The 121,896-nt window shown below is 45.8% G+C and overlaps 1 protein-coding gene across 1 annotated transcript; it reads left to right on the top strand.

Moving 5' to 3' along the window:
• The first annotated feature begins 11,245 nt into the window (after positions 1 to 11,245).
• LOC144688740 (cyclic AMP-responsive element-binding protein 3-like protein 3) lies at positions 11,246 to 72,900 on the top strand. Its single transcript, XM_078555636.1, has 10 exons — positions 11,246 to 11,399; positions 34,133 to 34,279; positions 34,698 to 34,977; positions 54,328 to 54,446; positions 55,470 to 55,583; positions 57,963 to 58,069; positions 65,997 to 66,065; positions 68,765 to 68,849; positions 70,309 to 70,405; positions 71,352 to 72,900. Exons 1-10 carry the CDS (start codon positions 11,343 to 11,345, stop codon positions 71,696 to 71,698), a joined length of 1,422 nt encoding a protein of 473 aa, XP_078411762.1. The 5' UTR covers positions 11,246 to 11,342; the 3' UTR covers positions 71,699 to 72,900.
• The last annotated feature ends 48,996 nt before the right edge of the window (positions 72,901 to 121,896 follow it).

Raw genomic sequence — 121,896 nt, 5'->3', positions numbered from 1 at the left:
CCCTCGCCCCTCCCTATGCCTGTAATCTCCTCCAGCCCCACAACCTTCCAGGATATCTGTGCTCATCTAATTCAAGCCTCTTGAGCATCCCTGATTTTAATTATTCCACAATTGCTGTCTGTCTCTCAGCTGCCTAGGCACTGAGCTCTGGAATTCCCTCCTTAAATCTCTCCACTCTTTACTTCCCTCCTTAAAGATGCTCCTTAAAACCTAACTCTTTGACCAAACTTTTGGCCATTTGGCCTAATATTGTACTATGTCGCATGGTATCAAATTTTACTTTATAATGCTGCTGTGAAGCGTCTTAGGATGTTTTATTATGTTAAAGAGGCAATATAATGAAGAAGTAAAAATGAACTCAAGTACTTTTATTCTGGTTTAATGGTTTTAGTGATTTGTATATCTAATCTGTACCCCGAGATCCCTCTGTTCCTCTACCCAATTTAGACACTTAGTTTCCAAAGAGTATGTGGCCCTAATGCTTCCAACCAAAAGGTACTACCTCATTCTTGGCTGCACAACTTGGCATTGCAAAAGGGGAAAAACTGGCAGATGAAGACATGGTGGTCCACCAGGCATGGAGATGATGAGTCCAGTGACGTCTCAGAAGAGGAACATGAAGGTCCAGAGCAGCATACTGAACTCCATGAGGGCCTGCAGATAGTGGATGCCGGGGAGATGTGGGAGGACCTGATAATGAGGCATTTCAGTTAACGGTTTGGAGGCCTCCTGTATCAACACACTTCTCTTTGATGGGCCTCTGATTTTCATCTTGAAAAGTCAAGGCATTTCCACCCTTATCACTATCTGGTGGCCTTGAGATCTTTGATAAAGATGACACAGTCATAAATGGTGACAATCATTTGATGAACTACGAGAGAACAACACTTAGCCTTATACATCATGACCCTTCTGTGTCTACAGTGATTGCTTCATTCGTTTATGGGTGCTGTGCTGTGGCACTCTCCCATTGCTGTCAGCTGTGCTGGAGGGCTACTGATCTTGATGCCCTGTTGCCCTGATGATAATGTGAGCTCTGATTGGCTCTCCCTGCTTACCTGAGATGAGCGAGGACCTAGTAAAGACTCCAGGTGCCTTGTCCATCTTGCATTGGCACTGCCTACTTGAGGTCATTGACAATACAATGGCTTGCAGGCCCAAACATATAGCCAGAATTCCCTGATTGTGCTCCTGGATCTGGGTCTCCATGAGAGTCATCAATCTCTTGATGGAGGATGCCATGCTTTCAGAAGGGAGGGAGATAGCAGCACTCTTGGCCTGGATGACTCCCCCACTGTCCTTGCCAGGGCACGCATACCGTCTGGAACCTCCACCAGATCTTCACATGCCTCTTTTTGGTCATTCAACATCTGTTGCCTCATAGTTGATAAGGTGATTCTGTAATGCTCAAACCTGTGGGTGGTACTGGTCTGGCTGACATATGCATACCCACCGGGGTACCAGCATCTGAGCTGATGCTAGGCGTGGAGCAAGGATGGGATGGTGCATTTTGAGTTCCCCTCCTCTTCCTCAGAGGCTGACGTTGGTCCTGCGGGGATGGTGTCTGCTGGGCCTGTTATGACCCTAACTGATGTGAATACTAGACAAGTCAGATCCGGAGTGAAACCTGGCTTGATAGGTCTCCACAAGAGTCGTCAATCTCTTAATGGAGGAAGCCATGCTTTCAGAAGGGAGGGAGATAGCAGCGCTCTTGGCCTGGATTGACTCCTCCACTGTCCTTGCCAGCGCGTGCTCTGGAATCTCCGCCAGATCTTCACACACCTCCATTTGTGGTCTCTTTTACATTGGGGAGACCAAACGCAGTCTGGATGACCGCTTTGCAGAACACCTCCGGTCTGACCGCAAGCATGACCCAGAACTTCCAGTCGTTTGCCATTTCAACACACCACCCTGCTCTCATGCCCACATGACCATCCTTAGCCTGCTGCAATGTTCCAGTGAAGCCCAATGCAAACTGGAAGAACAGCACCTCATCTTCTGATTAGGCACTTTACAGCCTTCCAGACTTAACATTGAGTTCAACAACTTCAGACCATGAACTGTCTCCTCCATCTTCACCCCCTTTTTTATTCCCCTTTTTTCTTCATTCATTTTAATTTTTTAATCCACTTAATTTTATTCATTTATCTGTGTTTTTATCCTTTTTTTTATCCCATTTTCTATCCTTTTTTCCCCTCCCGCCACCCCATCCACCACAGGGCCACCTGTTACTTGTTCTATGTTGTTCTTTCACATAATGCTACCCTTGTTCTGTTATAATCACATTCTGCTTTCTTACCTTTATGCCACTATTAGCACCTTTTTTAGCACTTACCACTACCATCAACGTCCCTTTGTCCTTCATTTCATGACATCTTTGTCAATCTCTCCTTTGTCCCCACCTATCGCTGGCCTTCTATCCAGCTCCACCTGCCCCATCCCCCTTAAACAGTATAAATTTCATCACATTTCCACTTCTCTGTACCTCTGAAGAAGGGTCATACGGACTTGAAACATTAACTGTGTTTCTCCCTCCACAGATGCTGCTAGACCTTCTGAGTTTTTCCAGCATTTTCTGTTTTTGTTGTTGATAGATCCTAACTTTGTTTTTTTTTTTAGAAACTGTGGAGGAAAGTTAGTGAACAAATTCACAGGAGTCTGCTGATGAACGTTTAACACAAAGAATAAAACATTTATTAAACAAGAAAAATGAACTATATTACACCAGACAAAAAAGGTTGGAAAGATTTCAATACCAATACAAGAACATGATTCAAATTACACTATTCCTTTACCCCAGCAACATCTTTACTGACAAATAAATTCAGACAGATAAACAATTTATAATAACTATCTTATACTCTAATATTCAGGGTAAGTAGGAGGTACAAAAGAAATAACAGGTGAACTGTGGTCAGACAGACCAAACTCCAAAGTAAATGACAGATGTGACCTAAGCGGATTCCATGGATTTCTCTGCAACCTAGCCAGACGTTTGTCACATTGTGAGCCAACCAGTCTCACGGAAACTTTGTCTTTCTCAGGAGGGTTTCCAATCTCCACATTTGAAGAGCTTGCATTGGAATTCTCTTCAAACGCTGCTCCCACTCATACGGCTTCAACAAGGACCCACCTCCAGGGCTTCAGTCTCACCTTCCAAGATTCCTTTCTCCTGGATCTCAAACTTCACCCTCCAAACTTAATTTCAGATCCTTGACCGTGCCAAGCAGAACACCACTTTCCCCAAAAAGCCCGCAGTAAGGAGTCACTAACCTTTGGCTGCCTCCTCAGATCTTCAGGGTTTCTCTCAACCCCACTTCGCTTCACACCTGCTCCTTGCAGCTCTCTTTTTAACTTGGAGCCTATTGGCTCTGTTCCTTTATTTTAACTTGACTTCTGGGACCTCTTTCTGATCCTTGTCTTTGTCCCTGCCTGGGACTTTCTTCTGGGACCCCTCCTTGTTCCCTTCCCCGTGTCCTGCTCCTTGGTAATGGCGCTGTGGTTCAGATCATCTGATCTGCAGTTTGGTGCCGTTTCACTTATTTGCTCCTGCTCAGATGCGCAGGACCAGTTCCTGGCCTAAAGATGGTAAAAGACACCAACTGCGCATGTCCAGCTGCTTCCCAGCTGGTGCATGCACAGTAGGCCTGTGGCCTGCCTGGACCTGGAATTTCTGACCTCCGAGGTAAGTATTTGAGTTTCGTAACAGACCGAAGACTGATCTGATGAAGAAATAACACAGATGAGTGCTAATGAACAATGAGGAGGAAGACTGAGTTAAAAACAACTGCATCACGGACAGAGACCTGCATCATGACATGCTTGTCACAGAGGTGGTCACCTCCACCCTTAGCAATACACACACATCCCATCCCCCAACCACATTCTCTCGACTCCATTGCTGAGATAGGGTCCCTCGGATACTCATCACCCCCAGCACTAACTCCAGCCCCTCCTCTCCCAACCAATCTGACCCCTGTTGACTGGTCATATCCAGGATGTCCTCCTCCATCTTCATCAGCACTGCCAAGTTTGGTACTCCCCCACCTAACTTTGACCTTTCATGAGCATTGAGGATCCTCTTCTGCAAAAGCAATGGGAGATTGATGAGTTCCATATCTGAATGTATCAACCCCGCGAGTCGGTACCCACTGTCTCTGGTCCTTCTGTATTGTAAATCATGGCATTGCTTTCCTTGTACATAACCTTTCCAGCCTTCACGCCCCAGCCCCAGCCCCAGAGAGCGATGCAGGATGACTAGACTCCTTCAGGTGGCATTGTGGGTGGGTGAGAGAATCAGTTATCCACACCCCTGACAGGCACCTCCCACGTACACCACATGCATACCCTCCTATAGGTGTGTGGGCACATTGAGAGTTAGGATCCTCACTCACCCTTGCAGAACATGTAAAGCCTTTCACCCTTTTTCTGCACTGTAGCCAAGACCTAAGGACAACCCCACGGCTACTGACCTCCTCTGTCACCGCCATCTAGACTTTCTTTTATTGATGGGAATGCTACCTCATGCCATCCCATGGAGGAAAACCTCCTGCCATTCGGTGACAGCCTGGAGGAGGGCATGCAAGGAGTCATCATTAAACCATCCGTGCCTGTGCCTCTGCTATTGCTGATAATTGGATGGTTTGATAGCCTTTCTTCAAACCCATGCGGTGTGTGAAGATTGATCCCCAGTGACCAGTAGTTTTGAATGCTTCAGGAATTGGGGTTGGCAGGATAGCAATAGCCCTTCTGGCTGCAACTAACCTTCAATGAGTGCTGTTGGAATGCACTCTGCCCTTCTCCTCCAGGCCCTCCCTTATGCTCATGCTCACTACTGGCATTCCTTTAACCACCCACTAGCAGCTACCTCTGTCTGTGTGCCTGGCCCTTCCATCCAGCCCACCCTGTGCCTTTCACTTAGTGGGAGTCCCCCGGTCGGCTGTTAATTGGCCGGCTGGTGTGTGATTGCTGCGGGACCATGGGACAGGGTGAGAGCAGGTGAGCTGTCCGCTTTTGCCTCCACCCACCTCACCTGCTTGTGCAACTTAAAATCCAGCCACACTTGTTTCACTTTTTTCCTAACTACTTTAATTTCAGAATTGCCCTTTATGACAAAATGATGTCATACTCAGTGGGTTAATCATAAACAATTAATTTTTATGTTTACAGCCTTTGTGCTGACTTTATTGAACTCGTTTTTGAACATTGGACTTTGGGCTTCCAAAACTTCCAACTGTCACTCCTACTCCACCCAGCCTATCTAAGATAAACATAGGCTTAACTGTTGGGATCCTCTTGTGCCTTACCGCCATAATATTGCATCCTTCACAGGTACTACTCACGCCTCAGACACAGCTCACTACTCTTTAACCTCATGAGGCATCACACAGAGACAAACACATCTGTCAATACATACATCCATAATCAACACTCTCACTTCAAGAACACAATAACAGGCGGTAGTAGGAACTGGCTGCAGGAGGGTGATGTCATAAGATCACCCCCTGAGGAGAGAGTGCAGAGATAAACAGGAGGAGAATGGCAGATGTGTTGGTCACAGGCAGAGCAGGGAACATATTGCCCAGAGGTAGGTGGCCAGTCCAGCTTACTAAAAGATGCACAACTATTCTTGGTCTTCAATTTCCCAAGCCAATTCTCACTTCCAAATTCTGTATGGTCTCACCACACACATGCTCCTCTCACACACCACACTAAGTCTTCTAACTTTATCATTGCACATTCCCTAAAACAAGATCCATAGTTCCTGAAGGTGCTGACTCTCACTGCGGTACAGTTCCTAAGGGCGCTGCCTCTAATTGCATTGCAGTTCCTGAAGGTGCTGATTCTTTCTGAGATGCAGTTCCCGAAGGTGCTTTCTCTCTCTTGAGGTACAGTTCCTGAAGATGCTGACTCTCAGTGAGATTCAGTTGTTGAAGGTGCTGACTCTCACTGGGGGTACGGTTCCTGAAAGTGGTGACTCTCACTGGAATACAGTTCCTGCAGTGCTGACTGTCAATAAGATACAATTCCTGAAGGTGCTGACTCTCAGTGAGATTCAGTTCTTGAAGGTACTGACTCTCACTGGATACAGTGAGGTCTGACAAAGGTCAGGTAACTGCATACACACCTCTTTATTCCTACACTCAAATTCCTTTTGCAGTCAACGCTAACGCCTATTGCCTTCTTACTTGCAGCCTTCATCTGCATGTTAGCTCAAAATGACGAATCGTTAAGGAAGGCCTTTAACGATTGGACGTGCCCACCACAGCTTTCTTCAGGCATGTCTGGAAGATTCTGGTTTTCTATTGTTAAGAAGACAGTGTAGAGCTTCACTCTGTCAGCCCCGAAACTGCATCTACAGTGTTTCTTGCCACTCACATAACAGATTTAACTCCCTTTGAGTACTTGTGTCACCCTCTCACATCAGGGCAACAGCATCAGGAACTTCAATGACCCCGCTGAACACGTTTTCAGAAATTATAACATGGCGAGCTGCAAGAATGACTTGCATGATGTGTGCCCAGGCAGAACACTCACAAATAATGGCCAGCGCTTAATCTTGCACATGTGGGATTATTGAATAATCACTATAGTGATAATGTGAGAGAACTGAATCTATAGGAGTTCATTATCAGACTCTGACGGAGGCCTAAATTCCACACCCTTAAATGCCCATGACCATTGAAGCAACTAGCAGCAAGATGGAATTCAGGAAAATTGCAAACAGTACAAGTGAACATATACTTACAATGCCAAAACTGTATACAATGGTTGTACACTTGTGCCACGTGTGTGCCTTCAAAATGGTCAGTCCTGACATCCACAGCTGAAGTAGAGGTTGCCTGCTGACTTCTATGCCCTGTTGACTGTGATGACTTTGGTGGGTGTCCTCTGATGGCCCAAGGTCTAGAGAGCCCCAGCCTGCTAAGAGTCTCCTGCTCAGGTGCACCCTCCTTGGCCTGACCTGCTGGAGGCGATGGAGTCACTGGCAGAGGGAAGTTTGAGTGGCAGGGCACCCTTGGATTGTCTTTGGACCCATGACCAGAGCAGTAGAGTAAAGGTCCAAGTGCATAGCGAGCATCCACTGTGCGTTCTGCTGGACTTGGGTTTCCAAGGTGGCTGCCACCCTTTCCATGGAGGCAGTCAAGCGCTCACATGCTGGAGCCATGACAGCAGACGGAACGTGGATGGACTCCCCAGCCTTCAGTCCATGTGCTCTGCCAACTCTGCCTGATGTTCAACTGCCTGTCTCTGCATCTCCAGTAAGTCTCTTAGGGCGGAGCCCAGAGGCTCGTTATCTGCATGGGACTCTGCAGAGATGTAGTCTCCAGCATCCCTCAGAGTGTCAGAGACTTAGGCTGGCACTACCTCTGCTGGCTGTGAACCCGTGTCAGTGATGTGCTCGCCAGATTGTGAACCTGAGCCTATTCTAGAACTTGGACCCACTGAGGTGACTGTGTCTGCCTGGTGGAGGGTGCAGGTAAATGCTGTGATGGTGCATTGTCTGAGGCATCTTCCTGAGAGGAGGGGTTGGAGATGGAGCTGTAGCTGAAAACTTTTGTGGGCCTCCCACTTTTCTTGCTGGTACCTGGAATGGAGAATAAGATTTAGTGAATGCCTAAGCAGGATCCTTAAATAAACCAATATGTTATTCTGTGGGCGCAGTTGACAACTGCAGACTGGAGGCATCCTCACTGACTTCTTGGGGGAGTCCTATCTCATCTTTAGCACAGGCACGGTCCTGCTCCTTCCCGGCTATCTCGACGGCCTGCTCCTCATAAGGGTTGAGGAATCTAATGTCTGGAATGCCGCCTCTGGTCTTGGCCCAATCCCGCTTATTGTGGGTGTTTTTGTCCTGCTGAAAGACAGAGGGATTGATTGCCATTCTAATAGTTGGATGAGCAATTCGGGAGCATGCAGACCTTTGGCAGCTGCTGAGCCTTCCCCAGTAAGTTATTTAAGTAATTAACAAGCAGGATGCCCTACGACTGATAGAAGATTGAGAGCATGAAGTGGCTGGCACACATTCAGTGCACATGTCCCATCTGCTGACATCCCTGTGCACTCGCACACTTAAACTGCTTGATGCCCTTATGAGTGTCACTTTGCAGTGAGTAGATGGTGCAATTTACCCTTACAGCAGATAATGCATCTTCTTTCCGCACTACTGGACGTTTCTTTGGTGGGCTCCATGGGCACTAACTTCCTCTGTGACCTCCATCCAGGCCACCATGGTTTGACTGGAGGGCTTCCTGTTGCCATCCTGGACAGCCTGGAGGAGAATCTCCAGGGAGGCATCACTGAACTCTAGGGCCACACGTTGTCTTCTCTATGACATTTGTAGTGTAAAAGGTTAACAGATGGGACATGCTAATGTATGACGTAGATCGTGATGTACCACTGACATCAGTCAGTCCTGTGTTAGTCTCACTTGAGAGAGATTGGAACACCATGTCTAGGAGCAGCATGCCTTCTCTGTAAAATGTTTAGAAGTAGTACCAATAAGCAAGTGTTAAGCAGATACCAGAGTAAGCCTTCATTCTTCCTACTAACCAAATAATACACCTAAGTCCAATACAGAAGGACCATCTCAGAACAACATTCTGGTCTAGGCAGAATCCTGAATGATAGCCAGACTGATGTTTCTGGCCTGTAGTGAGTAAATGGCTGTATGGGTGTCCTTTTCTTCGACCCCACAATGTAATGGCGGGTACGGCGACTTCCTGCCTACCCCCACCGTGAGATTTGACAAGCTCCTTGCAGATACATAAATAATGAGCTGAACAGCACAAGATCGTGCACAGTCGGCCATTCCTCCTCACAGCAACAATTATTCCCACTTCCGGAGTCACCTCCAAAGTAGCAGAAATCACCTGTAAAATAGTAACAGTAAACTCTCAGAACAAGTACTGTGATTACAATAGTATAAAAGCTAAATACTGCAGGCACGGGAGATCTGAAACAAAAACGGAAAATGCTGGTAAAACTCAGCAGGCCTGGCAGCATCTGTGGAGAGAGAAACAGGGTTAACGTTTCGAGTTCTTCTTCAGAACTGAGAGAACAAGCCTTTCACACAATTAGGCAAGGAAACAGGTGTGAGGTCCCAGTAGTTATGGAAATTTTTGTCTGTTGCTTCTTTAGCTCTTTCAGTTGTCATTGTTCTCCTGCCTTGCTTTGCTGGTGAGTTCCAGGAAGCCTGGGAAATCCATGCAGCCACAGTTAACATTGAAAACCCTTTTTAAAGATGTTATTAATCACATATTAACACATATAAATTGGCAACCTGACTCTCCTGAAGGGATCTCTTGCATGCAACCTAATGCACCGCAGTTAAGTGTGGAGATGGCATCCTGACAAACTCAATTTCAGCACTTTTAAGCCCTTAGGCCCTCCCAAGCCCCCTTGCCCTTCAAGTTAAAACTCCCCCCAGTGTTTCAGGTGGATGCCCTTTCATCAGAACTGGATATAATGGGTTTTGATTAAGTACAAAGGCAGGGGGGGGAAAGGGGATGGAAGAAAAGGATGAAAAGGAAGGCCTATGGACGGAAATGTCCGGTCTCGTTGATGGCAGGCATCGTGGTAGGCGGGGCAGAAATCGGTTTCATGCTGGCGTGAAATCACAGCGGGATCATCCGATGATGCCCGCCATGGTGGAAGGCGAATCCTGCTGGAGGCCGATATGAACCCTATTTGCATGCTGGCAATAGAATGCAAAATAAGGCCCGACTGGAATCACACCCCCTCCCGCCACGCCTGATTTACCATTACACTGTCTGCAAAACATGCCGGTTCAGAACATGCCTGGACAAGCAAGGTGTGTAGAATTCGGGATTCACCTTTAGGGCCTTGCTCAGATCGCAGACACCTGAGGAGAAGAAGTTGCTGGAGCCCGACAGCTACCGGATCCTGGAGGAACACGTGCAGACAGGGATGCTGGGGTGTGAAGGAGCAGGTTGGGGAGGTCAGTGTTGATGAGGGTGGGATTCTCAGGAAGATAGGGAGCGTGCATGTTCACCTGGACATCCTGGAATAACAAGGGTCCAGGTTGATAGGTGACGTTGGGAAGGTCGAAGGTAATGCCAGAGGCCTAGCAGTTTCACTGGCTAACTGGAGCCTCTCTCTGTGCTAACCCTGCAAAAAATAATCAGGCTTTAAAAATCTGTGGTCTGGATTTCTATCTGGCTTTTCAGCTCACTTACATTACATGGATGCAGGGAGAGCAAGAAAATCTTAGTCATGATGCCCCAAACATCAAGAATGTGAGGGAAGCTCGATGGACCAACTGGACTTTTCCTGCCTGTCATTCTTGTATGTTATATGATCTTAGTGATGGATTTGGTGCATCTTTAGGACTGTTTTATTCTCGGTCTGCCCTTTATTGGATCTGTTTTAGGGCTGCAGAGATGGTATTTGCCAGCTCAAGTGGTAGAAGCAGGACCTCAGATCATGCTGTTTGTATTGGTCACAAAGGTAGGTAAGTCAGCAAAATCTAAATATACGCATGGACAAAAACTGTGGCTTATTTGTTTCCCATATCTTGGTCGGTGTATGGATCAATGTGTGGTATTGCCTGATATCAAGCCACGCAAACCCTGGAGACTCAAATTTGATCCTCCACTGAATTAACCAATGTCACCATTGGCTTCTGGTGCCTACAGAAAGAAATTGCTCGTGCCCGGACGCTGGATGAGGAGAGAATCAGTCTTGGTTGTGATGGCCCCCATTGGCATTGGCTCACAAAGACTACCTGGATGAGATACTCGTGAACTATTGCCCCCTGTGAAATTATAGCTCAGTGTGAGCTACTTTGAGAGGAAAATGACCAATGAGTGACAGGCTAAAGAAGATCTAGTACCCTATTATCAAAATACATCAGTAAATGAGAGCTATCAGTAAAAAAAGCTAACAAAACATGAGTCTGTGCTGCAATGGTGATACAATATTCAAATGGTTAATGAAACATGCATTTTCTTTGGTAAGTTGAAATCATGGTTTGAAGTTCATCTCACATTAACAGTGTTGTACTTTGTTTTAAGGTACAGTAAAAGCACAGCCAAGGAACCCTTTTTTCTCCTCCCCCAATTATTACATGACTGCCAATTCTGACAGACCTTCCTGGTGCTCTCCACAACCTATGTGGAATTCCAATAGCAATCGCTGCCTTTCCTTGCACATTGGCCTTGTTAACAGCCAGTCCGCAGCCAATCGGAGGGGCAGCTGATGTCGCAAGAGCTTGAAGCTATTTTTGCTTTGTTCGACTTCAACTTAGTCATTGATCAAATCAGAGAAAGAGAGAGGGTGCACCAGTGAATGGGAGTGAAAAGCTTCCAAAATACAGGAAAATGGAAGGAAAAAGAACTTCACCAGAATTTCAGGAAATGACGCTGGTCACGGGGAAGGTATGTTTATTTCGAGTTAAATAGTTTTTTCAATAAATAAACTCAATTTGGAATTTTCTTATCTGCTCTGTTCAAACATGGATGTCTAAAACAGGACAAAGTTCAGACAGAGATTCAAGCATAGAACCCATGATGGCTGATTGAAATCTGTGTAGACCTTACAGTAACTTGGGACACATTTCGTTTGCGAATTTAACTTTTTTAAAAAAGAGGCTTGTATTAATATACTGCATTTCAAAACCTCAGGATGTTTCAAAATATTTTACTGTCAATTAAGTACTTTTTGAAGTTTAAGCACTATTGTAATCATTATTGACAGCAGCCAATTTGTATACAGCAAGGTCCCACAAACAGCAATGTAATAATGATCAGATAATCTATTTTAGTCATGTTGGTTGAAGGGTGTATATTGGCCCGGAGAACAGGGGGAACTCCCCTGCTCTTCTTTTTATAAAGCTATGGAATCTTTTACATCCACCTGAGAGAGCAAATGGGACTTCAGTTTAATTCTCATCTGAAAGACGGTACTCCCTCAGTGCTGCACTGCAGTGTCAGCTTAGATTTATGTGTCTAAGTCTGGGAATTCAACTCATAACTTCTGACTCAGAGGTTAGAGTGCTATATCTGAGCCCAGGCTGGCACCTTTAACTTATTATGGTACTATTGTACGAATACAGAAAAATAATCTTTGCTTATTTTCTGTAAATATTGAAATGAGAGGCCTGCTGTTAATGCAGGCAGTGGTTAAAATGGCAGTCAGCTGCTACCAGTGCTTACTGACACATTTGTGCCCCCTTCCATTTTAGTCACTCTGTTTCTGGTCATGGGAAAGGTGTCTGCCACAGTTCAATGGGGGTCTCATTAATATTATAAGAGTCAGGGTCCGATGTTGTAATTCTGACCATGACATTATTTTAACACCAGTCCCACAAGTTGTAGCCAGAGAAGCCCCGAACCATAAATGTATAAGCAAAATATTGCGGATGCTGGAAATTTGAAACAAAAACAGAAAATGCTGGAAAAACTCAGCAGGTCTAACAGCATCTGTGGAGAGAAAAACAGAGTTAACGTTTCGAGTCCGTATGACTTCTTCAGATGAAGAAGTTTTTCTCTCCACAGATGCTGTTAGACTTGCTGAGCTTTTCTCGCATTTTCTGTTTTTGAACCATAAACATATATTGCTTTGAAGGCCAGATGGAGCAGGAGTGTTCCTTCAGGCCCTACAAGCAATCTTTGAACCTCTCTTATCCCTCTCCCCTCCTACTAACTATGAGCCAGGTCCACACAATCCTCCCACCTTAATGCCAGGGACCACGCCTTTGAGTCTCTGGTGACAGCCTCACCTGGGTGAAATCTTGCTCCCGCCACACACCAGTTGTGAATCCCACCCAGGTTGGGGGAGAGTGCAGCTTAAGTAAATGCCCTTTGACCTGGTACTGAGGCACAGGAGTTAGAATATCTGGTCTCACACCAGTGCTGTTATCAGCTCACCCCAAACTCTGACCATCAGCCATTGCCCACCCACCCACCCCCATACAACTCAGATAAGGGCATGAGAACAGTAAAGACTGGGAACAATAATATAGCCAGTGACAAGGAAGTTTGCAAGTCTGAAATTCTGACAATTGTTAAAAATAGATAATTTGCAATTCTTGAACCAACATCAGCTCAAAATTTAACAGGAGCACATAGTAGAGATTTGGACTTGGCGTTGTTTCAGATTGATGTTTTGATTACTTTTAATGCCCTGAATCCAAGGGGATTCTGGTTCTGCCTTGGCATGCCAGAAGCAGAATTCATGTTTCCACTCATTTGTAAAATGGTCAATCCAGAATGAATTATGATTTCAAGTTTTCAGACAAATCAGAACGAGACCACTGCTTGCTTTCCTCAGGCTGGTTTAATTCTCGGATTGTAAAACTGTGAAAATAAAGCTTTAGTCCTCTGTCAAAACAATCACTTCTTTGCTCTTCTGAATCTTCTCACCATCTATAACAATCCACTCCACCAACACCTGATAGAGGAAAGACATGTAATCACATCTCTCTGAAACATCTCAAAGTGCTTCACATTTATTCAATTTCAAGTGTAGTGTCTGTTATTTAGGTACAAGTGGTACCAATTTTGAGCGGAGGAAGATCCAACAAACAGCAATTAAATGTGCTTTTGGTAGTGTTGATTAAGAGAGGAATGTCACAGGATACCTGGACATCTTCTACTCCTCTTCAAAAAACGTCAATGGCGTTCCCGTATCTGGAGAAGCTTTCCTAGAAACATGAGTTACACTTCTGAAGATACTGAAAAAAAAACTTGACTGAGAGGTGATCCTCTCTCCTCTAATCTCCCTCTCTGCCATATCCAAAATTTTTATCTAATTCATTGTTCCTTTGAACTGACTTCGCCAACCTTCCTTCACCTTTAGCAGTTTGGGATAAAGTATATGAATAAGTTGAGACATGATGTAGTTAATGTAGCCTGCTTGCGAGGAACAGCTAACCTTGGACCTCTGGTTCCAGAGCTCTCCACCACTGGGATTTCCTCACCTCATGTTTAGATCTGTTGTGGATTAATTGATAATTCATAATTGATAATTAATCAACAACTCCATAAGATAAATCAACAACTCCATTATCATGTATCATGCAACTACCAGCGTGAATACATCAAAGTGATCTTGGTTTATTTCCTGAAATATACAAAGACCAGGATGATGGCAGGTGAATTAGATGGCCTTTGGTCTTTTTGCACCTAGCAATTCCTTTATTTCTATCTAACCTTGAGATGGTAAGCCTTGCCTTCCTCTGCACATTAATTTGCTTTACCAAGACTGCCTTTTACAATCACTAGGATACTGTCTGCCTCACCCGCTGTGTGTCCTCTCTCACTTTGAGGCTTCACTTCACTTCTCAAATCCTCTCTTTTCATTGCCCTCTCCCTCCCATGAGCTACTATTATGAGAATACTGCTGACCCTCCCAAACAGAGTCTTCCATCCTTAAAACCCCTGATATTGTTAAGTCGTACCTGTTCCCTGTACCCTAAAAGATCAATTTTGACATTCTGATCCTTGTATTTGACTCCCTCCATGCCCTACCCTAACTCTGTGATCCCCTGTTCCTGTGTGTCTCTGCATTGACCCTTCTCTCCTCAGACACCAGTTTACTCCTTGTCTGCTCTGTTTCAGGATCAGTGACTGTTCTTTCTAGCACTGGAACCCTATCTCAAAATCCCTCCATCATGCCACCTTCTTTGCTTAAACCTTTTTCTTTGATCATGCATTAGCCCTCCCCAATCCCATTCACTTCTTCCCTTTTACTCAAATGCCCCCTGTCAAAACTTTCTCTTGTGAGGAGCACTGTAGAAACATAATTTTTTGGTAACCTCTTTTGTTTTTTTTGCTTAGCTGTAGCTCAATGGGCAGCAGCCTAGCCACTGAGTTAGAAGATCATGGGTTCAAGTATCTCCCCAGAGACTTGAGCACAAAATCTGGGCACACAGCCCAGTGAGGGAGTGCAAAAAGATTTACAAGAATGGTTTCAGGGATGAGGGGCTTCAGTTATGTAGGTAGATTGGAGAAGCTAGGGCTGTTCTCCTTCGAGAATGTTGAGAGGAGATTTACTAGAGATGTTCAAAATCATTAGGGGTTCTGGACAGAGTAGATAGAGAGAACCTGTTCCCATTGGTGGAAGAGGCAAGAACCAGAGGACACTGGTTTAAAAGGATTGGCAAAAGGACCAATGATGAGGAAATTTATTTTCACACAGCAAGTAGTTAGGACCTGGAATGTACTGCCTGAGAGTGTGGCATTGGCAGATTCAATTGTGGCTTTCAAAAGGGAATTAAATCATTATCTGAAGAGGAAAATAATTTGCAGGGCTATGGGCAAGGATGGGGGAGTGGGACTAGCTGAGTTGTTTTTGTAGAGAGCTGCATGGACTTGGGTGGTGGAATGGTCTCCTTCTGTAACCATTTTATGATTCTCTAAGACATTAAACCAAGACTCTGCCCTCCTTAGCTGGATGTAAAAGGTTCCATGGGACTATTTCAAAGAAGAGCAGGGAAATTTTCCCCAGTGTCCTGGCTAAGGCCATTGGTTCAGTTTTATACCAGATAGTCCCTGTCTGGTACTGGACGCCTTTATGTCTTGTATTTTTACGTTTTAGACATCTCTAAGAACCACAATTGTTTATCTTCATTTGAGTGTGTGACTTCCCTTATAACCAATGAGCTGGGTGCAAATGACTGCCACAATGACTGTGAATCCCTGGCCCAGCACCTCGGCTATGCCTCTCACCCCCCTGGCCTCTGGCCTCAGCCTCGGCCCCTGTGCTGTCCCTGCTGCCACTGCCATTCCACTCCAAACTCAAGAGAGGCTTTGTCCCAAACTCTGACCCTGGTACGGGCCCCAGCCTCCACTTATGTCACAGGGATGGAGTAGAGAGTCGACCTCTTGATCTTAAAGGGTCCGCGCCCTGGGAAAAAGATAGTGTGGGAGTTGTCAGGGAGTGTCCTGTATTCTGGAGGTCTGCTCGTGGCCACCCTAGTCTTGGCCAATGATTATCCCTCAATTATCGCCGAAAAACTGATCTGGCCATAATCACTTGCTGTTTGTGGAACTTTGCTGTACACAGATTGGCTTCAAAAGTATTTCATTGGCTGTGATGTGCTTTGTGATGATCTGAGGAGGTGAAAGGCACTGTATAAATGCAAATTCTTTCTTTTAGTTCCAAATACTCCATTCTCACACTGTTCCTTCTCCATGATTTCTCCTGGTGTAGCAATCAAGGCTTATCACATTGATACTGTTTGCCTTTCTTAGTCTTCATTTTCAAACCCCAAGCTTGTTATTTTGGTTGTGACTCAATCAGAATGCTATTCGGTAGCTGGGAGCAATGTATATCAGTGTATTGCCTTGACACACTAAACAAGCAAATTCTATAATTCAGTATTGAAATTACAGCACAGCAGTTATAAATTGAAAGATAAACTGGCTTTCAGGTACCATTTGAATATAAATTTTGTAGTTAAGACTTTTTAACTTGTAGATTTTTAAAATTGTTATATAATTCTGCATTGAGATTTATTAGTATCTGTAACTTTACATTTAGCTAAAATGATTCAGTTTGTGGCTGGAGTGATAATGGTGAAAAGCATAATTTACGAGCATGTACAAATTATATTAAAATAAACTTCTATGTAATGTGCCATCAACGCTTACTACAACAAACTTACTGTCATACTTCTCTGTAAGGTTTAGCCAAATTTATTCTAATGATCCACAAATTTATTCAAATCTATGCGGGATGTTTCAACGTTCCTCTTACTTTAACAAATAATTGACTTGTAGCTCTGACCTTCTCATCCATGACTCCCACATTATTTTAATTTGCTATCATTTATTTATAATATGGAACATATCATTCAGTGCAATAATATTTCTATCACAAAAAGAGCCACAATAAGACAATCTGTCTAAGTTATGTTGGCCATGATTTTTGTGTCAGTGGCAAAGCAAGAGAGCTCGTTGCTGACCTCAAAGAAAGCTTCTCAGAAAAACTTTGTGCTCACTGTGGTGAGAATTTCCCCTTTCCCCACGGCAGATTAAATCTGGCAACAAATCAAAGGGATGTCTTGGCATGCAGTAAGTAGGCAAGGCAACCAATCACAGTGAAGTGTTCACACACAAGATACCAGAAAATTAAATGCACTTAAAATCCTTCACTTTTAATTTGATATTAAGTAAATGTATGACTGTATCAAGATAGAAGCTAAAATAAAGATAATCGGCTTTTTTAAAAGAAGTATATGATATTTTTATCATTATGGAGAAATTTGACATTCCACAAATATAAAATAAGCTTCTCAGGGTGTTTAGCAATAATTTTGAAGTTAGTACACAATTAAAACCCAATTACATCTCATTCAAAAGCTATAATACAGCAAGATGAGCAGTGTAAGAGCAGGATTCTCATCAATTCATGATTACAAGGTGGAATTCAGTCTGTGGAAACCTCTACAATGCATCCTATGGAGGAACATAGACTCACTGATCCTCACCCCTTTTTTATCCCCTTTTATCAAGATTCATTTTTATTTTAAAATTTTTATTTTTTTCCACTTATTCTTCTTCTTATTTTTTATTTATTTTCATTTTTATTCATTGTTTTATCCCGACCTTTTAGCCTATTTTCGATCTCCCCCCACCCCACCCCCACTAGGGCCATCTGTCACTTGTTCATGTTGGTCTTTCCAGAGCGCTTACTCTTGTCCGGCTATTATCACATTCTGCTTTCTCTCCTTTAAGTCGCCATCAGCAACTTCTTTAGCCAGTACCACCACCATTAACACCCCTTTGACCTTTTGTTTATGACATCTTTGGCAATCTCTCCTTTGCCTCCACCTATCGCTGGCCTTCTATCCAGCTTCACCTGCTCCATTCCCCTTAAACAGCATAAATTTCACCACAGATTTACTTCTCCTTAGCTCTGAAGAAGAGTCTTATGGACTCGAAACATTAACTCTGTCTTTCTCTCCACAGATGCTGTCAGACCTGCTGAGTTTTTCCAGCATTTTTTGTTTTTGTTTCAGATTTCCAGCATCCGCAGTATTTTGCCTTTAGCTCTGAACAAGCTCAAGTATACAGAGTTTGGAAGATGTGAGTGTGACCAGAGAGCATTTGAATAATTGTGTCTGGAATTATCAAAAGAATGGATGTGGGTTTAAGCAACAGACAGGCTGAGGAAGGGGTAGAGATGGGCAATTTTACAGAGGTGGAAATAAGTAGTCTTGGTGATGGAGAGGATATGAAGTTGGGATCTCAGCTCAGGGTCAAGGAAGACACCAAGATTGTAAACGGTCAGGATGTTCTGGATCCACAATCTTGCAGTCTCTAACTGTTGCCTGGAGGATTTGTGATCCAAATTTGCACACCATAATAGGGAGGAGATCTGTTAAAGATATATGTATATTGACCCTGAGATTAGCTGCATAACTGCATTGAAGACAATAACATTGAGTCCAAAGTATTTTGCTTGCATTTGCACCGAAAGGGCAGCTTGACTTCTGAATAAAATGGAGAAATCCCTGAATCATTCGGAGGTAGGTAGTCACAAACTAAGGACTGGGACAAGACAGGTGACAGTAATCTGTCAAAGTCTTGAACAAGGATTTAACAGATGGGATTATTAATACAGCCTGATTCTTTACTAAGCCTTGAACCCATTTATAAAGAGCAGACTGTAAATTGTATTACACATAGAACACAGAGGAACCCTTCCCCAAGTGAGATAAATGAGACCAATAATTATTTCTCATAATATCTGGAAATTAAAAAGCTGGTATCAGTAAAAATGACTGTTACACTGCCAAACTGTCTACACTTTAGGGATAGAAACCTGTTGTGCTTATCCGATCTGGCTGATATGTGACTAAAGGTGGAATCTTGTTGAGGGGCGTCTTGACTGCTGGCTGGAAAGCCAATGAGAGACCCGTGCTGCCTCCTTTTAGGAAGGTCCGCTAAACATGCCAATCAGGCAGTGGCAAGGCCAATGACGGACCTTCCTCTGGAATCAAGACCTTGGGGGCTGGCAGCGCTTTTGCTCAGCAGCACCGCTGAGGAGGCAGTGGCTGCTACCAGAAGGACAGGAACTGGAGTCCCAGGATCACAGAGCAACACAGGCCATAGATAAGCATTATGGTGGGGGAGTATTTCTTGGGGTGCGGTGAAGGTCCCAGGGAGAGGGATGTAGGGGGTCAGCAGCAATGGAGGGGGTGGCTCTCTGGGTTCCCCCATCCTAGTGCCTTTGATTGAGCGATCCCCCAGGAGGTGACAAGTTGGCTGCACGGTTTTGGTTGCATGGTTTAATCTGCCATGTATGCCGCAAGTTGACAGGCACGCCTGCAGCTGGGTTAGTACCAGCGGTGGTGGGATGAGGCCTTCAAGTGGTCATTAGTTGATCGACCATGGGCCTCCCACCCAGAACTTAATTCTGGCAGAGGCAGGAAGGTGGCAGGCAGTTCAGGTACGTCACCATCCCTCCTAATTACTTGCCCTTCCCAACTCCAAACCCACCACCACCAAGAGCAGAAGATTCCTCCCTATATATAAATGCGATTACTCTTGACCTCCCTTGGAGTTGGGCACAGATTCTGAGGGGCAATTAGCAATGGGTACTAAAGGGCAACTAGCAATGGGTACTAGCCTTTCCAGCAATACGCACATCCCGAGAATGAATAAAAGGAAACTTTTTGCTTTTCTGTTTACTGCTGTGATTAAGAAAATGACTGAAGCTTCATGGTATAAGGTTGGTCACCAGTGCTGTCAATCAGAGACCAACTGGAATCTGATAGGACGAAGGCAGGAGCAGGGGATCATAAAGTTGGAAAATGAGAAGCTGATATAGCTGATTTTAATTTAGCACTGCTGAGGGGCAATTATTTGAGGATAGAATCGATATTCATCCTTAATGTTATTGAATCAAGTGTTTGTATAGAGTCTGTACTGAAGACAAGAAGCCCTCTAATGTCACAGAGAACTCCCATGCATAAAGAAATGCTTTGACTTGATATATGCTCTCCAGTAATTTCCACTATGTTGTATATAGTGATATGATAAATAAATGGAAAAGACCTACTTTTGCTTCATTACAGACTGAGGTGATGTTCACTTTCTTAAACTTTGCTCTTTATTGCCCTTGATGATTCAATGGGTGACTGGTGTGATGCTGAGTCATATGGACCCAGGTTTACTCCCTGGCAGGGCAAGGCTACAAAGACAATGGATGGAATTTTCCGGTCCTGCCATCGACGGGTTTTGTGGCGGGCGGGAGCAGAAAATTCAGAGAGGCCAAAAATCAGATTTTCACTGGCAGGAAATCAGTTCGGAATTTTCCCCTCACCAGTTTCATGGTGAGCTGATGGTGAGTCGGATTTCCTGCTGACCTATGCCGGGAATGCCATTTGCATGCATTGCCATGTCATGAATGCTCATTAAAAATGCTACAAGCTGAAACTACCTTCAGCCTCCCAATCTTGTTCCACATCAGTGGAAAATTAGACCAGTCTAAATCACATTTGGAAATGAGTGGCATGTCCACCCTTGCTTCACTTGTGACTTCAAGGTGAGTGCAACATCCAAAGCCCACCTGCAACAGTGCTGCTCCAGTTTCTCAGCAATGGCAGTGTAACGCCACACTGGTAGAGGTGTAGGGCTGATCTGCTTATGGTAGGTGCCTCCATACTCTGGGAGGACAGTGTGTGCAGCAACTCTCAGGAAAGATTGCACTCAAACAGAGACCAGCATTGTGACAGGGTGGGGAGGAGGGGGGAAGGAGACATTGAAGTCAATGGGGTATGGTGGGATTGGAAGGAGAGAAGGATGACGGAGACACGGGGATCAATGTGGTAATGTGGCATTGGAAGGGGGAAGGATGACAGAGGCATGGGGGTCAATGGGGTATGGTGGGGTTAGGAGTGGGGGGACAATGGCAAGCAGAGGGGAGACCAAGGGTGGGGAAGCTGGAGCCCGACTGTTATGACCCAGCAATTGGTAAAGCTGAGTTATTTAAAAATCCCAAAGGGAAACTTTAAATAACTGTCATAACCTATAGTTTTAGGTGGTATGTTTGAGATGCAACTCTAAATTCAGGAATCAGACTACCAGTTCTCGAGAGGTTTTATATTAAGCTAAATGAAACATTTTATTAATTTACACAAGTTAAATATATACACATGGCTACAAATTACTACTATCATAACTTTTAACAAACTCCCAAACTAATCTCCATTAAGGCAACAGCAACTCATAGACTTAACCAGACACGAGGCAAAGCATTTTCACCTTATGAATTCAAAATGAGGTTCCTTTCACTTTGGTTCCTGTGGAGACAGTTGTAGACTTACAGCTTCTTTGATCTTACATTGCCCCTGCCACGCACACACAAAACTGCTATCCTTATACCTAGCACATTGTATCACCAGCCTCTTCTAACAATAAAACCCCTTTTACAGTACAACATTATTAATAATACAAACATATTGCCCGGTTCCAGCTAGCTAGGTGCCAGATTTCACCCCACTTCTTGAATGTTCTATTCAAAAAATGCAAATGCACTCTACCTCTCTTACATCTCAAAACTAACACACAACAAAGCACCCAGACTAGCTGGCTTTAATCCAATTAAGACACACCCACAGACTAAACCTCTTTTAAAAGAAAAATATTTTCCAATTATAGATACATTGATAGCTTCATGACACTGACATGGAAGACTAGAACAAAAACACAGAAGGAGGTGGATGGGAATCGAACTGTATGAATGAGAGGGGACACACGCAGACCCCGGAATACAAGGGTGGGTGGGGTGTGGGGGGGGGGTGGGGTTGTGTTAGTGTGGCACAAGAGGGATTGGTTCCACAGAGACTCATGAGGGTGGGGGGAAGGGAGACTGTTGCGATCAGTCATGAGGGAATGGGAGTGCTCATTAAAAGACAATCATAGTCCCTGGTCTGGGCCAAGAGGTCAGAGTGAGAGATTAAAGACAGCCCTTGGGCTTTGTGTACCTCATAGTTAGGGTGGGAGATTAATGGTGGTCCTAGGGCTTTGTGGGCTACAGGACTATGCATGGCACAGGTTTTTTTTTTTTTCTTTTTTTATGCAAAAATATACTTTATTCATAAAATATCTCCAATCACATTCCAAACCATTTCAAAAACACCATTACAAGGGTACAATCCAGGTTAAACTTTTACAAAATGTATCACCAGGTGCATCAGTACAAACAATATTACAATCATTCACAGCCTTTCATTTTGAGCTGTACGGCCCGAGGGGATTTAAACAGTTCCCAGTCCCTCGGTGCGCTGTGGCAGAAAGGTCTTAGACAGCGACCCTTCCCCATTGCGCCTTTGCGGCAGCTGCCCCAAGCTTTAGTGCGTCCCTCAGCACATAGTCCTGGACTTTGGATTGTGCCAGTCCGCAACAATCGGTCGGGGACAACTCTTTGTGCTGGAAGACCAACAAGTTTCAGGCAGACCAAAGCGCGTCTTTCACCGAGTTGATGATCCTCCAGCTGCAGTTGATGTTTGTCTCGGTGTGTGTCCCTGGGAACAGCCCGTAGAGCACAGAGTCCTGTGTCACAGAACTGCTCGGGATGAACCTCGACAGCAACCACTGCATCTCTCTCCAGACTCTCTTTGCAAAGGCACAATCCACAAGGAGGTGAACAACGGTCTCTTCCCCACCACAGCCACCTCGAGGGCACCGTGCAGAGGGGGTGAGACTCCTGGCGTGTAGGAAGGATCTGACGGGGAGGGCCTTTCTCACCACCAGCCAAGCCACGTATTGGTGCTTGTTGGAAAGTTCTGGCGATGAGGCATTCTGCCAAATGACTTTGACAGTCTGCTCGGGGAACCATCCCACAGGGTCCACCCTCTCCTTTTCCCTCAGGGCCTCTAGGACGTTACGTGCTGACCACTGCCTGATGGACTTGTGGTCAAAGGTGTTTTTCTGCATAAATTTTTCCACCAGGGACAGGTGGTACGGCACGGTCCAACTACTTGGAGCGTTCCGCGGCAGCGTGGCCAGACCCATTCTTCGCAACACCGGGGACAGGTAGAACCTCAGCACGTAGTGACACTTCGTGTTTGCGTACTGAGGGTCTACGCACCGCTTGATGCAGCCACACACAAAGGTGGCCATCAGTATGAGGGCGATGTTGGGCACGTTTTTCCCCCCTTTATCTAGAGGCTTGTACATCGCGTCCCTGCGGACACGATCCATTTTCGACCTCCAGATAAAGCGGAAGATGGCTCGAGTGATCGCCATCGCACAGGAGTCTGGAATGGGCCAGACCTGCGCCACGTACAGCAACAGCGAGAGTGCCTCACACCTGATGACCAGGTTCTTACCCGCAATGGAGAGGGAGCGTCGCTCCCACATGCCCAGTTTCCTTTTCACTATAGCTACTCGCTCCTTCCAGTTTCTAACGCATGCCCTGGTCCCTCCGAACCATATCCCCAGCACCTTCAGGCTGTCAGCCCTGACAGTGAAGGGGACAAAGGATCGGTCAGCCCAGTTCCCAAAGAACATGGCCTCGCTCTTCCCACGATTTACCTTGGCTCCCGAGGCCAGTTCGAACTGGTCGCAGATGTGGATCAGACTGCGCACCGACAGCGGATCCGAGCAGAAGACGGCGACGTCGTCCATGTACAGGGAGGCTTTTACCTGAGTGCCTCCACTGCCTGGGATCGTCACTCCTCTTATGCCCGGATCCTTCCTGATGGACTCGGCAAAGGGCTCTATGCAACACACGAAAAGAACAGGCGAGAGAGGACAGCCCTGCCTGACTCCAGATTTAATCAGAAAGCTATCTGTTTCCCACCCATTGATTGAGACTGCGCTACTGATGTTAGTGTAGAGCAGTTGGATACAATTTCGAATTCCCTCCCCAAACCCCATTTTGGAGAGCACATCCACCATGTAGGTGTGCGATATTCTGTCAAAGGCCTTCTCCTGATCCAAGCTGATGAGGCAGGTATCCACACCCCTGTCCTGTACATAGGCAATCGTATCCCTGAGCAGCGCGAGGCTGTCAGAGATCTTCCTGCTTGGCACAGAGCAGGTCTGGTCAGGGTGAATCACCAATTCCAGAGCGGATTTGACCTGATTGGCGATGACCTTGGACAGAATCTTATAGTCCACATTCAACAGTGAAATGGGTCGCCAATTTCTAATTTCCTCCCTTTCCCCCTTGTGCTTGTAGATGAGGGTGATGATGCCTTTCCTCATGGATTCTGACATACTACCAGCCAGGAGCATACTCTCGTACACTCCTAGCAGGTCTGGGCCGATCAAGTCCCACAGAGCCGAATACAACTCCGCCGGCAAGCCGTCGCTTCCGGGAGTTTTACTCTTCTCGAAGGACTCAAGGGCCTTAGTCAGTTCGTCAGGAGTTAGCGGTTTGTCCAGGCTCTCCCGCGTACTGTCGTCTAAGACCTCCGTGATAGAGGACAGGAAGGACTGGGAGGCTGTGCTGTCCGTGGGCTTCACGTCATACAATCTGGCATAAAATGATTTGCTGATCCTCAAAATGTCGGACCGTGATGACTTTACTGAGCCGTCTTCTTCCTTCAGGCTGCTGATCACAGAGTTCTCTCTGTGTACCTTTTGGAAGAAGAAACGTGAGCACGTCTCATCCTGCTCCACGGAGCGGACTCTGGAACGGAAGATGATCTTGGAGGCCTCCGAGGCAAAGTGCGAGGCTTGCTGGCTCTTCACCTCTTGGAGCTCCTCCTTGACATCGACCCCCATCGACTGCAGCCGGAGCAGATTCTGCATGTTTTTCTGGAGTCGGGACATTTCCCTCTGTTCCTTTCTAGCTTTCTGGGTGCCTTTGAGGATGAAAAACCTCTTGATGTTTCCCTTGATCGCTTCCCACCAGTGTGTCAGGGACTCAAAGAGGGGTTTCACGGTTCTCCAACCTTTGTAATCCCTCTTGAGCTCCTCAATGTTCTCTGGGGTCAGCAGTTGCACATTTAGCTTCCATGCCCCCCTGCCCACCCTCAGGTCCTTCTCCAAGTGGCAGTCCGCCAGTAGGAGGCAGTGGTCAGAGAAGAACACCGGCTTGACGTCGGTGGATCTGACTGTGAATGCACGGGACACAAACAGGAAGTCTATCCTGGAACGAATGGACCCGTCTGGCTGCAACCAGGTGTATCTACGCTGCGCTCCGTCTGCAGGGTTGCTGAAGACGTCGTGCAGCTTGGCATCCTTAACTGTTTCCATCAGGGATCTGGACGTAGCGTCCAATCTGCTGTTGGCCCTGCTGGATCGTCCAGCCGCATCGATGATGCAGTTGAAGTCACCGCCCAGAATGACCGGCCTGGAGGTCACCAGCAGCAGTGGGAGCTGCTGAAAAACCTCCAGCCGCTCAGCCCCTTGTGCCGGGCCATACACGTTAATTAACCGGAGTGGAGCGTTCTTGTACATTACGTCTGCTACGAGGAGTCGCCCGCCCACCATCTCCTTAACCTCGGAGACGGTGAAGTTGCCTCCCCGCAGCAGAATACCCAGGCCGGAGGAACGAGAGTCGTTTCCGCCCGACCAGATCGATGGCCCGTGGGACCACCATCGTGACCATTGCCTGTAGGAGCTGAGGTGCGGTATCGCACACTCCTGCAGAAACAACAGGTCAGCTTTGACCTTGGCTAGGTAGTCCAAGGTCGCAACACATCGCGTAGTAGATTTAATGCTACGCACATTTATGGATACAATCTTTAAACCCATTTTAAAGCATTTATTCTCCTACCAAACCCACTGTCTCTGAGAGTCCCAGACCTTTAGTCTGCTCCTTCATACCCGTAGTGAGCTCAAATTCCTTCACTTTGGATGGGCTGAGGTAGATCTCCTTGGCAGTGTTCTGCTCAGGTGGCATCTGGAGGTTCACGTAGAGAGCGGGTTTTGAGATGACCTTTGCTGGAGAAGCTTCTCCAAAACTCACCCCCTCTGGGCTGTTGTTGTTCCCGGCTTCCTGGAGCTGGGGTGCGATGATTGCCTCACTGCTCCCAGATTCCAGGGGCTGTGGTGCACTGGCCTCCTCAGGTTGCAGGCAAAGTTGGGGTGCGCTGGTCTCCTTGTTGTCTCCAATTTTCTGGAGCTCGGGTGTCTCGTCCTCCAACGCCCTGGAGCTTTGCCGCCTCTTCTGTTGGTGCCGCCCTGGCACCTCATCATCCGAAGAGCTGCTGCCCTTGTCATCCGTGTCGGATGGGAGACGCCTCTTGCCGCTTCTCTGGGAAACGCCTTTGCTTCTTCTTCGCTCCCTCTTACTTTTCTTCTTCTTCACCGTCCGCCACTCCCCCTGCTGCTTTTCCACTGCTGCCTCCTCCTCCATTGATTCGCTGTCCTGAGGACTGGGAGGTTCAGGGGGTAGTGCTGTTGATTGGCTCTCTGTTGCCTCAATCTCTTTCTCCACCTTGTCTCTCTCTGTGTCCTCCTTTGTCCCATTGAGCTCCCTGGGGGCCTTGGTGGTTGGAGTGACACAGAACATTTCTTCTGCTTCCCCCTGGTCGGCTTTGGCTGCCTGTGCGTAAGTACGGCAGCGTTTGGGGCAGGTCCTGTAGAGGTGACTTGCCTCGCCACACAGGTTGCAGCACTTGGCCTGTTTGCAGTCTTTTGTCTGGTGCCCTTCCTGTTTGCAGCTCTTGCAGAGGGAGGCGCTGCAGTTGGCCGCCACATGACCAGCCTTGCCGCATGAGCGACAATGCTTGGGTTGCCCAGCGTAGACCAGGTAGCCACGGTTTCCCCCGATAGCGAAACTGGAAGGAGGGTGGAAAATGGCTCCCTTACCGTCGGTCTTTAGCGTGACCTTAAACAGGCGTTTGCCTGTCCAGATCCCCAAGTCGTCTCGAATCTCGGTGCCGCTCCCCACCTTATCGAAGTACCTGGTGAGGAAGGTGACCACGTCGGCGACAGGGACGAAGGGGTTGTACACATGCACCATCACCACACGTTCCCGTTGCAACGGCAGAGAAAAGTGCGGCTCCGCCGTCAGGATCTTCATCTCCGGCAGGTCTCTCTTCTCCTCGAACACCCTCAGGAGCCGGACGCAGTCTGCCACCCGCTTGAACGTCACGTCAAAATAACCACCTTTGCGGGAGTCGTGCAGGGTGAAGATCTCCGGAGCTTGGAAGCCGCACGTCTTCAACAGGATCCTCCTGGTGAAGAAGCCCCGATCCATAGGTGATCCTCCTTCGCTGTGGTTCACCGTGACTCGGACGGTGATAGGTAACCCACGGTATGGATTTGGATTGCGATTGGTTATAGCCCTTCCATCCCGACCTTGCCTTGGTAAGACCATGGTGTCGCCCCTGCAACACTTGATCTTAGCCAAAGGGCCGAGAAGCGATGCATGGCACAGGTTTTTTTTTTTTTTTTGTAAAAATATACTTTATTCATAAAAAATCTTCAATCACATTCAAAACCATTTCAAAAACAACATTACAAGGGTACAATCCAGGTTAAACTTTTACAAAATGTATCACCAGGTGCATCAGTACAAACAATATTACAATCATTTACAGCCTTTCATTTTGATCTGTACAGCCCGAGGGGCTCTAAACAGTTCCCAGTCTCTCGGTGCGCTGTGGTAGAAAGGTCTTAGACAGCGACCCTTCCCCATTGCGCCTTGGCGGCAGCTGCCCCAAGCTTTAGTGCGTCCCTCAGCACGTAGTCCTGGACTTTGGATTGTGCCAGTCCGCAACAATCGGTCGGGGACAACTCTTTGTGCTGGAAGACCAACAAGTTTCGGGCAGACCAAAGCGCCTCTTTCACCGAGTTGATGATCCTCCAGCTGCAGTCGATGTTTGTCTCGGTGTGTGTCCCTGGGAACAGCCCGTAGAGCACAGAGTCCTGTGTCACAGAACTGCTCGGGATGAACCTCGACAGCAACCACTGCATCTCTCTCCAGACTTTCTTTGCAAAGGCACAATCCACAAGGAGGTGAACAACGGTCTCTTCCCCACCACAGCCACCTCGAGGGCAACGTGCAGAGGGGGTGAGACTCCTGGCGTGTAGGAAGGATCTGACGGGGAGGGCCTTTCTCACCACCAGCCAAGCTACGTCTTGGGGAGTAAATCTGGTAACTCAGCCGCATCATACTGACTCTCGCTTGACGCCATTTTCTAAGCTACGTCTTGGGGTGCCCCACTCCAGGGAGGGGCAAGGCCTGTGTGCTCAATTGGGATAAGGCACAGCTTGGTGTGCAGTGTGTGTTCACCATCTTACAGTCAGTGGTGCTGGGCTGTCTGGCTTGGTACTGGGCTGCAGGTGGAATGGTTATGGTTAGGGGAGGCATCTGCAACCTGTAGATGGGGAAAAATAATAAAGGCAAGGGATACTTGAAGCTCTCCTGGGGGGGGCTCTCCTCTGTATTTAACCATGCAAACTCCTCCTCTCCTCCACTTCTCTTCAATCGGATCACTGCCTGCTTGGGGATAGGGTTACCTGCTCAAGCGATGGCTCATGACACTGGTGCATCATCCACTGAGTGCCACAAAGGAGAGATACAACACGGCGCATAGCTCGACATGAGCCATCATCAAACATTTGCACCCTGAAGATGCACTTTCGATATTTGGTCTGCTCAGGTGGGGCTCTGCAGTATTCTCCACAGAGGGTGTCCCTTCACAACCTGGCACTTTAAAGAGGAGATCCCTTACAAGAGGGAGACATGGAGGAGGCTGAAAGCTCCTCGGATGATGAAGAGCAAGAAGGCAGGAAATTGAAGAGGGAGATGAGGGTCAGCTTCCATGTGAGAATGCCATCGAAGAAGCACAATGTGGAAGACGTGCCCGTGCTACACTGATAGCCACAAGATTCCAGGAGGAGTGAGGTGCAGGCAATGGGACACGGCCACATTCCTTCTGTCCCTTAGTGCCATGCCAGTGCACTCAAAGTCCTTTACAATCAGTAACACTGAGAACAAGTTCAGCATTTGGACTTGTACCTACAGTCCACATGATTTACCAGGCCCCAATCTTTGGAAGGTTCAACAGCGAATCCTGTATCTATGCATTCTGGGAAGTTAAAGTCAGCACGACAGTGCAAAACCTGTGTAAAAGGACTTGATGCAATCATTGCCACCTTAATGAGGAACCTTTAGCGGTCATTGAGATGTGTGCATGGTTGGAGAGACCAATCATGGCTGCAGGTCTTGTGCTTTAGCACTACCAAAGAAGGCAGCCTTCTTATTTTGAGGAACATGTACAGCTAATCCTCCAAGTCTATTGAGCACACCTAACTCTATGTTATCTAGTAAGGAGTAGAGGTTACTAACACATTTTACAAATGCTTCCGGTAAAGAGTTTGACACATCTCCCTGACATAACACAAGGGTCAAGTAACTATCATGAGTCAGCTAGACATCACATGAATGTGAGGCTCCCAAAGGGAGGTGATCACTGAGTGGGAACATAGCTCACCCTCACATTAAGAGGGCACATAGGTGCATATGCACAATGCTTTCAAATGACAAGACCATCCTCTTGAACAGTGAAATGTATTTACAAAGTGCATGATATATATAGTGATTGAACACTCCTGACCCAGAAATGATGTCAAAATTTCTTAATTTTTCTAACCCTACCACTACGTCTAGGTGCATCCTCAACATCCACAGCAGAGGTGGAGACAGCCTGCTGACTGCTATGCCCTGTTGTCTTTGATGACTTTCGCGGGCATCTTCTAGAGTGCCGAGACCTGGAGGGCCCGGCCTGTTTTGGGCCTTCTGCTGTGGGGCAGGTGCACCCTCCTCAGCCTGTACAGCTGGAGGTGATGGGGGTCACAGGCAGAGGGGATTGGGATCGCCTGGACACTCTCAGAGTCTCCTGGCTGGATAGCCCCGGGGTCTACAGCTGCTGTTCTCTATGAGTGCCGGTGGGCCCCTGCCTGACTCCCTGAGGAGAAGGAGCTCCTGGATGGAGATCAGGGTACCCCACGCCCCTCTTGCCTAGCCACTGATGGATCCCACCAATGCCTAGAGCAATGGAGTGCAGGCCTGAGCATAAATCCGGCAGGATCTGCTGGACCAAGGTCCCCACGGTGGCTGCCACCTTCCCATGGAGAACTCGAGGTGCTGACATGTCAGAGCCATGACATCAGACTGAATGTGGACGCTCTTGTCTGTTGACTACCTCTTGCAACTCTACCAGATTTTCTGCCGCCTGTCATTGCATCTCCAGCCTGTAAGAGACAGCCGCTTGCAGAGGCTTATCATCTGACTTAGACTCAGCCGGTGTGTGATCTCCAGCAGTCCTCCGAGTGCCAAAGACCTGGGCTGTCACTGCCTCCGACTGTTGTGGAGATGTTTCAGTGAGGTGTTCGCCAAAAAGTGACCCCGAGCCTGGAGGCAGATTTCAAAATGGGACAGAAAAATTTTCAGAGCTATGGGGAAAAAGCAGGGAGTTAGACTAATTGGATAGCTCTTTCAAAGAACTGGCACAGGCAACAAAGGCAGCATGGCCTCCTATGCTGTGTGATTCTAAGATTAAGCAAAGGAATTAAACTTACCTACAATGCCAACTGGGGTGCAACATTCTGTCAGTGCTGTGTTAGAGCCAATCCATGGACAATGAATAGTCTTTCAGCTAAGATGCAGAAGGGCCATCAACATCTGCAAACTGTAGATTCCAGTTGTGTCTTTGAAGGAAATAAACAGTAATGTGTATTGTATTCCTGTGAATCCTAATATTGGTTTGAATGAATGTGGTTACTTCTTTAAGTCATTGAATTTGTAGAAAATATCACAGCGGTTCTGGCACGAACTGTGCAAAGTAGCATTTCCAGATGAAAGTATTGCATACGATAGTGTAATCTTTCCATGTGACTTAAGGTAACTTGTGAGTATTCGGGTACGGAATGTAAAGATTTTCCAGGTGATATATTAAGTGACTTGTGTGTAAAGGTATGAATCCCTCCCTGTAAAGCCTGGTAATTTCAGCCTCACAGTCTAACAAAGAGGGTTCTGGTGATGACTCGCTGAAAAATGAAGTCGATGGAAATAAAAATTGTGGGAGATGTGCAGCACATTGCCAATTCACTATTACCCCCTTTACACAAGTGTCCAAAACTAAACTGTCCCCACTTGTTAAAGCCCTGCCAAAAAGCCCTGCCAAAAAGGTTTTGTCCCTGTATCAAGTATTTGTTCAACTGAGCTCTCAGTATTATGATTGAATTACACTTTTTGCTTAATTTAGTTATGTTATTTATCAAAGTTATTTAATTAATGTTAATCAATGGAGTCCTGAAAATATTTCTTGTTGCTTGTACAGAGCACACAGTAAAAGATTCTGATTTGTGATGGTTGGTACTTGCATGTGTTGTCACCAGTACTTGTGAGATCTTTTGAAGAGATGGACTTTGGTCAACTCTACATATACAAATCCAAACACTGTCCAGAGAACACTCTGTACCTTTGGCATAACTGTTTGTTAACAACCCAAAATATGTTTTTTTTATTCATTCAAGGGATGCGGGTGTCGCTGGCTAGGGCAGCATTTATTGCCCATCCCTATTTGCCCTTGAGAAGGCAGTGGTGAGCTGCGTTCTTGAACCGCTGCAGTCCATGTGGTGTAGGTACACCTACAATGCTGTTAGGGAGGGGGCTTCAGGAATTTGACCGAACGACAGTGAAGGAACGGTGATACATTTCCAAGACAGGATGGTGAGTGTCTTGAAGGGGATCTTCCAGGTGGTGGTGTTCCCATCTATCTGCTGCCCTTATCCTCCTAAATGGCAGTGGTCGTGGGCTTGGAAGATGTTGTTTAAGGAGCCTTTGTGAGTTCCTGCAGTGCACCTTGTAGATGGTACACACTGCTGCTACTGTGCATCGGTGCTGAAGGGAGTGAATGTTTGTGGATGGGATGCCAGTCAAGTGGGTTGCTTTGCCCTTAATGGCATCAAGCTTCTTGAGTGTTGTTGGTGTTTGGGTGGGCCTGATGGGTCTTATAAGTATTTGGGTGAGTCTGATCGGGTTGTTGGCGTTTGGGGAAGTCTGATTGGTTTTGCTAGTGTTTGGGGTGGGTCTGATGGGATTTGCTGTTGTTTGGGGTTGGTCTGATGGGATTTATTGATGTTTTGGGAGGGTCTGATAGGATTTTCTGGTGTTTGGATGGGTCTGATGGGATTTGCTTGTGATTGGTGGATCTGATGGGTTTTGCTAGTATTTGCGTTGGCCTGATGGGTCTTGTCGGCATTTAGTAGTTCTTTAGGCCCACTGTCAGTACAGATTAGAGTAACCAGGAAGTTGCATCACAATCTCTGCCCTTATATGATTTGAGGTGAGAATAGTGAGTCTGTGCGGTCATCCTAGAAATTCGGACAAAGAGCAGCTGAGAGTCCCCGGGAGCATGTCAATATTTGCAGAGAGTCTCCAGACAAGGATCAATATTTGAAGGGGGTCTTGGGAGTGTATGCTTATTTGCAGGTCCCCAAGAATGTGTCAGTAGTTACAGATGGTGCCCAGGAATCTGTACTGGGTCTCTGGGAGTCTCAGAATATTTGAGGGTATTTCAAAACATGCCAGTATTTCCACAATGAATCCCAAATAAAATATTTCTGGCTGAAATAAATTGGACAAACTTGTATCCAATGATGTTCAGTCCATGAGCAGTTCCTAAGGTAGGCCAATTTTAACCTTTGTTTGGTCTCCACTGTTCTCTCTCTGTTCTTTCTTTATTGACGGCCATCATTTAAGCTCTGTTACATGATCCACATAACCGTTCTTTACATACCAGGCCCAAGAGCGGTGAGAATGTTGAGTTTGCAGCCCTGTAGAGTTGTTGAAGCAGATAGCATTGACGCATTAGTGGGAGGCTTGCGGGAGAAGGGAATAAAGGGCTAAGGGGCACAGGGAAGGAAGAGGGAATTAAAGTAAGAGGAGGTGCATGTGGAGTATTAACACCAGCGTGGGCTTGGTGGATTGAATGGCCTGTATCTGAACTGTAGATTCTGTGTAAGATAATTCTATATATATAAATGCTGGTGTGCTATTCAGTGGGCTGAGTTTCTGATCTTGCCTCAGCTGCCTAGTGGAGGTGAGGTACTCACCCAAAAGTTGAAAGAGGAAACTGATGGGAGGTACAAATAGAGGAACTAAGAAGCTAAAATAAAGGGAAGGGAATGTATATTGCTAAAGGAAAATGAAAATGAAAATACTTTCCATTTGTGTATTTGAGTAAGATACTAGAAGATCTCCCATGGCATTGCTCACAGTAATTGGTGGGTACAGTATTATTCTGCTACTAAGCAGTAGCTGTAGGTAATCTGGATTCAAATCTCACCATGTGGGGGTGGAGTGGGGGTGGTGGTTGGGGTGGGGGCGTGGTGGTGGGGTACTTGTGGCTGTGTTTGTTGCAATAGGCTGAGAGTGGTAAAGGCCCAAACCTCCCTGTCGCTTGCCATATTAACACTCCACCCTGTTCTCTTGCCCACATGTCTGTCCTTGGCTTGCTGCATTGTTCCAGTGAAGCCCAACGCAAACTGGAGGAACAGCACCTCATCTTCCGACTAGGCACTTTACAGCCTTCTGGGCTGAATATTGAATTCAACAACTTTAGATCTTAAACTCCCCCTCCCCCCATCCCCACCCCGTTTCTTCCCCCCCCCCACCCCTTTTTTTTCAATAATTTATATAGATTCTTCTTTCCCCACCTATTTCCATTATTTTTAAATCTAAACTAAAACCTTGTTAGTCTTTCCACCCCACCCCCACTAGAGCTGTACTTTGAATATCCTGTCTTCCATTCTTAATTAGCACTTTTCTCAGACAAATGTCACCACCTTCGACACCTCTTTGACCCTTTTGTCTGTGACATCTTTTGATTATCTGCTCATCTCCACAATCACCACACCCTCAATGTGTCTCTCCCCCCCCCGCCCCCCCCCCCACCCACCTTAAACCAATTTATATTTCTCCCTTCTTCTAACTATGCTTCAGTTCTGCCGAAGGGCCATGAAGGCTCGAAACGTTAACTGATTTCTTCTCCGCCGATGCTGCCAGACCTGCTGAGTTTTTCCAGGTAATTCTGTTTTTGTTTTGGATTTCCAGCATCCGCAGTAGCTTTTAGCTTTTTGTTTTTATCTTTTATTTCCTATCTCTGCAAACCACTCCACTGGGCTGATTTTTGGTTCTGTTCCCTTGGATTTGAGGTTAAAGATTGCGTATTTTTTTCCTTCTGCAGATGCCAGCAGATGGCCTGCCTCATGACCTGGACAGCGTGGAGCTCCTGGATCTCCTGTTTGACCAACAGGATGGGATTCTTCGCCATGAGGGCTTCCACGCAGATGACAGGGGGCGTGTAGAGAGCTGGGGGATTGCACAGCCGAGTGTAAGAAGCATTAAAATGTCAAGACACCCCCGCGTACATGGAGTATATATTACATGCAGAGTCACCCACACACACACAGGACATCGTAACTCAGATTCACACCCATACATACAGGGCATTGTAATCCCAAATAATCCCCACACAAGGCATCGCAAACCTGACTCAACCCTTCAGAGGGCATCATAACCCCAGATCAACCCCTCACAGGGCAATGTAACCCCCAATTCAAACCCCCCCCCTCTCCTCACATTCAAGGCATAGAAACCCTGACTCACCCACATGCAGAGAATCATAACTCTGGGTTGCCCTCACACACACAGAGCACTGTAACCCCACAACATCCTCCCAAATTTCAGCTGGTAAAGTATTGGCGGAATTCAAGCTGTCACTAAGCAAACCCTCTTTCGTTGCCCTTCAGATCCACAATGGTAGCAGCAGTGAGGAGTTCCTGTCTTCGATCCTAGGTGAAGCTGTCCCTGCCTCCCCACTCTGGTCCTCGGCTGGCAGTGACAGTGGGATATCTGAAGACCACCTCTCTGACCAGCTGGACAGTCCCCAGCACTGTGTGCCATCTAACAGCCCCCGGAACATCGAAGTGGTACACATCAAGCCGACCTTTCACCCTGGGCCAGAGTCCAGCTGCTGGGCCACTGGTCCGAGAGTGGATATCCCAGATGCGCAGATCTCCATCGGTTTTGGTAAGAATCTGTGTTTCCCTCTAACCACAGTCTCCTCGGGGCTGGAGTGAATGGAAGGGGTTTGATGAGGAATTTCCACGATTTATTTTCTCCTTCATTTCCCTGCAATCAGTCCTTATGTCTGTGAGAATGCAGCATGCTGAGCATTTTATTTGTGGATGTTTAACACAAAGAAGTAATCGCATAGAATCAAACATGGAACTCTTTCAGTGCAACTTTATAACTCTTTTCCCCTTGCCATATAATTTCGCCCCTCCTGAAGATGATGAGAATTCTTCGGCACCTCACTCAAAGTATTGTTCTTCATGACAAAAATAAAAATACCTGGAAAGACTCAGCAGGTCTGGCAGCATCTGCGGAGAGGAACACAGTTAACGTTTTGAGTCCGTATGACTCCTCAACAGAACTAAGTAAAAATGGAAGAGAGGTGAAATATAAGCTGGTATAAGGGGGGGGCGGTGGGACAGGTAAAGCTGGATAGAGGGCCAGTGATAGGTGGAGATAACCAAAAGATGTCACAGACAAAGGGCAAAGAGGTGTTGAAGGTGGTGATATTATCTAAGGAATGTGCTAATTAAGGGTAGAAAGCAGGACAAGCAAGGTACGGATAGCCCTAGTGGGGGTGGGGTGGGGTGAAGGAATCGAAATAGGCTAAAAAGTAGAGATAAAACAATGGATGGAAATACATTTAAAAATAATGGAAATAGGTGGGAAAAGAAAAATCTATATAAATTATTGGAAAAAAAAGGGGGGGATCGGAAAGGGGGTGGGGATGGAGGAGAGAGTTCATGATCTAAAATTGTTGAACTCAATATACAGTCCAAAGGCTGTAAAGTGCCTAGTCGGAAGATGAGGTGCTGTTCCTCCAGTTTGCGTTGAGCTTCATTGGACCAATGCAGCAGGCCAAGGACGGACATGTGGGCATGAGAGCAGGGTGGAGTGTTGAAATGGCAAGCAACAGGGAGGTCTGGGTCATGCTTGCAGACAGACCGAAGGTGTTCTGCAAAGCGGTCACCCAGTCTGCGTTTGGTCTCTTCAATGTAGAGGAAACTGCATTGGGAGCAACGAATGCAGTAGACTAAATTGAGGGAAGTGCAAGTGAAATGCTGCTTCACTTGAAAGGAGTGTTTGGGCCCTTAGACGGTGAGGAGAGGGGAAGTAAAGGGGCAGGTGTTGCACCTTCTGCGGTTGCATGGGAAGGTGCCGTGGGAGGGGGTTGAGGTGTAGGGGGTGATGGAAGAGTGGACCAGGGTGTCCCGGAGGGAACGATCCCTGCGGAATGCCACCAGGGAGGTGAAGGGAAGATGTGTTTGGTGGTGGCATCATGCTGGAGTTGGCGGAAATGGCGGAGGATGATCCTTTGAATGCGGAGACTGGTGGGGTGATAAGTGAGGACAAGGGGGACCCTATCATGTTTCTGGGAGGGAGAGGAAGGTGTGAGGCCGGATGCGCGGGAGATGGGCCGGACACGGTTGAGGGCCCTGTCAACCACCGTGGGTGGAAAACGTCAGTTAAGGAAGAAGGAAAACATGTCAGAGGAACTGTTTTTGAAAGTGGCATCATCAGAACAGATGCGACAGAGGCGAAGGAACTGAGAGAATGGGATGGAGTCCTTACAGGAAGCGGGGTGTGAGGAGCTGTAGTCAAGGTAGCTGTGGGAGTCGGTAGGCTTGTAATGGATATTGGTGGACAGTCTATCACTAGAAATTGAGACAGAGAGGTCAAGGAAGGGAAGGGAAGTGTCAGAGATGGACCATGTGAAAATGATGGAGGGGTGGAAATTGGAAGCAAAATTAATAAATTTTTCCAGGTCCAGACGAGAGCATGAAGCAGCACCGAAGTAATCATCGATGTACCGGAGAAAGAGTTGTGGGAGGGGGCCGGAGTAGGACTGGAACAAGGAATGTTCCACATAACCCATAAAGAGACAGGCATAACTGGGGCCCATGCGGGTACACATAGCCACACCTTCTATTTGGAGGAAGTGAGAGGAGTTTAAGGAGAAATTGTTCAGCGTGAGAACAAGTTCAGCCAGACGGAGGAGAGTAGTGATGGATGGGGATTGTTCGGACCTCTGTTCGAGGAAGAAGTGGAGAGCCATCAGACCATCCTGGTAGAGGATGGAGGTGTAGAGGGATTGGACGTCCATGGTGAAGAGGAGGCAGTTGGGGCCAGGGAACTGGAAATTGTTGATATGATGTAGGGTGTTAGAGGAATCATGAATGGAGGTGGGAAGAGACTGGACAAGGGGAGAGAGAATGGAGTCAAGATAGCGAGAAATGAGTTCTGTGGGGCAGGAACAGGCTGACACGATTGGTCTGCCAGGACAGTCCTGTTTGTGGATTTTGGGTAGGAGGTAGAAGCGGGCTGTCCGAGGTTGGGAGACTATCAGTTTGGAAGCTGTGGAAGGAAGATTTCCAGAGGAGATGAGGTCAGTAACAGTCCTGGAAACAATTGTTCTTCATGCTTGAGTTCAGGCAGCTGATGTCTACAGGCTGTTTGGGCATCACAGAGAAACCCGATCCCTATCATCGACAGCTCCCCACACTCATACTTCCCAGCAGATGTCACGGGAAGGCACATGGGAGTGGGCATCCTGGCTGATCTCCCCTCCCAAGATAAGAGGGAACAAACCCAATTGTGGTGTCCAACTGCTGTTGCCAGGAGGAATAGGGGATTCCTGACCAAGGTTCAAAGCTCATGTTGGATTGCTTCATGACTTTGCAATCAACCAAAGTACTTTACACAATAGATTACAGGTGCAACAGCCATCTTCTGCCAGCAGAAGGTGTTATCCATGACCCACTGGTAGCAATCTCATCTCTGAGTCAAAAGGTTGGTCAAGTCTCAGTCCAGAGGCTTGAGCAGATAATCTAGGTTCACCCTCCAGTGCTGTTTCGAGGGAAAGCTGCACTGCACTTTTGAATGAAACGTTAAACCAATCAGGTGGATGTAAAAAATCTCATAGCCCGACTTGAAGTAGAGTGGAGGAGTTCTCCCTGTTGTTCAGCAAATATTTATCCCTCTACCGACATCACTCATTATCTCATTGCTGTTTGTACAAGGTTGCTGTGCACAATTTGGCTGCTATGTCTCCCACATTATAACAAGTACTTCATTGGCTGTAGTGTTTTGGGACATCCTGAGGTTGTGAAAGGCAATGTGGGGAGATGCTCCTGATTTTGCTCTTAGACACAGTATGGGGAAAACATCAAAGCATTTGAAACAATTGAACAAAAGGTGACAGGTCCAATATCCTGTAACTCATATCCCGCGCATCCTCCCTCACGCCTTCTCCTCCTTCCCAGAAACATGATAGGGTCCCCCTTGTCCTCACTTATCACCCCACCAGCCTCCGCATTCAAAGGATCATCCTCCGCCATTTCCGCCAACTCCAGCATGATGCCACCACCAAACACATCTTCCCTTCACCCCCCTTGACAGCATTCCGTAGGGATCGTTCCCTCCGGGACACCCTGGTCCACTCCTCCATCACCCCCTACTCCTCAACCCCCACTTATGGCACCTCCCCATGCCCACGCAGAAGATGCAACACCTGCCCCTTCACTTCCTCTCTCCTCACCGTCCAAGGGCCCAAACACTCCTTTCAAGTGAAGCAGCATTTCACTTGCATTTCCCCTAACTTAGTCTACTGCATTCGTTGCTCCCAATGCGGTCTCCTCTACATTGGAGAGACCAAACGCAAACTGGGCGACCGTTTTGCGGAACACCTGCGGTCTGTCCGCAAGAAAGACCCAAACCTCCCTGTCGCTTGCCATTTTAACACTCCACCCTGTTCTCTTGCCCACATGTCTGTCCTTGGCTTGCTGCATTGTTCCAGTGAAGCCCAACGCAAACTGGAGGAACAGCACCTCATCTTCCGACTAGGCACTTTACAGCCTTCTGGGCTGAATATTGAATTCAACAACTTTAGATCTTAAACTCCCCCTCCCCCCATCCCCACCCCGTTTCTTTCCCCCCCCCACCCGCCTTTTTTTTCAATAATTTATATAGATTCTTCTTTCCCCACCTATTTCCATTATTTTTAAATCTAAAACTAAAACCTTTAGTCTTTCCACCCCACCCCCACTAGAGCTGTACTTTGAATATCCTGTCTTGCATTCTTAATTAGCACTTTTCTCAGACAAAGACCACCACCTTCAACACCTCTTTGACCCTTTTGTCTCTGACATCTTTTGATTATCTGCTCACACCACACCCTCAATGTGTCTCTTCCCCCCCACCCACCTTAAACCAATTTATATTTCTCCCTTGTTGAAACTATGCTTCAGTTCTGCTGAAGGGCCATGAGGGCTCGAAACGTTGACTGATTTCTTCTCCGCCGATGCTGCCAGACTTGCTGAGTTTTTCCAGGTAATTCTGTTTTTATTTTGTTTTGGATTTCCAGCATCCGCAGTAGCTTTTAGCTTTTTGTTTTTATCCTGTAACTCTACCTTACCTCAAAATGACCATTAGGTGGTAGCAGATATACATTTCACTAAATATTTCCACTAAAGAATGAATGACGAAAGCAGTCAAGTTAGACAACAGAAATGTGAGAAATATCAATTCTGGTTTTTATTGGAGTTGTTAATTGTTTTGATCTGGAGTCACAGAAATTATAGCACAAAAGGCCATTTAGTGCATTGGGCCTGTGGTAGTGCTAATTCTTCAATAAATCATAAAATGGTTACAGCACAGAAGAAAGCCAATCAGCCCATTGTGTCTGTACTAGCCCTCTGCAGGAACAATTCACCTGAAACCAGTTTTAGCCAGTATGTAGCAAACTCAACAAGAGAAGGGACAGTTTTGCATTTAGTTTTAGGGAAGCTGGGCAGCTGGAAGGGGTATCAGTAGGAGAGCATTTTAGTGATGGTAATCATAATTCAGTCAGATTTAGAGTAGTTATGGAAAAGATTAAAGATAGAAACATGGAAATATAGAAGCACAGAAGGAAGCCATTCAGCCCATCATGCCTGTGCCAGCTGGAAAACAGCTTTTTTTTATTCATTCTTATTCATTGAGGGATGTGAGCATCACTGGCTAGGCCAGCATTTATTGCCCATCCCTAATTGCCCACGAGTAGGCGGTGGGCAGGATTTTAATCCAGTGACAGTGAAGGAATGGCAATATATTTCCAAGTCAGGATGGCAGTGGCTTGGAGGGGAACCTCCACTAATCTAATCCCACCTTCCAGCCCTGGATCCACAGTTCTATAGGTTATGGCAACTCAATGCATATCCAAGTATTTTTTGAATATATAGAAGAATTTTGCCTCTACCACCCTTTCAACCTGTGAGTTCCAGACCTTCACCACTGTCTGGGTGAAAGAAAACCTTCTTAGCCCCTTTCTAATCCTTTTATCAGTTACTCTAAATCTGTGCCCCCGATTATTGTACTCGCTGCTAACAGAAATAGGTCCTTCCCATCCACTCTATCATTTTATACATTTCAATTAAATCTCCCCTCAGCCTCCCCTGTTGCAAAGAAAAGAACCCTCACCATGCGACCTTCCATCGTAGCTAAAAATCTCCACTCCAGGTAATATCCTTGTAAATCTCCTCTGTGACTTCACTAGTGTTTCTTTTATTCTTTCATGGGATGTGGGCATCACTGGCAAGGCCAGCATTTGTTTACCATCCCTAATTGCTCTTGAACTGACTGAGACCATAAGACCATAAGACATAGGAGCAGAAATTAGGCCATTCGGCCCATCGAGTCTGCCCCGCCATTCAATCATGGCTGATAAGTTTCTCAACCCCATTTTCCCGCCTTCTCCCCGTAACCTTTGATCCCCTTACCAATAAAGAACCTATCTATCTCCGTCTTAAATACACTCAATGACCTGGCCTCCACAGCCTTCTGTGGCAATGAATTCCATAGATTCACCACTCTCTGGCTAAAGAAGTTTCTCCTCATCTCTGTTCTAAAAGGTCTTCCCTTTACTCTGAGGCAGTGCCCTCGGGTCCTAGTCTCTCCTACTAATGGAAACATCTTCCCCATGTCCACTCTATCTAGGCCTTTCAGTATTCTGTAAGTTTCAATCAGATCCCCCCTCATCCTTCTAAACTCCATCGAGTATAGACCCAGAGTCCTCAAACATTCTTCATATGTTAAGCCTTTCATTCCTGGCTCTCCTTTGTCTAACCTACTCGTTACCTCCTCAAAGCATTCTAACAGATTTGTCAGGCATGACCTCCCCTTGATGAAACCATGCTGACTTTGCCCTATTTTACCATGCACTTCCAAGTATTCTGAAATCTCATCCTTAATAATGGACTCTAAAATCTTACCAACGACCGAGGTCAGGCTAATTGGCCTGTAATTTCCCATCTTTTGCCTCACTCCCTTCTTAAACAGGGGGGTTACATTAGCGATTTTCCAGTCCTCTGGGACCCTCCCTGACTCCAGTGATTCCTGAAAGATCACCACTAATGCCTCCACTATCTCTTCAGCTATCTCCTTCAGAACTCTGGGGTGTAATCCATCTGGTCCAGGTGATTTATCCACCTTCAGACCTTTCAGTTTTCCTAGCACCTTCTCCTTGGTAATGGCCACCATACTCACCTCTGCCCCCCGACTCTCTTGAGCTTTGGGGATGTCACTCGTATCTTCCACTGTGAAGACTGACGCAAAGTACCTATTCAGTTCCTCTGCCATTTCTTTGTTCCCCACTACTACTTCTCCAGCGTCAGTTTCCAGCAGCCCAATGTCCACTTTTGCCTCTCTCTTACCTTTTATATATCTAAAAAAAACTCTTGAAATCTTCTTTTATATTACTGGCTAGTTTACCCTCATATTTAATGTTCTCCATCCTTATTTCTTTTTTAGTTGTCCTCTGTTGGCCTTTGTAGGCTTCCCAATCCCCTGGTTTCCCACTGCTCTTCGCCGCATTGTATGCTTTCTCTTTAGTTTTTATGCTGTCCCCGACTTCCCTGGTCAGCCATGGTTGCCTCGTCCTCCCTTTAGTATGCTTCTTCTTCCTAGGGATGAATTTTTGCTGTGTCTCCCAAATTACTCCCAGAAACTCCTGCCATTGCTGTTCCACTGTCTTTCCTGCTAGGCTCATCTCCCAGTCAATTCTGGCCAGCTCCTCCCTCATGCCTCTGTAGTTGCCTTTATTCAACTGTAATACCATTACATCTGATTCCAGCTTTTTCCTCTCATTGCAGGGTAAATTCTATCATATTATGGTCACTTCCTCCTAAGGGTTCCTTCACCTTAAGCTCCCTTATCAAATCTGCCTCATTACACATCACTAAATCTAGAATTGCCTGTTCCCTAGTGGGCTCCACCACAAGCTGCTCCAAAAAGCCATCTCGTAGACATTCTACAAATTCCTTTTCTTGGGATCCACTACCAACCTGATTTTCCCAGTCTACCTGCATATTGAAATCCCCCATGATCACTATAACCTCGCCTTTCTTACACATCTTTTCTATCTCCTGGTGTATCCTGTGCCCCACATCCTGACTACTGTTCGGAGGCCTGTACATAACTCCCATTATGGTTTTTTTACCTCTGCGGTTCCTCAACTCTACCCACACAGATTCTACATCATCTGACCTTACATCATTTCTTGCTATCGATTTAATTTCATTTCTTACTAACATAGCAACCCCACCCCCTCTGCCAACCTGCCTATCTTTTCGATAGGATGTATATCCTTAGATATTTAGCTCCCAGTCCTGATCCTCTTGCAGCCATGTCTCCGTAATGCCCACCACATCATATACTGCGTGCATTCAGATACAATACCTTCAGTCCTGTATTTCCCGTCCCCTTTCTAATTGTCATCCCTTTATCTGATGTGCTTGAAGTTAGATTCCTAGCCCTTTCCAAACACTCTGTCCTATTTTGTATTCTGGAGACTTTAATAGCCTCTCCTGGGCTCTCCTTTCTTTTCAGTTTTTTCACAATTTTTCATGAAGTTGAATCCACCCCCCCACACGCTAACCTGCTGCTTTGTTTCCCATTAGTCATACTTCTTGGAGTTTTACCCTTCCTTCCCCCCCCCTCCACTTTCTAGTTTAAAGTCCTGTTGACCACCCTATTTACCCTTTTCGTTAGAACATTAGTCCCAGCTTGGTTCAGGTGGAGACCGTCCCAATGGTACAGATCCCTCCTGTTCCAATACTGATGCCAGTGCCCCACGAAATGGAACCCCTCTTTCCCGCACCACTCCTTTAGCCACGTGTTTACTTCCCTTATTCTTGCGTCCCTATGCTAATTTGCACGTGGCTCGGGTAGTAATCCGGAGATTATAACCCTTGAGGACCTTTTCTTTAATTTAGTTCCAAGTTCCTGATAATCCCCAAACAGGTCCTCTTTCCTAGTCTTACCTTTGTTATTTGTCCCGATGTGGACCACAACAACTGGATCTTCCCCCTCTCTCTCCAATATCCTTTCAAGCCGGTCAGAGATGTCCTTCACCCTGGCACTGGGCAGGCAACATACCATGTGGGACTCTCGATCCTGCTTACAAAGGATGCTATCAATTCCCCTAATTATAGAATCCTCTACAACTACCACTTGTCTTTTTGCCGCCCCCCCCCCCCTCTTGAATGGCCTCCTGTGCCACGGTGCTGGGGTCAGCTGGTTCATCCTCACTACAGCCCTGTTCCTCATCCACACAGGGAGCAAGTACCTCGTACCTGTTGGACAAGGTCAAGAGCTGAGGCTCCTCTGTTCCTGAACACAGGATCCCTCTACCTGCCTCACTTGCAGTCACACCCTGCTGACCCTGACCACTGACCGGACTTGAGGTACTTAATCTACCGGGTGTGACGGCCTCCTGATACAAAGCGTCCAGGTAACTCTCCCCCTCCCATCAATTCTGAGCTGGAGTTCCTCCAGCAACCAACACTTGCTGCAGATGTGGTCACTGCGGCTCGCAATGGGATGGGATCTGCCAGCAACCACATCATACAGCTACAGCACATCACCTGCCCAGCCATCTCGACTTAGATAATTAATTTATTCATTAGCTTTGCAGTGTTTTTTTTTCAAATTTGGCTTGCTAGGCCATTATACCCCCATAAAAGTGATCCCATCCTTCCTGTAATGGGGTGACCAAGCATCACCCTGGGTCTCTGGAATACCACTGACAACTACGCCACCACCTCTTAAAAGGTGAAGTATAAATGCAAGTCTTTCTTTCTATTTCAAATGTTACGACCAGTCCCCGGGCGAGGTTCCCCCAATTTGTTATAATCCCCGATGAGATACTCCAAATTATTATGCTCCCAGCTGAGGAGGGATGAACTGGCTTCCCTTCTTTATTCAGCCCACTCGATTGGTTGCAACAAGGTTAATTTGAAAAGGATCCCTTCCCTTGTGGATACCTTTCCCCAGTCCAAATGAATTAATGTTTTAAAAGGAGCCAATTTAACCAGGCTTTCTTGAGTCAAAGAAAGAGTGAGTTTATTCGTTACTAAAACGTGAGAAAAAATAATAAAAATGCAACACACATATATACAGATTAGAAATGAGAAGTCAGTCCATAAGACGTAGGAGCAGAAATAGGCCATTCGGCCCATCGAGTCTGCTTTGCCATTCAATGAGATCATGGCTGATCTCATAACCCTCAACTCCACTTTCCTGCCTTTCCCCCATAACTCTTGATTCCCTTACTGATTAAAAATCTGTCTATCTCCACCTTGAATATACTTAATAACCCAGTTCTACAGCCCTCAGCGGTGAAGAATTCCACAGATTAACTACCCTCTGAGAGAAGAAATTCCTCCTCATCTCTGTTTTAAATGGGCGACCCTTTACTCTGAGATTATGTCATCTGTTCCTGGACTCTCCTACAAGGGGAAACAACCTCTCAGCATCTACCCTGTCAAGCTCCCTAAGAATCTTATATGTTTCAATAAGGTCGCCTCTCATTCTTCTAAACTCCAATGAGTACAGGCCCAACCTACTCAACCTCTCCTCATAAGAAAATCCCTCCATACCCAGGATCAACCAAGTGAACCTTCTCTGGACTGCCTCCAATACCAGTACATCTTTCCTTAGATAAGGGGGCCAATGCTGTACACAGTATTCAGGTGTGGTCTACCTAGTGCCTTGTATAGTTTTAGCAAGACTTCTCAATATTTATTCCCTTTGAAATAAAGGCCAACATTCCATTTGCCTTCCCTATTACCTGTTGAACTTGTATGTTAGCTTTTTGGGATTCATGCACAAGGACTCCCAAATCCCTCTGTGCTACAGCCTTCTGTAGTGTTTCTCCATTTAAATAATATTCAGCTCTTCTATTCTTCCTGCCAAAGTGCAGAACCTCACATTTTCCCACATTATATTCCATCTGCCACTTTTTTGCCCACTCACTTAACCTGTATATATCCCTCTGTGGACTCTTTATGTCATCCTCATCACTTACCTTCCCACCTATTTTTGTATCATCCACAAATTTGGCAATAGTACATTCACTTCCCTCATCGAAGTCATTAATATATATTGTAAATAACTGAGGCCCCAATACTGATCCCTGTGGCATTCCACTAGATACAGGTTATCATCCTGAAAATGCCCCTGTTATCCCAACTTTCTGTCTTCTATTAGTTAGCCAATCCTCTGTCCATGCTAATATACTACCCCCAGCACCAATAAGTAGCCTTATGTGCGGTACCCATGTTCAAAGACTTTTGGAAATCCAAATATGTTACATGTACAGGTTCCCCTTTATCTATCCTGCTAGTTACCTCCTCAAAGAATTCTAATAAATTTGTCAGGCATGAGTCCAGAAATAAAGGTTTAAAAAATATACAAATCAGTCTTTGGCGTGTCCTTGAGGAGTAGATGGCGAAACATTGTGGCCATTAATCTGGGTGATTTCAGTAGAGCTGACTTTGGCAGTTGAGCAGTGGGTTTGGAAATTCTTGGTTCTGCAGGTTAGCTAAAAGGAGTTGTCCTGCTTCTTTTTCAACTGTAGCTTTGCTGACTTGTGACTAGCCTCCAGAAATCAGAGAGAGAAGACTTTTTTTTACAGGGATGCCTGGTTGATGTTCTTCACTGTTACCTTCACAGTACACCCTTCACACACCAGGCCTGGAACTACCAAAACTAGCACACAGAGCCCAGGGCTGCAGTTGGCTTTTAACCCCTTTGCTTGTGTATTCCTGAAAGGGAAAAAACAAACATGTCTTTCACCCAGATCTGCTTTCTTTCAACTCACATCATGTCCACAGTCTGGGATATAACTCACAGGAGATGGTTGCTGTTGAGGTGGTAATCAGCCTTCATTATCTCCGCAACCACAGGAAATTACAGTTCAGTTTTTGCAATGCATCTTTTCCTTTGAAGTGTCTCTATATGAAGTGGGACTTGACATCTTTTTAGGAGCGACATTCCATTCTCTCAACTAGTTGGTCATGTGTAATCCACATAGAAAAGTCATGAAAAGTGGTTACTTTACAGTCTCAGCCAGCTTTTGCTTCTATGTTCTTTTTAGAAAAATACGTCTTACTTAAAAGTTCAATATGTCCTCAAGTAATTTGGGGCTATGATCCATGGTCATGACACAAATACATAGAATTACATATAATATACAACACAGAAATGGGTCATTTAGTCTATGCCAGTGTTTATGTTCTACTCAAGCCTTCTCCCATCCTTCCTTATGTAACACTATCAGCTGAGCTCTCTATTTAGCATCTACACTATCTACCTCAGTCACTCCCTGTGGTAGCGAGTTCCACAATCTCATTGCTCTCTGAGTAAAGAAGTTTCTTCTGAATTCCATATTTCATTTCTTGGTGACTAGCTTATATTGATGGTCTTTGGTTTTGCTCTTCCCCACAACTAAGGACACTGTCTCTGTTTCTACTCAATCAAACCTTTCATAATTTTAAAAACTTCTGTTAAACCACTTCTCAGCTTTCTCTTTTCAAGAGAGAAGAATCTCAGCCTGTTCATTGTTTCTTGATAGGTTTAACCTCACAGTTCTAGTAATATCCTTGTCAATCCTTTTCATCCTCTCAGTGCCTTTATGTCTTGTTTATAATATGGCAACCAGAACTGCACATATTGAGCTGGATTTTATGTTCCACTAGAGCCGGGTTGGCAGGCGGGTTGGGGGTGGGGAGCGTAAAATTGACCACAATGCCATGGGTATGCCCTCTCCTCATTTACCTTGGTGCCCAGCTCCAGCAACGGTCTCTGTTGGGGACAGGGTAATATCCCAGCAGTGGCCACCATTCCCAGTGGCACTGCTAGGAGCACAGAGTGGCCAGCAGCTCTCGGAAGCATGTCTTCCTTCCCAAGTCAATTAATGATCTGCTAATCATTAAATTGCACTGGGGCAAGGCGTTTGAGTGGGGGAGAAGAAGATGAGGACCCCAGCCAAGCGTAAAAACCCAGCCCATTATTCCAAGTGTGATCTAGCCAAAGTTTGATATAAGGTCAGAAGTGAGGATGTTCACTGATGATTGCACACTTTTCAGCACCATTCGTGACTCTTCAGATACTGAAGCAGTCTATGTCCAAATGCAGCAAGACCTGGACAATATCCAAGCTTGGGCTGACAAGTGGCAAGTAACATTCGCGCCACACAAGTGTCAGGCAATGACCATCTTCAACAAGAGAGAATCCAACCATTGCTCCTTGATGTTCAATGGCATTACCATCACTGAATTCCCCACTATCAACATCCTGGGGGGTTACCATTGACCATAAACTGAACTGGACCAGCCATATAAATACTATGGCTACAAGAGCAGGTCAGAGGCTAGGAATCCTGCGGTGAGTAACTCACCTCCTGACTCCCCAAAGCCTGTCCACCATCTACAAGGCACAAGTCAGGAGTGTGATGGAATACTCCCCACTTACCTGGATGAGTGCAGCTCCCACAACACTCAAGAAGCTTGACACCATCCAGGATAAAGCAGCCTGCTTGATTGGCACCACCTCCACAAACATTCACTCCCTCCATCACCGATGCACAGTAGCAGCAGTGTGTACCATCTACAAGATGCACTGCAGGAATTCACCAAGGCTCCTTCAACAGCACCTTCCAAACCCATGACTACTACCATCTAGAGGGACATGGGCAGCAGATAGATGGGATCACCACCACCTGGAAGATCCCCCCCAAGTCACTTACCATCCTGACTTGGAAATATATTGCTGTTCCTTCACTGTGGCTGGGTCAAAACCTAAAACTCCCTTCCTAACAGCACTGTGGGTGCACCTATACCACATGGGCCACAGTGGTACACCACCACCCTCTCGAGGACAATTTGGGATGAGAAACATATGCTGGCCTTACCAGTGGCACTCACATCCCATATAAGAATAAAACAGAATACATCTGCTACAATACCCTAACCTAGTTTTTCTGTTACCTATATTTAACAATGCAACAATAAATTGTAATTATTTAGTGCCTTTAATGTAATAAAGTCTCCCAAGGTGCTTTAAAATTCTTAAGGGGCTAGACAGTGCAGATGCAGGAAGGATGTTTTCCCTGGCTGGGGATCTAGAAACAGGGGACAAAGTCTCAGAGAAGAGGTAGGCCATGTAGGACTGAGATGAGGAGGAATTTCTTCACTCAGAGGGTAGTGAATCTTTGGAATTCTCTACCCCAGAGGGTTGTGGAAGCTCAATCATTGAGCATGTTCAGGACAGAGATCGATAGATTTCTAGATACTAATGACGTCAGGGGATATGGGGATAGCGTGGGAAAATGGTGTTGAGGTAGACGATCAGCATTGAGCTGGTTGAATGGCGAAGCAGCCTTGAGGGGCTGAATGGCCCTACTCCTGCTCCTATGTTCCTCTAATCACAGGAGCATTAGAATACAAAATTTGACACCGAGCCAAATAAGCGGGTCTTAGGTCAGATGACCTAAAGCTTACTAAAAGAGGTAGATTTTAAGGAACGTCTTAAAAGAGTAAAACATACAATGAGTGTGAACAAGGTTTGAGAGATGCTGAATGTCTAGCAGGCAACTGTAATTATAGGTAGAATCAAAACACAAAGGGAATTTCAGTGGAACCCATGGAATAATTTGGAGTGGGAGATAGTGTTGAGGAAGGAGATGTGGCTGTGAAAGTGAGTTTTGGTAGATAGCTGATCAAACACAAGAAGGGAGATAGAAAAAGAATTCAATGGGGTTGGTCAAGCAGAATTTTCCCTTTTGAAATCTGGACGTTCATTACTGTGAGGAGACGGTGGTGCTGTGATAATGCCATAGTAATCCAGAGGGCTAGGCTAATGCTCTGGAGACATGGGTTCAAATCTCACCAGGGGCAGTGGGTGGGATTTAAATACAATGAATAAATTTGGAATTGAAAGCTGTTCTCGGTAATAGTGGCCATGAAACTATTATCAATTATTGTAAAAGCCCATCTGTTTCACTAATGTCCTTTAGGAAGGAAACCTGCTGACCTTACCTGCTCTGGCCTACATGTGACTCCAGACCGCCAGCAATGTGATTGACCCTTAAATGCTCTCTGAAATGGCCTAGCAACCTGCTCAGGTGTAGCAACTAGGATGGTCAACAAATGCTGGCCTTGCCAATGATGCCTTCATCCCACAAAAAAAATATATTTTTTTGATTTCTAGATGTTTTTCTATTTTCTCATTAAGTAAAGATTCCATTATTTTTGTACTGCTGATGCTATGTTGACTGATCTGTAGTTCCCTGGACATATTCTATATCCCCTCTTAAGTATAGGTATAATGTTAGCTATCCACCAGTCCGCTGGCACTACACCTTTTTCTAATGGATTATTAAATTCAGTATGCCTATAGTGCCATTGCTATCTCTTCTCTAGGTTCTTTTAAAACGCATGGTTCAATCGGTTCTGGACCAGGGATTTTATCCTCTTTGCATTAGATTAGGTTATTTCATTCTTCATGGGCAAGAACTTTGTATCTGTAGAGCTACTGTAAATGGAGCTTTGGAAGCCTATCACCCTCTTGGGATTGCATACTGCACCACCAGCTGCTTCCTACATGGCCTGTGTGGCACACCATCTTGAGAAAGGCATTTGTTCGCGTTGCTGTCCCCTGTGAGCACTGGAAGCAACTGAAATGGTGATATCATGATACCACACAGCCCAGCAGCTAATGTGATACCCATTTTCCAAAGTTGGGACCAGACAGGTCCATTCAAAGAATTTGAATGTCACTCAACAAAGTTCAAGCATTAAGTTGAAGGAGGGACCCAGTACTAGTGTTATTTAAAAGGGTCAGGCATCCAAATTGCAGTTAAAGTCATTTTGGAGAACTGTGTGAAAGAACTTAGGAGTGTTTTTGGAGATGTTGTGGTGAGTTCCTGGATTTGGCAGGGAGTCCTGTTGCATCCTCACAGGGAGGGCAGAAGGGTCGGTGGCTGCAACAGCTATGGGGACAGGAGTGCCTCTGGGTCTCTAGCACAATAGGGAGATAGATGAAAGGCTGTGGAGAGGGCAAGCATTGCGCGATGCCCTCTGCCAACTTGGAGCTGAACCCCTCCATGGTCCTTGATAGTGACAGGAGGCTATCTGTTAGGCCAGCCAATGCAACTAGTGCAGTGTGCGTGCCCGTCAGCACGTTCCTGTCTGCTGTCCTATTGAGGTCCCCATCTGAGTCTCATGGAGCAGAACTTGTCCACGACCTCACCCTCTGATTAGCTGGCAAAAGAATTATCCTTTCACCCTGGCCTGGTTGCAGCCCACTCATGACCGGTGACTCACCACATGTTAATCCCAACTCCATACTAGCCCCACTGTGTGCAGTGCCTGTATCTGGGCTGGTGACTGCAAGCATCAGATCAAGTGACAGGGCCTTTTCAGCGCTGACTCTCTCTTCCCCCCGAAGCTGTTGTGGCTGGGCAGGTGGCAGTTCTTGAGTGTCTGAGTGCAGAAAATCAGAAAGTAAATGTTGGAGTGAGAGTAGAGTGGGGTGGTGGGTGGGAAGCAAGAGATTCATGTTCACACCATCAGCAGCTTGGACATCATGCCAGATAGCAGGATGAAGGTGAGCTGAGAATTGAGAAGGGGCAAAAGGCAAGAAGATACTGTCATCCTCAATATTCTCAGATAATACGGGCTCTGTCAACATCAGTTCCATGATGTGGAGAACTATCTCCTCCATAGGGCTCATGAGATGAATGTGCTCTTGTCCCCCACTGCTCCCTTCTACTTTGTTTCACCTTTCCCTGCAAGAGAGAGGACAGAATGCCAGTGATTGTGCAGCACTGTTTGGGTATTGCGCCTGCCCTAGCTAAATAGCTGGAGATATGTGGAGGCAGAGAGAGATGCGTGTGAGCCTGGAAGCATTGGTCGGTGTTGAGGATGAGGGTGAATAGATATTAGGCCTGAGTCCTAAGTGCCACAGAGTACTGATGGGTGAGTGATGAGCATGTGATGCATTGAGCAGGTGAGAGGTTGGTGGTGTGGCGGGTATGCGATGTAATGTGAAGATGCAGTCACTGACCTTGATTACCCATGTGAGGTCATTAGATGTCTTGTGCTGCTGCTGCCAGTCTTTAGGTCCAGACCTCCATGGCCACCTGCTCCCATTCCCTTCTGAGGGTGGTCCATGAGGTTCTCCTGGCCTCTTGTAAAACCATGGTGTCACCTTCTATCTACCTCCACCACTCTCAGACCTCAGGTGTTGCATTCCTGACCGTGGATACCCCTTTCTGCTCTAATTAGGATTGCAGCAATAGTATTTAGAGGCAGAACCTTGTCATTCAGTGTAGCTTCCCTTTAAGAGGGACAGACTGTCTTTAAGAACAGGAGGCTGGCTGCACCATGTGCCATCAGCGAATGCTGCTTGACCCCTGCTGAGCGTAGAGGTGGCCAGCAGTGTGCGAGACACTAGGCCCTATGCTATAATCAGGTAAATGAGGAGGCAGCACTAAAATTGCCGTTCATTGGAACTGGCACAGACAGGTTATGAATCATGACCCTGTGCCAGAATAACAATGCAAACCTATTTTTAGCCCTTATCTTTTTATCTGAAAAGTGATTATACCATTAGTTGTATTCTAACCCTTCCCTCAACCATGTGAAGTTCCATATTGCCTAATTTTTAAAAAAAATGATGTTAAAACCTCTGTCTCAATAATCTTATGTGGTACAGCACTCCGTGTTCTATGTAAAAATATATTCTCCTCACCCCTACTGAGGGTTGCCAACCCTCCAGGATTGGCCTGGAGTCTCCAGCAATTGAAGATCAATCTCCAGGACACTGCTGTGTGCAATCCTGGAGAAAAATCATCAGGATGTTTTTTTCATTTTCTTTGAACATTTCTCTTTTCCAGGTATAAAAATATTGAAAATTTGGTGGGGGGAGGCTGTTTGATTGACAGTCAAACATCATTCAATTGGGTAATGGGTCTTCTTGCTTTCCAATTCGCATAGGAAGGCAGTGCGTCACAAGGATGGATGTGTTGGACGACTAATGGCTGGAGTGTGGGGCAAGTCACGTGATGAAACCTCCAGGGATAAATCCCTCCAGGGATTTTAATCACAGTTGACAACCCTATCGTCATGCCTGTAATGATGAATTTGTGTACCCTCATTACTAGATCACCTACCTGATTAACATGAAAATCCCTCTCAAAATTTTGGAAACTGCATAACCTTCTCTCATGCTCCTCCTCTGATGACTGCACTGTCTCCTTTGCTCCTCCTCTCAGGACTGCTCTTCTCTCGTAAGAAGACATAAATTTTCAACCCTGTCACCCCTCATCCTGTATCTCAGGATTACAAGTGTCAGGATTTAGACTTGAGAAGTTAAAACCCTTGGAAATATTGAATATTACATTTTTGGATGCATTTTGGATGCAGGTAATGTAAAAAAAAATAAAGGGGAAGGATTGTCTCAGTGAAGTAACCTGGGAAAGGAAGGGTAGGGAATAAAAGAGAACTTCCAAATACTGGAACAATACAGAAGGTTCATCAGCATATGTATTTAGAATCAATTACCATTTCATAGCAGAATTAATCTGTAATATCTTCTCTGTTGATAAGAACTGATCTTCTGTTTACTTCCATCACTTTCTGGTTTTGCTTCCTATATCGTGACTAATCTAATGGTCTCTTGGTCAGCCTTCTGTCTCCCACCCTAAGTAAGCTTCAGCTCATCCAAAACTCTGCTGCCTTTATCCTACACTAAGTCGCACTCACTCCTCATCCCTACATTTAGTAAACATTGGTTCTCAGTCTATTAAAATTGTCATCCTTCTATTAAAATGCCTTCCCAGCCTCACTTCTCCCTATCTCTGTAACCTCCTCCAGCCCTTAAATATTCTGAGATCCCTTTGTTCCTTCAATTTTGGCGTCTTGTGCATCCCCCACTTCCTTCGTTCCACCATTATTCCACCTTCAACCCGTAATCCTTGGAACTCCCTCCCTAAACCTTTTTCCCTCTCCACCTCTCTTTCTGCTCTTAAGGTCCTCCCTACTACCTACCTCTTTGAGCAAGCTTTCAGTGACCTGTTCATGTTAATTCCAATAATTGTATATAAGAGAAGAATGAACCTGAAGCTAGTCAAGCAAGTTTATTCTTAAGACTCATCAGAATGACAGACTCCCAGTTCCTATTCCCCCAGAGTGTTACAGCTGTACCCATTTATAGTCCATCACCTGTTTTAACAATGCAATTGTCATAACAATGTAATTGCCAGTCAACATGATTGTTATTGGACCATGACAATGTAATTACCGATACATTGACAGTTCTAACATATCTACATGAGACTTGGGGCAGAATCTTCAGTTCGGCGAGTGGGGGGCGGGGCCCGCTTGCCGATGCGTAAAATGATGCGCGGTGACATCGGGCGTGCATCCTGACGTCACTCCGCATCATTCAGATCTTCTGTTTGGCAGGCGTGCACCGGAGTTGGCTGCATGCCCGCCGAACTGTCAAAGGCCTGTTAAGGCCATTTAAATTCCAATTCAAATAATTAACAGGGCTGCCCGTCCAACCTTAAGGTTGGTGGGCAGGCGAAGAGCCCAGGCGGCCTTCACATTTAACATGAAACCTCATCCACGGGCGGGTTTCACGAGGGTTTTTAAACTTTAATAAAATTTTTCCAAAAAAATTCATAGACATGTCCCAGCTCATGTGGCACTGTCACATGAGGGGACATGTCTTAAATTTTCTTTTCTTCCTTTATTTAAACTTTTACATATGAAATTAATCTCCCTGAGGCAGCTCCGTACCTCAGGGAGATTTCTGCGCTCTTTCACGTGCATGCCTGTGAACCACCTTGAGACATTTTAACCATGTTAAAGATGCTATATAAATACAAGTTGTTGTTATATATTAACTTACAGCCTGGCTAATAGGAATTATGAGGTAAATATGAACAGATCGCCATGATTTTTTCTGTTTTTAATCTCTCAGATAACTGGAACTCTGAACTTCTTGAGGAAGGGGGACAGAACATTCCAGCACTATCTACTCCTAATAATTTCCTCACACTCACTGTCAAGGACTTACTGCTTTCGAACACAAGTGAAATGGTGAGGCTGTGTGTGTCCAACACGATTAAGTTGCTCCAAATGAATTTCTATAACCTGGCGGTTGTGTCCTTTCTTATATTTGACTTATGTTCGATTTAGTTTTTAAGTAAGTTTGAGTGAGAAATTAATCGCAACTATATTACTGGCTATGAGGAGAGGATGGGCAGTGGGATTAGTTTAGCAATGGTCTAGCCCAGAGCCTGCACAGACATGATGGGCTGAATGGCTTTCATCCAGGCTGTAAGCTATAATTATAATAGTCTGTGCTACCTCACAATACTTAGTTCACCACTTGTTCAATCTGGATCTAACTAGTTACCTAATTGATACATTGTAAAATACTTCTTACTTAAGCCTGTTAATAAATGTTCCTATTTAAACTGAGGTGAAATATTGCTATCCAATGGAAGGAGAGAAAAGTTATAAACCCTCATGCTGGACAATGACAGTCCTTGGGCTTGATTTTGTTACCTATGCTCTTGTTAAAGCCAGCCGGTCTCAGTAGTAACCTTGTCACTGAGTCACAAGGCTGTGCATTCAAACCTCACTCCAGAGACTTGAGCACATATTCCAGGCTGATCCACCAGCGCAGTACAGAGGAAGTGCTGCATTGTCAGAGGTGCCATCTTTCAGATGAGACAATGAATTGCCCTCTCAGGTGGATGTAAAAGATTCCATGGCATTATTTAAAGAGCAGGGGAGTTTCCCCTGGTATCCTGGCCAATATTTATCCCTCAATGAACATCTTAAAACTAGAAGCAGATTATCTGGTCATTATCACATAACTGTGTGTGTGGCAGTTTACTGTGATTGGCTGCTGCATTTCCTACATTACAACAGTGATAAAACTTCAGAAGTATCAACATCAAGCGTAAAGCGCTCTGAGATGTCCTGAGGTTGTGAAAGGTGCTATATAAATGTAAATCTTTCCTTTTGTTCTTTGCTGCAGTAACTTTGCTGTTCCCTCTTCGTGTTACATATTTATCACAGACTTTCATTTCCTTCTGTTTTTTGCAACACCAGCACAAGCCACAGCCACAGCTGCACCAGGTCCGGGAGCTGGTGCTCAACGAAGATGAGAAGAAGTTGTTGGTGAAAGAAGGGGTCACGCTTCCTTCGCAGCTGCCTCTGACTAAAGTACGCTGATATCTAATTGTTGCTTGTGCTGTTCAAACCAGAGCAGGCTGGTACTAACTGGAGCGGGGGTGGAGTGGACCAGAGCAGGGGCGGTACTAACCAGGGCAGGCTGGTCCTAACCAGGAAAGGCCAGTGCTATCTGGAGTAGGCTGGTGCTAACCAGAGCAAACTGGTAATAACTGAAAGAAGCTGGTAGTAACCAGAACAGGCCAATGCTATCCGGAGGAGGCTGATGCTAACTGAGCCGGTGTGAACCAGGGCAGGTGCTATTGTGGAGCTTTATCCTTTATCTCGAGAGATCTAGAATACAAGGAGTGGAAATTATGTTATAATTAGTGTTCTGGTTTGAAGCCATTCGGAGTGTGGTATTTAATTTTGGACACCTCACCTCAGGAAGATCTTGGTGGGTGTGCAGTACAGATTCACCAGAATGATACCGGGGCTATAAGGGTTAAATTATGAGGACAGGTAGCATAGACTAGGCTTGTATTCCAGTCAGTATAAAAGGTTAAGGACTTATCTAATTGAGGTGCTAAAGGAATGAATAGGATGGATACAGAGGAGCCCTCTCTTCTGGTGGTGTGGTGGGGGGAGCAGGAGCAGCCCAGAACTTTGAGGCTTCACTTAAAATTAGAGCTAGGCTATTCAGGGGTAATGCCAGGAAGCCATGGGTAGAAGTAATTCTCTTCCCCCCAAAAGTTGTTGAGGCCAGGATGGGTGTTGGCGGGGGGGGTGGTGGTATGGTGGGGGGGGGGGGGGGGGGGGGGGGGGTGCGGCGGGGGGGTGGAGGGGCAGCAGGGAGAGGCTGGTGTTAATTGAAGTGTCAAAACTGAGGTAGGTACGTTTTAGTTAGGTAAGGGTATTAAAGTGCTATGGAACCAAGGTGGGGAAAAGGAATTAAAATACAAATCAGCCACAATCTAATGGCGAGCAGGCTTGAGGGGCCGAATGGCCAATTCCTGTTTCGTTAAATGGCGAATTGCCTATCTCAGCCGTGCCGTGAGGTGAGGTGCTTTGCCACAGATGATTGGGAAGAAAACCGGATGGAAACAAAAAGAAAATAGGAATTATATGACACATCCAGCCATATCCGGAAAGGAAGATGGGATCAGGTTTTGGGTTCCGATCTTTCTAGCCAAAATCCAACTGGAGCATCGGCCTGTCTTCTCTTTTTTTTTCAGTTGGATGTGAATTCCCTGACATTTCTGTGTTAGTTTTAGAGAAATTAAAGATCCCTTTCCTCTATGGCCCTTCTGGTGGGCTTCCCAGCATTGAAACAGGCACTGGGGAGTGTGGAGGGTCCTGGGGGTTGTGTTCAATATCAGCGTGTGGAGTATGAGGACATGGATAGGAGGGGAAACAATAAAAATATTGAAAACTGGGGCCAAGAAGGCCTATGGACAACAGAGGAATCTGTCTGAGTTCCTTTTTAGGTCCGCACTTCCTCAAGGTAACATGGCAGCGATAGATGTTATAGAAGGCAGACCTGCTGAGTATGTGTTAGTGAAATGGAATAGGCCAGGCCCTTTAGTGCTCATTGGTATAAATTCAGGGCCATAATCACTCCTATAGTATTTTGAATCAGAACCTTCTGTCCCTTGTTGCTGAGGTAGGGAACCATTTTCTGCCACGCCCCAACCTTATACAAAAAATAAAGTGGATTTTTATTTAAGGTCTTTTTTGCTCTCTGTAGATTTAGACAGAACCATGGCCATTATGTCACCAAATACTCATCTGCCCACCCTATACCCAAAAGATCCACTTTGTTGCAGGCACACGTTCTGTCTCAGCCTTTGGGTTGAACTCCTTGCCTGGATACTGAGAATATGGTGGCCAGGGATGGTGCAAGAGAGGATTGTTACACAAAGTATCTATGGTTTCATTGCTCCCTCTGAAGGTATCAATCACCTGATTTTTTTCCTTCTCTTCCATTAAAGACTGGAAGCCAGTTCCAGGCTGATTGTTGCCAGTTTTGTGTGTCCACCTAGAAAATTCCCCCTTCCTCCCTCCCCCCATTCTCTTCCCCTCTCTCTCACAAACACACACACAAACACAAACACTCTCCCTCTCTATATCTCTTTCTATCTTTTCCTCACACACTCTCTCCTTGTTCCCCTTTCTATCTCTATCTTTCTCACACATGCTCTTTCCCTTTCTCCCTCTGTCTCTCAAGCATATCTTCTTTATTTTTCTTTCTCTCTTCTCGTTCTCTCTCCCACACAACATATTCTCTTTCTTTTCCTTTTTGCTGTTCCATCTCTCTCCCTCCCTCCCTTTCTCTCTGTTTCTCTCCCTCGCTATCAGTAGTAGTCTGTTGTCAGTAGTAATTGAACCAGAATGTGAGCAGATTGGATGAATTAAGTTCTTTCCCCTTCTCAGCAAGAAGAGCGGATTTTAAAGAAGATCAGGAGAAAGATACGGAATAAACAGTCTGCACAAGAGAGCCGCAAGAAGAAAAAGGAGTACATTGACGGCTTGGAAAACAGGTGAGGGACAATGTTATAATGACACCTGACAGAGTGGTACAGGGACCCGCCACTGGCTCTGTGCTGATTGGCTAATCTCAGTCTACATGGTGGTGGAAGGGCTACGACTGGGGCAAAGGAAGAGGGAAAAAGATGTGGTGGGGAGGGTGAGGGGCTGGGCAAAGGAAGTATAAAGGAGAGTGTGTGGCAAAGCCGTATTATCCTTTAGGCACATGTTACAACCACAACCGATGTTATTTGCTGAGCAAGTCAAATCCCAGAGAGAAACGTGTCTTACTGATCATAACTTTTTTTTTGTATTTTGAAAATGAGGGGAAACTACTGATCCCAGAAGCATAGAGCCCCAGTAACACTTTTAGGGTTTTAAAATTAGAAGATTTATGAAGAAGAAGAAAAAAAACTTAAAAACACAAAAGTAAAATTACACAGTTGAAACAGTCTTACAAATTATTCCCCCACAAAAAACCCACTTGGTTAGAACACACAAGTAAAATACCTGGCAACAGTTCTCGTATAGACTTTTTAACCATAAAGATCCAGTAATATTATCCAGGGCAAAAACTGCTGCTACTTTAGTAAAGTATACCACACAATTTCTCATGCTCTTCCACTCTGATGTGGAAATCCGAAGGAAGTTCAGAACCAGACTGCTTTCTGGAAACAAAGATTTCTCTGGCTTGAAACTGGATGACTGTTTCAAATTCACAACTTCTCTGAGCACAGAGCTGGTCTCAGGGCATCTTTCCCACACAGCCACCCCAACTCAACTAAACATCTCCCTTAAATATCATTTTTTCCCTTTCATCCTAGATTACATTGTCCTAAGCACCTCTTTGAACTCAACTTTTCCAAATACAAAAATCTTTCCTGTCTTCCTATTGCCTCCGCTTACAGGTCAAATAACATTTAATAACCTTCCTATGTTTACTTATGAAACCTTTGTAAGTTATAAAAATCCCTTAAACTCCCTTTGAAATTTAGCAGCTGGAAAGTCAAATCTTTATCTATCACCTAATCCAAATTTTAAAAACCAACTTATTTACTTATAATTCCAGCTTTACCAAAGCCTTTCATTACAAATGCATGCATCTAGCATCTTTACCTTTCATCTCTCGATTCCCACAGACAAGCTGTCTTTACTAACATTTCCCCAGTTTACTTACCGATGGACACACACACACACCCACATAGCCTTCTTTACAGAATACTGCCATATTCACAAAAGTATTAGAAAAGTTAACATCCACCTTCACAGTACGTCATTCAATGTGTGTCCTTGGAATGCCAATACAATAATAGAAGTGCAATTCAATGGTGATCAGAGCGGCTTTCCCCAACACCTTCTCAGCCTCCAATCCATCTCTACCATTTTGAAAGGCAGAAATATGACACCTGGGGGCGAGGGTTTCAAAGAGATTGGGGCAGAGGGCAGCAATGTATCCTGCCCCACTTTACTCAATCTCCGTCTGTGTCAACTCAACACTTAATAATTGGCACAGGGCGGTTAAGGCCTTTGTAGGAAAATCATTGCGAGGCCAACAACCGAGTTGTTCCCCAGTGGCGAACCATGCCTCCTCTGTTTCGTGTTCAAAGACAGCAGTGCTTCTTAGTGTCCTTCACAGTGTGAGGTCTTTACTGAACTTATGTAAAATGGCACCTTACAGAGAGATTTCCTCAGGGCAGAGGTCACATGACTACAGCAAGCCAGATAGTACATGTAGTGACGTTGCATTTCAAAACCCGAACATCCCCCTTTCATATTGAACAAAAGGCACAAACATCCCCTTTTCCTAATGAACAAAAGACAAATTTGAATGCATGATCATGTGCAACTGTGAATTATCCATTATACACCCACTATTCTCATGCATTAATGGCTGTTTGTTCTACTAGTCAATCTCTGCCCCTGCATTGCATACATAGTCTTTAAACTGTGCAGGTCTCTTAATGGTACGTGTGCGTGTTGTCATTGGCTATTCGTCTGTGTGATGCTCTTTGTCCGGACAGTGTCATTTCCATGGCACTTGTTGTCTTGGTAATTGTTGTTGTTCCATTGCTGTTGTTGGAGACACATGGACCTCTGGGATTGATGGTTGTTCTGTACTCAGTGCAACTGGTGAGATCCCTTCTCCCTGAGCGGCTGATTGTGGTGAAGGAGCCGTTTTGGTGGGTGTTCGTATATGCCGGTATACTGGTCATTCACTTCCACTGTGTATGATTGATGTGACGTTTTCTCTATACATTTCCCAAGTCTCCATGTGGGCTGATTCCTGTGGAGAGCTTTGAAGGTTTGCACCTGACTGGCTCTCCAATGTTCAGCTTTGGCAATGGTTTGGCAGCCTTGTCAAAATGAAACTTAGCTTTCTGCCATTTCACCTTGATTTTTTCACTCATGTCTGTTGCTACTTGTGGGGCAGAATTTTGCCCTTGGTGTGTGGGATCGGCGGGGGAGGCTGGAAAGCCGACTACTGCCCGCGATCGACAGCGCACTGTGATTTCACGCCGGCGGGCATCATCGCGTGCTATTTCACATTCGGTCGGGTCGGGCGCGTGCCCACCTGCCGAGCTAAAAATTCTGGCCGTGGTTTCAGTTACCTTTTTGTTATTGTGAGTGTAGTTTGTATGTGATGTGACATTAGTTTTTGGACTGGACTACTTTCCATACTTTCAGTCGATGTGTTTCTCCACTCGAGTATTGCTTTGTATACACCTGTGCTGGATTTGCTCGATTTCTTGATTCCTTCTGATTCCTTTGGCGACTTTCACTGCTGCTCCAACCTCGCCATTCAACTGGGGATAGTGTGGAGATGATGTGTAGTGTTGAATTTCCCAATCCTTTGTGAAATGGCTGAATTCTCCACTCGTGAACTGAGGGTCATTGTCACTCATCACAATGTCTGGAATGCTGTAACGACTGAATTGTGCTTTCAGGTATTCTCCTATTTCTCCTGTAGTTGTTGAAGTCAGCTGGTCTAACTCCCAGTAGACAGAATAGCCGTCTACAGTGACAAGATAATCAATTTCTGCTATAGTGAAGAGGTCTACTCCCAGCTTCATCCATGGTCTATCTGGGATGTCATGCATCATCAATGGCTCTCTAGCTTGTTTAGTTTGGTACTCATGATAAGTGTCACACTGACTGATGTGGTCCTGAATTTCATGGCTCATATTTGGCCAGTAGAGCACCTCTCGCCTTTCTCAGACTCGATTCAATTCCTTGATGGCTTGCATAGATGAGCTTCAGCATCTCTCCTCTCACCTCCTTAGAGATGATGATTATTTCCTTTGTACAAGATGTCACCTTGGGCTGTCGATTCATCTCGGTCTGCCTGATATGACCGCATGTATGCCTTTGATGCTCTCAGGTCATCCTTTCAGCATTACTTCTTGTAGCACTTGGAGACTTGCATCTTGTTCAATGGTTCGCTTGATTTGAGCAAGGCCTTTGTCTGTAAAATTCAATGTCTCTGCTGGGCTGATGCCTTTCAGATCATGTCGAGCTGCTGCACATTGAACCTGGGAGATTTCATCTTCTGTTGTAGCATCCTCAACATTCTTCATGGGGAATGCCATTCTCAACAGCATGTCAGCAATGTACATCTGTTTTCCTTGCATGACTGTCACGTCCAGATCATTTCTCTGTAAATGAAGTAACATTCTTTGCAGACGCTTTGAAGCAGATAGTAGCGGTTGGAGAAAAATGCTTTGACGTGGCTCATGGTCAGACTCTACTGATACTTTGTCTCTCCCAAGCAGGTATTGATGAAAATGCTCACAAGCGAAAACAATAGCCAGGCACTCTTTCTCAATCTGAGTGTAGCGTCGTTCAGTTCGCGTTAGTTCCCTGAATGCAAATGCAACTGGTTGGCCTCACTGCATTAGGGTTGCTCCAAGACCTGTCTCATTGGTGTCAGACTGCATGCACAACCATCAGTATCTCCTGAACAGTGTCAAGAATGTAGTTATAAAGCTGCTGCTCTCATCCAGCTTCACTTGCCAGTAACCATCCTTTGCGTCTAGGGTAGTAAAGAATTTTGCCTTAGCAAGTTGCAGCAAAGTTCATTCCATGGTTGGCAAGGGGTAATGAGATCTCTTCAATGCTTTATTTAGATCTTTGGGTCCAGGCATACATGCAGCTCTCCAGAACAAAAATAAAAATATCTGGAAAAACTCAGCAGGTCTGACAGCATCTGCGGAGAGGAACACAGTTAACGTTTCGAGTCCGTATGACTCTTCAACAGAACTAAGGAAAAATAGAAGAGAGGTGAAATATAAGCTGGTTTAAGGGGGGGTGGGACAAGTAAAGCTGGATAGAGGGCCAGTAATAGGCGGAGATAGCCAAAAGATGTCATAGACAAAAGGACAAAGAGGTGTTGAAGGTAGTGATAGCTTCCAGGTTGTTTCACTGCTACCATGCTGCTAATCCAGTTGTCACTTTCTTGATTACTCCCTTCTTTTCCAGTCCTTCTATCTTGTCTTTTAGGCTTGACTTGAGGGCAGCTGGAACTCTTCTCAGCAGATGCCGAATTGGTCTTACGCTGTCATCTACTTCTAGATGATATTCTCCAGTTAGACATCCCAACCCTGTAAACACATCTTTATACTCCTGTAGGATCTGTTTGGCAGTCAATGGTTTTGTGTGCTGCGACACGTTGTAAATCTCTGTTGGCACATTCAGGGTTACCAGTCCAAGCTTTAGACTTGCTTCAGCTGAGATGAGTGACTGTTGCACCCATCTATGATCTGAAACTCTAGATCTTGCTTTGTGCCATTGCATTGGGCTCCCAGACTAATTTGTCCTCTCAGTATGAGTATTGTGCCATTATATAGCCTCAACCTTACTTACGAGGTCTTCATTTTTGGATCGTCATGTTGAGCTACTTTGCACAGGTCTGTGAAGGCCATGATTTTGCATGACGCACCAGTGTCTATCTGACACTTCTAGTTTTCTTGATACTCTCCTGTGGTCATTGTTGTAACAGTTATAAACCATTTATCACCTATAGACTTGACAGAACCGACCTTTGGCTCGTCCATCCTACCTGGGATTAAAGGACATGACCTTGCACGATGATGCCAGCTCATTTGAATATTTATTCAGCGTTGCGCTGGAAGGTGGTGAACTTTGTTGGTGGCGGGGACAGGACTTCCTGGGCCAGCAGTAAATGATCATTACAGGGCACATTTTGGGAGGGAAGGTGGATGGGCCAAGAAAAATTTGCTCTTTGAGGCTCAGAAATGTGGTTGCATGTCAGAATAGTCAAATTTGGTGGCCCTCAGTGGAAGGTCAGGCCCACATACAATAACAGCAACAACTGGCATTTATACATCAGCTTTAATGTAGTAAAACTTCTCAAGGCGCTTCACAAGAATATTATCAGAAAAAACTGATACCAAGCCACATGAGGAGATTAGGACAGTTGAGCAAAGGTTTGGCCAAAGAGGTAGATTTAAGGAGCACCTTAAAGGGGGAAGGAGAGGGAGCGGTAGACAGAGAGGTAGAGATTGCCCCATTGGACAGCACAAAGAAAAAAAAAATTAAAAGGCATTTGTTTCTCTTCTATATTCTCTTGTTTAAATTCTGTTTATTTTAAATGGACAACTGGCTGGTGTGATAAAATGGCACATGATGGTAGTTCTGGAAGTTTCTGAGCAGTTTAAAAATGCACAAAGGCTAACACATCAAACCCCTGGAACGTAACAATCCTTGCATTGTATAAACATTCCAGCCAAGCCAACACAAGGAATGATAGATGAGGTGTCTGCACCAGTCAGCTAGGGACAAAGCTATTTGTGACACCTCATCTCCAGCATTGTGCTAATGGTTTGACAATTACCTGCTCAAAACACAATGGGTTTTAACAAGGGGCCTCATTAGCTGAAAAGCTCGACCTGAAACCACCTGTCACGTGACCAAGACTTGAGCTGTTTGAATTGCTTTAACTATCCACCTTTTGGGTTTTATCATCAGTTGCTGTTTAACTTCAGAAGAGATAACAGGATTCTAGGCTATAGCAGCCTGCCTCTGACCTCCGTCGCTCTCAAAGCCTGGTCTCCAGAAAGAATCCTGCATTTTGCCTACAAAGCAAACTAATTCTCAGATTGCAAGTATACTTTGCTGCATCTTCACTTGCCTCAGCCTTCAACCAAGCTCCTAGAAAAAAGACCAGGACTTCTGCCAGACAAAGCCAACTGAAAGAACCTTCCTTGGGCAGTGACTTGCTGGACTTTGGACTCATGTGAAACCATAGCTCTTACTTTTATCGTGGCCTTGGCCCTGAACCCCTTTCTTTCCCTTTTCCCTCTTTTATTGTATGAATGCAAAAAAGGGCAGAAGTTGCAAAACCCCTTCCCACGTTTTGTGTGTGTGTGTGTGTGTGTGTGTTTGTGTAAAATAACCTACCTCTCTTATTTTACCTTACCTTGAGTTTGCTGTGGGGTTATTTAATAGAGGATTGGATCACTCTGAAACTGAAGGGTTGGGGAAAATACACCACCGCTTATAATGGGAGGAACCAGAAATCAAAACACCTTTCTGTTTATGGACGGGAAGTGAGTGGAGAAATCGGGGCTGTTTAAATAAATCCTCCTCCTGTCTGTAACAAGATGGAGAGACCGAGGACATAGGCAGCTAAAGGAACATCCACTAGTGGTGGGGCGCAGGAAATCTGGGGATTCATCAGAGGCCACATTTGAAAAATTGTAGAGATCTCAGGCTGTTGAAGGACACAGGAGGTCACAGAGATAGAAAAGGGCAAGGCAATGAAGAGATATTTTAGCACAAGGAAGTGAATTTTAAATTTGAGGCATTCCTAAGCTGAATCAATGTTGATCAGTAAGCACAATGATGGGTGGATGGGACTTGATGCAGGATAGGGTACAGACAGCAGAGCTTGAATGAGATCGAGTTCAAGCAATGTGGAAGAATGAAAGATGGCCAGGAGAGCATTAGAATAGTCAAATCTGGAGGTGACAATTGCATGGATGGGGGTTTCAGCAGCAGATTGGAAAAACAAGCATTTATGATCTCCCTATGGCTCCACGGCAGTGTCCAATGCACCAGGCCCTAAGTGATTGGGTATTTTTCAAGCACACCCACCACATTTTTGGGAGCATAAGGCATTGTAAATGGGACTTTGAGCCTTGTACCTGCTTCCAGCAGTGGAAGCCATTCTCATTCCCTTTTCCCATGTCCAACCATTGAGACACAGAGCAGGCCTCAGGTCTGAGTCCTGGTGCTCGAAGCACTACATCATCAGCCTCCAATCAACCAAACAACTTGTGAAAGGAACTGTGGCACAAAACATCTTCTAACTTGGTAATCTCACCCAGGAAAACAAAGACTTGCATTTATATAGGGCCTTTCACAACCTCAGGATATCCCAAAGTCAATTGACTACTTTTTAAAGCATAGTCAGTGCTGTGATGTAGCAAACACATAAGTCAATTTGTGTGTAGCCAGCTCCTACAAGCAGCTATGTGAAAATGACCAGAAAATATGCTTTTGTGATGTTGATTGAGGGATAAGTATTGGCCAAGACACTGGGGATAACTGCCCTGCTCTTCTTCGAAATAGTACCATGGTAGCTTTTATGCCCACCTGAAAGGGCAGATGGAAACTCGGTGCAATGGTTTATCTGAAAGGCAGCACCTCCCATAGGGGAGTACTGCAGCTGGAAAGCCAACCTTGATTTTTGTGCTCAAGATGGCCGAAGGATAGCCAGAGTGGGAGAGGCATGTGTTGGATGCTCTTCTGAGGTGGAGCTTTAGGCACATGGTCAGCCAAAGTAGATGAAGCTAGTGCGTGCTCAGATCTTGGATATATTCCACTTACAACACTGTTATATTCTGTTTACTCAGTGCTCTCTATTATATTTAGCATACCCTATGTTCTCTCAGAACCACTGCTTTTCTCTTTCACTTTCAGGATGGCAGCCTGCACGGCCCAGAACTATGAACTGCAGAGAAAAGTCATCCGTCTGGAGAAGCAGAATACGTAAGTGATTTCCACTGTTAATGTCTTGTTAATTACATTGTTAATGTAATTGTTAAGGCTAAGAGAAACAGGTGATGAGTGTTAATTGTCTTTGAGCACACATAAATAGTGGACAGCTGGGACACTGGGTTGTGTGGGAGGAGAGCTGTGAGACTGAACAAGCCCATAAACTCTCTCAATATAGAAAAGCACTGTGTCTTGATTTCAGCTTCACCAATTGGCTTGGAACCTATGAACATCCTCTGTGGAAGGTGATGTACAGCACCAAACCAATGCTTCAGTATATTTGGAAACAGTGTGACAGTGTAACCCAGCTACTGGTATTCCCATCCAATACCAAAGCTGATCTTCTGTAGACTAGGGAATTGTCTAACTTCACTAGAAAAAAATAGTGAGGGCCAATTGTGCTAATGAAAAATTTTGATTGGGCTGCATAAGAGCAGAGGCTAGGAAAAGTTGTGAGGCTGGGAAGGGGGAAAGAATTGTGAGAGCAGGCTCTGATGAAGGCAGTGCTGGTGCCTGGGAGCTCATTCCCTTAGGCCATGCCCTCCGAACCATGCCAAGAAAAAAATATCACGAGTGCGCATCTCATGGGGGCTCATGGGGTTGTCTCGCCAGATTCTTTGCTTCACAGTCGGCACTGCCACCTCAGAGGGATAGAACGCACGACTCCAATTGCTGGTGGGGTTGCGAGCCATAGTTTTGGAACTCATGGCTCAGGCAGTCGGTTCGTCATCACACTATGGTACAAAAATGGCTCGGGGTGATGTCGTGAGAAGGGCCTCAGGAAAGACACATGTGGGCTGCCTAGTGAATACTAGCGGTTTAACTGGAGTTCAAACTGCCTGTGGGTGGGAATGTTTCACAGTTCAGAACATCTTATTTGATTTTACTCTTGCGGGTCGGATTAGCGCTTGCTATTTAATGGGTTTTATTAAAACCAATTTTCACCAAGTAGGTAGTTTGCCTAGTAGGTAAAACAACAACAACTTGCATTTATATAACACCTTTAACACCCACAAACATCTAAAGGTGCTTCACAGAGGTGTCAATAGCCAAAAATGGGTTCCAAGCCAAGGGAGATAAAAGAAGACTTAACCAAAATCTTGACCAAAGAGACGGGTTTTAAGGAGGATAATGATGCATAGGGATTTAGGAAGAGAATTCTGGAATGTGAGACCTAAACAGCTGAAGACACAGCCACAAATAGTGGGGTGAAGAAAAAGAGAAAGGATTCCAAACTTAGATGGGCACAGAGTTCAGGGCAGGGGGGGAGGGGCTGGAAAAGTAGGGCTGAAAATGTGAGGATTGTGAGAAGTGAGACTATGAGGAGGTTTAATTGTGAGAGTAAGGTGTTGGAGGTGTTGGGGAATCAGGAGCAGATGTAGGTCATTGAGGACTAGGATGAAGTATTAAAGGCACTTGGAGCAGGATAAGATGTGAACAGTGGAGATTTGAATGAGCTGCAGTTTATGGAGGCTGGAAGATGGGAGGTTGGTTAGGAGAGCATTCAAATAATGGAGTCTCGGGGTGACAACGGCATGGACGAGAGTTTCAGCTGCAGTTGGTTGGAGGCAGGGGCAGTAGTGGGCGATATGGATATAGGTTTTTGTGATGGAGATTATATGGAGTATGAAGCTTAATATTACAGGGAGAGGGGGTTGTGATGGGTCTGAGTCAATGTCTGGAGAGTGGGTGGATTCAGTGCAAAGTGCATGGAGCTTGTGGCGAGACCAAAGCAATGGCTTCATTCTAACAACACAGAGGCTGTGGAGAGGTACTGGGAAGTGGTGGAGAGGAAAAGCTGGATGTCAGTCATGTACATGTGGAAGCTGAGCCCATGTCTGCAGATGGTATCACCAAGGAGCAGCATGTGGATGAGGATATGGGGGTTGTATCCAAGAATAGATCCTTGGGGGAGCTTCAGAAGTAATGATACGGGGGAGAGAAGAGAAGTCATTGCTGGAGATGCTCTGGCTATGACTGAATTGGTAAGAGTGGAACAATGTGAGTGCAGTCCTACTGAGCTAGACAATGACGGAGAGGCTTTGGAGGAGGATGATGAGTGGTCAAAGACTCCAGAAAGGACACTAGAGAAGTCAAAACTTGTTAATGTGATTGGATTGAGCTGATGAAATAATGTATCTTTAAATTAAATTGGAGCTAAGGAGATTTGCAACAATGCCTATTCTCTGTTATAGACATTTTTCTGTATCATTGGCCTTTCCCTGAATATAGTCATATACTGGCTATCAGATATTCCCAATATTCGCTTGAAATCAGCAGTGGGTTTCTGGTGTTAGCACTGACAGAATATGATCATCTGTGCAATAGTGCAACAGATTATGTGGGTTCTACAGTGCAGGGGATGTTCAGATAAATATGCTGCAGATTCAAAATAAAAAGACTGACCACATCAGCAAGATTGACAGGACAACTGCGTTCCCAGGTTCAGTGCATCTAGGAGCATGTGGGCCCGATTTTAACACTGTGCAAGTTGGCGTGTTTTGAATGGGTTAAAATCAGATCTGGTCAAGTTGACTGGAGGACAGTTGCATCTCTGCATAGTTGAGAGTGCATTTTTGTCCCCAGGTATTCCAGTGGGTGATGTAGTATGTTCCTTGATAGTCAGCGACAGTTATTGCCTGGAAAGAGTTAACGCAGACTAAAATTTTCTAAACATTGCTTCCTTCTTATAGGACATTACTGCAGCAACTGAGAAAACTTCAAACGCTGGTCATGCATTCAACAGGCAAGAATGCCCAGGCTGGCACCTGTATCATGGTATGTTATTGGGCACATCATTGCAATACTCATACTCACAAGGCATGTTGTGCAGGTGAACCCTAGCCTTTTGGCATGTTTGTTGGTAAAATAGAAAGACCGAAAGCAGAGGCAGTGAAATTGGACATGGTGGTTGTGCAAAACAGGTGGAACCACATTTGGCCCCTGTTCTACCTTCTGTCCAATAATCAGTTCCACTCACTTCAATAGACAGAATATCAGGCCGGTCATATTAACAAGCGACCAATGTGCACTTCTGCCTGTTTTGTGGTCCAGGCTCATGTCCAATTTCATCCCCTTTGTTGATCGCAATGGCTGATTTACCTCTATGGTTACTGAACTGTGGCAGATGCTTGTTAATTAAATACACTCACATGTGGAGTACATTTTCTTGCATTGTATGTGAGCACATGTGGCTAAAATGGTGTTGCTGTAGCTATGCCTGTGGCTAGCCAGCAGTTTCTATTGGACAGCATTGCAGTACCAATAGGATGAAACTGAGATGCCCCCTGCAAGGGATCAGCATCTTTAGGAGGCAAGAGGAGAAAAGAAAAAGGCACCTAGTAAGTCTGGGGTTTCTGTATGCCCCTGCAACAGTGACACAGGCTGGGATTTTAAGTTTGCAAATCAGGATCACTGCCATCCTGCACGTGCATAAAACCCAGCGTGATGGTGTCGGGTTGTGAACCTGATATCAGCACGCCTGTTTCCTATAATACGGTAAGCAGCTGGGCCCTGAAATCAGCAGCTCGCCTGCCATTTTAAAAAAATCACAAACAGGCAATTAAGCTTGCTGACAAGCCAATTGACCTGAATATTACACTGCTCGCACCATAATATAGTTGGCATGGACAGGTGGGCATGAATGGTGAGCCCGCTGTTTCATTATCTGAGATGAAGAAAATGGGAAGGGGGGGGTTACATTCTTTTGGGGGGGGTGCCCTGTGCTCATCGGGGCACCTCCCCCCAAAGATAATACTCTCCCTTTGTGCCTCTCTACCTGGACTCCAAAATCCATCACCCCCCCACTCCCCCTTGACCCCCCTCCCTAGGGTGCCTAATCCCTTCCCGCCCAAAGGTCCTGGCCTTACCTGGGTCCGGGACTCATTGCTTTCTTCATCGTGGGACTGCTCATAGTTCTGAGTTCTGGTGCTGCTAGGACAGCTACAGCTGCCAGTCACTCAGGTTGGCTGGCAGCTCTCGAGTGTGGGACTTCCTCCCACTGAGGGATGAAAGTCCCACTCTCTGTTTGTTTAGCCGCTGACAGTGTGTTATCGCTGCGGGGCAGCCTTTTTGAAAGTCAGTTGGTTTGCGACTGATTTTTCTAATGGCGGGCAAGTAATATGTCCCCCCATGTGGCTTTAGGACACTGTCCCTTTAAGACACCGTTCCTTTAAGGTGAAATACACTGTTAGTGGCAATGTGAGCTCTGTAACATTTGGTTTTTTTCTCTCTCCAGGTGCTGATGTTGTCGTTTGCCCTGATTATTTTCCCCAGCTTCAGTTCATTCAGTGCCAGTAAGGGTGCAAAGGAAGATGACTTCACTCCTGTAAGAGGTTAGTACAGATTAACTTAACGCTGGGTGATTAGGATAGCAGTCCAGCACCAGACTCTCGTGACGAGCAACAGTCAGAACTCTCAATCTGATTTATGTCCTTGGGCATTAACCTGATCATTTGACATGTCCTTTTTTTAAACGTACAGGACAGTAGGAATCTCCTTGTAAAATTACCCTGCTATTGTTGCCATGGTGATGGGCTTTGAGATGGGAAGGGTACAGAGGAAGCCATTGTGATATTGGCTCACAGACTTTCCTAAGATATCACTGAGTATCAGAGACAGAGCTAGGGGGTGAAAGTCTCTACACTTCACCATGTTGGAATGTGGGTGGGAGCTTGTGCTCAGATTAAAAGGCCAAATTCGTGAGGAGTTAAAACAAAGCTGGAAGATTTGCCTAGCTTGAGCGAGAGGGAGGATCTTTAGTAATACTCTCACTGTGAAGGACAGTTATGGGGTTAGAAGTTACCAAGCTGAGAAAAGGAAAAGAACAGAAGTAAACTCTTAGGAGCTAAGTGTAACTTTGGACTGATTTCTGGAGAATTGAATGTCTACTTAAGGGAGGTGTAATGTACATTTGTGAATTGGGTTCTTTTCAGTTATGGTAAAAGTAAGAAGGGGCGGTTTTCTGTTCTGTGGTTTAAAGTACAAGTTGCCAACAAAGATATTGTTTAGTCAATATTTCTTTTACAGTAAACTTCATAAAACCGGAAATTTTGTTGTGGTCATTTTTTCCGTTATTAACTGAAAATTTGAATTCCTTCTTAAAAGTTGTCGGTCTCGATGGAGATCATAACATGTGACCCAACCCAACATGTTGGGGCCACAGTGGAATCAGTAACCCTACTGACGCCCAATAAAGTGGCTCATTTTTAACTGTGATTAAAGGCTACCGCATCTCTATCTGAAGAGTTCAATAAACTATAACATTGATTGTTTTTGCAGTATTTTCCAGGTCTCTGCATGATCTGCAATCATCCCGGGTGCTTCACATGTTGGCCAGCCCTCACAGCCATGCCCCAGGAGAGAAGAATTCAGAATGGAGTGACCAGCCTACTTTGGAGAGCCGTGGCACAGTTAACAAAGAAGACCAAACAGTGAATGGCAAAGAACTCACTGGGGATATTGAGAACCTCTCGCCCAACAGGTCCAACTCTTCACTGAGGAATGATGCCATTGCCAAAGATGTCACAGTCCTTGAAGACCTCAATCCTGAAGACCATACTGCAGAGCATAGACTAGGACATTCACCATGGACTGAACTGACCCCTGACCATGGAGATGAAATGTAGGGGCTTTTTAAACCTGAGACTTTTCTTATTTGTTGATGTTTAAAAGGGAAAAGGATCATGACTGATTGAGCACTGAAGATTGGATTATGATTTACGTCGTTCCATCAGAATACATTGTACCAGTTCTCACTTGCACATCAGAAATAGCTCCTCAGTCTCAAATTATCTGAAATGTACAGTCCAGATATTGCCTGATCTGCCATATCTTGGCTTTAACTAGGTACAATGTATATATTTTTAATTCCTTTTTTTACACTAAATAGCAGTTCTTAAAGACATTAATATGAACAATCCCAGCTTCATAGCATGAATGCTCAGAAATTAATTGACATTTTTCAAAACCTATCACAGCGTTAACAAGTTAGTAGAGCTGAAAGGATAGTTTTAGAAGGCATATTGTTTCATGTTGTAATGATAGTTATCTTGTTGCCCTCTCTTGAGCCTGGATCAGCAGTGTGATCCAGAAGTGCTGGACCTCTGTGGCGATGCTGTATTGGTGAATTGGCCTTTCTCCCTGGTTCATATATCTGAGCCTCACATTTTCTGAGCCTATCCATACACATGCTTTCAATTCTTCTCCAATTTTTGTCTTGGTGCCAGTTTCTCTACTTCTCAGGTGAAGATGATGATATGTTGGCACAAGTTTCGATGGATAAAGGTTGACCTCCAAGCTTCTTACCCCATTCTTAACTTAAGCACCTAGGCTGTGAGATTAAGCTGACTATGAGGTTGGAAGCTGTGATTGGGAATGCTGGAGGGTTCTCCAGAATGGGTTCAATGAGCTTCCCTCACCTGCACCTCTCTTTTGTGATCTGCTTCCTCTCCTTCAACCAGGGATTGTAAATCCAATTGTAGACCCCACTCCCTCCTGCCATTCCCACTCACCATACCCCATCTCTTGCCATTCTTGTCCTTTGCTTTCCACCCTGTCTTACCATCTCCTGCCTCACCATCGATCCCTCACTATATGCAGCCCCCCTTGCCATTTGTCTCTTCACAATTCACTCTCCTTGCCCTCTGCTTCCTCACCCTCCAGCCCACATACCACTTTTCGATCTGCTTGTCGCTGCTTTATATACTGTAATTTCCCAAAAAAATCACATAATATTTAGTTGATTTTCATTGAACTTGATTTTTTTTTGGTTAAGATTTCACTGCAACAATCAGAATGAATATAAATCATTAAAATTTCACAGAACTATAAAAATACATTTGTGGATTTTTTTTCACATCTTTGGACCCCCCATTAACCATTTCCTCCTCAGTGGAAACTGGAAGATAATTGACAATCTGCAAATTTTTGCCTCATAGTCCCAAGAATGGCCACCGGTGGTATTAGCAGGTTGCTTCATATGACATTGCCCAGTTTTAATGGAGGATTATTTTAAATGAGTTGATGCCTGCACTAGAATATTAGGACATCATTCCAATATACAAAATGTTTGCCCACTAATACTGTTAATATTTCCAACATTAATTTCCAGACTGTCGTTCAATAATACTCAAAATATGGGAAAACAGATAACCAGGGAAGGAACAAAGCTTCCCCAATGTGTTAATGTTGTTATGAACACATGAAATATGAAGAACAAGAAAACTGGACCATCTAGTCTGTACCGCACAGATGTGTTATGCATCACGATACTGGCACTCCCCATCCTACCCAGAGTACTGTGATCTCTTGGAAAAGGCAATAAAACAGATAAAATGTGGGCCAATTTGGGGAACAAATGATTTCACTCGGGCTCCCTCAGGCAACCAGAAATTTACTCAGGCCCTGGCAGTTCTATGCAGTACCCACCCTTGTATGAGGTGAGCTACATCACAGCCAGAAACAGGCCCTGCTCTCTCTTAAAGTCAATCGATGTTCACTACATGAGCTGGTGGGTTTCACAGGTCCACTGTTCTCTGTGGAAGAAAAAAAACTACCTCCCAGCATAAAGAAAGAGCCAACATTTACACAGTGGCTTTCAGTATGTCCCAAAGCATCTCACAGCCAATGAAGTTCTTTTGAGAGTAGTCACTGTTGTAGGAAATGAAGCAGATAAGCAAGATCCCACAATCAGCAATGAGATAATGACAGGATCATCTGGAGGGATAAATATTAACTAGGACATTGGAGAAGAGACCTGCTCTTCTTTGTGCCATGACATCTTTTACCTTTACCTGAGAGGGCAGACAGGGCCTTCATTTAGCATCTCACCTGAATGACAACACTTACTCAGTATTACACTGAAAAGGCAGCCTATATTATGTACTTGAGTGTCTCTGGAAGGAAGTTTAAACACACAACGCTTTGACTCAGAGGCGAGAGTGCTACCCACTGAGCCAAGACTGACACCTGAAGCACCAGATTCGGAGGAGAAATGGCTTGGAAGCTGGATTGGAGAGTTGGGGTAAATATCAATGGAAGCAGGGAAGGAGAGGTTAGTAGAGAAAAATATCATGGAAAGTCAATGGGAGAACAATTTGTTATGAGCAGGTGAGGAAGGGCCTCTTTTCCCTCTCCTCGTTTGACCGCAACAGCAATTTTTGTTTAAAAGAGGCTGTACTTGCCAATTCAGTATGTACTTAACTGGTTACATGCTGTGATTGTAACTAGTCATACAGGTTTTCTTGAGTTTAGCCAAGTAAGGGGTTAGTTTTATTCAGTAAAAACCGACCTGGCTAAAATAAAAAAATACATCCCAACTTCTGCAACATACGCGCGCGTGCACACACTCTCAAAAACCATGCACAAAAATACAGATTACAGAGTACAGCCTCTATTTGGCCAAAATAGAGTTCATGATTTGTAGCTTGCTGCCTAGCCTGGCTGCAGATAGGGTCTGAAGGTGTTGATTTTGGCACTGAGGCAGTTTAAAGTTGTAGTTGGTGCTTTAAATGCTGCACGTTGTAAAATTCTCTTGTCTATTGCAGCGACGAAGATACAATCAAATTTAGTAGACAGGCCTTAATCTTTAGGTGGAGAGAGAGAGAGCAGGAAGCTTTTCTTCACTCAAATGCTGGTGATTATCTGTCCCAAGAAGATGCTTTAAACACACACAAAAAGCTTGATTGGCCACGTGACTTCTCTCCAACTACCAGTATTCCAAAAAATAAATGTATTTTTCAATGATAACTCGAGATAATTCGCTCATCTTGAGATATATCTCAGAAAAAAAAATCAAGGTCTTTTGTCCAAGCAATTAGCCTTTGAATGGTTCATTTTTCATTGTGGAATGCTGTGGATATCTCCACAGATATTTTTGATAAGGCAGGAAGAGGATTGTTTACAAAACCCCATGGAAGCCATTGCCTATAATAGAATTTTTAGGCTTGTCATAAAGTCATAGAGTCATAGAGGTCTACAGCACAGAAAAAGGCTCTTCGGCCCATCGAGTCTGCCCCGGTCAAACAAGTACCTAACTATTCTAATCCAATTTTCCAGCACTAGGCCCATAGCCTTGTATGCCATGGCATCGCAAGTGCACATCCAAATACTTCATAAATGTTATGAGGGTTTCTGCCTCTACACCCTTTCAGGCAGTGAGTTCCAGATTTCCACCACCCTCTGGGTGAAAACATTCTTCCTCACATCCCCTCTAAACCTCCTGCCCCTTACCTTAAATCTATGCCCCCTGGTTATTGATCCCTCCACCAAGGGGAAATAAAAAGCATAAAAGCTAAAGAGAAAGCATACAATGCAGCGAAGAGCAGTGGGAAACCAGGGGATTGGGAAGCCTACAAAGGCCAACAGAGGACAACTAAAAAAGAAATAAGGAGGGAGAAGATTAAATATGAGGATAAACTAGCCAGTAATATAAAAGAAGATTGCAAGAGTTTTTTTTAGATATATAAAGGGTAAGAGAGAGGCAAAAGTGGACATTGGGCTGCTGGAAAATGACGCTGGAGAAGTAGTAGTGGGGAACAAAGAAATGGCGGAGGAACTGAATAGGTACTTTGCGTCAGTCTTCACAGTGGAAGACACGAGTGACATCCCCAAAGTTCAGGAGAGTCAGGGGGCAGAGGTAAGTATGGTTGCCATTACCAAGGAGAAAGTGCTAGGAAAACTGAAAGTTCTGAAGGTGGATAAATCACCGGGACCAGATGGATTACACCCCAGAGTTCTGAAGGAGATAGCTGAAGAGATAGTGGAGGCATTAGTGGTGATCTTTCAGGAATCACTGGAATCAGGGAGGGTCCCAGAGGACTGGAAAATCGCTAATGTAACCCCCCTGTTTAAGAAGGGAGTGAAGTGAAAGGCAGGAAATTACAGGCTGATGAGCTTGACCTCGGTCGTTGGTAAGATTTTAGAGTCCATTATTAAGGATGAGATTTTAGAATACTTGGAAGTACATGGTAAAATAGGGCAGAGTCAGCATAGTTTCATCAAGGGGAGTTCATGCCTGACAAATCTGTTAGAATTCTTTGAGGAGGTAACGAGTAGGTAAGACAAAGGAGAACCAATGGATGTTATCTACTTGGACTTCCAGACGGCCTTTGACAAGGTGCCGCACAGGAGGCTGTTCAGTAAGATAAGAGCCTATGGTGTTAGAGGCAAGGTACTAGCATGGATAGAAGATTGGCTGTCTGGCAGGAGGCAGAGAGTGGGGATAAGGGGATCCTTCTCAGGATGGCGGCCGGTGACTAGTGGAGTTCCGCAGGGGTCAGTGTTGGGCCTACAACTTTTCACTTTATACATTAATGATCCAGATGAAGGAACTGAGGGCATCCTGGCTAAGTTTGCAGATGATACAAAGATAGATGGAGGGACAGGTAGTATTGAGGAGGTGGGGAGGCTGCAGAAGGATTTGGACAGGTTAGGGGAATGGGCAAAGAAGTGGCAGATGGAATACAATGTGGGGAAGTGTGAGGTCATGCACTTTGGTAGGAAGAATAGAGGCATAGACTATTTTCTAAATGGGGAGAGAATTCAGAAACCTGGAGTGCAAAGGGACTTGGGAGTCCTAGTCCAGGATTCTCTTAAGGTTAACTTGCAGGTTGAGTCAGTAGTTAGGAAGGCAAGTGCAATGTTGGTATTCATTTTGAGAGGACTAGAATATAAAAGCAGGGATGTGCTGCTGAGGCTTTAAAAGGCTCTGGTCAGAACACATTTAGAATATTGTGAGCAATTTTGGGCCCCGTATCTCAGGAGGGATGTTCTGGCCCTGGAGAGGGTCCATAGGAGGTTCACGAGAACCATCCCAGGAATGAAAGGCTCAACATATGAGGAACGTTTGAGGACTCTGGGTCTATACTCGATGGAGTTTAGATGGATGAGGGGGGGGATCTGATTTACAGAAACTTACAGAATACTGAAAGGCCTGGATAGAGTGGACATGGGGAAGATGTTTCCATTAGTAGGAGAGACTAGGACCCGAGGGCACAGCCTCAGAGTCAAGGGAAGACCTTTTAGAACAGAGATGAGGAGAAACTTCTTTGGCCAGAGAGTGATGAATCTATGGAATTCATTGCCACAGAAGGCTGTGGAGGCCAGGCCAGGTCATTGAGTGTATTTAAGACCGAGATAGATAGGTTCTTGATTGGTATGGGGATCAAAGGTTACAGGGAGAAGGCGGGAGAATGGGGTTGAGAAACTTATCAGCTATGATTGAATGGCGGAACAGACTCGCTGGGCTAAATGGCCTAATTTCTGCTCCTATGTCTTATGATCTTATGGAAAAGTTCCTTCCTGTCTACCCTCTCTATGCCCCTCATAATTTTATACACCTCAATCATGTCCCCCCTCAATCTCCACTGCTCCAGGGAAAGTAACCCCAGTCTATCTAATCTCTCCTCATAACTAAAACTCTCCAGTCCAGGCAACATCCTGGTAAATCTCCTCTGCGCTCTCTCTAGTGCAATCTCATCGTTCCTATAATGTGAATTCCAGAACTGCATGCAATACTCTAGCTGTGGCCTAACCAACATTTTATACAGTTCCAGCATAATCTCCTTGCTCTTATATTTTATGCCTCGGCTAATAAAGGCAAGTATCCCATATGCCTTCTTAACCACCTTATCTACCTGTCCCGCTACCTTAAGGGACTGGTGGACATGCACACCAAGGTCCCTCTGATCCTTGGTACTTCCCACGGTCCTACCATTCGTCGTGTATTCCCGTGCCTTGTTTGTCCTGCCCAAGTACGTCATTTCACACTTATCTGGATTAAATTCCATTTGCCACTGATCAGCCCATCTGACCAGCCTGTCTATACCCTCCTGTAATCTAAGGCTATCCTCCTCACTATTTACCACCCCACCAATTTTCGAGTCATCTGCGAACTTACTGATCCTACATTCAAGTCTAAATCGTTTATATATACCACAAACAGACAGGGACCCAACACTGATCCCTGTGGAACCCCACTGAACACAGGCATCCAGTCACAAAAACACCCTTCGACTATCACCCTCTGCTTCCTGCCACTCAGCCAATTCTGGATCCAATTTGCCAAATTGCCTTGGATCCCATGGGCTCTTACCTTCGTTATCAGTCTCCCATGCGGAACCTTATCAAAAGCCTTGCTGAAGTCCAAGTAAACTACATCAAATGCATTTCCCTCATCTACACACCTGGTTACCTCTTTGAAAATTTCAATCAAATTGGTCACTCCCCTTAACAAAACCATGCTGACTGTCCTTGATTAATCCCTGCCTCTCCAAGTGTAGATTAATTCTGTCCCTCAGAATTGCTTCCAATAGTTTCCCCGCCACTGAGGTTAGACTGACTGGCCTGTAGTTCCCTGGTTTATCCCTTCCTCCCTTCTTGAATAATGGTACCACATTGGCTGTCCTCCAGTCCTCTGGCACCTCTCCTGTGGCCAGAGAGGTATTGAAAATTATTGCAAGCTCCCCTGCTATCTCCTCCCTTGCCTCACTCAACAGCCTGGGATACATTTAATCCGGGCCTGGAGATTTATCTACTTTTAAGCCTGCCAGACCACCTAGAACCTCCTCCCTTTCTATGCCAATTTCTTTAATCACAGTCCTTCTTTTTTCATATCCATGTCGCCCCTCTCACTTGTGAACACTGACACAAAGTATTCATTTAGAACCCTACTTACGTCTTCCAGCTCCACACACAAATTACCACTATGGTTCTTAATGGGCCCTACTCTTCCCCTAGTTATCCTCATACTCTTAATGTATTTGTAAAATAACTTCGGATTTTCCTTTATTTTACCTGCCAATGTTTTTTCATACCCCCTTTTTGCTCTCCTAATTTCCTTTTTAAGTTCTCCCTACACATTCTATACTCATCTAGGGCTTCCACTGTTTTGAGCCCTCAATATCTGCCATAAGCCTCCCTTTTTCTCTTTATCCAATCCTGTATATCCCTCGACATCCAGGGTTCCCTGGATTTGTTGGTCCCACCTTTTGTTTTTACTGGGATATGTTGGCCCTGTACTCTCCCTATTTCCTTGAATGAGTCCCACTGCTCTGACACAGATTTACCTAAAAGTAGCTGCTCCCAGTCCAATCTGCCCAAATCATATCTGATCTTATTAAAATCGGCCTTCCCCCAATTTAGAACTCTGATTTCTGGCCCATCCTTGTCCTTTTCCATAACAACCTTGAATCTAATGGAGTTATGATCACCATCTGCAAAATGTTCCCCCTCTGATACCTCTACCACTTGCCAGGCTTCATTCCCTAAAATTAAGTCCAGGACCGCCTCCTCTCTTGTAGGACCTTCTACGTACTGGCTTAAAAAGCTCTCCTGGATGCATTTTAAGAATTCCTCTCCCTCTAAACCTATCACACTATGGCTAACCCAGTTAATGTTGGGGAAATTGAAATCCCCACTATTACTACCCTATTATTTTTATACTTCTCTGAAATTTGCATACATATCTGCTCTTCTATTTCTCTCTGACTGTTTGGGGGCCTATAGTACACTCCCAGCAATGTGATTGCTCCTTTTTTGTTTTTAGTTCCACCCATATGACTTCATTTGAGGAGCCTTCTAAGGTGTCATCCCTCCTTACTGCTGTAATTGATTCCTTGATCAATATTGAGATACCCCCTCCTCTTTTACTTCCTTCCCTGTCTCGTCTGAATACCTATATCCTGGAATATTGAGCTGCCCCTCTCTCAACCATGTCTCTGTGACAGCAATGACATCATACTTCCATGTGTTAATTTGTGCCCTCAACTCACCTGCCTTATTCATCAGACTCCTTGTATTAGAATAAATACCATCCAACCTTGCCAAGCTCCCTTGTGCCTTAACTGACTATAATTTCTATGGCCAGAATTTTCTGGCTGTTGTGCAGATGGTGGAGCCCACACGTCAGCGCTTAAAATGTTGTGTGAGAGTCCCGACGCCAGCGTGCGGCATCGCGATATTTCGGTTGGCGGGCGCACTCAGCAGCAGGGCATTCGCCCGCCATTAATTAAAGGCCTCTGGCTCCTTCCAGGGCTCGGTGGGTGATCTTTGCGGTGTCTCCCAATCAGCTGTCCACACTTGTTTCAAGCAGGTTATAGACGCTTTGTTCAGATGGGCATTGACCTTCATCCACTTCTGCTGCGACCAGGCAAGTCAGGCACAGCGAGCCAGAGGCTTCATGGCCATTGCTGGCTTCCCCGCATCCAGGATGCAATAGACTGCACACATGTGGGCATCAAGGCGCCAGCAGGTGAGCCCGGTGCCTTTGTCAACAGGAAGGGCTTCCACTCCATGAACGTGCAGATAGTATGTGATCACAGGATGCTGATTCTACAAGTCTGTGCAAGGTACCCAGGCATCTCCCATGATGCTTACATCCTCAGACACCCCCAGGTGCCAGGGCTCTTCGGTGCTCCAGCCCGGCTGGATGGATGGCTGCTGGGTGACAAGGGCTATCCCCTCAGAAGGTGGCTCATGACGCCTCTCCGCCATCCAAGAACAGAAGCTGAGCAGCGGTACAATAGGAGCCACGGCTCCACAAGGGCTGTGGTGGAGAGAACCAGCAGTCTTCTCAAGATGCGCTTCCGTTGCCTGGACCACTCAAGGGGTGCACTCCAGTACCCCCCAGATCGCGTCTCTCTGATAGTGGTAGCATGCTGCACTCTGCACAATCTTGCGCTGGAAAGGGGGGACGCAGTTGACGATGAAGTCCTTGATGCCCTGGATGAGGCTGCACATGATGAATCCAGCAGTGGCTCAGAGGATGAGGAAGCACAGGGCAATGATGAGGGGCAGCACGCCGACCCGCTATTACACCAAGGAGGCAGGGACATCTGGGACAATTTAATCCAAAGAACCTTCAGCTAGCTCCACACACATGGATCTGCAGGAACAGCATTGCCTGGCGCTTCCACACGTGGCACTTAGGTGCTACATCTTCCACCTCATCAGCTGCAAATAAGGGCTTACTACAGAAACATCAATGTCCACTCAAACACTCATGATAAATATGTGAAAAAGTAAAATGCACCACAAACAAAAGACCCTCAGCCATGGTAACAAAAGTGGACTTTATTGTGTCCAAAAGAAAAGCACACTGCGCTTTTTTGCGATAAGAAAAATATAGGTCCCTATTCTAAGGCCAACACAAAATCACCAGTGACATACCCGTGGAGTGCCCAAGGTACCTTATGCTTTCGTTTGCGGGTGCTACGTCTAGGTGCCGCTCCATCGGTCGGACTGGCTTGTGAGACAGCCTGCTGACTCTGCTGTCCTGTTGGCGTCGATGACCTTGGCGGGCGTCCTCTGGCCCGTGGAGCCTGTGATGGCCCCGCCTGGGAGGGAGTGGCTAGTTCCAGAACTGGCACCTCCCCAGTTGTCGCAGCCTCAACGGAAGAAACGTTGACTGGCAGAGGGGCGGAGGAGCTGCTGCCCTCATCCGGAGCGCCCTGAGAGGAGCTCACAGCGATGACAGGCAGCTGCTGCACCGACGTGAGTTCCCTTTCGACCTCCCTGCTCACCGCAGATGCTTGGGCACCGAGCGCCGACGCTTGGTTCCCACAACATCTCCTACATTGGGAATGACCACCTGTGGCCAGTACCGCTGTGAGGGCTTGCAGGTCAGAGCGTAACTCAATCATACTCTCCACTGTGACCCGGGATACTAGCCGACGGTAAAGTCCCCACCGAGTTATGTGTGTGTCTGCACTGGTGCCTGACTGGCTGAAATGATGTGCCGCAAGTTCCACTTGTTGGCCCTCAGGTGTGGAGTGGGGGCCGCGGGGTCGAGGTACTCTGGTGGTGATGCAGAAATTAACAACAAGGACAGTGCATCAGTTAGCGTACATTCAGTTCAACCTTTCATCCCTTTCCCCCCATACTCATAAGTCGCTCACCCTTCAAGACCCTAAGGAGAAGAACATTGGTGGGGTGGAAAAGAGTCAAGATGAGGCCCAACCGTTAAACGCACATGCAGACAGGCTGGTCAGATGGCCTCAGGAATGCCACATGGCATGTTATGTACCATAGGAGTGGGGAGAGTGCAGAGGTATCTGACCTGGTTGCATTGTGGTCTGGATAGTTGCGGTGCTGAGGAAACATCGCAAACAGTTGTGACATTTGCCGTGGATCACAGGAGATCGAGAGGTCACATTATTGGCCTTCATTCTATAAGGAGGGGCATAGACCAGGTGGGTAGAAGGCAACATTTCCCCTTGGCGCAGGGATGAGTAACATGGTGGCATTCATCTAAGTTGAGTGCCATGAGGTTCACAGCTGAGGTGCTGAGGACCTTTTGGACAAAGTAATGTGGGGTGCACTGGCTGAAAGGGTGCAGGAGGTCCCAAACCCCCTCAGATGCAATAAGTCTTTGGCTGTGCAGCAGTGATCAAATGGCATGTTAGACCATGGTGATAGTGGTCACAAATGGGATAAGGTGACTTTGGAAGGTGGTGGAGATGTGATTCCTCAAGGGGACGAGGGTCCCTTCTGTATGACCCACACGTCAGAATGTCTCAGTCAGTGAATGAGCAGTGTTGCAGCATTAATGATTGCAGCAACCATCAGTGGTTTGGATGGTGGGCAGACAGAGTGGATGGGACTGTGGACCTCATATACCTGCCCACTGGATCCCAGCCTCGTCGCCCCCGGCTGCCCTGGCCTCCTGACTGCTGCTCAGCTCCATGGCCTGCTATTCAAAGGGTGTGAAGCGCTGGAGGAGGGCGAGCCCACCTCCAGTCCTCTGGCGCTCCCGGGGATTGTGGTGGGTTTTTGCCTGCAAAACAGAGAAGAGGATTTATTGGGGCTGATTGCTCATGTACTCTGCAGGCGCACACCGCACCCCAACCACAATGGCCCATCTGAGGCCTCCAGCGGCTCCTGTCCACACTACTGGTGATCAGTCCCCAGAAGATAGTACGGCTGGTCCCAACCCCCTCCCCCAACGGTCCCCTTGGACACATTTGGCGTCCATCACTTTGAATAACACACAGGTCTTAGTGCCCACGGCAAGGAGGCGCAACTAGGTGTGGCGCCGAAGCCAGCAGATGGCTCTTGGCCACGACACCTTAAGGCTCCCCTTCCACCCTGAGTATATGTCTAGCGGCCTCCCCTGCAGGTTGCCCCCAGACTACTCAAATGCCACAAGCACCAACATATGCTGCGGGGAGAACCCATCTTCTCCTCAACCACTAAAGCTGATGTAAGCATGGACAGTACCCTTTTGCCCACCCAGCGTGCAACAGTTGCCCTCTGCAGTACCGAAAGCAGGACATGTTGGGGGGGGGGTCAAAGGCTAAGGCTGCCTTCTGGGCCAAACGGCCAAGACCGACATGGTACTCACCCGTCCAGAGCACAGCAGATTATTGAATCGTTTCCTGCACTGTGTGTCAGTGCGCCGCACATCATCATGGGCACTGACAGCGTCACCCACCTCCTCCCACGCCTGGCTGGTGACATGGGGGGCCCTCCTCCTCCCATCCTCAGGATGTAGAATGTGCCGACGTATAGCCACCTCTTGCAGGAGGACAGCAAGGCATGTATTGGAAAATCAGGGGGCACTGTGGCCCCCCGCTGGTCTCTCCTGCAGCCTGCCTCCTCCTCCTGCTCCTACTCCTGTCCTGTGACAGCTACCTCTCTCTCTCCCCGAGTGGCCATGGTGCACTGCTTCAAGCAGGCTGCCTGGCCACTCCTTATACAGGTTGCCAGCTCCCCATTGGAACCGGCAGTCTGAGGCCGCCCGCCCCCATGACTATTTTCCTGATCTCCACGGGAGTCGCTTACCCGCTGGGCCGGCCTTAATTGGCCCGCCCGTGGAAAATGGTGGCGCGGCCCATTTCTCCAGCGGCAATCGGCCGCCCACCCACTGAGTCAGTCGGGCAAACGGAAAATTCTGCCCTATGTCTTCCAGACTGTCTCTTCTAATTTTGGCTGTACATCTCCCCCTGCTGAACCTCCTCTCAGGATCCCATCCCCCTGCCAAGTTAGTGTAAACCCTCCCCAACAACACTAGCAAACCTCCCCGCAAGGATTTTGGTCCCATTCCGGTTCAGGTGGAACCCGTCCGCCTTGTGCAGGTCCCACCACCCTCAGAAACAGTCCCAATGTCGCAGAAATCTAAAGCCCTCCCTCCTGCACCATCTCTCCAGCTATGCATTCATCTGGACTAACCTCTTATTTCTATACTCACTAGCGCGTGGCACCAGAAGGAATCCAGAGATTACTGCCTTTGAGGTCCTGTTTTTTAATCTGTTTCCTAGCTCCCTAAATTCTGCTTGCAGGACCTCATCCCTCTTTCTACGTATGTCATTGGTACCAATATGTACCAAAATCTCTGTCTGTTTGCCCTCCCCCTTTAGACTGCCCTGCAGCCGGTAAGTGACATCCTTGACCCTGGCACCAGGGAGGCAACATACCATCCTGGATTCACGTCTACTGCCACAGAAACGCCTGTCTGTTCCCCTTACTATCGAGTCTCTGATCACTATTGCTCTTCCCCTCTTTTTCCTCCCACCGTGTGCAGCTGAGCCACTCAGTGCCATGAGCGTGGCTGCACTCCCCAGAGGAACCATCACTCTCATCATTTTCCAATACAGAAAAATGGTCCTCGAGCGAGATGCACCCTGGGGATTTCCTGACTACCTGCCTGACACCTTTCTTCTGACAATGGTCATGCATTCCCTCTCTGTCTGCACTTCCATAAGCTGTGGGTTGACCATGTCTAAAAACGTGCTATTCACAAAACTCTCAGCCTCGCGGATGCACCTCAGTGTCTCCAGCTGCTGCTCAAGCTCTGAAACTCGGAGCTCAAGTAGCTGCAGCTGGTGGCACTTCCTGCACACTGGTTGGTCAGAGCGTAAGGGGCGTCTAGGACTTCCCACATGTTGCAGGTGGTACATAACACGGGAATGAACTTCCCTGCCATGCCGCTAGTTGAAAAAAAACCATACTTTAAGTTAAATACAGTAAAAAAAGTTAAATTATTTATGTACTTTAAATAAAAACTAGAACCCTTACCTTTCCTTAGCTTAACCTATCTTAAACTGGAGAAAAAAACTGGAGAAAAACACTTAACCCACTACTCACCAATCAGCTCTCACCTTTGTGCTGATGTCAATTTTGAAGCTTCCCCACACTCGCGCTGGTTCTGATCTCTCTGCTGCTCTCTCGCGCTGTGTTGTGATGTAACTCTCGTTGTTTTCAACAAGAACTGACTGCAGGACACTCTTCCCAGACTGCTTCATCGCGATGCTGACTGTAGGACACTCTTCCCTGACTGTTTTACCGTGATGCTGGCTGCAGGACACTCTTCCCAGACTGCTTCACCCCGATGCTGGCTGCAGGACACTCTTCCCAGACTGCTTCATCCCGATGCTGGCTGCAGGACACTCTTCCCAGACTGCTTCACCGTGATGCTGACTGCAGGGCACTCTTCCCAGACTGCTTCACTGCGATGCTAACTGCAGGACACTCTTCCCAGACTGCTTCACCCCCATGCTGACTGCAGGACACTCTTCCTAGGCTGCTTCACAGCGATGCTGACTGCAGGACACTCTTCCCGGCTTGTTGTGTTTGATATAATGATATAATTAGATTCAGCCACCTTGCTGTAGATTTGAAATCACTTTAGACTTTCTCAAAGAAAATCTATCTTTTTAAAAGCCCAATGTTTGACATAAGCACACCTTCATAACAAGTCTCATGGGAAGCCTGGAACAGCACATTTAGAGGAATAATGGCAAAAATGTTTAAAAATTGTAAAATAAGTGGGCTTGGGGGGAGTAAGCATTATGGGAATGTAGCAGGAAAGTGGTAATACAGCTACAGGGTGACACAATGAGATTGGTGTTAGGAATGGAAGCTACAATGGTGGTTAAACAAGTTGGAATGCCAACAGAAAGACATCATGAGCTGTGTGCAGAGAGTGGAGAACCTACTAAATAGAGAGTGTTATAAATAAGTGACTACGGGAATTTGGTGAGAGTGGGAATTTGGAGCAGAAGGGGAAGAGTCTGCTAAGTAGCTTAAATTGACAGATGATAGCAGATATACAAGTAATTAATTAGGTTGAAAGGGGTTTTTGAAGCAAAATGACGGGACAGCTAAGACCCACGACCTACAATCCCTGAGCTATGTAGAAACTTCAGGATGCTTCTCAATAACCATGTGTGCAAGAAGTGAACTCCAGTTGCTTGCACTGAAACTCAGGAGTCACTGCAGGGCATATGGGAGGCTGGGAATTTCCAGGAGTGTATGTTCCAGGTGATGGTCACCTTGCAATTTGAAGGATAGTAAGTGGCACGGTAGGAAGAGGTAGGCAGTGAAGGTATCCTCAAGGAGTGTGGCACTCTCAACCTGGTTTTCAGTGCTGAATGCCTGTGAAGATGATGACACCTTGATGCAGTTTAGTCCGGACCACATCTGCAGCACTGAGGGGCATATGGCTGCACATTGGGTGCTGTAGCTGGTCTTAGGGGATTTGATATGCAGGGAGATAGACAGGCATTTCTGCAGCAGTCCTGCATGGTGCATTACCTCCCTGGTGCTAGAGTGAAAGACATCACTGAGAGGGTGCAGAACATTTTGAAGGAGGATGAGGAATAGCCAAAAATCATGGTCCCTGTGGGAACCAATGACATAGGAAGAAAAAAGGGGGGTTGAGTTGCTCAGCCAGTGTTTTAGGAGCTCAGGATGATATTAAACAGCAGAATAACAAAGGTAGTAAACTCTGGATTGCTCCCAGTGCCATCTGCTAGTGAGTATAGGAGCAGTAAGGTAAGACAGATGAAGGTGCAGCAGACATATGGGGAACACCGCTACCTGGAAGTTCCCCTCCAAGCCACTCACCATCCTGACTTGGAAATACATCGCCGTTCCTTCACTGTTGCTGGGTCAAATCCTGGAACTCCCTCTCTAACAGCACTGTGGGTGTACCTACACCACATGTACTGCAGTGGTTCAAGAAGGTAGCTCACCACCACCTTCTCAAGGGCAATTAGGGATGGGCAATAAATGCTCACATTGGCAGCGATGCCCACATCCTGTATATGGGGAGGCAATGGCGTCGTGGTATTGTCACTAGACTAGTAATCCAGGGACACATGGTAATGCCCTGGGGACCCAGGTTCAAATCCCGCCATGGCAGATGAATTAAGTAAAAATCTGGAATTTAAAAAAAGCCTAATGATGGCCATTGTCAATTGTTGTAAAAACCCATCTGGTTGGGAAGGAAATCTGTTGTCTTTAGCTGGTCTAGCCTACATGTGGCTCCAGACCCACAGCAATGTGGTTGACTCTTAAGTACCCTCTAAAATGGCCTAGCAAGCCACTCAGTTGCTACAAAGCCACAAAAACGGAATGAAACCGGACTGACCACCCGGCATCAACCTAGGCACCGGAAACGACAATGGCAATCGCAGCCCTGTCGACCCTGCAAAGTCCTCCTTACTAACATCTAGGGGCTAGTGTCAAAATTGGGAGAGCTGTCTCACAGACTAGTCAAGCAACGGCCTGACATAGTCATCCTCACAGAATCATACCTTACAGATCATGTCCCAGACTCCATCATCACCATCCCAGGGCATGTCCTGTCCCTCCGCCAGGACAGACCCAGCAGAGGTGGCAGCACAGTGGTGTACAGTCAGGAGGGAGTTGCCCTGGACTCCGGACCCCATGAAGTCTCATGGCATCAGGTCAAACATGGGCAAGGAAACCTCCTGCTGATTACCGCGTACCGCCCTCCTTCAGCTGATGAACCAGTGCTCCTCCATGTTGAACATCACTTGGAGGAAGCACTAAGGGTCGCAAGGGTGCAGAATGTACTCTGGGTGGGGGACTTCAATGTCCATCACCAAGAGTGGCTAGGTAACACCACTACTGATTGAGCTGGCCGCGTCCTAAATGACATAGCTGCTAGACTGAGTCTGCGGCAGGTGGTGAGGGAATGAACAAGAGGGAAAAACATACTTGACCTCATCCTTACCAACCTGCCTGCCGCAGATGCATCTGTCCATGACAGTATTGTTAGGAGTGACCATAGCACAGTCACATTGAGGATACCCTCCATAGTGTTGTGTGGCATTACCACCATGCCAAATGGGACAGATTTCGAACAGATCTAGCAACTTAAGACTGGGCATCCATGAGGCGCTGTGGGCCATCAGCAGCAGCAGAATTGTACTCAAACACAATCTGTAACCTCACGGCCCACCATATCCTCCACTCTACCATTACAATCAAGCCAGGGGATCAACACTGGTTCAATGAAGTGTGCAGGAGGGGATGCCAGGAGCAGCATCAGGCATACCGAAAATGAGGTGTCAACCCAGTGAATCTATAACACAGGACTACTTGCGTGCCAAACAGCAGAAGCAGCAGGTGATAGACAGAGCTAAGTGATCCCACAACCAACGGATCAGATCTAAGCTCTGCAGCCCTGCCACATCCAGTTGTGAATGGTGGTGGACAATTTAACAACTCACTGGAGGAGGAGGCTCCACAAATATTCCCATCCTTAATGATGGAGGAGCCCAGCAGAGCAGTGCAAGAAATAAGGTTGAAGCATTCGCAACAATCTTCAGTCAGAATTGCTGAGTGGATGATCCATCTCAGCCTCCTCCGGAGGTCCCCAGTATCACAGATGCCAGTCTTCAGCTAATTCGAATCACTCCATGTGATATCAAGAAACGGCTGAAGGTACTGGATAGTGCAAAGGCTATGGGCCCTGACAATATTCCGGTAATAGCTCTGACAACCTGTGCTCCAGAACTTGCCGCGCCCCTAGCCAAGCTGTTCCAGTACAGCTACAATGCTGGCATCTACCTGGCTATGTGGAAAATTGCCCAGGTATGCCTGTACACAAAAAGCAGGACGAATCCAACCTGGCCAATTACCGCCCCATCAGTCTACTCTCGATCATCAGTAAAGTGATGGAAGAGGCCATCAACAATGCTTTCAAGCGGCACTTGCTTAGAAAAAACCTTCTCACTGATGCTCTGTTTGGGTTCCACCCTGGCCACTCAGCTCCTGACCTCATTACAGCCTTGGTTCAAACATGGACAAAAGAGCTGAACTCCCGAGGTGAGGTGAGAGTGACTGCCCTTGACATCAAGGCCACATTTGAACGAGTGTGCATGAGGGAGCCCTAGCAAAACTGGAGTCAATAGGAATCAGGGGGAAAACTCTCCACTGGTTGGAGCCATACCTAGCACAAAGGAAGATGGTTGTGGTTGTTGGAGGTCAGTCATCTCAGCTCCAGGACACCACTGCAGGAGTTCCTCAGCATAGTGTCCTCGGCCCAACCATCTTCAGCTGCTTCATCAATGACCTTCCTTCCATCATAAGGTCAGAAGTGAGGATGTTTGCTGATGATTGCACAATGTTCAGCACCATTCGTGACTCCTCACATACTGAATCAGGCCATGTCCAAATGCAGCAAGACCTGGACAATATCCAGTCTTGGGCTGACAAGTGGCAAGTAACATTTGTGACACACAAGTGTCAGACAATGACCATCTCCAACAAGAGAGAATCCAACAATCGCTGCTTGATGTTCAATGGCATTACCATCACTGAATCCTCCACTATCAACATCCAGGGGGTTACCCTTGACCAGAAACTGAACTGGACTAGCCATATAAATACTGTGGCTACAAGAGCAGGTCAGAGGCTAGGAATCCTTCGATGAGTAACTCACCTCCTGACTCCCCAAAGCCTGTCCACCATCTACAAGTCACAAGCCAGAAATGTGATGGAATAGTCTTCACTTGCCTGGGTGAGTGCAGCTCCAATAACACTCAAGAAGCTTGACACCATCCAGGACAAAGCAGCCCACTTGATTGGCACCACATCCACAAACATTCACTCCCTCCACCACCGACGCACATTAGCAGCAGTGTGTACCATCTACAAGATGCACTGCAGGAATTCACCAAGGCTCCTTAGACAGCACCTTCTAAACCCACAACCACTACCACCTAGAAGGACAAGGGCAGCAGATAGATGGGAACGCCACCACCTGGAAATTCCCCTCCAATCACTCACCATTCTGACTTGGAAATATATCGCTGTTCTTTCACTGTCGCTGGGTCAAAATCCTGGAACTCCCTTCCTAACAGCACTATGGGTGTATCTACACCACCTGGACTGCAGCGGTTCAAGAAAGCAGCTCACGACCACCTTCTTAAGGGCAACTAGGGATGGGCAATAAATGCTGACCCAGCCAGCGAAGCCCAAATCCAGTGAATGAATATTAAAAAAACAACAGCCTACAGAAATCATGCAGGAGGAAGGGCTTCAGATTTCTGGGCATTGGGATCAGTTCTGGGGCAAGAGGGACCTGTTCAAGGTGGATGAGTGGTACCTTGAGAGAGCTGGGACAAATGTCATCAGATGGAGGTAACTAGTGCTATGGGAGTGGGTTTAAGCTAAACTGACAGGAGGATGGGCACCAGGATAGAGAGGAGAAATAAGGCGCATAGGTTACTGAAAGGCACAAATAACGCCTGAGTAAAAAACATTTCAGAAATAGGATGGATCCGGCAGGGACAAATTCATTGCAGTCTAAGCTGGATTTGGAGTGCATGTGGATGCACATAACATGGTAAACAAGGCTGGTGAACTACAGGCACAGGTCACCACATGGAACCATCATATAGTGGCAATAACAGAGACCTGGCTCAATGAAGGAAAGGATTGAGAACTTAATATTATTGGCTGCAAGGTATTCAGCAACGATAAAGGAGAATAAAAATGGAGTTGGAATGACGGCATTATTCAAAGTAACTATCACAGCACGGGAAAAAGGGTGATGTATGTGAGAGTCAAAGACTGAATCTATTTGGTTACAATTAAAGAACAATAGCGGAACTAATGCCACTTGGTGGATAGTGGGAAGAGGACAGAGGAGCAGTGTTTCAGGCAGGTTACAGGACATAAGAAATGTAGAGTGGTGATAATGGGGATTTTGATTATCCTAATATAATCTAGGAAATTAATAGTATTAGAGGCAAAGAGGGAGAAGAATTCCTGAAATGTATACAGAAGAGCTTCCTTGATCTGTTGTGTTTCCAGGCCAAAGAGGAAGTGAGCAATGTTGTATCTAGCTCTAGGGAGCAGGAATAGAGAGACCTGGGAGTGTGTGTACACAAATCTTTGAAGATGGCAGCTCAAGTCCTACCTTAGTCATTTGTAGGTCAGCTTCAGAGGAAAATGACGGTGAATGTTTCAGGAAAGGGAACTTGCCACCCACCGCCTGGTCTGGCAACACGTGGCGCTTGTCCCACTCAATTACACTCCATAGTTGACTCTTTAAGGCCTCACTCCTGTGACCTACAGGTTCCAGATTTTAAACTTTGAGGTTTACAAGAAATTACACAAACCCAGCCAATGGTGCAGACAATCCATGTGTATTGGTGCAGCATTTGTTTCCTTTGAAAAGTTTTTTGACCTCGTAAAGAATTTTATTATCCACAAGATTTAAGGTTTAAGGGTCTGAACATCCTTACATCTCAATGCCTTCTGCAGAGGCTTAGTGAACAGTTTGGCTGTGCAAATCTGCAGTGAGAAGCAGATTAAGGAAAAGGTCCAGCACTAAGTTGGGCAATAAATCCCAGCTGAGGCAATGATGTCCACATTCTGACAACAAATATTCAAAAGAAACCCAGCAAACGACTTTGAAACATGAACAAGCTGCCTGGTGAATATTATTCCTACCTCGAATTCGCTGCTAATTTTGAATATAATTAACAGAACCAGTCAGATAATTACAAAATCTTTTTCATATTCTCAAATATTTCATGTTTGTACATTAATTATAAGGGCTCAGACTGTTTTTTTGATAAGAAACCACATAGGGGACAAAACAAGGCTTTTAATTACTTCACTGCTGGCTTGGCTGAAGTTCAATTATCCTCTTATCTTGATTGCACCAGTCTGACTGGGCTCGTGAGAAAACCCATTTTATGAAGGCAATTTGCTTTTTAATTATACCAGTTTTCTCTCCCCCTCTCCTCCAAACATAGCTTGATGTTGAGATAGAGTTTCACAGAAACTGTCTCAGTTTCATAGGCAGTGACTGAAACCTCAAGTTTTCAAAATCATTCTCAGAATGTGGGCATCGATGGCAAGCCCAGCATTTGTTACCTATCCCCAGTTGTCTTTGAGAAGGTGGTGGTGAGCCTTCTTAAACTGTTGTCTGTCCATGTGGTGAAGGGACTCCTACAGAGCTATCAGATGGGGCGTTTCAAGGTTTTGACCTAGGAAGGAACGGCGATATATTTCTAAGTTAGGATGGTGTATGTCTTGGAGGGGAGCTTGGAGTTGGTGGTGTTCCCATGCACCTTCCCTTGTCCTTCTAGGTGAAGGAGGTCATGGGTTTGGGTGGCACTGTCAAAACAGCTTTGCTGAGTTGTTGCAGTGAGTTCTGTAGATAGGATGCACTGCAGCCAATGTGTGGAAGTGATGCAAGGAGTGAATGTTTATATTATACCTTACTTTTTTGCACCTCCTAATGTGGATTTTGAAGAAAAATATTCCATTCTTGAGAACTGAATTCTTCACTTTGCTGAATAAATAACATCTCTGCTACTTCACTGGCAATTCAAATTTATAAATGGCAATGGTGGGGTTTGGAGTCATATTCTCTAGATTGCTACCCTCGTGGTGTTACTATTTTAATTTGCAAATCTCTGTGAGAAGTTCTGTTTCCTCAGGTACTGCATGTACATATATATGTAATTGCCTGAATTTATCCCATGTGATAGACAATTTTCAGTGACATTAATACCTGAGCACCTGTATAAAACCTACGCATGGGGAAGTGGGAAGGAAGTCACTTAACCATTACTGGAGTAAGCAGAGAATCCTAAAAGCCCCATATTAAAGTTGCTTACATCAAGAAGGCTAGGACAAAGCTGTTCCACTCTCTGAATGATGAAAAGAATTCCAATTTAGTTAGTTGTCCAATAAATCAAGGCATGGCAGGACACCTCAGCCCCATCAGATGCACATCCGGTTCCATGTTGGAAGCCCAGTATGCTTCATGTGTGCCGGACAGCCACATATGCAAGATGTGTCGACAGTTGGAGGAGTTTTCAAGGCTTCAGAGCTCGAGTGGCAGCTAGCATCCCTCAGTACATCTGCGAGGCTGAGAGTTTTGTGGACACCGCGTTTCTAGATGTAGTCACCAGGCAGTTTAAGAGTGCATAGACAGAGAGGGAGTGGGTCATACAGGAGCAGCCAGAGCATCTTGCTCTCCAACTGGTATTCTGTTCTGAATATTGGTGAGCATTATGGTTCCTGTGTAGCCAGAGCCAAGCCCATGACACTGGCTCAGCTGTTCCAGGGCACGAGGAAGATTGGGAAAGAAATAGTGATGGAGAATTCAATAGTCAGGAAACAGATAAGCATTTCTCTAGCCACATGTGATTCCAGGATTGTATGTTGCCTCTCTGGTGCCAGGGTCAAGGATGTCACTGAGTGACTGCAGAGTAGCTAGAGAGTGGAGGGTGAATAGCTATTGGTCATGATCCATATCAGTCCCAATGACTAAGTAGAAAGAGGGATGAGGTCCTGCATGCAGATTTTAGGGAGCTATAATAATAGTCTTATCTACCTATGTTGCATATTAATTTTTAGTTTAGTATTCTTTGGCTCCTACTTATTATTCAATTATTTTTGTATAACAAACGTTTGTTTATTTCAATCTTTTAGTGTTGGCATCATCTCCTTATTTAATTTTAACTCATTTGATTACACTTAATGAATTATTATTTGAGATGCCTCTTGCTCCTGGTTGTAGCTTCTCCCTCTCTCAATTGTGACTCTTTTCTCTCTCCCAATTGTGACCTCTCACCTCTTCTGATCATAGCCTCTCTCTCCGCTCCTGATCCCAGGTCGCAAATTCCTGCTTCTATGTTGCTCTTCTACCTGCTGTCCTTTTGTCTAGGATGCTGGGCTGGAGACAGCCAGAAATGTGAATGAGGTTAGATTCAGCAGGACTATCACATTCTTGGTGTTGCACAGGTCTTTTGGCTGTTTTCAGCCTCACTCACATCACCCCCCTCTCCCTGTAAGTATTGCAGCTGACAGTCCAGTATTGGAGGAGATGATTCCCTTCAAGTCTAATGTTCAACCCAGGTTCTGACTGTAAAATCCAAGCCACAATGTAAAGATGAGCTCATGAGGGATTAGTGAGGCATTAAAATAAGGTTTCATGAATGATCCCATGGTGGTCCAGGAACAGGGAATTTTCATGGTGCCTTGGCCAACATTGCATTCTTAACCACATCATCTAAACAGATTAATGTCAATTACTGTTTGTGATATCTTGCTGTGAATAAAGTGTTGTCTTGTTTGCTTACATAGGTGCTGCACTTTGAAGTAATTCATTGCTGAAATGGTTCAAGAGGTTTTTTTAAAGCTTGGTGAATTGTCTTTCTTTGCTTTGCTTCCCTTTGTCAGTGCTGATGCTAGAAAGGATTACAGCATTGTGAATTACTCGTTTTTATAACTTTCTATCATGAAATCAGACAATGAATGGCCAATGAATCCCATCTTCCTTTGTAGGAAAATGCTGCCTCTTATTTTGTTCTGTCAAAACTCCAAAAGTCATTTATGCCTTGAGATACAATTACAAGGCCGCAGAATTACACTTCTCATTGTGTAGAATTCACTTGAGTGCCACACTGTGCCCTTGCATCCTCCTGAGTATTGATCTGTTGCCATTAATGCTAATTGTGGCAAAGCAATAAGAGCCATCAAAAATATATTTTCAAACCTTTGGATTCAACGCCAGACCTCTAGCTGGAGGTCTGTGGATGCCAATCAAACAAGCAAATTGGAATATTGGAATGAGAGCCCTGTAAGTCATTCGTGCATGGAGGTCACAGAATAAGAGGACTAGGCTACTGCTTATTAAGCAAATGGAGCAGAAAATTATTGCCGAGGGAGCAGCTTACAGTGTAAAATACACATCTTTGTGCTTAACATTGGAGAAGAAAAATTGAGGGAAATGTTAACCTACCTGACGTCTCCTGCATCACAGATAGAAGTGTTCAGCCAGTTTGATCCACTCCACATGATATCAAGAAATGGCTGAAGGCACTGGATACTTCAAAGACTATGGGCCCTGACAAAGTCCTGGCAATAGCACTGAAGACTTGTGCCCCAGAACTAGACACACCCCTGGCCAAGCTGTACAGCTACAACGCTGGTATCTACTTGACAATGAAAAATTGCCCACAAAAAGCAGGACAAATCCAACCCGGTCAATTACTGTCCCACCAGTCTATTCTCAATCATCAGCAAAGTGATCGAAGGGGTGTCGAGAGTGCTATCAAGAAGCACTTGGTCAGCAATAACATGCTCACTGATGCTCAGTTTGTGTTCCTCCAGGGCCACTTGGCTCCTGACTTTGTTACAGCCTTGGTCCAAACATGGATAAAAGAGCTGAATTTTAGCGGTGAGGTGACAGTGACTGCCCTTGACATCAAAGCAGCATTTGACCAAGTGTTGCATCAAGGAGCCCTAGCAAAACTGGAGTCAATGGGAATCAGAGAGAAAACTCTCCACTGGTTGCAATCATACCAAAACACAGGAAGATGGTTGTGGTTGTTGGAGGCCAATTATCTCAGTCCCAGGACACCGCTGCAGGAGATCCTCAGGGTAGTGTCCTAGGCCCAACCATCTTCAGTTGCTTCATCAATGACCTTCCCTCCATCATAAGGTCAGAAGTGGTGATGTTTGCCGATGGTTGCACAATGTTCAGCACCATTCGTAACTCCTCAGATACTGAAGAAGTCCATGTCCTTATGCAGCAAGACCTGGACAACATTCAGGTTTAAGCCAATAGGTGGGAAGTAACATTTGGGCCACATAAGTGTCAGGCAATGACCATCTTGGGCCTTCTAAGAAGGTTGGGCCTTCTTAGCACAGAGAAGTGTAAGGGGGAGACCAGAGGTATTCAAAATATCTGCAGCTTTGTTAGAGAAAGTAGGAGAAACTGTTCCTCTGGATAACGGGAGGGTAATCAAATGTCATAGATATAAAATAATTGGCAAAAGCACAAGAGGGGAGGTGGGGAGAAATTTCTTCACCCAGAGGGTTGTTAAGACCTCAAATGCACTACCTGAAAGAATGATGGAATCAGTCTCGGGAGGAACTTTCAAAAGGCAATTGGACATGTATTTGAAGAGGTTCACATACAGGATTTTGGGGAAAAGGGTAGGTTGTGGGATTAAATTGGACATTTCTCTTAAGGAGCTGTCAAATGCATAACAGCTGGGCTGAATGGTCTCTTTCTATGCTATAAGATTCTATCGTTCTGTCATGATCACGGATCATAGCCCCGAATTACTTATGGGCATGTCGAACTTTTAAATAAGACGTGTTTTGTTTTAAAGAAGGGATACAAGCAAACGCTAGATGAGACTGTAAAGTACCACTTGCTGGAAAATACCAATGTGGATTACACTTAACCAACTAGTCCAGAGAACAGAATGTCGCATCTAAAAAGCTGTCAAGGCCTAGTTCAGACGGAGATACTTCAAAGGAAAAGACGCATTGCAAAAACTGAACTGTAATTTCCTGTGATTGCGGAGATAATGAAGGCTGATTACCATCTCAGCAGGAACCATCTCCTGTGAGTTATATCCTAGACTGTGGACATGATGTGAGTTAAAAGAAAGCAGTGTCTGGGTGAAAGACATGTTTGTTTTTTCCCCTCCAGGAATACACAAGACAAGGGTTAAGAGCCAACTGCAACCCTGGTCCCCGTGTGCTAGTTTTGGTGTTCTGCTCTGGTGCTAGTGTGTGCAGTGAAGGTCACAGCTGAAGAACATCAGCTAGGCATCCCTGCCCTTGCAGGTAAAAAGTCTCTCCCCGATTGCTGGAAACAAGTCACAAGTTAGCAGAGCCACAGTTGAAAACAAAACAGGACAACCCCTTTCAGCTAATCTGCAGAACTAAGAATCTCCAAACCAATTGCTTAACTGCCAAAGTCAGCTCTAGCAGATTCATCCAACTTTAGCGGCTGCAACATTTCACCATTTACTCCTCACGGACAAGCCAAAGACTGATTTGTATATCTTTGTTAACTTTTATTTTTGGACTAACTTCTCATTTTTAATTTGTGTACATGTGTGTTGCATTTTTGTTATTTTTTTTCTCATGTTATAGTAACTAATAAATTCACTCTTTCTTTGACTCAAGTAAGCCTGGTTACATTGGCTCCTTTTAAAACATAAGTACATTTGGACAGGGAAAAGGTATCTAAATTAACCTTGTCATGACCAACCGAGGGGGTTGAGTAAAGAAAAGGAGCCAGTTCACCTGTCCTCACCCAGGAGCATAACAATTTAGGGTACCTTGTCCGGGATCATAAAAAAGTGGGGGAACCTCGCCCGGAGACTGGCCATGACAGTTCTCATTAGTATTTTTCAGCCACATAACAGAAGAGTAAAAAATTGTTTACTACACCATTGGGAGACTCCACAGCTATTCTTTAAGCAGGAATCTTTTGCATCCACCTAGAGACCTTCAGATCACCATCTCATGTGAAAGGTAACACCTCTGACAGTGCAATACTTGACTACTTCTCTGCAGTGGGGTTTGAAACCACAATTTGCTAGTTATGAGGCAAGAGTACTACCACTGAGACAATCCTCACAGCTTGGATGTAAAGATTCAAAAGTATGATCCATACTTAAAAAGTTATGGTGCATGAATAAAATTAATAATTAGCATTAAAATATCATGACCAAACTGCTAATTCACACTTCTCAGTGTATGAAGTTCTGCATCAGTGGACTAAATCGTTTAATTTACCCCATAGACAGCTCAAATAATGCTGATCTCTGAAAGACTCAGTGCAAACAATTGCTGATTTAAGTCGTGCGTATTTGACATTTTGTGCAAAGGTCTTTTGAAAAGGTCAGCAAATAATTAGTGAGCTCAGAATCATCCTCGATAAACAAGCAAGTAACATACGAACAAATTCTTCACAAAGTCATTGGGATGCTCTTGTAAGCCTTCATTTTAGCTTGTTGGGAGGTTGTATGGGTGGGCCGAGTGCTTGTGATGAGGCTGACAGGGCCGCCTGAGGCCTGGGAGATTTTGAGCTCCATGGCCTCGCCCACATATAGATCCCATTACATCTTCCATCCAAACCCAGCAAGAACCAGCATGCCAGCTAGTGGGAGTGGCATTTTGGGAGACAGGAGGCCCATGGGGACCTAGAAGGAATTCGACCCAAGCAGTCAGGTATATGGTTAGGAGGAGAGGGCGGAGGGGGCATTAGGGGAGTGTTTCTGTCAGTGAAAGGGAGGCCCAAGGTTTCTTTGTGGAGCCTGCAGTGGGAAACTCTTGCCCCTTCAGGCCTACCAGGAAGCGAAAAAGAAATGCAAAGTGAACAAACTTTCCTGGGCGTCTGTAGGGATCCACTTGTTGCCATGTGTTAAGGTATATATCATCAGAGCTCAATTTGCATATTGAAAGGAGAACCAGGCTGCCTTTTGGCAAGTAGCCCACACATCTGCCTGGAAGAGTTGGTGAAAATTGTACCCTGCAGGGAAGCAGCGGGATTGCGGGGAGGGGTTTGAAGGCACTGTGGCTGCCTGCCCCCATTATGCAGGGCTTTCATAGTTAAAAGTAACCTTTTTGGCATGACCTATAAACCTCAGTGTCTCTTTAGAAGCAGTTCCATAGGTTTGGAGGTCAAGACAATTGTACCAGCATTTCACAAAGCATTGGCAAAACCTCATTTGTCTCATTGTCTCCAGATGTGGTTACTGTGCTTGCGATTGTACATTACGACTTTGGAAAAGATTCAACAAAAAGGCAGTCAGCCAAGTGCCAACATGAATCAGTGACCTTAGGAAAAAGAGGTCAAGGAATGAAAGTCTACTGTGCTGCGAATAGAATCTTACTTTCTTGTAGATGCAGTTATTTCTTGTATGATATACAAAATGTTAGCATTGCAATAACCCCTGAGATAGAGTCCAAGCACTTTAACAATCAACATGAAATGGCTGTACAGAAACACCTCATCTGATTCCCAGCTGGAACTCTCTTTGGTCTAACCTGATTGGTTACTCCTAGGTGTGACACTGCAGGTGAAATGTAACTTTTGAGCATTGCTAACCATTTCATAAAAGAAACGGTTCAAGACATCCCATTGATTTCTAATGTGCTAAGACTGTTAACATTTTGGTTCTCTGACCGCTCCAGGCGTACTGCTACTAGCTCTAGTTGGCCGAGTTCCTGGAGGTTTTGCCATGTGACATCCCATCTCCAATTGCCTTGCCCAGTCAAACTTCTTTTCCATCTCTGTACTGTTGGAACTAATAAACCAAAATGATAGCACACAATTTCTGTATTGGGTGCAGTAGTTTTCACAAGATTAACCCTTAATTCCTGGCGACCATAGCCTGAGTGGCCAATCTCATGGCAATCCAGCAACTTTCCTAGTGATGTTCAGCCTCTCTTCATGTTGTAATTGTCCATGAAGGTGGATTAAACCCTTTGGGTAGCATTCTTGACTGAAGATTGGCTTAGGCTATTCATATGTCCACCGCTGCTGTCTTCTCAGCCAATCTGGGACATGAGTGGCTGTATTTAACAGAGGTGACAAGGGTCTTGCCTGTGGGCTGGAGAGCCAGCGAGAGCTCCCACATTGCCTCTTTTTGGGGTGGCCCACTGAATTAAGTTCCACTTAGGCACTTAACTGGACAGCGGCAGGCATTCCCTGTGATCAAGGACACTGGGGGGTGAAAGTATAGCCTGTTGAGAGCTGTCGGCCAATCAGAGGCTGGCAGTGCAATTGAACGGCAGAGACATCAGTGAGGCGGTGACTACTGCTGGCACGGCACCCACCCGAGGCCCAGAATCATAGCTGGATCTAAGGCCACAGGTGAGGGATGGCAGGGGAGGGGTGTTAGGAAATAGAGATAGTTTAAGTAAGTTATACTTGATGTTAAGAATGTGTTTTAGCATTAAAGTTTAAGTTTGATTTGTATTTCTGTATCTGTGTGTTAAGAAAGGTCAAATGGAGTTTTAGTTTCACTTTAAAAGGGTGCTTGCATCTCTAATGAGGAGTTTTATGACTCCTATAAAGTAAAAGTAAACATACAGGGGTAGGATTGAACTGTTGCCTAGCAATAGGGGGCCAGAGAGCAGGTCCTATCTACAGACACACACCAAGAAGAAGAGAAATAGCAGTTGTTTTGGAAGCTGTTTGAGTGCAGTTGGTTCTGAAAGTTGCTGCCAGAAGAGACTGGAGCAAAAGAGACAAATAGGCAGTCCCAAGCTAAAGAAAAGACCCCAAAATCTAGGGCAGTGGAAGAGGGGATAGTCCAAAGCAGACCTTCTAGCCGAAAGGCGGACAGGAACCTGGGAAAAGGTCCTGTTAAGTGAAGTTAAGAGTGAGGGCCAGAGAGAAAGGCTCCGAGCATCAGATTTAAAGAGACAAAAGCTGCAGAAAGTAGACTTAAAGCGAGAACAGCTTGCAAGAGGCAAGAAGGTTCAAAGAGACAACTGAAGGTCTGTAAGTCTTTGCTCTGGGCATGTGAAGTAGTGATGTACTGTTAATGCTGAGTTGGTGAGAGATAGTGCATGGAAGACAGCTTGAATACATGTGGTGATCCAGGGAAGAGGAACATCAGAAAGAGAGTTTGGAACCCTACAGGTGAACCCTTGGTGAAGGCGTCTGAGAGAAAGCGTTGGTTTGGGCGAAGATTCCAAGGCGAGGTCTTGGAGAGTGGAGATTGGAAACCCTCATGTGAAGGACGGAATTTAGTCAGGCTGGTTGGCTCACTGTGTGACAAGCGTCTGGGGGGGAGTTGAGGGGAGATCCATAGCATCTGGTTGAGGTGGCATCTGTCATTTGATTTCAGAGTGTGGTGTTTCTGACCACAGGGTGCCATAGATTTGCATGGGCTGTGTACCTACTGTGCACAATAGAGTATAAGATGGCTTTTGTATATTTGTGTTATCCTTGAATGAGGTACACTTCCGGGAGCCTGCAAACAATCCCAGCAGGAGTCAGCCATAATCTCACTGAATAATGGAACAGGCTCAAGGGGCTTAATGACCTCCTCGTCTCCCTGTGCTCCTTCCAAGTTACATGGGCAAATCAAAATGAAAGGGGCAAAGGTTTTTTAGTTACATTGGCCGTAATTTTCCGTTCCTGTTCGCAGTGGGTGACATGGCGGGCGGGAGCAGAAAATATCACAAGAATGCCAAAAATCACATTGTAAAGCCAGGTCGTGTTTGTGGGCTCCAGTCATTAATGGTGGGCCACGTTTCCTGCCATGGAACGTCGGGAATGTCACTTCAATATTTTTGCATGTCATTAAAAAGTCTTCCCGCCGGAATCATCCCCCAATGATGGATCATTCGGGCACATCGGTGTGCAATTAGAATGACGTGTTTCACAACGGTATATAAGCGGTGTGCACCTGGCGACCAGCACTCTGTACTCACTGTGTGGTTAGTTCACCTACCTTGCATCACGCAGAGTTCACGGGAATCAGCGCCAGGCTTTGCAGGCAGCACCGCATTGCATTCAGGTGGTTGTCACCGCCAAGTCTCTATGCACCAGACCAGTGGTAAGGCTGGGGTGGCTTTTCATGTGCTGCAGGGTTAGAGCTGTATGAGGGAGGGAGGGATGGGGGGTGGGGGTTGCAGCAAGTGGCCTCACACAGGAGAAGGGGGTGCAGGGCTTGAGCTGTACTGGGGGTTATGAGTGAGGAAGGTTGCACTCAGACACATGACTAGCGGGGAGATGCAGGGGCTGGAAGGCTTAAAAGTGTAAGTGGCCTCAAGATGGGGGTGGGTGAGGTCCTCACAGGCCGTAGGCACACCCACTTCAAAATGTTCAGGGGCTAACAAATGGACATGCAACAGAAGCGTGATGGAATTAAGGAATACAGAGGGTAGATGGGGAGGTCTGTGAAGGAGGGAAACCTGAACATAAAGCTCCTCTGGGATAATGGGAGGGGTTTCCATGCTCACAGAGGGAGGGTCCAAGCTGGTCTGGCAGTGAGAGCTCTGCACCGTCTTCCAACCTGCAGTGATGGCGTAGTGCAAGATTAAAGTGAAGAGAGGCTCTGCTGCTGAGGGCTCTGTGGGTGGATTAGAGGGTAGCTGCATGCACTGGAGGGGCTGATTGCACTGGCATGCATCTGAACTGTGCATTCCCAAATGAGGAGAGAGTCAGAGCTGAGACAGGTTAGGAGCCTTTCAATGACAGTGCAGGGAATCAGGAAAGTGAAGCAATGATGCCCATTCATGCGGGACCTTGATACACACCCTGCACTGGCCATCATTTCAAGGGCAAGGCCTCTCTGACATGTGAACAAAGCCCTTGAACCTACAATTCACTGATAATTAATTGACATAAAAAGGACCTTTAGAGACTAATGTTGACACTTGTCTCTTTCTCATTGATACTGCGGAGAGGAGAACATCAGGAAGATGGAAGCTGGACTTATCACTGCCTGCATTACCACTTACAGTCAAGAGAGAAGAAGATTGCAGGGGAGGTGCCTGGATTACCAAAGGGAGGAGCAAGACCCTCAAGACAAAGGGCCAGCAGGGCCTCCCCCGGATACAAGGGATGAGGCTCACAGAGACACCATGTGTAGGCAGCTCATAAGACCGACAGTCTACAGAACTCACACGTGTTGTCTGCAGATTAATGAGAACCAGTGTCGCTGACGGCTCCACATGTCCCGGGATTTGGTGACCCACATTTGCCACATTCTCTAAGAATTGGTGCCACTGGGACTGGGAAGGCATCCTTTGCCGGTAGCTGTGAAACTAACGGCTGCTCTGAACTTCTACACCAGTGGCTCCTTCCAGGGCTGCACTGGGGACACCTGCGGGATCTCTCAAGTGTCCATGCACAAATGCATTCATCAGGTCACAGATGCCCTTTTTGCCAAGGCCTACAATTATGTCAACTTCGACAGAGATCAAGTAAACCAGGACGCCCGAGTGCTGGGCTTTGCTGCGATTGCCGGATTCCCACAGGTGCAGGGTGCCATCGACTGCACTCATGTGGCTGTAAAAGCTCCCTGGCAACAGGCATTGCAATATATAAACTGGAAAGGCTATCACTCGCTCAATGTACAGCTGGTCTGCAACCATAAGAAACTTATGCAGGTTTGCGCCAGATATCCAGGAAGCATCCATGACTCATACATCTTGAGTAGATCCCAGATCCCAGACATCTTCGAGGAACCACATAGGATCCAGGGCTGGCTCCTCACTGTCAAAGGATGCCTGCAAAGGAAGTCGCTGATGGCGCCCATTTCGTGGTCTCAGACTCCTGCAGAGAGAAGGTACAACAAGGCTCTTGGCTCTAGCTGAGTATTGGTGGAGCACACCATAGGCATCCTAAAGGTGTGGTTCTGATACCTGGACAGATCTGGTGGAGCACTCCAGTACACTCCCCAGAGGGCCTCACGGATCATCGTGGCTTGCTGCATGCTGCACAACCTGGCGCTGCAAAGGGGGAGGACTTGCCAGATGATGAGATGGAGGAGCAGCACGTGTCCTCTGATGAGGAGGACCTCAGAGGGGATTAGGGTGATGAGCTCAAGCATGGGCCAGATGAGGCAGTCATGCGCATGAGGCCCTGATATCCAGCGGATTCCACCAGGAGGAGGGCGAATTGTAGTCAGCACCTTCTTGGACAGGAGCCCTCCATCATGGGCCAGCATGGGCACCAGCATTGCAATTCCTCTCATTTCACCCAGGCACTTCAATATAAGAGTGAATAGTTACACATCAGGTTCACATTGTCCTGACCCTCTAAAGGATGATGAACCCTCGGCAGCACGTGTCCTTGCTGAGATGAGGTGCTAATTGGAGGAAGGCTTCCCGGCATCAGGCATCAGATGGTACAATCTCTTCAAGTTGCAATGACACCTCACAAGAGCCAGGAGCTGTTGCATTATCCTCAGTGGCCTCATACCTGTATGCCTTCAGTGTGACAAGGCTCCTCCAGGAGATCCATCTCAAGCAATGGAACACAAGCTCTGTGTAACACTGCTGGTGAATCAGATAATTCACATTTTGTACAAGGCAGCCGGTGATGTTCTGCTGCTGTGAATCTATTTAGAGATGACTCAGTTTCTGTGGTGCATTCTTCCAAATCACACTGACATCTGGTGCTCTCAGTAAGGGATCTAGGGCTGCATTTATCCTCAGCTTAATATGGATGTGGAGCACCTGAGCATGACAACATCAAACACTTGCCTGCCAGACATTAAAATGGCTTCTCTTTAATGCTAATATTGTGCCCTCATGGTCAGCCCTGGCCCTCGCCAAGTCCACAATGCACACACACCACAAAGCCCTCAAGGGCATACATCATTGCTAATAAAGAGCACACTTTAGCTTCAGTACCTCCTCACTCCTATCCTATTGCTACCCACCACATTGTCTAAAGCAACCATGTGCGCTTCCAGAGTATGCTCTATTGCCTATCGGAAAACACCATTTACATTTAGTATCAGTGACATCGGCAAGTGCTCCGGTGAGGGGATGTACAGCACTGCATCCCTAGTTGTGATGGGAGCCTTGTCCTCGCAAGACCCGAGAAGGGAGGACCAAGGGATTGATTAAGAAGTGGAAAATAGAGTACGAGAGTAAGCTTGCAGGGAACATAAACACTGACTGTAAATGTTTCTATAGGTATGTGAAGAGAAAAAAATTGGTGAAGACAAACGTAGGCCCCTTACAGTCAGAAACAGGGGAATTTATATTGGGGAACAAAGAAATGGCTGACCAACTAGATACATACTTTGGTTCTGTCTTCACAAAGGAGGACACAAATAACATACCAGAAATGTTGGGGAACACAGGGTTTAGTGAGAGGGAGGAACTGAAAGAAATCAGTATTAGTAGGGAAATGGTGTTGGGGAAATTGATGGGATTGAAGGCCGATAAATCCCCAGGGCTTGATAATCTACATCCCAGAATACTTAAGGAAGTGGCCCTAGAAATAGTGGATGCATTGGTGGTCATCTTCTGAGATCCTATAGGCTCTGGAACAGTTCCTACAGATTGGAGGGTAGCTAATGTAACCCCACTATTTAAAAAGGGAGGGAGAGAGAAAACAGGGAATTATAGACCAGCCAGCCTGAGGTCGGTAGTGGGGAAAATTCTACAGTCCATTATATAAGGTTTAATAGCTGAGCTCTTGGAAAACAGTGGCAGAATCGGACAGAGTCAGCATGAATTTATGAAAGGGAAATTATGCTTGACAAATCTACTGGAATTTTTTCAGGATGTAACTAGTAGAGTTAATGAGGGGGAGCTAATGGATGCGGTTTATTTGGACTTTCAGAAAGCTTTCGACAAAGTCACACATAAGAGATTAGCATGTAAAATTAAAGCGCATGGGATTGGGGGTAGTGTATTGAGATGGATAGAAAACTGGTTGGCGGACAGGAAACAAAGAGTAGGAATAAACGGGTCTTTTTCGGAATGGCAGGCAGTGACCAGTGGGGTACTGCAGAGATCAGTGCTGGGACCCCAGCTATTCACAATATATATTAATGATTTAGATGAGGGAACAAAATGTAATATCTTCAAATTTGCAGATGACACAAAGCTGGGTGGGAGGGTGAGCTGTGAGGAGGATGCAGAGATGCTTCAGTGTGATTTGGACAAGCTAAGTGAGTAGGCAAATGCATGGCAGATGCAATATAATGTGGATAAATGTGAGGTTATCCACTTTGGTAGCAAAAACAGGAAGGCAGATTATTATCTGAATGGCTATAAATTGAGAGAGGGTAATGTGCAACGAGACCTGGGTGTCCTCGTACACCAGTCGCTGAAGGTAAGCATGCAGGTGCAGCAGGCGGTAAAGAATGCAAATGGTATGTGGGCCTTCATAGCCAGAGGATTCGAGGACAGGAGCAGAGATATCTTGCTGCAATTACACAGGGCCCTGGTGAGACCACACCTGGAATATTGTTTTCAGTTTTGGTCTCCTTATCTGAGGAAGGATGTTCTTGCTATAGAGGGAGTGCAGCGAAGGTTTACCAGACTGATTCCTGGAATGGCGGGACTGACATATGATGAGAGATTGAGTCGGTTAGGATTATATTCGCTGGAGTTCAGAAGAATGAGGGGGGATCTCATAGAAACCTATAAAATTCTAACAGGACTAGACAGGGTAGATGCAGGAAGGATGTTCCCGATGGTGGGGGAGTCCAGAACCAGGGGTCACAGTCTGAGGATACGGGGTAGACCATTTAGGGCTGAGATGAGGAGAAATTTCTTCACCCAGAGAGAGGTGAGCCTGTGGAATTCATTACCACAGGAAGTAGTTGAGGCCAAAACATTTTGTATGTTTTCAAGGAGTCAGATATAGCTCTTGGGGTGAAAGGGATCAAAGGATATGGGGAGAAAGCGGGAGCAGGCTATTGAGTTGGATGATGAACCATGATCATAATGAATGGTGGAGCAGGCTCGAAGGGCCGAATGGCCTACTCCTGCTCCTATGTTTCTATGTTTCTACACACAATCGCAGGGTGAGAGATGTTCAATGTTGGAAGTTTGAGTGCCAGGGCTATAATGTGGCTAAGAGCTTTGGTACCTTGAGGTGGCAAGGTGCCCTACTTATTGGTGAGCTTAGCAGATGTACACTACAAAAATCGATAATGCGATTGGCTGGCAATGGCGCACACGAGTTCTGAGTATTGGCTTAAGGTATGAAAACCGTTTTGAGAGTCTGATGGTATCTCTCTAATGCTCCCTGTGTCTGTGGGTGATAGGTGGCAGACTTGATTTGTTTGATACCCAAAGTGCTGATTATGTCCTGGAAAATTTTAAACATGAATTTAGAACCTTGGTCAGATTGTATTTTAATCGGTAGGCCATAAAGAGTGAAAAACTGAGTTAACATTTCCACTACTACCTTAGCTGTAATTGTCCTTAAAGGAATAGCTTCTGGAAATCAGGTTGTCATAGCTGTGATAATAATAATATACTGATGTCCTGCTTTCATTCTGAGTAGTGGTCCTATACAATCTACTAATACCCGACTGAATGGTTCTTCAGAAACTGGTATGGGTATTAAAAGTGCTGGTTTGATTACATGTTGAGGTTTACCTAGTACCTGACACGTATGACACGTTTTACAAAATTGCACTACATCCTTATGAAGTCTTGGCCAGGTAAAATGCCTGTTTATCGATGTTTGGGTTTTCTGCATTCCTGCATGTATTGCCGTAAGGAAGTCATACTCGCAATATCTCCTTAAGATATTTGGGTGGTACCACTATCTGATGAACAACCATCCACTCCTCATCTGCAGGTCTGTGAGGGTGTCTCCACTTCCTCATCAGAACTCCGTTTTTAATGTAATAGCAATCCGGAACTCCTTCTGCCTCAGCTTCCGTATGAGCTGACTGTGCTAACTTGTTTAACTCTGGATCTGCTTTCTGAGCCTCAATTAATGAAGACCTGCCAAATGCTTCCTTTGAATTATTCTCATCCTTAAAGAAAGTTTCAGCTAGTCTAACATCTGCTCGTGGTATTACTTTGAGCTCTGTTGATGGACTTTGTTTAGCCATTGCTCTGGTCACCACACATGATGGAAAAATACCAGGAACTTGTTCTTGTAGCCGCTCCATCTCTTTAGCCTCTCTCGGACTTTCCGTAATTATGGGTGAAGCTATAAACTTCACTCCTGCCAAATCATTCCCCAGGAGCAAATCAACTCCATCCACAGGTAATTTCTTAACCACTCCTACAACGGCCAATCCAGACAACAAATCACACTCCAATTGCACTTTGTACAATGGAACCAGGATATACTCCCCACTTATCCCATTTACCAATACTTTAGCTTTCACTGAACTCTCTGGAGGGAAAACTAGGTCATTCTCCAGAAAAGTGTTTGAGTAGCTCCTGTGTCCCTTGAGATAGTTATGGGTTTAGCTGCATCATTTAATGAAAAAGGGGTTATCTTTCCTTTAGACCAAAACCCTTTATATCTCTCATCTGCCTTATTCACTTCATCTGCATTCACAGCAGTGTTTACCTCCAGGCCCTTATTTGTAGTTAAAGCTACAATTTGATCCGTGGCATTTTCTTTTCGAGTTCCCTTTTCAGACTCACTCTTATGAACTCCAATAAGTCCCGTGGGCTTCCCTCACAACTTCCAGCATTCTGAATGAATGTGTCCCACTTTATTACAATGGAAACACTTAGGCCTTCGAGTTTCACCTCCACCCTCAGTACCTTCCTTCCTGATCTGGGGAGCAGATCTCAAGGTATTCCCAGCTATCTATTCTTTATCCTGGCTACTTGCCTTCCTTCCACTCTCCCATTTTCTATCCTTTTCAAATTTATGGGGGTGATGGAAAAAAGGTTTTGTTTTATGGATCAGCTGATAATTGTCAGTCATTACTGATGCCTGTCTATCAGTTGCAACCAACACGGGTTCTAATCACAGAAGGTAGGGAGTTTTAAAACTCTTCCAAGAGAATGGTCTCTCTGTCCTACATTGATGTTGACCAATATTGTTGGCCATTTTATTTTCCCACCTTCTAGTCACAGCCCCTCAAAATCAGTTTTTCTCCAATTTATGGATCTGGTTTCTGTCATACATATGTCCTCCTCTATCATAAATAAACATGAATATATTCCACCAATTCCAAAACATGCTAATGGCTGCGAACAGCAAACTCAGAATTGTACATGAACCCTGCCAAAAAAAGTATTGAGCAGTGCAATGAGCCCATAGAAACATATATGGGGATATTATTCTGAATTCATGATTTTAATATTTCAGTTGCAATTGTTAAATTCAATTTCATGCGAAGATCAGCATAAAAGGGGTGATGATGTTCAGCTTACACATTAACTGCAGTTGCAATTTAAAAAAATAAAATCTTGCTGGAGGTCCTGCAGCGGTTGAGGAAAACCCTGTTCTATGACCATTTGCCAGTAACTGACAATAGACTAATGATGAAATAAGTGAAGAGCAGGAAAGTCTGATCCCTGTGCATTTATCAACTAGCAACTCAGTACTGTAAACCATGCGAAAGAAAGATTTGTAGAACCATACAGGTCTAGAAGGAGGCCATTCAGCCTATCGTGTTGATGCTAGCTCTTTGGGAGAGCTGTCCAATGGCTTGCTCTCATCTGGTCTTTAGGCAAAGCCACTGAGGCTGGCACCTTGATAGAAGGCAGCTTTGTCTAGAAGTGGGACAACAAGCTTTAGAATCAGCCTTTCTTCTAAGGAAGCTTTAATTCAAAATAGCTAGAGCATTTGAACTGTTTTAAATGCTCACATTCTGTAGTCTCTTTGATGTGCAATAACCAAAGCTGAATATCTGGAAAATGCTGATGGAACTAAAGACAACCTCGCAACATGATCCCATCATTTATTTTTTAACTTGAGATGCTGAGGCTTCTCATCTCAGTTATTTGTACAGAACCCCTGTCGCAGTAAAAGAGACGGGTACTAAAAAGGGGCACAATCACAAACAATTCATTATTCCTGTTAAACAGCCGCTGGCCTATAATATCCAATGCAACTAACCTGAAACTAATTTTGCACATTGTTTCATGAGATTTGTAAATCAAAAGTTGAAGGGAAAACCGATCGAGGTGTTAAAAATGCTAAAGGGATTCTAGAGCATAGATACAGAGAAACTGGGCTGGATTTCATGTGCTGGGTGTGCTTTTGGCAGGGGGCATGCAAAATAGGGCGGGTGCCAACCCCAACATCTTCCCACCCACCCCTGAGCACTCCCCCATAATATGATAGGCGGGCAGCCCGTCCTCCATGTTTAAATAAATAACCAAGGGTCAGTGAGCTTGTTAACAAGCCACTTGACCCCGATAATATGCTGCCCATGCCATAACATGGTTGCCTCGGGCAGATGGTGGGGGAGTGGGAAGACCATTTTTTTAAAAAAGGGTGTGAAGGAAGGGGGAAGAACTACCTTCAGAGGGTACCCTTTGAGCACTGGGAGGGCAGCTCGCCTAAGATAGTACTCCCTCTTTCTTCCTACCTGCCTGCTCACCATATCCCACCAACCCCCTCCCTAAACTGCCCAAACCCTCCCTGCCCAATGCCCCAGACTTCTCACTCCGGGATCCATTGCACTTTCTTCTTGGGCCTGCTTGCAGTACTGGCAGTGGCCACTAATGCGTTCTTGGCACTGCTGGGACTGCTGGAGCTGCCCACCTATCTGATTGGGTGGCAGCTCTCAAGGCTTCCTCCTGAGTGAGGGGCAGAAGTCCCACTGGCAGGCTATTTAGCCTGCCCACAGCGCGTTATGGCTGCGGGGTGGGCTGGCATGAAGTGAGCCATCTCCATGCTGACTTTGCTACCGTAACATGCAGCTTACTATTTCCTCTGGTGTGGGAATCCAGAACAAGGGGTCACAATGTTAAATTATGCAAGGCCATTTAGGAGTGAAATCAGGGAGCAATCCTTCACACAAATAGTCGCAGAAAACTGGAAGTCTCTTCCTTAAAAGGATCATTTGTAAAGGTTTTCTGTTCAAGTCTGCATCAAGGGAATGGGGGGGGGGTGAGAGCCAAATTGTCCGGTATTATTATGAAATAAACACCAATCGCTCATAAGGAATTGTGTAAGTGCGTTGTGGGTTCATTTATTTAGACTAGGCACGTGAGAATGCATATACGTGGATAGAAAGCTTGAAGACATCAGCAGCAGAAGTGTGTGTGTGTGTGCTCTGCTCAAAAGCAAAAGTGAAACTAAGACTAGATTGCATGGCACACTTCCCTTCTGGTGATGTCATGCTGTTATCCCTTAAAGGCATATTACAATACAGGGTGGGGTGAATGGCTAGGCTGAGAGAGAGTAGTAGTTTTATTGGGGACTAGGGTGTCAAGGGTGGATGTGAGGATTTGGTTGAGCAAATCAGCAGCTGCAGCAACAACATGGTGAACGGAGGGCCAAAGGCTAGACAGTTGGAATTTTAAGAGTGCAGTTGTAAGTGAACTTGGGGTAGTTTGTTTCCAGGGACAGACACAGGAGGAAGTCATGATGGGAGGGTGAAGGGACAGGGCAGAGAGTGGTACAAGGAAGTGATTAGAGAATTACCTTACCTGTGATTGAAATCATGAGAGCGGTAAAGCCATGTGAGATGACATGGTCAAGGAAGTGGCTGTGAATATGGATTGAGGAGTTTATATGGAGGGAGAGATTCAGGGAGGAACGTGAGGGCAGTGAACTCAGAGGAGAGAAAAACTGATGAATTGAGATGGAGATTTATTTCATCAAGTGTGAGATGTTGTTAGAACATATCTCGGTGTTCAAATTAGCATGGTATTTGGGCGGGTGGTAGAGAACCAAGGTGTTAAATGAGAAGTGAGAGGGATGGAACAAAGTGAGATGCTGAAAGGAGTAGAAGGTGCCAGAGGAGCCAGGGTCATTATTTGACACTTCATAAGTGCCACACCCCACTGCAACAGTCTTAATGGGGCAAACGGTGGAAGGCATAGCCAGGTAGGGAGGCTTTATTTTGGGGAAAGTGTCATTATCCCTCAGCCGGGTTCCTGTTAGGGCCATGATGTTGATGCAATCATGTGTAATAAGTTCACCTTGTTCAGAAATAGATGGACATTCTGGAGGGGCAGTGAGAGCTGGGCTACTGGCAGAGTCCACAGGGTAAGCAGTGGGTGGGGTGCATTCGACAGGAAGGAGATTTACAATATAAGCCCCATGGAGTACGCTGTGTGAGAGATTTGGTGAGAGGATCGTGTGTTGTGTTTCTAGCATTTTCCTTTAGGTATGTATTAAAAAAATGATTAAAGCTCTCTGAATATCACATGCTGAAACTCATTACTGAATCACAAAGGCTGCTGGAAACAGTTTGCTATCTCTTTATCTACCGTCTAAGCTCAGATCAATTATAATATGGACACAATCAGTCATGTTAGACACTGATAATGTTACAATGATCCACAGGTTAAACTCCACATTGCAACCAGGTTTATGATTACAACACAGGTACAATTTTAGCACGTGGCACACAGAAGTGTATCTCTGCTGTGTAAATTAATAACTAAACTGGAATGTTACACCCTTGTTCAAAAAAGCATGTAAAGATTGTTACAATCCCTGTGGGAAAAACATACACCAAAATAATAAAATTTACTGAATGACCCCCAAATGCAGAAATTACCAGCAAGATTTCACCTTTTGCACTTTTACTTTAACACAACTGGTCTCCAGCAGTCCTCCAAGTGCCGGACACCTGGGAAATCCCTGCCTCCACCTGCTGTGGATCAGACAGTGCAATGTGCTCACCAGATTGTGATCCCAGGGATATTCCAAAGTTAGGTCCCACTAAGGTGTGTGTCTCTGTGTTGGTGGAGGGTGTGGGTGGAGGGTGTGGGTGAGAGTGTGGGTGGAGGTTATGGGTGGAGGGTGTGGGTGGAGGGTGTGGGTGAGGGTGTGGGTGGGAGTGTGGGTGGAGGGTGTGGGTGGAGAGTGTGGGTGAGGGTGTGGGTGGAGGGTGTGGGTGAGGGTGTGGGTGGAGAGTGTGGGTGGAGGGTGTGGGTGGAGGGTGTGGGTGAGGGTATGGGTGAGGATGTGGGTGGAGGGTGTGGGTGGAGGGTGTGGGTGGAGGGTGTGGGTGAGGGTATGGGTGAGGATGTGGGTGGAGGGTGTGGGTGGAGGGTGTGGGTGGAGGGTGTGGGTGAGGGTGTGGGTGGAGGGTGTGGCTGGAGGGTGTGGGTGAGGGTGTGGGTGGAGGGTGTGGCTGGAGGGTGTGGGTGAGGGTGTGGGTGGAGGGTGTGGGTGGAGGGTGTGGGTGGAGGGTGTGGGTGGAGGGTGTGGGTGGAGGGTGTGGGTGAGGGTGTGGGTGGAGGGTGTGGGTGGAGGGTGTGGGTGGAGGGTGTGGGTGAGGGTGTGGGTGGAGGGTGTGGGTGGAGGGTGTGGGTGGAGGGTGTGGGTGGAGGATGTGGGTGAGGGTGTGGGTGGAGGATGTGGGTGGAGGGTGTGGGTGAGGGTGTGGGTGGAGGGTGTGGGTGGAGGGTGTGGGTGAGGGTGTGGGTGGAGGGTGTGGGTGGAGGATGTGGGTGGAGGGTGTGGGTGACGCTGTGCCGGGTCTTCAATTAGGGTGTCATCAGATTCTTCTTCCGAGGTGTCTTTGGGGCTTGAGTCGAGGCCCTGGGTTGTTTCCCAGATGTGCCTGTGAAAGGAAGGAGTGATGATTAGTGTATGGCAGGAGACTGCGGAACAGGGGAACTCACTCACAGCATGGTTGTCTGATGGATGTTGCACTGCTGGATCCTCACTTGGTTGAGCATTGATGACCTTTCTGTCAGCGCAGGAACGGTTCAGATCATCATGGGCCAGCTGGATGGCTCTATTCTCAAAGTCTCTGAGGACATTCCTCCACCGGTCTGCAACCCCTCCCTCCTGTGTGCCAGCTTGTCCTGCATGAATACAGATTGAGAGAGTGTAAGCAGGGCACCTGCCAGGCCAGATGAGAAGGATGCCTGTCATGTGTAGGTGGTGAGTGGTGCCATTCGCAAGTTGAGGGCATGATCTGCAGGGCAGATGAATGTATCTGTGAAAGAGTGAATGTCTCTTGGACTGTCTGTGAGTGAGATCCCTGCGAATGTGTGATGCGTTTGTGTGTGCTTGAGTTGAGAGTGATGAGAAGAGTGACTTACCCTGATGGAATGGAGGAGATCATTCATCCTCTTGTGGCACTGGGTAGCTGCCCTCTTTTTCAGGGCGTTGGTGCTGACCACCACTGCCACCACCTCCCATGCTGGATTGGTGACCTCACTTGCTGGTCTTCACCCAGGGTGGAGGTAGGGGACTTCACAGCGGTCCTCTATTGTGTCCAGTCGGCACCCGAGGAAGGTTTTGCTAAATTTGGGGGCAGCATGTTTCCTTCCTCTGGCAGCCATGACTTTGCAGCAGCTCCCGATCCCTTAGAGAGAGCTAGCTCTGTGCAGGGGCACCTGTTAAATATTGCACCCGGATTAGTGAAATCCTGAAGTGACAGCAAATCAGAGGCTTCCCCGCCAGCGATCCGGTGTGTTTCCCAGGAATGCAATATCAATGAGGTGGGACATGCCAGGAATGGGATGATACAGTGCGATCACCCATCATTGCAGCCGGCAGGCAAAATAATGTTTTCCACGCCCACTACTGCACTTAGTGCAAATCTAGGATGATTCTGCCCTATGTGTAATCCTGTGAATTGTTTCTTTATTGCCCAAAATTGCTTCACACTTTCCTGAAGACAATCCTGCTGAGCTGCACCTCACTGACCCTTCAGGAGTCAAACCAATAGGTCCAATCTTCAGCCTGGATGGTCCTCAGGAATAGTCCACCAGTGCTAGTGTGACATCATTGATAGTGAGTGGACACAGAGCAAGTTTTCATTTCATAACCATAGGGCTGAAAGTTTCTCCTTGACTTTCCCTCACCAAATGATTTCACACTGAGTCTAACAAGGCTAGTTGCTTATCTGCAGCAACATCAGTGTGCAATTATATAGCACCTTTAACAGAGAAAAATGTCCCCCAAATAATTTGGCAGAGGTGCTGTCAGGCAAAAATGGATGCCAAGATAAAGAAGGCAATATTAGAAAGGGATGACTAAAAGCTTAGTCAAAGGAGTGGGTTTTAGGAGGGTCTTCAAGGGTGTGTGTGTGTGTGAGAGAGAGAGAGACAGAGACAGGGAGGGTTAGGGAGAGACTTTCACACTTGAAGAGATCTCTAACTCAAATCAACATTCTGTGGTACAGCTCCTCCCAATATATGGTCATTGAAGTTTAGGATTAAATGAATCTTGAAGGATTAAGCCCTTTGTGTGTGAACCACTCTAAAGCAAGTTATTTATAGACAGGTTATATTTTTGGTTCAGCAAAACGATAACATTCAACTATTTTACTGCATTAGTACTTTATCCAGTGAAGCCCCTAGCAGAGGCTGGTAAACCCTTCAGTGTTACATCTAAGTGATGCCAAAAAATGATGTTCATGAGGGTGTTAATAACTTGTGTGCAGATGCAGGGCATGAGACACACACCAGTTTAATAAATAAGTGCGGGTGATATTCAACTGCCAGTCGACCATTTCCTGCCTGAAAAATAGGTGAATGTCAGAGGAAACCTGGTGGCAACATCAGACACCCACTTATTTGCCTAATTCAATTTTCAGGCAGGGCTTTGAATGGTGCCCAGCATTCCCAACCAAAGCAGCTGCAAGGAGGTTTAGTTGTGTAAATCAAGATCTGAGGCCAGTTGTAATACCCCTTTTCTTTCTATCTGTACATAGTTCTTTAGTTAATAAATATATAGAGTTAACTTACTTAAGACTACGAAGACTTCATTAAGACCTACCGAATGATAATCAAGATATAAAATAGTGGCTGCTAGTGTTATTTGAAAACTTTCCCTCATATCAAGCCTGCTGTAAAATGAAAACACGTTATTGGAAAGCACTCGAAATGGGGGTTAAATTCTAGGTTGTGTGATGGGTCAGTGATGGACGTTAGGCATTAGCTGATCGTAACAGTCTCCTCACACTTTACTGCTACAGTTTATTATCAGCAAATTACAAGACAGACACAACTGAGAAGGTCATTCAGCCAGGCAGACGCTCTAATTCCCTCATTAATCACACCTTTTCAATATGTCGCTGTCTCATAAACACCTCACACCATCATTTATCACATTTTTGTATTTCACCGACACAGTCAACAATTAATAGGCTGTCTGTGAAGCAAAAGCATTCATTAATTTTTTAAGCAAAAGATTTTTTTTGCTTAAGATAAACCAACGATAGAATATTGCTATAATCTTTCAAAACTGCTTACAGGATTATGTTTCTGCAAAGGGCTAATAAGTGGGATCTCCATCAGGGCATAGTACATGTGGCACAATTCAAAAACAATCATTCAGAGTCCAATCATTTCTAATGACTTTTATAACAGATCTTAAGTATGTCAGGCGATAACAGAAGGCAAACTTATGAAATCTGTTATGAAACATTTATTATGACTAAGCACTTATTGTTCTTTAGAAAATTATTGATCAGCCACACTGTCTTTACAGAATCTGAGGATCTGAGGGTCATGAGGACTCGAAACGTCAACTGTACTCTTCTCCGCCGATGCTGCCAGACCTGCTGAGTTTTTCCAGGTATTTCAGTTTCTATTTTTGTTCTGTCTTTACAGAAGTTTGCTTTTTACTCACTTAACAGGAAAATAAACAAATTGAACAATATGGTCTCTGGAGGAACTGATCTGTTATCGAGGTACTTTGGAGGCTGACGCGACCAGCTGTACTGAAGGGAATCAGTATATTAAAGCTCTCCTGGCCAGCATCTTAACTCCCACCTTCCATAAACTTGAGCTCATCCAAAACCCTGCTGTCCTTGTCCTAACCTGCACCAAGTCCCCATTCACTCATCGCCCTTGTGCTTGCTGACTTGCATCGGCTTCTAATCTGGCATCACATCGATTTTAAAGTTGTCATCATCATTGCTCTTCCCTATCTCTGAAACCTTCTCCAGCACTTACAACACTCTGAGGTCCCTGCGCTCTTCCAATTCTGGTTTCTTTGTGCATCCTGGTTTTAAATGCACCGACATTGGCATCTGTGCCTTCAGCTGCCAAGACCCTAGACTCTGAAATTCCCTCCCTAAACCTCTCCACTTCCCACCCTTTCCCCTTTAAGATCCTTAAAGCCTACCCCTTTGACAAAGCTTTGGTGAACTGTTCTGTTGTTGCCACATGTTACTCAGTGTCAAAGTTTGTCTGCTTATGCTCCTGTAGCACCTTGGGACATTTTACTACACTAAAGGTGCTATATAAATGCAAATTATTGTTGCTGATCAGGACTAAGGGATGTGAACTAGCTGGATTTAATTTCCACCTTGTTTCAGTGGTGCATGTTTTGTCTGCTCTCAGTCTGACACTAAATCAAATGGAGGGTCTAGAATGGTGTAGGCTGCCACTTTATCTTCACCATGCTGCTCCACTTTTGATGTCCTTATCTTTCAGAAAAGCAGCACAGTGCTTGACACTGCACTGGGTTCAAGCACTTTTTTAGGAGCCAGTGTTTATTCCTCTCAAGGGCAATTAGGGATGGGCAATAAATGCTGGCCTAGCCAGCGACATCCACATCCTGTAAATGAATATTAAAAAAAGCAACGTCTCCAGTTCCTGCTTGTGAATGATCCTCGGTTTCACTGGCAGTCTAAGGAGGTCGGAATCACAGCCCAATTCAGTTAATCCAGTAAACATCCTGTACTTCAGTCAAGGCTTCCCTCAGTCACTGCCTTTCCCCCTTCTCCATCCATGATCATTGAAGACCCTCTCAGATGTGAATGTATGTCAGGCATGGTGACTGCCTTAAGTGAACATGGGTTGAGGTGATATTGGAATACACACCCATTATAAATCTCTCCAAATTTCATTTCAACTGAAGTCAGTGGTGGGTAAATTGGTGTGATCTACAACATCCCTCCAAGTTAACATTATCCCCACTTGCTTTGCAACCACGAGCATGATGTTCCCTTCCTTTGATAAAAGCAAAATACTGTGGATGCTGGAAATCTAGAACAAAAACAAAAATACCTGGAAAAACTCAGCAGGTCTGACAGCATCTGCGGAGAGGAACACAGTTCGAGTCCGGACTGTCAGACCTGCTGAGTTTTTCCAGGTTTTTTGTTTTTGTTACCTTCCTTTTGTCCTGATATGATATTGTGAGAATGTTGGGTAGGTGGGATTGATCCTTGAAATCGCTACGGTTAAACTGAACTTATCTATATCTAAAATTTCACACATTCTCATCTATTTAGAAGCATATTTCCTGATTCGTTACCGACATGTCAGAAAATTGTTTTCCTTCCATAAGTACGTGTAGCTGAAAGTATTTTGATTTAATTTACTGGGGATTATTGCCTTGAGTCTCTCATCAGTCCTAGTGACCTGAATGTATGGACTGGATTTAATGTCCCCTGGAGTGGACGAGCAGGCTGTGGGGGGGGGGGGGGGGGCGGGGGGGTCGTAATATTGGGCATCATGCCATGGACACCATTCCTGGTGCCTACCCACCCCATTCCCGCCCTGGCTGGAATTTTATCAGTTGCAGCTGGGTATCAGGAGACTCACCTGCCCGAGGGCCAATTAATGACCACTTAAGGGTCTCCTCCTGTCGCCACTGGGATTTTGGCCACTGGCAGAAGGTTGATGCCGAGTGTCCAGCCTGGCAGGTTTCACTAGGCGAGTAGGCGGCTGGCCAAGCGAGGAGGTGGGGGCACTTTAATCGGGCCCCCTGTTCCCATTGAAGGCCCCCCCACCAAGTTCTTCCACTGCTGCATTTCCCCTCCTCCCATGCCCCCCACTCCCCTGGCCTGCCCCCACCGCACCCCCTCACTGGGACCTGCCAGCCTGGCACCAACAAGACTCCGGACGTATCTCAGAGTCCATGCTCCACCTGTTCCTGGTGGTGCTGCTGCCAGATGTTTGATCAGCCTGATGATGGGAGGGGGCAGGCTCGCCCCTAACATTTATGTCCAGTTGTGAGGCCCCATCTCTTGTGTAAAATTCAGCCCACGTTTCGGATATAAGACTCTTAGTGCACCACACTTTCTACTGTGCATCATAGAGTTTACCATCCAAAGGTTAATTGCAATAAGATCGCATGTTGTAATGTTCTATCCTTTAGCAGTGGTCAAATTACCCAATGTACTGAGTAAAAGGCATAAGGTTTGATTGATGTGAGAATGAGGAAGGGAGATGGTCTATGGTTAAGATTTTTTGTTTCCCCACAGCCACTACATTCACTAGATGATTTCAGCCTATCTCACAGATTATGCAAGTGAACCCACAGGTACAAACTCTTCAAATGATACCACTGGGTAATGTGACAACTGCTGCATGTCAAATTGGCCTCCTCCTTCCACTTTCTGGGAAGAGAACAACAGCCCCTCCACCCCCCACCCCCCTCTCCTTCACGGCCTCCAACATGAGATCCGGGTTAGCATCAATGAAACGAGGGGCATCCCTGCCCCAGGTGTCAGGCCTCTGGTTCTCTTGTGACATCCCCCTTCCCTTTGGTGCTTTGGACGGCTTAGGGCAACCTGCAGCCTCAGTGATGGCTGCAATGGGAGTCTAAATCAGGCCCACACATCGTTTCACCCACCATCGTTTCCACCCCCACTGGCTCTAATTGGACAGGAAACCCATCTCCATACCAGTGAAGGGCTCACCTATGTGAAAACCTTAGCTTCAATCAGCTTTCTACTGGAGGTGAGTTTCTGACCCAAAAATGAACCCGGCTCCAGTTTCCTGCCTCCATGGCAACAATTCAGATCCCTCTATAATTGACGTTTTATGTGTATGCTGCAGTCACATACCATAAATTTCAATGTCTAAGTCGATCCAGTGTATAAGACGATCCTATTTTTATGGCCTCAAAAATCATGTTTTTGCACATACTCAGTATCTGAATCAACTCTCCTTTTCGGCTACAAAATGGTATACTTGCATTAGTAGTCAGCCTTAATTTTGCACCCAACAAATGCATGTTTTATTTACTGGTATCTTTTAACTGGGTTCAAGGGATCAGGCAGGTTTTGTTGAGAAGATGCGTGGGAGTTTAAGACACACCCACTCTTTGCGTTTGATGCCAATGACATTTCAAATGTGTGCAACCACCCACACCCATGTGAGCTTTTCACTTTTATATTCGATGTGGAAGATGACCCTGTTTTTGGAGGGATTTTTCGAGGCTTCAATGGCTGACTTGTACACTGACGTCTATGGTATTCTGGTGGTAAGATTAGTTGCTACCACTAGTTGTGTAAGCCTTTCGTGGCTTCCATTGTTTATTACACTGTGAACAGTCCACACATGAATATTCATTAAGTCCCTGTAACATTCAGGCCCAACCATGTATAGAATTGTATGGAATTTACAGCCATTCAGCCCATTGGGTCCATTCTGGTGTTTTTACTCCTTCCATCCTTCTTTATCTCAACCTATTAACATATCCTTCTATTCCTTTCTCCATCGTGTACTGATGTAGCTTCCCCTTATAAGCATCTGTGATATTCAGCCCAACTCCTCCCTGTGGTAACACATTTCACATTCTTACCAATCACTGGGCAAAGCAGTGCAGTCATTAAAACCAGTGCAGAATCAATCATTAATATATGGATATGCATCTACAATTAACGGGAGATCATGTGGCACAGTGGGTAGCGTCTCTGCGTCTGAACCAGAAATTCTGGGTTTGAGTACCACTCCAGGGCTTGATGGCCATGGGAAAGACTCTAATGAAACTTACTACGGCCTGAATCTTCTGGTCGGGGCGTGGGGGCGGGCCCCGCTCACCGACACGTAAAATGACACGCGGTGACGTCGGGCGTGTGTCCTGGCATCACCGCGTGTTATTCAGATCTTCAGTTCGGCAGGCGCACACTAGAGTCATCTGCACGCCCGCTCCTGCTCAGTCCCCCCCAACGGGGAGAAAATTCTCCCTAGATTATTCTACCTGTTTCCCCTCTGCACGTATCTACAAAAAGTGAAAAACCTGCGAGTGGTTAAGAATTATAAGTCGGTGTAATGGAACACAAAGGGTTCCTCAATCTGGAGACTGTGTTCACAGCAATAATATATTTGATTTCCCAATTGCCTAGCGTGATTGCAAGTACTAAATGGTTAATAATTGTACGAGTGCTTGACATTGACATTTCCTTATTAATTATGAGAAATAGATATGTTGTCTAACTGTAAATGAATACCATCCTGTAATACTGAGCTGTAAGAATTGATTCCTAAGCACTGCAATTTTGCCTGAATCCCAGATGCAATGAAAATGCCACTGCCTGAGCAGTAATAACTCACTTAACCCACTGATCAGGTACGCAGCATGTTGATCTTCTGGGCAAGAGGGAATTACAATACTGAGGGCAATAATGCTTTTTGAGCGTAAAATACTGTTCCCACTATTCACGGTATCTAAAGATTGAATAGAGAAGGCTATAGGTTTAATTTTACCAGACCAGTGTTCTTCACTGTAAGGTCCTTGAGCCAGTGGCGGCTCCCATTGACACTAAGTGCAGCCTGCCAACTCCACCCATCCATTTTCAGTAACCGCCTCATCCTCAGAGGGCCACGCCGAGCCGGAGCCTAAGCCAGCATTATGTTCCTATTCATTTTACTTTTAATATTAAAAAATGTATACCCACCCTGTCAAACATCAGCCTCCTTTACATGTCACATTGGTCACATGGTCCAATGTGCGCCAATATGTATATCTAAGTATGTGTGTTGTATAGTAACAGTTATATTATCATTGTAACCATTATAGAACTAGCAGAGTATTCAACTTTTGGTGTTGTGTATATTTTGGCCCAAGTGAGTGACTGGAGTAGTAAGCAATGATAATTTAGTAGTCGATGTGGCTCTCACACAGCAGATCCTTCTTGCTAACGTAGCCCTTGCTTGAAAAATAGTAAAGATCACTGTGCTGGACGATTGACCAATGGAAATGATTGCTAAATAAAGAAGGAAAGTAAACAGGGGGTGGGGCAAGGAGGTGATCAGGTTAGAAAATGAATCAATCGAGTGTCATTTATTCAAAGCTGAGGGCCTGAAACAGAATGCACTGAATGAAAGAGCAAGTCAAGTTCTAATAATTACACAGAGTTTTTGAAAGGGTAATCAGAGCTGAAGAAAATTGACACTTCAAATTTGAAAAGCAAACATTTGCTATTACAGCAGAAGCAAAACAAATTCCAAGGAAGAAATGATTCCCAAAGAGTGAACCCGATCGTAAATCAAGGGATCA

This window comes from Cetorhinus maximus, chromosome 13, assembly GCF_964194155.1.
Source record: "Cetorhinus maximus chromosome 13, sCetMax3.hap1.1, whole genome shotgun sequence".
Lineage (NCBI taxonomy): Eukaryota > Metazoa > Chordata > Chondrichthyes > Lamniformes > Cetorhinidae > Cetorhinus > Cetorhinus maximus.
The sequence above is the reverse complement of the archived record's forward strand: the minus strand, read 5'-3'. Positions and strand labels throughout refer to the sequence as shown.

Bases quoted from the DNA above. Each gene is read 5' to 3' on its own strand.
- LOC144688740 (XM_078555636.1), top strand. From the start codon at position 11,343: ATGGAAGGAAAAAGAACTTCACCAGAATTTCAGGAAATGACGCTGGTC. The intron at 34,978-54,327 runs GTAAGAATCTGT...TTAATCTCTCAG, and splicing joins GCAGATCTCCATCGGTTTTG to ATAACTGGAACTCTGAACTT. The intron at 70,406-71,351 runs GTTAGTACAGAT...TTGTTTTTGCAG, and splicing joins TGACTTCACTCCTGTAAGAG to TATTTTCCAGGTCTCTGCAT.